Source organism: Balaenoptera borealis (genome assembly GCF_965194805.1).
Source record: "Balaenoptera borealis genome assembly, chromosome: 9".
Lineage (NCBI taxonomy): Eukaryota > Metazoa > Chordata > Mammalia > Artiodactyla > Balaenopteridae > Balaenoptera > Balaenoptera borealis.
Window position 1 is genome coordinate 118,529,596 of NC_138873.1, and position 144,179 is coordinate 118,673,774.

Below are 144,179 nucleotides of genomic sequence, written 5' to 3' on the forward strand. Positions count from 1 at the left end.
AAGATGCTTGATACAACTTCAATTTTCTTAAGTTTTCTGAGGCTTGATTTGTGACCCAAGATGTGATCTATCCTGTAGAACATTTCATGTGCACTTGAGAAGAAAGTGTATTCTGCCACTTTTGGGTAGAATGTTCTATAAATATCAATTAGATGTATCTGATCTATTGTGTCATTTAAAGCTTGTGTTTCCTTATTTATTTTCTGTTTGATCTGTTCATTGGTGTAAGTGGGATGTTAAAGTCCCCTACTATTATTGTGTTACTGTCGATTTCTCCTTTCATGGTTGTTAGCATTTGCCTTATGTATTGGGGTGCTCCTATGTTGGGTGCATAAACATTTGTAATTGTTATAGCTTCTTCTTAGATTGATCCTTTGATCATTATGTAGTGTCCCTCATTATCTCTTGTAACAGTCTTTATTTTAAAGTCTATTTTATCTGATACGAGTATTGCTACTCCAGCTTTCTTTTGATTTCCATTTGCATGGAATATCTTTTTCCATCCCCTCACTTTCAGTCTGTATGTGTCCCTAGGTCTGAAGTGGGTCTCTTATAGACAGCATATATATGGGTCTTGTTTTTGTATCCATTCAGCCAGTCTGTGTCTTTTGGCTGGGGCATTTAATCCATTTACATTCAAGGTTATTATCGATATGTATGTTCCTATTACCATTTTCTTAATTGTTTTGGGTTTGTTTTTGTGGGTCTTTTTCTTCTCTTGTGTTTCCCACTTAGAGAAGTTTCTTTAGCATTTGTTGTAACGCTGGTTTGGTGGTGCTGAATTCTCTTAGCTTTGTTTGTCTGAAAAGCTTTTGACTTCTCCATTGAATCTGAATGAGATCCTTGCTGGGTAGAGTAATCTTGGTTGTAGGTTTTTCTCTTTCATCACTTTAAGTATATCCTGCCACTCCCTTCTGGCCTGCGGAGTTTACACTGAAAAATCAGCTGATAACCTTATGGGGATTCCTTTGTATGTTATTTTTTGTTTATCCCTTGCTGCTTTTAATATTTTTTTCTTTGAATTTAAGTTTTATTAGCTTGATTAATATGTGTCTTGGTGTGTTTTTCCTAGGGGTTATCCTGTATGGGACTCTCTGTGCTTCCTGGACTTGGGTGACTATTTCCTTTCCTATATTAGGGAAGTTTTCCACTATAATCTCTTCAAGTATTTTCTCAGATCCTTTCTTTTTCTCTTCTTGTTCTGGGACCCCTATAATTCAAATGTTGGTGCGTTTAGTGTTGTTAGAGAGGTCTCTGAGATTGTCTTCAATTCTTTTCATTCTGTTTTCTTTATTCTGCTCCTTGGCAATTATTTCCACCATTTTGTCTTCCAGCTCACTTATTCGTTCTTCTGCCTGTTTTTGTTATTGATTCCTTCTAGCATATTTTTCATTTCAGTTATTGTGTTGTTCATCTCTGTTTGTTTGTTCTTTAGTTCTTCTAGATCTTTGTTAAACATTTATTTTCTCAATCCATGCTTCCATTCTATTTCCATGATTCTGGATCATCTTTACTATCATGACTCTGAATTTTTTTTCAGGTAGATTGCTTATTTCCTCTTCATTTATTTGGTCTTGTAGGTTTTAACCTCGCTCTTTCATCTGTGACATATTTTTTTGCCATCTCATTTTTTTTTTTTCATGAGTGGGATTGTGTTCCTGTTTTATTGGTTGTTTGGCCTGAGGCTTCCAACCCTGGAGTTTGTAGGCTATTGGGTAGAGCTGGGTGTTGGTGCTGATATGGGGACCTCCATGAGACCTCACTCTGATGAATATTTCTTGGGGTCTGAGGTTCTCTGTTAGTCCAGTGGTTCGAACTCGGCGCTCCCACTGCAGGAGCTTCCCCCCAACCCCAGGCTTGCAAATCAAGATCCCGCAAGCCATGTGGGGAGGCAAAAAAAAAAAAAACAAAAAATAAAGGAAAAAATAAAATTAGACCAGGAACCTAAGAGACATGTTAGAAAGAATGTAAAAATAAAAATATAGATGAATCAACAACTGGAAGGTACATCAGTACCACAATATTAAAAAAGAGGAGGAGGGAAAGGAAATAAAAGGGGGGGGGGCCTTGGCTGTCAGGGGCGGGGCCTAAGCAAGGGAGAGGTCTGGGTGGTGGGCGGGGCCAATGCTCAGGACCCACAGTGCTGGAAAAGGCCCTAGGGGCTGTGGGAGGGTGGGGCTTAGGCTCAAGGAACAGAAGGGGCCCAGGTGTGCCCCCCCACCCCGGTCTTATAGGGTGGGGGACCTCACCTGGGAGCCCAGCAGGCTTCCTGGGCTCCAGTGGGTGGGGCAGTCGCCCTCCTCTCCTCTCCTGCTCCTCAGGTCTGGGGTCTGGGAGGGCCCCTCCCGCCTGCCTCTCCTGATGTCCCTGGCCTCCCTTCTATGCCCCCAAGAACCCACTTGGCCTGGAGGAGGCTTTGGATTGTAGGGGACCAGCCTGGGAGGTCAGAGGCTCCCGCGGCCCCAGTGGACAGGGCAGTCGCCCTCCGCTCCTCTCCCGCTCATCCTGGACGGCCCCTCCCACCTGCCTCTCCCGATCTCCCCGGCCTCAGGGGCACTGATCTTCTCTGGCCTCCACTTCTCCTCTCCCTTTGGTCCCCCTACATCCTACCAGTTCACTTTGGGGGTCCTCCCGTCTCCTTGGGGGTCAGAGTCCCCCACCAGCGGCCAGGCAGGCGCCCTAGTTGTGGGGAGATGCTAGCTCCGCAGCTTCCCACACTGCCATCTTGACTCCTCCCACATGCTCTCTTAAAATAGCAATTCCAAAGAAGAATCTGAGGCTCAAATCAAACACAAAATGAAAACCAGCTTTAAAAGTGCTTAACTTTAATAGAAATCAATGTGAAGCTTTCATAAATTTTAACTGACTTTAACTTCCTGCTTTGGATTTATTTTCTTTACTGATAGTCCATATAGGGAGACCCAGCAATTACTATGATTATTAGAAGAGGGTTTATTCAAACCTGCTGTCTGCTGCTATAACTATATGGCACATATTGATAACCTATCAGAATCCACAATTTACCTCTCTCTTCATATCATTAATACATCATAATCGGATTCAGAAGTTTAGTATTACTTTAACAAATCTGAAGTGTACTCAGGAATGTGAACAAGATTTTATATATGTAAATAATCTACATGTTTGTTACATTTCCACCATAGATTTTACCTTAAAATACCTAATGCAGTTACAATACATCAGAGTGAAGATAGATGCTTTATACTTGTACGTTTTCTGAAACTGGGGCTTATTTTATGAAGGAAACTTGGCTTAATAATTAGAACTTTCATGTTAACCAAGTGTGGGGCACTTATTTTATACAGTCTCAAATTTTAAGATTAAACACAATTTCAATCAATATTTATACTGAGCAAAAATTATGTCTGGTTCTCTTTTCTATAACGCCATCAATCTACTCACTACATTTTTGAGCTTATAGTTAACTTTACAATCTTTAAATTATTATATAAGTAACATACACTTGCAGAGCTTAGAAGTCAAACCCTGCTAAAAAGACTTGTGCCGAAAGTGGCCCCTGGCCCCAGCTCAGAGGCATCACTTTCAGCTCTTCTGTTCTTTTTTTAATTCAGTTTACTTTTAAAAACACTTTATTGAGGTATGATTGATATGTAAAAAGCTGTACGTATTTAATGTATACAACTTGATGAGTTTGGGAATAAGAACACACCATGAAAGCCTCACCACCATGAAGGCTGCTGACAAATCCATCACCTCCCAGTTTCCTCCCACCCCCTTTAACAGTAGTATTTTGCCATGTGTGTGGTAACAACACACGATCTGCATGTTTTTTGTTTTTTGTTTTTTGTTTTTTGTTTTTTTTTTGGCTGTGTTGGGTCTTCATTTCTGTGCGAGGACTTTCTCCAGTTGCGGCGAGTGGCCACTCTTCATCACGGTGCAAGGGCCTCTCACTGTCGTAGCCTCTCCCGTTGCAGAGCACAGGCTCCAGACGCGCAGGCTCAGTAGTTGTGGCTCACGGGCCTAGTTGCTCCACAGCATGTGGTATCTTCCCAGACCAGGGCTCGAACCCGTGTCTCCTGCATTGGCAGGCAGATTCTCAACCACTGCGCCACCAGGGAAGCCCCGTGATCTGCATGTTTTAAGTATACAATCATACTGTTAGTTACAGGCACTGTGCTGAATAGATCTCCAGTACTTATTTTTGCAAGGTAAGTTAGTTCTGGCCCCTTCCAGTCAACTGGGGAAGGAGCACACACCCACACACAGTCACTGTAGGGAAAGTGAGGCCATGCTTTGTGGGCTGCAACATGGCAGTGATCAGTAGAACCGGTGATGAGCCAGTGAGATGCTGACCTGGGGTCAGCCTGATATTGAGATGGCTTGGGCCATGAGCAAGCAGCATGCTGAAGTTTATTACAAGCCAGTTTCATCAGTTGACCTACAATACCTGAAACTCACCAAAGTAGATGACCAAATCTACTCCGAGTTCTGGAAATTTTAAGAAACTCAGGATAGATGTATTGGACCCAGAAGAGTTCAAATTAGAACCAGCTGAAAAAGGAAAATAGTTAAAGAACAAGGGCTTTATGTAGTCATAATAAACTAATAAAAGTGGAGGCCATTCTACTGGAAGTTTCATGGGACCCACACTCATTCTGTCTTCCTACACTGTGATGCAGTCTTAGAGATATCTCCTGATTTCATCAAAAGTGAACTTTGTGTTTGCTTCTTGCTTTTCTTGCTATTTAGAGGTGATTTTTCAAGAGAAAGCTGAAGGTGTCTTTTGTCTATCCTAAAACTAGAAATCCTAGCGCACGCTAAATTGTGCTTCCAAAGTCTCTGTAAGTAAAAAAAAAAAAAAAAAGTTAAATCACCTTTTTTTCATCATCTCATGTGCAGATGAAGGGATTGGAGATTCCCTTAATATTTTTAGCCGAATCTTAAAAGGTACAAAATATTTGCCATCCATTTCAAATGCCATCTGTTTTAAAAGGAGCATATTTATAGGATTTTATTTTTTAGGAGCTCCAAATACACACTAAATTAAGCTCCATAGCTAAACAAAAATTTTAAGCATTTGGAAAATTATGTGCATTATAAATTCATATTCACAACCATTTAACAATGTATCCAGTTCTTCATTTTCTATGCAAATTAATTCCAAACTTAATTATACCAGGTATGGAATCTAAAAAGGCTATATGCACATAATTAAATGTATAAAAGATAGGTGAAGGGAGACTATAAAACAGAATACCTGATTACTTGAGAAGTCACAGTCTGTCTTGAATATTTGAAATTGAGTTTGGCCCTATAATTTTTCCCACACAGTCTTAACTTGGGCCATTTAATTTTTATTTTCAAACAAAGAATGGTGCTAGAAATTTTTTTATTGAGGTATAACTGACATAAACATTTTATTAGTTTCAGGTGTACCACAGAATGATTCAGTATTCACATATACTGTGAAATGATCACCACAATAAACCTAGTTAACATCCGTCACCATACATAGTCACAAAAATTTTGTTTAACAGTGCTGTACCTAACACCCCATGACTTACTTACTTTATAACCAGAAGTTAGTACCTTTTGAATCCCTTCACCCATTTTGCTCACCCCTCACCTCCCACCTCTGGCAACCACCAATCTGCTCTGTGTCTCTATGAGCTTGTTTTTTTTGTTGTTTTCTGTTTTTTTCTAGATTACACATAGTAAGATCATACAGTACTTGTCTTTCCTGTCTGGCTTACTTCACTTAGTATAATGCCCTCAAGGTCCATCCATGTTGTTGCAAATAGCAAGATTTCCTTCTTTTTATGGAATAATATTCCACTGTGTATATGTGTGTGTGTATCACATCTTCTTTATCCATTCATCCATCAGTGGACACTTAGGTTGTTTCCATATCTTCACTATTGTAAATAATGCTGCAATGAACATGGGGCTGCATATATCTTTTTGAGTTAGTGTTGTCATTTTCTTCAGATAAATACCCAGAAGTGGAGTTGCTGGATCATACAGTAGTTCTATTTTTAATTTTTTGAGGAACCGCCATACTGTTTTCCAAAGTGGCTGCACCAATTTCACTTATACACCAACAGTGCACAAGGGTTCCTGTCTCCACATTCTCATCAAAACGTGTTATTTCTTGCTTATTTGATAATAGCCATTCTAACAAGTGTGCGATATCTCATTATGGTCTTGACTTGCATTTCCCTGATGATTAGTGATGTTGAGCACTTTTTCATGGCCATCTCTATGTAGTCTTTGGAAAAATGTCTCTTCAGGTCCTCTGCCCATTTTTTAATCAATTTTTGTTGTTTTTTTGTTTGTTTTTTGCTACTGAGTTGTATGAGTTCTTTTTACGTTTTGGATTATTCCCTTATCAGAAAAATAAGTTGGAAATATTTTCTCCAATTTAGTAGGTTGCCTTTCCATTTTGTTGATGGTTTACTTTGCTGTGCAGAAGCTTTTTAGTTTGATGTAGTCCCACTTCTTTGTTTTTGCTTTTGTTGCCTTTGCTCTTGGTGACAAATCCAAAAAAAACATTGCCAGAACTGATGTCAAGGAGCTTACCCCCTTTCCCCCCCCCCCAGTTTTATGGTTTCAGGTATTTCATTCAAATCTAATCCATTTTAACTTTTTATATGATGTAAGATAGTAGTCGTTTCATTCTTTTCCCTGTGGCTGTCCAGTTTCCCCAGCACTGTTTATTGAAGACACTGTCCCTTCCCCATTGTATAATCTTGGCTCCTTTGTCATAAAATTAATTGGCCATATATGTGTGGGTTTCTGTTCTGTTCCATTGATCTATGTGTCTATTTTTATGCCAATACCATTCTGTTTTGATTACTATAGGTTTAAAATCAGGAAGTGTGATGCCTCCAGCTTTGTTCTTTCTCAATATTTCTTTGGCTATTTGAGTTCTTTGTGGTTCCATACAAACTTTAGGTTTGTTCTATTTTTGTGAAAAATGCCATGGGAATTTTGATAGGAATTGCATTGAATCCATAGATTGCTTCGAGTAATGTGAACATTTTAACAATATTAATTCTTCCAATCCATGTGCACAGAATATCTTCCCATTTATTTGTGTCTTCTTTCATCAGTATTTTATAGTTTTAATAGGTCTTTCACCTCCTTGGTTATATTTATCCCAAAGTATTTTATTCCTTTTGATGCAATTATAAAAGGGATTTCCTTAATTCCTCTTTCTCATAGTTCTTTATTAATGTATAGATTCACAACAGATTTTTGTATGTTGATTTGTATACTGCAACTTTACTGAATTCATTTATTCTAACAGTTTTTTGGTGGAGTCTTTAGGGTTTTCTGTAAATAATGTGTTACCTGCAAATAGTGAAGTTTTACTTTTTTCCTTTCCAATTTGGATGCCTTTTATTTATTTATTTAGCCTAATTGCTCTAGGGCTTCCAATACTATGCTGAATAAAAGTGGTGAGAGTTGGCATCCTTGTTTTGTTCCTGATCTTGGAGGAAAAGCTTTTAGCTTTTCACTATTGAGTATGATGTTGGCTCTGAGCTTGTCATATGTGACCTTTATTCCCTCTAAACCCACTTTGTTAAGAGTCATCACAAATGAATGTTGGATTTTGTCAAATGCTTTTTCTCCATCTATTGAGATGATATGATTTTTATCCTTCATTTTGATTTGCAGATGTTGAATCACCCTTGCATCCCTGAAGTAAATTCCACTTCATCATGGTGTATTATCCTTTTAATGTATTGTTGAATTCAGTTTGATAATATTTTGGTGAGGATTTTTGTGTTTATGTTCATCAGGGATATTGGCCTGTAGTTTTTCTTTTTCTGTGGCATCTTTGCCTGGTTTTAGTATCAGAGTAACGTGGCATGCATCAGAATCACCTGGAGGCCTTGCTAAAACATTGATTGTGGGGATCCACTCTACACGTTTTGGATTCCATAGAACTGGAGTGGAGCCCGATAATTTGCATTTCTCTTAAGTTCCCAGTGATGTTGGTTGCTAATGTGGAGACCAAACTGAGAACCACTGATCAATGATTATCCTCAGTTTCTTCCCTGCAGTTCAGGAGAAACAGATAGTACTTCTCTCCTTTCCCACAAGTTTTACTTTGTACTCTTGATTCCATCTTCATCCCCATCCTGCAATTATTTACTCTATTCCCAGCACCTCCAATCTCTTTCTCTATGTGTCGACTTCTCACCTTCTGCTTTCTTGATGCATAAACTTCCATTTTTAAAACACAAAACAAGTGACCCATCTACCTATCATTTTTGTGTCTCATGCATCTACCTGTTCACTGCCAAGTTTCTAAATGAAATATCCTTGAATCAAAACCTCTACATTCTCTTACTTTTCTCCATTACTCGGATCATCTCTAATCAATTAGAGTCCTAGCAGGAAACAGACAGCACTCTCAACTTGGGTAAATTACTGAAGGACTCTTTATAATGTGGGCAGGATATAGGGAAACTACAATGAATACTCCAGTAACCTGGGCTAGAAATAATGGGAGATCTTTTGCCATTCCTAGAACTGAATGGGTGAAGGGAAACAGAATCTGGAGAGAAAAGTGCTCTGTAGAGAGTGAGCTACCTGATAGGAGCCTGTGAGACGTGTGGCCCACAGCAACATCATGGAGGTAAAGGGCAGAAAAAAAAGAAAAGCTTTATCTTTCCTCCTGTCAATAGGCCAGTATTCTGCTAGTGTTCCAAATTGGCTAATGTAACCAGAAGCCAGAGGTTGCCTAACCCTGGCTGGTAAATAAGCTGACTGGTAAAGTCCTAGAGTTCAACTCCACAAGACGTAGTAGAGGGAAGAAGAACAGAGAATGGATCTGAGGTGCAAATAGAATATATCCAGCACAGTCCACTCCTTCTGTTCTTCAGCATCTATTCTTGTCCTTTATTTATGCAACAAATTTATGTCCGCAACATAGGAAACAAAGTCCTGTAAGCTACCATTTCATAGGAGGTTGATGTCAATTCAGTCATACTCTTCTCATGAATACAATGGAACTTTCATATGTTAGATGATAAGACATGTCTCAAATTTAAAGGACTGAAACAATAAAAAATAAGTATTCCAAATTTAACAAAATTAAATTAGAAATCTACAACAAAAGGATATTGGGGGAAATTCACAAATATTTTGAAATTAAACAATATACTTTTTAAATAATCCATGGTTCAAAGAAGAAATCAAGAGGAAATAAAGTATTTTGAACTGAATGAAAATGAAAACACAACATACAAAAATTTATGTAATGCAGCTAAAGCAGTGCTTACCAGCAAATTTACAGCTTTAAATGCCTATGTTTTGGAAAGAAGAAAGACCTTAAATCAATAATCTAAGCTTAAACAGCTAGAAAAAGAACAGCAAATTAAAGCTAAAGCAAGCAGGAAAAAAGGAAATAATAAAGATCAGGGTTGAAACAAGGGGGATGCAGGCAAAATAGGGAAAGATCAAAAGGATCCACAACGTTGGTTCTTTGAACAGAACAATAAACAATAAAATTGATATGATCAAAGAAAAAAAGAGAAATGGACTACCAAAATCAAGAATGAAAGTGGGGACCTCACCACCAACTCTACACAAATTAAAAGGATTAGAAGTAAATGCTATGAACAACTTTATGCCAACAAACAAGACAATTTAGATGAACTGGAAAAATTCCTAGACACACAAATTACTGAAACTGACTCAAGAAGACAGAAAATCTCAATAGACTTATATATAACATGTAAAGAGGAAGAAACTGAATTAATAATTTAAAACCTTTCCACAAAGAAAAGTCCATAACCAGATGGCTTCACTGGTTCATTCTATCAAATATTTAAATAATACCAATCATTTATAAACATCCAGAACACAGAGGAAAAGGGACTACTTCTTAAATCACTCCATGAGGCCATTATTAAACTAACTCTAAAGCTAGGAAAAGAGAGCAAAAGAAAAACCACAGACCAATATCATGAATTATAGAAACAGAAATCCTCCATGAAATACTAGCGAATCAAATCCAGCACCTCTTTCCAAGAGGCTGTTAATGGTCCATTGCTTGACTTACTGGTAAATCACTGACGTAAAACCTTCTTGTCTTGTGTTACGGTTCAAGATTTTGAAGATTTAAATACACACAAGAAAGAAAAAAGTGCCTAGCCTATGCCTTCAAACTGTAAGTAATAGTAAAAGTAAAAGACAAACAGAAAAACAAAAATAATGGCAGAATATGACAAGTTCCCTAAAAGATATAAAGTGTTAAGAGGAAATGGGAACATAATTGGTCCATGTATGCTAATACTTTATTTTGGTTTACTTTTGAGGAGGTATGAGAAGGAAAAACCAAAAAGTTTATAAGGAAAATAAAATTGGGGTTGCCTTTATCATGGATGGGTAGAATTTCAATAGGTGAAGAGAAAGAAAAATGTAGGTAGAGATCTACACGAGCAAAGCTTGAAGCCTCTTTGGCAGAAACATCAGGTCAGGTTTGGCTCCACCACTATGTGTATAGATTTAAAAAAAAAAAAAAAAGAAAAAGAAATCACTGGAAGCCCAAGCTGAGGAAACGTGAACTTAAAAGTGTAGAGGAAGTAACTTGAGTTTTCAGAGCAGGAAGATATGCTTTGGGGGTATTAGTTTGAGAGTTAAAGAATTTAATGTCTTGGACCAGGAAACAGAGAATGGGGTGGCAGTTAAGGGACTCAACAATTAAGGGACTTAAGCAGTTAAGTGGACCACTTTCTCGACCTTTCAGGAGTTGGCACGGTCAAAACTATTTTCATAACATGTTACTTGCCTTTTTCAATCTCAGTCTTTCAAGTTTCCAGACACTATGACATTTGTTTTCACAACAGATTAAATGTGGAAGCAAATATGAGAATGTAGGAGTCCTCTATTAAACCAGACAGTAAAGGCCTGAACCTGAAATACTGAGTTACATATTTTCATATATATATGAAAATATAAAACAAGCTCACTCTTCTAATTTTGTTTTGTAAAACAGTTACATTTTCATTAAAAAATTTTATTTATGTTAGTATGTGTTGGCTTATGATTTTTAAATGAACTAAATTTAAAAGTTCTAATTTGCAATACATTATATATGATAGGTATGTAATGAATATAAACAAAAGCTCTTTCGGGTCCTCAATAATTTTAATCAGTATAAAGGGATGCTGATGCCAAAATGTTTGAGAACTTTCAGAAAAACTTCAGGACCTAAAACAGAGTAGTAGTAATGTGAATGAAATGAAGAAAATTAGATAAAAGATATTGCAGAGACAGAACTGACAGGAGTTGGACAATAAATGTGGGAAAGAGACAAAGAAACCAAACATTTAGCCTTAATGAGAATGACAGAATAAGAGATAAGGAAATAAAAAAAGATGAGAGTTTGGGAAAGGCAAGAATTCAGTTTTGACACAAACAGCCAAGCAGCCAAGTAGAGACATACAAGAAAATGAAATATATATAGGGTCTGAAATATAGTTTGATGGTCATGTGTGTAGGAAAGACCAGGTTGTTTTGGCATCTTACATGATTGAACATCACCTCAAGCAAAAAAGATATATATCAACATTACCATGAATATCTTGGATCACTTGTCCCCAATTCCCTGCTGGGAGGCTGCTGCAGTTTCTTCTGAAAATAGCTCTTAAATTGATAATTCTGGAAGCTTCTGGGTTATATGTATTTTTTTACTACGTGCTTTTTAATATTTTCTTAGTCTTGGCTAAATTGCTACAGACAATTAGTAATTTCTAAGAGGCAGTCTGGTGTAGTTGTAGGTGGACCAGACTGAAAAGACAGAAGATTTCATTCTCATTAGTCACTTTCCCTGGAGTTCATGCTCTTCAATTTATATAATAAAGTGAATATACAGGGTTAATCTACAAGGTTTCTTCAGATCTACAATTTTATGAATCAGGACTTCCCTGGTGGCGCAGTGGTTAAGAATCTGCCTGCCAATGCAGTGGACATGGGTTCAATCCCTGGTCCGGGAAAATCCCACACACGGCAGAGCAACTAAGCCCGTGCACCGCAACTACTGAGCCTGCGCTCTAGAGCCCGCCAGCCACGACTACTGACCTCATGTGCCACAACTACTGAAGCCTATGCTCCATAACAAGAGAAGCCACCTCAATGAGAAGCTCGTGCACCACAATGAACAGTAGCCCCCGCTTGCCACAACTAGAGAAAGCCAGCGCACAGCAACGAAGACCTATGAATCAGCTATCAACCCCCTTATCATGAACTAAAAAATACAACCCAGCCTGCAAAACAGTATAGAACCAACCAAGATATTAACTAGCAATACCTTTCTCAACTGACAATCTGTTGTCATTCCTCTATAAAGATTGTCTACAATCTATTTTAAAAGCCACCTCTTTAGACTTTACAAAAAGTCCTGAATCCTAGTATTTTGTCAACAAATACGACTTTACCTGACTGGTCTTGATTTTGCAAATTTTAAGCATATTCTGCTCTGACACCTCTACCCCCAATCCCAATTCCCCATCCAATCAACACCTTTCTAGGCTAAGGAGTTCTGTGATTGTTCTGGTCAATCTTAAAAACCTCTTCATCCCACTGATCCCTTAAATTGCCCATTTCTAGAGTCTTAAGACTTTCTTGAAATCATGGGATTAAAGGTGAGTTAATTATTGTAGGCAGAATAATGTTAAGGAAAAAACCCATCACTTTCCTGGGCTTTTTTGGTCAGTGTATCGGGTTGCTATCTTCATGTAGTTTATAGCAGTGCTTACCTTTCATTTTACTAGCAAAAGAACTTTTTTCTCCCAAATGAAGTTTTATATAATACTCCACTATATAAAACAGGTTGTAAAGTGCAATTACTCTGAATGAGGTTAGTGAAGACCTAAAACCCCACAGACTTGGTCAACCCTGGCTCCTCCTTCACATCCCACTCACCAAAGGCCCTTAGGGTGCTTCCCAGGCAGCACAGAGTACACCACGGAAATCATCACTTTATGGTATCTTTAAAGATGCCAAGAAGCGTGGAAGAATCAAAGGTTCAAATGAAATAAATCAATTACTTCAGAAAATCTCTTTACAGCAACGTCCATAAAACATTATAAAATTCATTGCTTCTCAATTTACTCAAACATGCAGGTGCATTTTAGGAAAACTGCCCTTTTTTAAGTAGTTAAGGAATGGATACAGCATCAACTTCAACAAATACTGGCTACAATATATGATATTAGGAGGAATCATTCGTAATTCCTCCTATAATAGATGTCAATATAGTATAAGATATCAAACACACAGTAACAGTGAAATGGATCAAGATTATTTTTTATTGCACATTTGCTTACAAGTTTGCTGCTTTGGGTGGAGCTAAAGCTCAAGTGTTGAGTTAATTTCAGCCGTATTTTCGTCAACCTAATTATATAGCAGTGATTTGCCTGTTATGTTCCCCTTGGCTTATTATTTCTCAGAAACATTAACCTTCCCAATTTGTCTAGGTGCTGGAGCACAGATTTAACATTTGTTTTTTTAAAAATTTAACCACTCATAAACGACCCAAACAGCATACTGTAAAGAAAACAATGTTTATGTCTATTCATATAACCCAGGCTCAGAGAATTTCTGATTATGTAACATTGTAAAGGTAACTGTAAACCAGCCTTCTTCCAAACTATTCAATTCTTATATGTATAATTAAGCACTTATTTTAGAAAATTTTAACACTTTCAGAAATGGATTCTGTCACAATAAGGCTTTTATAAGGTCTCCTCTCCCCATCCAAAAACAATCCCCACAATGACTCCAAATCTTATAAGAAACTATTATCTTAGACTAAGCTGCTCAGAATAGTATTCTTATTTCCTTTCCACCATACTCCACAGTTCAATGCAAAATGGAGAATGTGTTGTTGAAACCGAAATAAAATGGCATTCAAAGCAGCTCAAGCTTTAAAAATCAAGCCAGAACGTTCAAAGCCTGATGAAAGACACAAGAATGGAGGCATAACTACTATAGCAAACACAAAATTTTGGCTATCAGTGGATCAAAAGTAATGGCTGACACTCCTACTTTAAGCTCATCAATGTCACACTAAAAAAAAAGATATTTGGCAAAAATCTTCTAAATTATTTATCCCAAATTCTCAAATGGAAAGTTATTTTTAATGCATCACTCTTAAATTTTACACTTCAATCACTCATGTTTTCCTTTTAAGACTATTCAGAAGAAATAGTTCTATTTAAACTTAACCTAATAAGTTTTTCCTCTCACACATTTTTACACAAAAGGTTACTAAAATCACAATTCTGAGGGATTTCTTTTTAATCATACAAACAGTATATGCTTAACGTTCAGTAAAGAAATTAAATCCTTTCTTATTCTATCTAGAATGATCTGTTACCAAATTTGTAAGAACTCCTTTCCCACAGCATGTATTTATAACAGGCCCAACTTATGAAAATTGTATCTCAACTCCGTGGTGAACTAGCATCCGTGCTTATTCCACAGAGGTACTGCCAGTGGTCCCTGCGGTGTCCTTTCAACAACGACAAACTCATCAGGGTTGCCAAATGCTTCATAGAAAACCAATAAATCTTGTATCGCACGCTCCTCAATCTGAAAGGAGAAAGGAAAAAAGAGAAGTTGCTTTGCTCCTTCAATTATAAACCGAGCAGGATTCTATTAGCTTTCCAATTTCCTTTTGTGGAACTACCACTTTCTATGCATACAAGACAGTGGAATAGGTATCCTGCTATCCCCTTCAAAAGGGTTGAGGCCTGAGTTAGAATAATCAGATACCCACCTTCCCTTGATTTTAATCTAGAGCAAGGAAAAAGAAACTGAAGATAGCTGTTGGAATCCATTCATTCCAATTGCTCATCCTGTGAGATACTTTCTGTTGTTGTACAAGTCGTCTAGTTCTTTAAGCTCTTTAAGCTCTTTAGGACAACTATGAGTCTTGTCTGTTTCCTAAGCCTGGCTCTCTGGTTTTCAGCTAAGTCTGTGGAATCTCAGTATCTCTCAAATAAGTTCTCTTCTCCTTAAGTTAGCCTGACTTGGTGTCTGTGGCTTACAACCTAAGAACTCTTACTGATACATAAGCCAGGTGTAGAGCTAGATAATGCCAAGTTCTCTACTGGCCACTTTCAAAAACTAAAACAGTCCAAAGCATCACCAGTGCTAAAAATATTAGCTTTAGCCCAATTTATTAGTTGTAAATTAATTATCCTGAATACCTTCAATTAATACTTGCTGAATGCTTCAGTTTTGTTTTACATTGCACTCACATTTTAATGTGATAAATACATGCACCTCTGCAAAGCAAACAAAGAGAATTTTCTCAAGACCTAAGAATGAAATGTAGTATAGTTCTTACCCTAAATTAAACCCAAATAAGCATGTTATTTACCTGAATCAAAGCCAAGGGTTTTTCTCGACTTCTGATAAGAGCTGCTTCCTGCTGTAGCTCTTCTTCTACAATAGATGCAAAAGTGACTGGGGCTAGCACGGAAGGAGCAGGCAATGAAGAACATAGCCAGGGACTGAAAGAACAGGAATTATGAGTTTTCATTCATCTTGCCAAATTTTTGCACACAAAATCTCCTCTGAAATACTCTTTAACAGTGTTACATTTTTTCCTTGTGACCTATAATGTAAGGGGACCTGGAAGCTTTTGCATTCAACTTACAGAATGACAAAGTGACAAACAGAAACAAGGAGAACTAATATTTTATTTGGATTGGTGCTGTAGAGAAAACTTTGGAAACACCAAAAAGTGGAATGGAGCAAAGCTATATAACTAAACAGAAAGGTAACTCAAACTGTGGAGCAGAAAGTATTCAGATAATACATTCTACTCAATATCATACTATTCCCAATTTCTTAATATTCTCTCTCAGTCCTAAAAAGCAGTCTAGCTTTGAGGTCCCAAAGCTAATCAATTAAACTTACTTGGGACTATCTAGAAGTGGTACATCTGAAATATGGTTGCCTTCTGGTCCTGGGGAACCATGAGTAGAACATCTGCAAAACAACAAAAACTGAAGATTAAAGCTTCTAGTACCATTAGTAAAATAGCTTATTAATAGAAATACAGAGGAGGAATTGCAGGGCCCTGACTCAGAAGATAAATTAATATATGCAATCAGACTTACCTTTAAAATTGTAAGTAAACAACAACAACAAAATCTGTAGGTAGTTATAAAATCTTGTGTGTAAAATACCATGGGGAAAGATCTTGGAAGAAATGGTCTGTTTTTCAGAAACAGAGACACAGATGTAGAAAACAAACTTACGGTTACCAAGGGGGAAACGGGGTGGCAGAGGAATAAATTGGGAGACTGGGATTGACATATACACACTACTATATATAAAATAGATAATTAATAAGGACCTACTGTATAGCACAGGGAACTCTACTCAGTACTCTGTAATGGCCTATATGGGAAAAGAATCTAAGAAAGAGTGGATATATGTATATGTATAACTGATTCACTTTGCTGTACACCTGAAACTAACACAACACTGTAAATCAACTATACTCCCCCACAAAACAAATGGTCTGTTTTTTCTAATAATATTCATATAGCTAATTTACTGTAATCAAACATATGTTAGGAAATACAGACAACTTTGTGAAGAATGTTTTATATTGGGAACATTTATGAATAAGAGTGACAAATTAGCACTGAGTTTCAAAATACATAGAAACAAGATAATTAGCAGCCAAATTTTGTGACTGTAATATATAGTCTAAATTTTGTGAGCAAGAAAAAATACAGTAAATACTCTGATACTCCAGGGATTATAGATAGGACAGAAATTTTTTTTATTGAAGTATAGCTGATTTACAATGTTGTGTTAATTACTGCTGTACAGCAGTCATTCAGTTATACACGTGTGTATACACACACACACACATTTCTTTTTTTAAAATATTCTTTTCCATTATGGTTTATCATAGGACACTGAATATAGTTCCCTGTGCTATACTGTAGGAGCTTGTTGTTTATCCATTCCATATACAGGAGCTTACATCTGCTAACCCCAGCCTCCCACTCCATCCTTTCCCCAACCCCCTCCCCCTTGGCAACCACCAGTCTGTTCTCTATGTCAGTGATCCTGTTTCTTAGATAGGTTCATTTGTGTCATATTTTAGAGTCCACATATAAATGATATCATATGGTATTTGTCTTTCTTGTTCTGGCTTACTTCACTTGGTATGATAATGTCTAGGTCCATCTATGTTGTTGTAAATGGCATTATTTCATTCTTTTTTATGGCTGAGTAATAAATAGTCCATTGTTTATATATTCCACATCTTTATCCACTCATCTGTTGATGGACATTTAGGTTGCTTCCATGTCTTGGCCATTGTGAACAGTAGTACTGCTATGAACCTAGGGGTGCATGTATCTTTCTGAATTATAGTTTTGTCCAGATATATGCCCAGGAGTGGAACTGCTGGATCATATGTAATTCTATTTTTAGTTTTCTGAGGAACCTCCATATTGTTTTCCACAGTGGCTGCACCAGTTTACATTCCTACCCACAGTGTAGTAGGGTCCCTTTTTTTCCACATCCTCTCCAGCATTTATCTGTAGACCTTTTAATGATGGCCATTCTGACTGGTATGAGGTGGTACCTCATTGTAGTTTTGATTTGCATTTCTCTAATAATTAGCGATGTCGAGCATCTTTTCATGTACCTATTGGCGATCTGTATGTCTTTTTTGGAGAAATGTCTATTTAGGTCTTCTGCCCATTTTTGGATAGGGTCTTTTTGTTGTTGAGTTGTATGAGCTGTTTGTATATTTTGGAAATTAAGCCCTGTCAGTCTCATAGTTCGCAAATATTTTTTCCCACTCTGTAGGCTGTTTTTTTTTTTTTTTTTTTTAATGATTTCCTGTGCTATGCAAAAGCTTGTAAGTTTGATTAGGTCCCATTTGTTTATTTTTGTTTTTATTTCTATTGCCTTGGGGGACTGACCTAAGAAAACACTGGTACGATTTATGTCAGAGAATGTTTTGCCTATGTTCTCTTCTAGGAGGTTTTATTGTCATGTCTTATATTTAAGTCTTTAAGCCATTTTGAGTTTATTTTTGTGTATGGTGAGAGGGTGTGTTCTAACTTCATGAGTTACATGTGGCTGATAGGACAGAAGCTTAAGACACAATCTGCCTTCCAAGAACTCACAAACTAGATCAGGAAACAACATATAAAATGATATAATACAACAGAAAAGAATTTAAGAAAACAAACTTAAAGGTCTTCTGACTGACTATAAGGACTATAAAAATGATGGAGAAGACAATAAAAGGGCTATAGAATGAGGGGGGGTAAGAAGCATTCTGTAAGGAGAAAAATTAACAAAGGAACTATAGAGCGTGGCCTAAATGTGGAATTTTATGCTTAGAAAGATACCTAGAAATTACTTAGATTAATCCAATGCCCTCTTTCAGCAATAAGCAAATTTAACAACAGAAAGTCAAACAGCAAGTGAACAAACAGGGCCTATACTGACTTCCTGATTCATTTATGCACATTTATTGGGTTTGTGTCAGTACTATGGTACTGAAAATCAGGCTGATTAAAACTCAGTCCCCTCCACTAAACAAACTCTGGTAAAAGAGGTTTTAAAAGGTATTTAAGAATGACAGGCTTCCCTGGTGGCGCAGTGGTTGAGAATCTGCCTGCTAATGCAGGGGACACGGGTTCGAGCCCTGGTCCGGGAGGATCCCACATGCCGCGGAGCAACTAGGCCCGTGAGCCACAACTACTGAGCTTGCGCTCTAGGGCCCGCGAGCCACAACTACTGAAGCCCGTACGCCTAGAGCCCGTGCTCCGCAGCAAGAGAAGCCACTGCAATGAGAAGCCCGTGCACCACAACAAAGAGTAGCCCCCGCTTGCCCAAACTAGAGAAAGCCCATGCGCAGCAATGAAGACCCAACACAGCCAAAAATAAATTAAAAAAAATAAGAAGATTACTATTTAAAAAAAAAAGAATGATAAAGCAATGTGAGAGTATATAATTAATATTTATACCAGTGTGTACCAAGTACTATGGATTCACAGGAGAAATTAACAATATGGAGGAGGGTATAAACTGTTGGCTTCACTGAGGAAATGACATTAAAGCTGAGAGGAGTGGCATTGAGATAGGGTTTTGGTCATACAAATACATGGAACAGTAAAAGATTTTGTTGGCTTAAGTAAAGGTAGGTTGTTCTCTTCAATAAACCGAATGATTGGATTAAGAGATTAGGAGGGAAATAAAGTTAAAATGAAATGGTAGGGTCAGAGTACAAATACACTAAGAACTAAAATGTTTAAACCTGATGTGTGAGTGGGCAAACAAATTTACTGAGAGTATTTTCATATACATTATCTCATTTAATCTTTGTAATACTCTGTGAAGAAAGCATGCATTATTTCCGTTATACTGATTAGGAAACTAATACTCAAAGAATATTCGATAATTTGCCTGATTCGCAAATTGGGAAAATGGTAAGGACAGAACTCAAATCCAGGCCTTTTTCACTCAGAATACAGTGTATTTTCCATACACTGTAGTGTAGAATACAGTCCATTAAAAATATCTTCTCATTCTTTAAGGACTGGTTCAAATATCACCTTTTCTCTTTTTAGAGCACTTCAATTACTGTTCTAAAACTTCACACACATCTGTCTTAACTGCTAGACTAGTCTCTCAAGGTAAAGGACTCTGTTTCTTTCATCTTTGTATCTCAGTGTCCAGCAAAACACCTGGAACATAGTTGTTTGTAAAAAAAAAAAAAAGTAATTAGAGAATAAATAACTGAAGCAAAGGATTTAAAATATGGGACAGAATAAAAGCAGAGTTTTTCTTTAAAAACTTCCTTATTCTTTCGAATTACTAATAACTTCTTCCTTCCAGATGTGGGTACCGAAATACAAAATGAAATGAAAATGGGTACTTATTAGGTTCTTAGTTTTAACGAAGTTCTATGACTTGAATCCTGCCGGGTACCTGACCTATGACATCCAAAAAAATAAGAAAAGTCTCCAGGATGAAGTAAAAGACTTCCAGCCAGAAGAAAAATGAAGCCAAGGAGATGAACTAGAAAGCTGTTGGGATAAACCTGTTTGTTAGGAGATGATGAGAATCTAAACTAAAATGACTATAAAATAAATGGGAAAATTCTACATTCTAATGGAATAGATAACTACCTTGGACAGGCTAAATGTAAGTCCCCTTGGTTAAGTTCCTTGAAAGGTCCTTAAGTCAGTCAGGGCTGGAGATTAAAGGCCTTCTAGGACAATAAATTATAACACAGCATAACAAAACAGATAATGACTAAACTGGTGCTGAAAAATCATCCTGGTGTCTAGGGATCAGCTAAAGTGTTTTGACATGTTCAAAGAAATGCAAAAATCATATAGAACCAATTACTTTTTAATTGTTAAGTAAGAAGCAGCAACTATAAGCCCTATCTTTGAAAATGATGTCACTGGCAAACAACTGAATATAGGACTAAAGTATCTTGTATAGGCCTTGTTAAATTAAAGCCAAACAATCAGAACTTAAGTATAACAACTTTATCTATGTAACATGCTATAATTCATAAAGTACTTTCATATGATAGGCATTACTGTTCTCGTTTCAGAAAAGGTTCAGAGGGCTGCTGTTAGCATTAGACTTAAATCTGTTTCATAAGATGTTAGCATTCTTTCCATTAATGATTTTCCTATGGATAATCTCATTAATTATAAACTTATTTAAACAGCTATAAGTCTGTCAAAATTTCATCTTACAATGAAGCAAAATTGCTAAATAAAACAGAGCTATGACTAAACAAATATAAAAACAGTATAAGCTTTCCAACAATAAATAACAGCATTATTAAGCCTTAGGTATTTGCAACACAAATAGACATCCCAATAGATAATCCATATAAAATTTAGCCTTCTGAAAATAAAACCAACATAAAAGGGCTGGCTAAAATCTTTCAAAGATTTTTGTTCAAACTGAAGAATATTAATCTTGCCAAATTTAGACTTCAAGAGAAAAACTAAATTACTTTTTGCTCACACAGTTGACTATTTTTAAAAAGAATTTTGTATTATCCCAGTTACAACGATTTTATATAAAATTAGAGCTGATAGAATGATTTTGTCTCACACATAGTTTTCCTTACTAATTAGAAACACAAGATCACATTTTCTGCCTAGAGTTACATAAGGAGGTATTTAAGTGAAAGGAAAATGAAAGAAAACACATTAAAATGAAAAACAACACAGAAGTAACAATAAACAAACAGAAACTGCATTAATCCTTCTTTTCACATCAATAAGTAACAACACTGCCATTCTTCTAGTTCTCTAGCCTTGGGGGGAAAAATATCACATTTCCTACAATTAAAACAAGAATTTATTATTTGTGGAATTTTCTAAGATGAGCCCTCCATCCCTGCCACCCTGATTCCCTAAAGAATCATAAGCATTCTTGTCTTCTTGCTTTAATTCCCAGTATTTCCTCTGTTTATACTGCCCTTTCTCCTCTCTTCTTTTAAAAAATCCCATCCTATGTTCAAAAGCTAGTAGCGATGAAATGGATCAATATTTTTCTAACACTATTCATATGGCCATAAATATAACGATCAAATATTTGCGACTGAATAGGAAAAGTGTTTATGAACTTAATACTCAAGCCTTTCCTCCTCAATGAAGTTTTTCCAGACAAGTCTAGCCCACTGTCATTTTTCCTCCTCTGAACTACTCATACAGCACTTAGTCATATATGGCTTTGTGACTTCTTTAACACTGTTAGATTATACTGCAATTTTATTCTTGTTCTGTCAGTTAAATTCCATGTGTGCATAAACTTACCAACTTGATTTCAAACATGTTTAAGGATGCGCCTATTATACTTTTATATATACCCAAGAGAGGCCAGCAGAATACTGTACGTATATCAAGTGTCCCATAATTTGCTGAGTTAATATTTTACTTTATCTGTTATGTTTTATTATTTCCTTAAAAAAAAGCTCTCCTATGATAACATATTTTCTATGATGAAATTAAAAATGAAACCCAAGCTGTTTTCTTTCTCAGTGATCAGATGATAACAAACAGCTATTTAAAACATTAACTTCCACTTGCGAAACACCCAAGCTATGGATAGCATGATACTATCACACACTCCTTTAACTAAAATTTGCAAAGCAGTCTAACAGCACATAACCACTTTTCACAATTAAGAGCCTGATGTTATAGCACACCCTAGCGATCAACTATGAAACCACACATCCTTAAAATTTTTAAAGTTCCACGACAAATAAAAGTATTTATCCAAAGAAAATAAATTTTAAAAAATACAGTCAATATTTAAAATGTAAAAATATTACAAAAACAACATTAACATTCATACCTTAACATTTATACATCTAAGGCATACAATATAACTCATTACATTAGAAGTAAATGGTACTTGAAACAGAGCTACAATTCTGTTTCATTTATTCTTATCCTCATTCACCAGATGCTCACTGAGCACCTACCACATGCTAGGAAACATTCTAATCAGTGATGAGCAAAGACCAATCTTCCTCCCTCTCATTGAACATACAGCTAAAAATAGAGACATTAAAATACTTGTATTCGAAAACATTAAACAAAGAATCACACCAATAGTAAGTGTACAGTAGTTCCCCCCCTTATCCACAGGAATACATTCCAAGTCCTCTAGTGGATGCCTGAAACTGCAGATAGTACTGAACCCTATACATACCATGTTTCTTCCTATACATACATACCTATGATGAAGTTTCATTTATAAATTAGGCACAGTAAGAAAGTTACAACAATAATAAAATAGAACAATTATAACAACATATTGTAATAAAAGTTATGTGAATGTGGTCTTGCTCTTTCAAAGTATCTTGTACAAATATAATGCCTTTTCCATCTTAACTAGGAACTTACGCACTGTGGCCGTAACTTCTGCATTCTGAGGTATGATAGCAGAACTGGCATGAATTTCTTTTTCCTTCTTCATAATGTCATGGATAGAAGATTCACTTGTATCTATCACAGATCTTAGCAACCCTAAGGATACAGGTTTTTTTCTCTCCTTATTAGGTCGAGAACTTCCATTTTTTCACTTAGAGGAAGCACTTTATGGCTTCCCTTTGGCATATCTGAATTGTCAGCGTCACTACTCTTGTGCTTTGGGGCCATTATTAAGTAAAATAAAGGTTACCTGAACAAGCGCTGTCATACCCTGACAATCGATCTGATAACTCAGATGGCTATTAAGTGACTAACGGGCAGGATACGCTGGACAAAGGGATGATTCACGTCCCAGGTAAGATGGAGCAGGATGGCGAGACATTTCATCGCACTACTCAAGACAGCGTACAATTTAAAACTTAAAATTATTTCTGGAATTTTGCATTTAATATTTTCAGACTACAGTTGACAACGGGTAACCAGAACCACGGAAAGGAAACCGCAGACAAGGGGGGACTACCCTGTGGTAAGTGTGATGAGTGAGAAGCGCTATGAAGACATGTAACAGGAAACTGACCCAGTAAGAGAATAAGACAAGTCAGGCTTCTTCAAATATGACTGAACAGAGATTGGAGGAGCGTCAACTATTCAAAGGGTAAGTAAGTGGGAAGAAGTAACTGGTATTTGAGAAACCAAGAGAAGGCCAAGGTGGCTAAAATACAGAGATCATATTAAAAGATAAAGCTAAAGAGGCTGGCAGGAGCTAGACTATGTGGGCCTTGAAGGCCATATAAGAACTCTAGCTTTTATCCTACAAGGTTAAGATTTGCATTAAAAAAAAGAAAAACCACCACACACACTAGCTCAATATATTGTAGAGAAGAAAGAAAGGCTATGGCAAGACCAGTTAGGAGGCTTACTCAGATGGCCCAGGTGAAAGATCACAGTAGTCTGAATGAGGGTAATGGCAGTGGAGATGAGGTTTAATACACAGATCTGAGAAATATTTAAGAAAACTGTGATGTCCTGCTGAAAGAATGGAAATTGCTGAAGAAGATGGACATGTCAAAGACTTGCAAATGACATTTACCGAGGAAGAGAAATCAAGAAGAATAGGCTGGTTTTATGTTTTGTCTGTGTTTTTGTTTGATTTTGGTTTTATGATAAGGCTATGAGGAAAACATTAAGTTTGGTTTTGGACATAAAGTTGAAGGTATTTCTGAACATCCAAATAGGATGGCGATACCAAGAAGGCAGACGGAGAATGAAGTGTGAAGCTCAGATGGCAGTGGTGGACAGGCAGTTTAACTTTGAGTCTTTAGGGTACAGCTGATAACTCAACATAGGAGCTCAGGAAATATCAGCATAGAAAGAATGTAAGTGAAAGGAGAAGTCGGCCTGTAAGTGAACTTAAAGTACGACGAGTCGTTGGCAATATGGAGGTCACTGCTGAACTTATTAGCCTGAACTGTTTCAGTTTAGTAATGGGAGTGGAAGCCAGAATGGATTGAGAAGTGAGCGGGTGCTGACAGCTCTTTTGAGAAATCTGGCTGTGAAGGAAACAGGAAATTGGTAACAATAGGACAACTGCTAGAAAACGTGTGGGGGATGAGTGAGGGATTGATTACCCCACCCATTCCACATGTGAGAGACCTGCGCATATTCAAAACCAGACGGGAAAAAATCTACTTAAAAGGAAAACAAAAACACTGAACATCCGTAAGAAAAAGAGAGGGATAATTAATAGTTGAAGCCCTCAGAAGTGGGAAGGGGTTAAGATACAAGGTACAGGTATAAATCCTAGCCTTAGATGGGAAGGATAACTCTTCTACTGTAAAACAAGAAAGGAAGATAAGATGAATACAAATAGAGGCAGATTTGTGTGTCTTGAAGTAGGAAAAATAAAGTAGGAAAAATAAAGAAGTTATGTCTTTCTATTTAAAAGCATGGTCTACAGAACAACACTCATATAACTTACCATATAACTGACGTTTTTTCTTCTATCAGAAGACTATTCATTTTTTTAAAAATATAATAGATGTAGGGTCATTACAGAGAATGATAAACAACCAATTAAAAAATTTTTTTTCTAATTAAAAATTTGTCTGAATAGAAAAACCTCATGAGATGTGTATACATATGTAATGCTACATTTATGAAATATATATGTATAAGTGTGTGTACGTGTACAAGTAGCACTCAAATGTAGTTTGGACATGGAATGCCAAGGAGTTGATTTGTTTTCATCATTATTAAGAAAATCCTAATTGAAATAAATACTAGACAAGACAAAATGAGAAACAGATTGAATGTTGAGGCTGATAAACTTCCTCTTCATAATGCCTTGTACTCTTTTAATTAATCATTTCTGTAAAGTTGCTCTTCTCTTTTGGACTAAGTTCTACATGAGCAGGGGCTATGTTACAGTTCACCACTGTAACTAGTACCTAGTGTAATGTCTGATACAGAGCAGCTAATAAATATCTGTCAACATTAAGACAGCATCTTACATTGCACCCAATTTGTATTTATGAGCCTATCAAAAGAGCCTTAATATTCTCACTTCATCGTAAGTAAACATTATGTAAAATGGTTTATCTATCTGTTTTGTATGTTAGGGTTCCACTTAAGATTTTTATTTTAAAATAGCATGACACTGCTAAAAAAGTATTTGAAAAGTTAGGGAGATAGACCAGATGACTTCTTCAGGTTAATCTCTCTCTCATTTTCTGTACTGTAAGTAAGTGGCTCAAGAAATTTGGTTGTAAATGTACATAGGAAAGCCAGTCACAAAATCAAAAAAACTATGTTTCAACAGTTCATCTAAACCAGCAGTTTCCAGTGTTCTTGGAAGACTCTGACAGTTCCTCAGGAGCTGCTTACAGGACAGGTAGGTAAGGTGAGGTTAAACTAGTTTGATTCCCAGACCCCTCTCCTCACTTCAATCAATCAGAGAAGTTTATATTACGTGTTTGATAAAATAATTGGACATGAGATTTGATTTTAAAAAAGGGTTTAGGGAGGGAAAAAAAGAGGTTTGACAGTGAAAAATTATCATTATGAAAAACAAAATTATTAATCTGGTCACAACTAACATTTTTAATCACATTTTTGTAATTAAACACTCCCTAAAACACTCTAGGGAGTATATTATTTGGGAGATGTCATATTAGCAGAAATAGGAAAAAAAAAACTCCATTTAGTTAACCAACTTGAAACATAGGCCAATGTTGGAAGAAAAAACTATCTGATGCCCCAAGAATGTTTGGTTCCCTTTTGAATAATAATTAAGAGAATTTACAGATCATGGTGAAACTATGTTTAGATTTTCATGGTTCATGTAGGCATTTATAATATGAAACATCTTTGTTAAACTCCAATGTATTTTAAAATCAGTGTCAAAAATAGAGAAAAAGCTGGAAATACCCAAGTCGCTCAACAGATACAAATAAACAGGTGGGTTCATAGCCAAACAAAGAAATATACTACTCAGCAATAAAATGGAATGAACTCCTGATACACATAACAACTTGGATGAATCTCAAAATGTATGCTAAGTAAAAAATTTTTATAAAAGCACATGCTAAATGATTCTACTGATATAAAACTATAGAATATCAGAGCTAGTCTATAGTAACAGAAACAGATTAGTAGTAGCTGCAAGGAGACAGGATGGAGAAGGAAGGACTACAGAGGGGCATGAAGAAACTTCTGAGAATGATGGATCTATGCACTGACTTGAATAGCTGGTGATGATGGTTGCACGAGGGTATACATATGCCAAACTTCAAATCGTATACTTTAAATATATACAATTTACTGCAAGCCAATTATACCGAAATATATCTTTAAAAAAATACGTTAATTTTGAATGTAAAAGAATGTATAAAAATCTACCTCATAAATTTTTAAAGATTATTTCAGGATATAGAACCACCATAGCACATTTTAAGGTAGGAAAATGATTATTACCTTACAACTTTTGCAGCCTGGGAACTTTCAATTCCTTTAAAACAAACTTTTTTGACATGATCTCCGGAGCTTTGGCCAGTAATAGATTTTTTTTCTTCTAGTAAGAAATCCCGGAATGACTTGGATGAAACTGAATGTAGAGAAGATGCCCTGTAAAAAAACAATAGAGATCATGTAAAAACACTCATTTTTGCTGGAAGTGACAAGGGGATAATGGAGAGAATATATACCAAAAATTTTACAATGATATAATTACAGTTTTCAATGTGATGTTGGATTCTTGCTGTCAATTGTAGACTAATCAAAACTGTGTGGAAAAAACAATCAATGGAGACCAACACTGGTGATAACCCAGATGGTGAAGTAAAAACAAACAGCTATTATAACTATGCCTCAGGTAACAACAAAAAATATGGTCAGAATAAATTAATAAGAAAATCTGTATAGACCTATACCTCTTTTAAAAATTGAATTAATCCCACCAGTTTTTTATTGTAGAAATTAACAAAGTGATTCTATAATTTATATGGAAATACAAAAACCTAGATTAGCCAAAGTCATCGTAAAAAAGAGAGATACAAAACTGGAAGAAGATAAAACAAGTTACAGTAATCAAGACAGTGTGGTATTAAGGATTAACTGATCAATGGAACAGATTAGAGAACCCAGTAATAGACCCTCATGTAGATAGTCATTTTACTTTCAATAACAGAACTGCCAAAGCAACCCAGTGGGAAGAATGTTTTCTACAATAAACAAATGGTTTATAGAAGGAAAAAACCCTTGACCTTTTATTTCACACCATACCCCAAAATTATTTCAAGATGAATTATAGAACTAACATAAAAGCTAAATATCCTGGAAGAAAACAGAAGACTATCTTCATAACTAACTCTGTGGTAAGCAAAGGTTTCTTAGGACATAAACAGCAATAACCATCAAATCAAGAAATGATAAATTAGACTTAACCAAAATTAAAAACTTCTGTTCATCAGAAGATATCGTTAAGAAAACATATCGTTAAGAAAACAGAGAAAATATTTGTAAAACATACATATGGCAAAGGACTTATACCCAGACTCTAAAAAGAAATCCTAAGGACTTCCCTGGTGGTGCAGTGGTTAAGAATCCACCTGCCAACGCAGGGGACATGGGTTCAAGTCCTGGTCTGGGCAGATCCCACATGCCTCAGAGCAACTAAGCCCGTGCGCCACAACTACTGAGCCTGCACTCCAGAGCCTGCTCGCCACAACACTGAAGCCTGTGCGCACTAGAGCCCGCATGCCGCAACTACTGAGCCCACGCACCACAACTACTGAAGCCCGCGTGCTCTAGGGAAGGTGTGCTGCAACTACTGAGCCTGTGTGCTGCAACTACTGAAGCCCACGCACCTAGAGGCTGTGCTCCACAACAACAGAAGCCACTGCAATGAGAAGCCCACGCACTGCAACAAAGAGTAGCCCCTGCTCACCATAACTAGAGGAAGACCAAATGCAGCCAAAAAAAAAAAAAAAAGGCAATTTCAAAAAGCATGCAGAAAGGCTCTGAATAGACACTTCACAGAGGAAGAGATGTTAATTGGTCAATAAGCACGTGAAAAAGTGTGCTCATTACTCATCAGGGAAACACAAATTAAAACCACAAGGAGAAACCACTACATGCCCACCCAAACAGGTAAAATTAATTGGCAATACCAAATGCTGGCAAGGATGTGAAACAGCCAACAGTCTCATAAATTTTGCTGGGAGGATAAAATGATACAAATGCTGTGGAAAAGATCTGGCAGTTTTTTTAAAAAAGTAAACATGCATTTTCTGTAAAATCCAGCAATTCTACTCCCTAGTGTTTACCCAAGAGAAGTTAAAATATATGTCTACAAAAAGCACTAAACAAGAATGGTCAGAGTAGCTTTATTCTTAAGAGCCAAAAACTGGAAAGAGTCCAGGTGTCCATTGACAGGAGTAAACACAAATTGTGGTATATTCATACCTTGGAATACTACTGAGTAATAAAAAGGAATAAACTATTGGTATACATAATCCAAATAAATCTGAGAAACATGCTGAGTGAAAGAAACCAGACACAAAAGTATATTATGTTTCATTCTAATTACATAAACTTCTAGAACAGGCAAAACTCAACTACAGTCAAAAAAGAAAAACCACAATGATGGTTGACACTGGGGTGAGAGGGGGGCAAAGATAAAAAGAGAACTTTTTGAAGAAAATTTTCTGGGATATAATGGTAATGCTCAGCAATTTACTAAAAAGGTAATAAACAATGACCAATTGGGCTTTATTTAATGCAAGGTTGTTCTAACACTCAAAAAAAAAAAAAATCAATCAATATAATTCATCACATTAACAGGATAAAGGAGAAAAATCCTACAGAAAAGTTCTATGATCCAGTCAATGGATGCATCAAAAAAAGTAAATACTTGGGGATACAATTAACAAAACATGGATGGACATGATACATATACTTAAAACTATAAAAGACTCCTGAGAAATTTTAAAGAGAATCTAAAGGATACCATGTTCATTCTTAGGGGACTCAATGACCCAATACTGATAACCTGTCAATACTCTTCAATTCATCTACAGATTCAAAGCAACACCCAAGAAATCCCAGTAGGCTTTTTTTTTTTTGACAAGCCAAATGTAAGATTTATTTAAACATGGTCAAAACTAAAAATAGAAAAAATAATTTTGAATAAAAAGAACAAAATCAGAGAAATTATACTATCTGATTTCAACACTTATAAAAGCTATCATCAAAACCACATACATATAGGTCAAACGGAACTGAGTAGAGTCCAGAATTAGACCCACACACACATCATGGTCAACTGACTTCCAGCAAAAGTGCCAAGTAATAAAATGGAGCAAGAACAATCTTTTCAACAAATTGTGCTGGAACAACTAGATATCTGTATGAGAAAAAAATGAATACACAAAAACCTTGATCTCTACCTTACCCACATATAAAAAGAAAATCACAAACCCAATCACAAAAGCTAAATTTAGGAAACATCTAGATCAAAACAAAAAATTTTTGTAACAGAGTAGTCAAAGACATAAAAAGCCCTAACTTTTAATGAAAACAAAAAAAAATGGATGTAATGGGTTTTACCAAAATTAAAAACTTCTGCTCCTCCAAAGACAATGTTATTACGAAATGAAAAACCAAAATACAGACTGGGAGATAATATCCACAAAACATATCCAAAAACGTCCTTATTTCCAGAATATAGATTCTCAGAATTCTAGATTAACAAAATAGCCCAATAAAAGGCAAAAGATCTGAAAAGACATTTCAGAGATATGAAAATAGCCAATAAGCCCCCAAGAAATACAAAATAAACCACACCTACTAGAAGACCTAAAATTAAAAAGATTAAATATACGAAGTGTTGGAAAGGATGTGGAATAATGGGAACTCTTACACACTACTAGTAGGAATGTCCAATGGCATGACCATTTTGGAAAACTGTCTGGTACTTTTCCTAGGAAGTCAAACATTCACTTAACATACGAACTAGCAATTCCAATCCTAAGCATTTACTCAAGAGAAATAATAACATAAGACTTGTACATAAATAACTTTTTTCATAAAAACAAACTCGGTATTTCTCAACCATAAGAAAGGAAGAGATTATTGATACCTGCAACAACATGGATGAAGCTCCAAACCTTTATGTTGAATGAAGGAAGCCAGACACAAGAGACAGCATACTGAACTTACATGCCATTTATAAGAAGTTCCAGAACAGCAAAAACTAAGCTATAGTGATTGATAGAAATTTCATCAGTGGTAGCCGGGGGCATGGGTAGAGGGTGGGGGTTGGTTGAGAAAAGGTAGTGGGATGGTGGAAATACTTTTCTTAATTGGAGTGGTGATTACACAGGTGATACATCTGTCAAAACTCCCACTATACACTTGAAATTAGTGCATTTTACTGTATGTAAGTTATACCTCGGTAAAGTTATTTCAAAAAAACGGAATACACAATGAAATCTACTGCACTCCTTCTGAATGACTAAAACAATTTTTTATGGAAAGGAAGTGGAAAAAGGTCAACTCACATACCACTAGTGAGAGTGTTTAATGGTATCTACTAAAAATGAACATATGCATATCCTACAACCCAGTAATTTTATTCCTAGTTATATACCCAACAGAATGCAAATATGTTCAACAAAGACGTGAACTAGAATATCTACAGCAGCACTAACCCTAACAACAGTAAAACAACAAAGCTACTAAAATGCCAGCAAGAACTGAATGAGTAAAATAAATTGTGGTATATTTACACAATGGAATATTAGTACTCATCAAAATATGAATGAATTTCATAAATATAATGAGCAAAAGAAGCTAGAAACAATGATGATTCTGTGTGTGTCTGTGTGTGTATTAAAAAGGGAGAGATTACTCTATGGAAGTAGAAGTCAGGATGGTGGATTGGGGGAGGGGACTTCTGAGATGCTGGTAGTGTTACTTCTTGATTTGAGTGCTGGTTGCACAAGATGTGTTCTGTTTGTGAAAATACAACAACCTACACTTAAGATAACTGCACTCCTACCGGACACTATAAAACTCTCAGAGGAAAACACAGGAAGAACACTCTTTGACATAAATCACAGCAAGATCTTTTTTGATCCACCTCCTAGAGTAATGGAAATAAAAACAAAAATAAACAAATTGGACCTAATGAAACGTCAAAGCTTTTGCACAGCAAAGGAAACCATAAACAAGACGAAAAGACAACCCTCAAAATGGGAGAAAATATTTGCAAACGAATCAACGGACAAAGGATTAATCTCCAAAATATATAAACAGCTCATTCAGCTCAATATTAAAGAAACAAACAACCCAATCCAAAAATGGGCAGAAGACCTAAATAGACATTTCTCCAAAGAAGACATACAGATGGCCAAGAAGCACATGAAAAGATGCTCAACATCACTAATTATTAGAGAAAAGCAAATCAAAACTAAATGAGGTATCACCTCACACCAGTTAGAATGGGCATCATCAGAAAATCTACAAACAATAAATGCTGGAGAGGGTGTGGAGAAAAGGGAACCCTCTTGCACTGTTGGTGGAAATATAAATCGATACAGACACTATGGAGAACAGTATGGAGGTTCCTTAAAAAACTAAAAATAGAATTACCATATGACCCAGCAATCCCACTACTGGGCATATACCCAGAGAAAACCATAATTCAAAAAGATACATGCACCCCAATGTTCATTGCAGCACTATTTACAATAGCCAGGTCATGGAAGCAACCTAAATGCCCATCAACAGACAAATGGATAAAGAAGTTGTGGTACATATATACAATGGAATATTACTCAGCCATAAAAAGGAACGAAATTGAGTCATTTGTTGAGACATGGCTGGATCTAGAGACTGTCATACAGAGTGAGGTAAGTCAGAAAGAGAAAAACAAATATCGTATATTAACGCATGTATGTGGAACCCGGAAAAATGGTACAGATGAACCAGTTTGCAGGGCAGAAGTTGAGACACAGATGTAGAGAACAAACGTATGGACACCAAGGGGGGAAAACCGTGGTGGGGTGGGGATGGTGGTGTGCTGAATTGGGCGATTGGGATTGACATGTATACACTGATGTGTATAAAATTAATGACTGATTAAAAAAAAAAAAAGCTGATAAAACTAACAATGTTAGATCACAGTGCAGCAAGCAGTGTGCAGCTCAGATGGTCATAGAAATTGAAAATATTTAAAAGAAAATTCAATTAATAGATTTATAATTGTTTTCTGAACAAACTTCCAGTGAATATATTAAATGTGCTTATTCAATAGGGAATCTGTTTCATGTAATACATAGTTTTCGTGTTGCTATATTAAATAGGTTTGTGTCCTGTACTAAAATAAGGAATAAATAATTTTCAAAATAAAAAAATTAATTTAAAATTTAAATCTAATTTTACATGGAGAACATAGAGGAAATAAAAATTAAGTTGATCTAAATAATCAAAAATACACAAAACTAATCACACCCAGTATAGGTGTAGTACTTTGAGAATTAGTTGAGTGGAATGCACTTTAGAATATCTACCTAGTTGAGTGGAATGCACTTTAGAATATCTACCAAGAAACAGTATACAAATTAAAAATCACCTTTACAGATTAATTTAGCTTCCAAAGATTTCATGCTCAGATTGCTATGGTATTAGAATCTTTTTATTCAACAATCAATGTTTTACTGCAATCAAAAATGTAAAAAGGATTTGCAGGGTAGTAGTCAGGGTCAGGCACACAGGCTCTGCGGCTAACTGCTGTAGGTTCAAATCTTGGCTCTGTCACATACCAGCTTTTGACCTTGGGGAGATACTAACCTCTGAGCTTCAGTTTCCTCATCAGTAACATGGAGATACTGACACCATCTCCTTCCTTATAATGGTGGTTATGAGGATCAAATGTTAACTTACGGTAAAATACTTACTTAAACAGTACCTGATACATAGAAATGCTATGTTCAGTCTGTTACTATCCACAATTTTCACAGCATTTAACAAAACTAACTTATTTTAAGAGAAAAAGAAGACAATGAGAACACAGAAATTCTGACATGAAGAAATATTGTCAGTTCATAGGCATATCATCTTTCCTTCCTAAAGTCTAACTTAGAAAAACTGATTCAGAAATGTAACCTTTAGCTATTATTTTGTATACTAGAACTACACTGTAACCTTAGCATCATTTTCAGAAATCCTTAATAAGTCAAAATTATGAATAACAACATAAGCAATTTCCTAGTCTAATATTAATTTCTTCTATTTTATTTACTCAGAAAACAAAGTGAACACAAATGCTAACCAGTTAATTCCCCAAAAAGTTAAATTCATACTTTGAAGAAACCATAAAATCCACGCCCAGATTAAATTCATAAACTATTTGGGGTTCCCCATAAAAAATTAGCAAGGCCTTCTAAAATCCTGTATCTTGTCTGAATAACTCATCTGTACCTGATTCTGACCTAACCACCAAAACACTTTTACATGCATCATCTCATTTAACCCTTACAATAACAATCCTTAAAGGTAAGTATTTTCATCACTACCTAAGTTTAAAAGAAGAGTACAACCAAAGTTGAGGGATCTGAATGATCCTAAGATGACCACAGATAAGGCAGAACTGGGATCCAAACCCAGTTCTTAATGATCACAAAACTCATGCCTGGCCATCTAGTCTATCACTGGCTTCAATAAGAAATGAAAACAATACTCCTTGTAAAGAGCCAAAGATGACACAGATGGGAGGAACATAATGGTGATTCACACTGTTTTGTTAAGCATATGAGCTAAGCATCTATTCATAACAAAATCGGCTAAAAACTTTTACCAAATTTTTATCTACTCAATAATTAAATCAATACAAACTACCTCACATATAATTTTTCTAAGGAAAAAAACTAACCAATAACTTAATACATGTTAAAGAAATCAATCATGTGAACATACTACAGATTAAGTTACAATTTATTTAGTATGTAATAATGCTGAACATTTATACATTTGATTATACAACACTGAAGGTGCTAGGCTAAATGTGTTTAACTCAGTGTACTCTTCACAATACCCCTGTGAAATAGGTACTGTGTTTAGCCCTATTTATGAACAAGGAGACAGAAAAAGATTAAATAACTGATCTGAATTCACACTGCTACCAGGTAACAGATTCACAATTTCAAGCTCAAGCAAGGCTCACTCCAGAACCCAGGAGATCACTATAAGATCTATATTAAGATCACTATACTCTACTACTACTACTCCACATTTCAAAATCATTTACCCTATGTAAAATCTTAAATCATAGAAGGGAAATGTTCTTTACAGATTTATCAGAAACGTGACCTACTGAAGTATTCACGTGAAAGATATTTCTTCAAAAGGAACTTACCTGACTTTACCACAAAATTTTCTCCAAAGCACATACACATGCAGAACACTGAAAAACTGAATACAAAGAACCATTCTCCGTTTCCTTACCAACTCCTTTCTGCTCCCGAAAACACACATACCTGAAGGTTTCTACTGGCAAACAACGTAACTATGGTGGAAAGTACAGTGTCTCATTAGTCATTAGGGAACACTGCTGGCGAATACTCTGCCAAAAAAATCCGCTGAATGTCTTTTGTAAGTAATTCATGTCTCTAAATACAGAAACTTCACAATGATCTGTGTAAGAATCACACGGTGTCAGATTCATCTTAGTGGTAATTTGGGAACTCCTAGATGTGGTAAATAATATACACACTAAAAATTTTTATTTCTTTAATGGCTACTTATGATAACATCTCCTTAAGAATAAATACAGGGCTTCCCTGGTGGCGCAGTGGTTGGGAATCCGCCTGCCAATGCAGGGAACACGGGTTCGTGCCCCGGTCCGGGAAGATCCCACATGCCGCGGAGCGGCTAGGCCCGTGAGCCACAACTACTGAGCCTGCGCGTCTGGAGCCTGTGCTCCGCAACAAGAGAGGCCGCAACAGTGAGAGGCCCGCGCACCGCGATGAAGAGTGGCCCCCTCTTGCCACAACTAGAGAAAGCCCTCGCACAGAAACGAAGACCCAACACAGCCATAAATAAATAAATAAATAAATTTATTAAAAAAAAAAAAAAAAAAAGAATAAATACAGGTAACAATGCTTACAAGATATCTTAAACTCACATGTTCATTAACCATGCACAGTGGTTACCTATAAAATGTCTTACGCAGACTTCTTTAAATGAGTTCTGTTAGTCTTTCCACTGATCATGCCATACTTTGAAACAGTGTCTGATTTCCAACGATTTTACTTTCCTAACTCAAAGATTCTGGCTCTTTCCCATTTTAGCAGTCAGAGAAACTTAATGAAGAAGCATCTGTAGCCACATAAAAAATTAATCAAGATTTTGTTCCTCAACTAAAGCAGCCGTGAAATTTTTGCTTTAATGAATAACATTTCTAGCTCTAAAAATTTAAATAATTGAAATTAGTTTATAATTTATAGGTTAGCTCTAAATGGAATTTGGAGAATTTACATTCATACATCAAGCCAGGCCACAAAGATTGTGCATTCTTCCACTCAAGATGACTGGTGAGAAATGTTGTATTATTTCTCCAAGTAAAATAAAGGAAAATGAAAAGTGACCAACTCCCATGTACACTTGGCATTTTCACATTAGATTTAAAAGTCAACTGGTAAAAACTTCATTGTAATGCAAAAACCAGTTATCTTTCATATTTAACACCGACACAAGGTGAGTGAATGTGTGAACAAACTAAGTAAAACTCCTTACCACAACCAGAAGCAGACTTAGAGGGCTAATGTGTGATTTGCTAATGAACGGCACATTAACTTCATTATTAAGATAAACACAGTACAAAAACACCTTCTAGGGCTTCCCTGGTGGCCCAGTGGTCGAAAAATCTGCCTGCCAGTGCAGGGGACACGGGTTCGAGCCCTGGTCTGGGAGGATCCCACATGCCGCAGAGCAACTGGGCCCGTGAGCCACAAATGCTGAGCCTGCGCGTCTGGAGCCTGTGCTCCGCAACAAGAGAGGCCGCGATAGTGAGAGGCCCGCGCACCACGATGGAGAGTGGCCCCGGCTTGCCGCAACTAGAGAAAAGCCCTCGCACAGAAACGAAGACCCAACACAGCCATAAATAAATAAACAAATAAAAATTTTTTAAAAACCCTTCTAATAAATAAATAAATAAAATCACATTAGATGATTCATCAGGATGAAGATGCCCCTTTGAGAAGTATTTAAAAACAGGTAAGTCACTACAGTAATGAATATATTCCATAATTACAATCTGTAAATCAGATTAAAATGCTAATTTCAGATTAATTTTCTACTTTTTTCAAAGCTGGGCAAAGTTAAAATTCTACCAACTTTCTATAAACCAATATTTACAAGAGATATTCTCAGGAAAACAAATCTATTACTATTTAACCATATACCACATGTATTTACAACCTATGTGTAACTGATTAAAAATAAAGTGATATACTAAACCTGTAGCCTTATAAGAATTCGAGAAAGAAAATTCAACAACCTAAAAATGACTATTTCCATTTCTACTAAAAATACATCATAATTCAGGAATACCAAACATCAACCATTTTACATAAATATGTTCTTAAAAGTTCTAACAAGGGACTTCCCTGGTGGTGCAGTGGTTAAGACTCCACGTTCCCAATGCAGGGAGCCCGGGTTCGATCCCTGGTCAGGGAACTAGATCCCACATGCATGCCACAACTAAGGAGCCCGCGAGCTGCAACTAAGACCTGGCACAGACAAATAAAGAAATAAATAAATAAAAATAAATATTAAAAAAAAAAAGTTCTAACAAATGTTTTCTGATCCCTGTCATTAATTTATATGCATATATTATATACATATATGCTTATAATACATATGTATAATTATGTACATTTCTTGACATATCTTACATACATATATTCTACTAAGTTAACTCAGCCCACTATTTATTTATTTAATAACTCAAGCAGTACCTAAATTCAGAAGAATTTAGGAGAAATGAACTTTAAAAGATCCTTCAGATACCAAAAATTTGGTCTCATAAAGTCATAAAAAGGGTATAAATGATTGATTTTATGACAATTCAGATCTCTCTCACTTTCATAAAAATTCAGAATAAATTACCTATAATTGGTCAGTTAGATAAATTTCTTTGGTTCCGTAAAATACATAAGATCCATTATTCATCTGTTTGTATTTAGATTTTCCAGTCGCATTTTCATCAACTAAATGTATAATAAACATCACTTATAATTCAGTCACCAAATTACTTTTCAAAGAAAAATACCCTGATTATATTTTTGGCCAAATTTTATGGCATTCTTCCTCCCACGTTCCTAGAATTCTCCTTAATATGCCATAATATATTTTTTTTGAAATTTAGATAGTCTCTTCAATGTAGGAGTCTGAGTTCATATTGCTAATAATGACTAGGGAAATTTTTTTCCTAAACCTGAAAATCAAAGTCTGAAGTTTCAGATAAATGATTAATCCTTTCCTAAAATCCCATGTTAAGTGAACAAGAATATAATCAGAAAGGCATAAACCCAGACAGGCAAAAGAATAAGGCATTAAGACAATGGCAGACTAAAAGTAATAATACACTACTGGAGGACAGAACGGGGCCAGAATGAACCCTGATGTAGTGGAAATAAAGAAAACCTGTCATCAAGTGGAGTGGGGGTAGAGTGTGAAGCTCGGAGCCCTGAAAGGCTCCTACGTTGGAGACATCTTAAGCATCAAATCCTGACGTAGTCATGCAGATGAAAACAGGAATACTGGCTCAAGGTTCACTTGTGGAGTGGCGGAGAATGCCAGATGCCCTCCCTATCTCCATGTGGTCAGATGACTGTACTTCCTTCACCTTGGTAGGAGGAGGATTTGATTGAAAATCACCAGTATATAGAGGCAGGTAGGACTAAACTGCTGTGTTTAAAATCTATACACTAAATGATGAGATATGTGAGAATCCAGACCAAATTGTGAGAACCTCAGTCCCAGGCCTAACTGCCTCACCCTGATCAGCTTCCAGAAGGCTGGCAACCAAATACAAAAATTAAAAGCCCTCTCCTTAGAGAAACTGACAGACCAAGGAGAAAAAACATGGAGACAGTGGTGCGGGCGTCCTCTAAGGGTACCGCTGGGTCACCCTACAGTCGCACCCATCAGTCAACCTGTCCCACACAGGCACACAGATTCCAACCAGAACTTAATCCACCAAATAAAATAAAACATACATGAAAAAAGAGTGAATACACATCAATGTAAATCAATGACTATTTTTAACTTTTATAAATGGAATCATATAGTTTTTTTTTCTGATTGGCTTCTTTCGCTCAGTATTACATTGATGAGATTCATTCACACAGTTGTATTTAGTCATAATTCATTTTCATCATTGTGTAGTACTCTACTATACAAATAAACTATAATTTATCCATTTACTGCTATAGACATTTAGGTTGTTTACAGTTTTTGGCTCTTACAAATAAGGATGATACAAACATTCTGATACATGTTGCCTGGTGCACATGTACATATACTTCTGTTGGATATATATTAAAGAGTGAAAAAGTTTATAGAGTACAGGTATCTTTGACAGTTGAATGTTGAACAGGATACTGATAAAAGGGCACTATCGGCAAGTAAGAAAGAGCTCTTGGCAATTAAAGATTTTAATAGTTAAATTAAAACATTCAGTAGAAGGGTTGTAAGATAAAGTCTGGGAAATGTTCCAGAAAGTATTTAGAATAGGAAGATAATTATATGAACATTAGAAAAGCAAAAGTAAGAAAATTAGGGAAATCCAGGAAGAGCCATATCCAACTAATGTGATTTCTAGAGAAAACAGTACAGAAGAAAGTATCAAATAGAATACAAGATGTTCCTAGAACTTAAAGACATGCTTTTCCCAATTAAAAGAGCCCATCAAGTACCCAGCATAATCTATCAAAAAAGAACCCACATCAAGGCACATCACTCTGAAATTTTAGAACACTAGAGATAAAGAAAAAGGGAAGGGGGGGACTTCCCTGGTGGTCCAGTGGTTTAAGAGTCCTCCTTCCAATGCAGGGGACGCAGGTTGGATCCCTGGTTGGGTAACTAAGATTTCCACATGCCCCGGGGCAACTGAGCCCACGTGCTCTGGAGCCTGTGCCACAGCTAGAGAGCCCACGCGCCGCAAGGAGGAGCCTGCATGCCGCAACTAAGACACGATGCAGCCAAATTAATTAATTAAAAAAAAGAAAGAAAAAGGGAGGAGGGGGAGAGGGAGGAAACTGGTAAACATAGTAAGAGTTAGGAATTGGAATGGCATTAAACTTCACAACAGCAATAAGAAAAAGGAACTCTACAAATGATTTCCAACTCAGAATTCTGTTCCGATCTATCAGTCAAGAATGGTGAGAATAAAAACATTTTCAAAGATATAAGAGCTCCAAAAATGTATGTCCTATACATCTTTTATCAGAAAACCACTGGTTTTGATGTAGATTGTGCTACATCAAAACAAAGAGTAAACCAAGAAATAGAAAAACAGGATCTAGGAAACTGGGGATCAAACACCGGAGGGAAGCAAAAGAAATTCCCAGGATGACAGTTAAGAGAAGTCTCAAGATCACAGATACTAAGCAGGCCTGGAAAAGGCCTAGTTCAGACCAGAGAACTCAAGAGTTCTAATGAAGATGCCTCCAATAAAAAACAGAAGTCATAAATTATCTGGTATGTTTCATCATAATGGAGAGAGGTATGTTTGAGAGAGCTCTGGGGGGGGAATTACTGATGAGTACATAGGCAGTATAGGAAAACTGACAGAATTAGTTATTCTAGGGAAAAAATAGAAGAGTGTAAAAGAAGGAAATAAAATCATCCTCCCAATATGACTCTGTTGTGAATCTTAATTAACCAGTCATAAAAGAGAAAGTTTGGGGCAGGGCAGGCAACTGCTATCTTTCATGATAAGAAGCCTTGAAGTATTACCATACTAGTAAATATTTTAAAATATGTGTTTTGATTTAAAAAATTATTTTATTGGGGTTGGAAAGAACTCCTATGTTTGAAATAGATGCTAAACCAAGAGTATTTGTCCAGTAGTTGGATTTCCTAACTTGAGTGATCATTGTTTTGATCCTTCTTTTGTTCATTTACTTTTTGTTTTGAAATAAGGAAACTGGTTGATGGCAGGGCTATAACTGTATTTACTAAGCCCAAAGCTTCCTCATGTGCTTAGTTAATTCTCTCAAACTGCGATATATTTAGTATCTTGAGAGCTAATCAAAGAACTTTTTTTTTTGTCTTTTCCATACTTTTGTTTAGGGAAAACATAACTCAATATTGTAACAGGGGACTTCCCTGGTGGTGCAGTGGTTAAGAATCTGCCTGCCAGTGCAGGGGACACGGGTTCAAGCCCTCGTCTGGGAGGATCCCACATGCCGCAGAGCAACTAAGCCCGTGCACGGCAACTACTGAGCCCACACACTGCAACAAAGAGTAGCCCCCGCTCACCACAACTAGAGAAAGCCCGGGCACAGCGATGAAGACCCAACATAGCCAAAAATTTTTAAAAAGTAAATAAATAAATTTATATTAAAAAATATATATTGTAACAGCTACTCCATAAACCCTACAGAGGCAGTGATTAAATCAGTTTTGTATATTGCCTTATCATCAGAAACTAGAACAGTGCCTTGCATGTAGAAGGTGCACAACAAATACCAATCAATTAAACATTCTACTTGGGCTTCCCTGGTGGCGCAGTGGTTAAGAATCTGCCTGCCAATGCAGGGGACATGGGTTCGAGCCCTGGTCTGGGAAGATCCCACATGCCGCAGAGCAACTAAGCCCAAGAGCCACAACTACTGAGCCTGCGCGTCTGGAGCCTGTGCTCTGCAACAGGAGAGGCCGTGACAGTGAGAGGCCTGCGCACCGCGATGAAGAGTGGCCCCGCTCGCCACAACTGGAGAAAGCCCTCGCACAGAAACGAAGACCCAACACAGCCATAAATCAATCAATCAATCAATCAATTTATTAAAACAAAAAACAAACATTCTACTAAACCCATTCCCTCAAGTTTTACTCTCTTTTCTTTTTCACTTGGGTGTTCTCACCTCTTGTTTTCTTTTTCTGTGATCATGTTTTAGATTTACTAGTAGGTCTGATATTTAGTCCTATTGGTGGCAATCAAAATGAGTTGCCACTCTCTTCAAAACAATTTACATTCTAATTGGGAAAAATACTCCCTCTTACAAACAGAAAAAAGTGGCATTAGAAGTAATGAAGGGATTCCCCCAAACCAAGAGTAGTCTCTAATACCCTCTTCAATGCTTGTGAGAACAACAGGGTTCTACTGATCTTTCCTGCCCTTCACACTATCCATGTATTTTTCTTCCAAAACTGGTTTCCAATTATTATGATACTAGTTACCAAAAAAAGGGAGGATGGGAGGGGAGAAGTACAACCTGTTTTTCATATGTCAAAATTGCTATCTGGGGCTTCCCTGGTGGCGCAGTGGTTGAGAATCTGCCTGCCAATGCAGGGGACACGGGTTCGAGCCCTGGTCTGGGAAGATCCCACACGCCACGGAGCAACTAGGCCCGTGAGCCACAACTACTCAGCCTGCGCGTCTGGAGCCCGTGCTCCGCAACAAGAGAGGCCGCGATAGTGAGAGGCCCGCGCACCGCGACGAAGAATGGCCCCCGCTTGCCACAACTGGAGAAAGCCCTCGCACAGAAACGAAGACCCAACACAGCTAAAAATAAATAAATAAATAAATAAATTTATAAGGAAAAAAAAAAAATTGCTGTCTGACCTCTTTGGAGATTATTCCTATTAATGTTGCATTATGGGTAAACTGTAATTGAGAAAAGTTATATAACACAATGTTAAGTAAACAGCCCTGCTTAAAAGTGACAATGACAAGCTATGATTATAAAAATTTAAAGATATTCATGATGCATACAAGGAATATACAAAGAAATTAGGGTGCTAAAAGAAAACTCTTTGCTTTTATCAAACTTCTCTATGATATACATTATTTTTTATAAAAAATGAAAAAATAAGAATGTTCCCTTAAACTGCCTTAGCAATAAACATTAATTAAAATACCAAGAAGAAATTTTATCTACACATATGAAAAAAATCCAAAAATCATGATGCACTTCTCAAAACAAACAAAAAACTAAAGTATTTCCCAAGGTCCAATTTTTAACTTGAAAGCAAACAGGGGAATGAAATATTTGAAAAGATAGGAAGGAAAAAAAAAAAAAAACACCCGAAGCCAAGAACTACCTTAAAGGCTAATGTACAAAGCTTATTTTAATAAAAATTAGAGCATACCATGCATTCGCTGGTTTGGGGGTTTTTGAAGGAGCACTTAAAGCTGTTTCCATGCTATTCATTCCTGAATTATTATCTTTGGTAGTCATTGCAATCATTTTTCGTTGCTTCTGAGACAGTTTAACTCCATGAGAAATCATTTTTCTAGAAATTAAGTTAAATTAAACCAATCAGTTTCACCGCTTCTGAGAAAGTTTAATTCCGTAAGAAACAATTTTGCTAGAAATTAAACCAATTAACATTAATTTCTGCTCAACAAAGTTTACTGGTAATTATATTGCTCTGTGTTTATTTGATGGGATTTTACTATTACTAGATCAAAATGACCACAAGTTTCAACAGTGGCAAAATATATAATTAGTTTATACTATCAAGGATCAAGTAATAGCTACATGGGAGCCCTCCTAATACACTTGCATCACACTTGTATGAGAAATAGATCATTTTAGAGGCAAATTTCCAGCATGTAATACTGTATTCCACAAGAGCTAGACTATCAACCCAACTCAGTCTTCAGCATATATTTAAGAAATAATGTTATGGAGGCTAAATTACCTAGAAAAGAGCTTACAACTAACTTTAACATCAAATGCAGAAAAATAATAGGAAAGGTCCAGTAGGTCTTTCCAGTTCTTTAGGGCAGAACTATAACACAACATGGTCTTTCCTTTTTTATGATTTTGTAACCAACCCCAAATTTGTCTTTGGTGTAGCTCCACATTTTTGTCTACTTTCTTCTATTTGCATGATGGTTCTGAGATCCATGACAGGAGGGCTTACAGGACTAAAAGACATATAAAAGTTACTTTACAACCCATTCATTTATCCATGAAGTCCAACACCCAAACATTACTGAAACTGTAAATTATATATAACATCATTAATGAGAGGATAATTTAGGTCTATTTTGTCAGCTGTGGCCAACTTCAAAAAGGATATTTTGAATGAAAGCTACTTTTATATATACATACATAAGATACATCAAAAGTCATAATGTTAAGAGATACATGTTTAATAAAATATCTAACATTAGTGATTAGAAGATGCTTCCAGGTGTTCCCACAAATATGTTTACTTAGGAAGAAAGGTGAGACTACTTTCTGAACTATCTTTAGACCATGAAGCATCATAAACCGGGACATCATCACCTTTATTCCAACTGTGCAAAATACAGCATATTTCAAAATAATTACACAAATGGCCCAGATGACAATATAATTGGTAAGTCAATTAACAGTCTTAGCCTATTATAAACCATACTAGGTAATAAAGATGAAGCATAAGCTCAATTAGCTCTTTGAAAGAATACTGTATGTTATACTTATTCCTGCAGTTTTAAAAATTGACTTTTCTAAGTAAAAGAAAAATATGGATAGAATATAGGTTAAGTTAAAACTACAGCATAACATTAAATGAATTGCCTCTGAAAATTAATTGTGAGTAACAACACATTTTGTGAGATCTTAAATACACTTTAATGTGCAAAAAAAAAAAAAAGATAAAGTAAGCTTACAAATGACAAAGTGGTCTTCCTGAGTGGGAGTTTTTACTAATACACACTATCCATTAAAAAAGAAAAAGAAACTGATATCAAGTCACTATATATATGTGTGTGTGTGTGTGTGTTTGTGTGTTTGTTATAGAGTATTTTACTAAGTATTCCCTGATGACACTGCAAAGGCAACTAAATTCTGTCTGGAAAAAAGAGCCTATTTTAGCTGGTTGGTAATTTGTATGCACTTTAGCTGGTAATTTGTATGCATTTAGGTAATTTTCTGTATATTAGAAATTTATATTAATTTTTTAAATGTGCTTCATTAAAAAGTTTCACTTGACTAAAAATAAATGATATTTCTCAGACTAACAAGTACAGAACAAAATAAAAATCCTACCTGAAAGAGCCAGAAACCCAACTGGAAGAGCTTGTAGTATCAATTCTATTACTGGGAATGGGCTGTGGAGCAGATATTTTAAGTACTGGTGATTTTTCCCATGGTTTTAAATCTTCCCTAAAATGTGTAGGAGGTGTACCATTAACATAGGATTTAATTTTCCCCTGGAGGTAAAAAAAAAAAAAAAAAAATTAAAAAGTGAGTAATAGCAGGTACCCCTAGCACAGTAGCTAACACATAGTTGGTACTCAGTAAGTACTGGTTAAACTGTATTAAAGAGTAAAACCTTACAACAATAATTATCTAGTATTTTCAATTCAGTTCTTCTACAGTTTAGTATCTTGATAAATTCTCAAACCATATCAGTGGCTATAACCCAATTATTAAAAGCTTTGGGAATAATTTTTAGGGACGTAAGTTTACATATCAAGTTCTTATTTACCTGAGCATTAAACAAAAATGTTAATAAATATAAGTTGTTCAAATAAGATATGAAGTAGTAACTTTAAAATTAACATCCATGACTTTAAAATGAAACAAAATGGAAGTCTGGTATAAATGTCATACAATTCACTCTGAATATAATTAAAGGACTCTGAATAAAATTAAAGCCAAATAATATTGACATTTCAAAAGGGACCCTAAAACTATTGCTATTACAATAGGTCAAGGAAGTTATTGAAATGGTATTTCCACTGCCAGGATAGATTCTTCTACTATCGCCAAAAATTCACAGTATGCCTTCAACTTCTTTTAAACCTCACCTGTCTTCCAGGCCAACCTAAGTGTAATATGAATTTCCCCCAAACTTCTACCTTACATAAAAAAATTTTTATGATAAAAATTTGTTTTATATCAATCCTTGAGGCCTATAAGACTCTTAATAAAGGGTAAATTTTCTATTGTCTCACAAATTTCTAGATGTTCTAATATATTTTGTGGATGTACAGAGGTTAGAAAAAAATTACTCTACAGCTGGTAAGTTTGACGTTCTCCTTCCCTGTAGATTAACAACTATGGAATTAAATGTTAAGAGATGTCTGAAACATGGCCTCCCCCAGAGTTGACCAGCCTAGGAATTCAGCAACTTAGTGTCAATTATGCTAGACCAGGAGAAGAACTCCATTCCAGATTGCATTGCTCCAGTTCACACCGTGGCGGAAAGACACTACACAGATTTTGGTATTAGGCTTACTTTCAAAATCATTTTCCTCTGACAATTTTCAGCTGGTGTTAACTGACATTTCACAAAATATATTTCAAGTAATTTAGCTATGAATATATATTTCAATATGCCTATACAGTATTGCTATACTTTACATCAACATTACTTTTATTGCAGAAAGATTAGAAATACAACATCATAAAGGGCTCAAAACTGCAATTATAATCTTTAAAACTAGAAATATTAGGCAAATTTGAGAAAACTAACACTACATATATTATGTCGTTAACTGTATGTTCTTATAAACCAGCCAGAAGAGTGTTTTAAAGTTAGAGTAAAAATAATGAAAAACTAAACTGTCCATAGACTAAAATTTGAAGAAAAGAGTGCATTAATAAACAAAGACAAACCTCAGTCTTATCTGCATGAAATCCTGTTGTGAAATCAGGAGACTGTAAATCCCTAGGACTACCCACTCCTGCATAGCTTCCTTCAGAGTCTGATGTCAACAGTTCTGGAAGAGATTCCACAGAATTGGTCTTACCAGACTTTAGCAATCCTAAAAGATAAACATTTTTTCATATTTAAACACATATACAGTAAACATATATGTATTACATTTAATGAACCAAATAGAGCTAAAAGCATCCATTTATCCAGATTTAGTAACATTTAAATTATAGTCACTGTACTAAAGTCTTAATAATTCAAGCTAACTGAAGAAAGAAATCAGTTGAAGCGAAAAACTGAAATGGAGAATTTTAAAACAACAGTTTTATTCATTTTAATTACACACCAATTAAGCAATAAACCTGAGGAAGATGGTTATTTGGTATCTAATTTAAAAAGTGACTCAGAACATTTTTTTCCCCATAAAGATAAGACAGCAAGACAAAATTAATAAACTCTAGACCCCTCCCCTTTCCCTTTCTCATCTGTCTCTGCACCTATGCAAAGGGTAGGATTAGTCCCAGTCTGTGTGGAAGAAGCATTATAACCTTTCTGCCACTCATCTAAGCCAGCAGACTGGCCAGGTAGCAGAGGCTTTGCGGAAGTCAACTGTGGCCTGTTTGAGGGTTTTTCCTTCTGCAAAATATCTGTGAATTGAGAGCTATTTTCAATTAGCTTATCACCTAAAGCATAAGTTATTATGAAATGTATATACCATTTGTTCTCTTAGGCAAGCTAAATACCTGTCTCCCTGCTACATCTGGTATCCTGGCTCATTAGCAAATCAGTCATTTCAAGTATAAACAGAGTAAAAAAAAAAAAACTTTGCTTAGGTTCATGTGTTTATTTCCACACATTTAAAATGTAGTACAATCTAAATGAAGTAGCAAAATAAATACATTATAAAACATATCTCATAAATTCAGTGTTGTTCTCTTTAAAAGTAAGTCACCCTGGGCTTCCCTGGTGGCACAGTGGTTAAGCATCTGCCTGCCAATGCAGGGGACACGAGTTCAATCCCTGGTCCGGGAAGATCCCACCTGCCGCGGAGCAACTAAGCCCGTGTGCCACAACTACTGAAGCCCAGGCGCCTAGAGCCCGTGCTCCACAACATGAGAAACCACTGCAATGAGAGCCAGGGCACTTCAACAAAGAGTAGCCCCCGCTCACCACAACTAGAGAAAGCCTGCACGCAGCAACGAAGACCCAACGCAGCCAAAAATAAATAAATTAAATAAATAAATCAAAAAAAAAAAAAAAGTAAATCACCCTGACAAGGTATGTGCCTTTTTTGTTGTTATTGCTAAAATACAATTTGGAAATAACATTCAAACTTTTCTCCCCCACAATGTTTTAAATATTTTTAAGAGTAGCAAATTTTTATGTGAGAGTATATTTAATACTGGGATGCTCCCAAAAGTCAATTAGAAACAAATCTAATAAATAAAGACGACTAAACTGGCCAACAATTATTTTTGATAAAAAAACATTTTCACAGAATGACTTCTAACTTTAAGGATCAACACAAACAAACGTTAAGCCTTCATACAACTGTCCTTGATGAAATTAGCTTCATACTCAGATTTTCTCCCAAAATAGGTTACTTTGGCCCCCAGTTAAATTTAACCTTTCAATCATTTTTTGCTTTGGCCACAGAAGGAGTAGTATAGCAGGAAGAATACCAAACAGGAATCAAGAAAATAAATTCTACCTCTGGCTGCTATGACCTGAAATCACTTAAAAGTTTTCTGAGCTTGTTTCCTCAAATTTAAAGGAAGGGGTGTAAATTAATTCATTACTAAGGTCTCTTCCAGCTCTGAAATGCTAAGACTCTTAACACATATGCTATCAGTAACATCCTTTAAAACAAACCAAGTATCTGCTTTTTCCATAAATCTTTTAGGTATTTGGAAAATCACTAGCTCCACGACTGTCTGTCCATTTATTCATCCTGCCATCAATCCACCTATGCCTCCTTCTAAGGGCTACGGGTAATTCATATAACACAGAGGATGCAAAATCACAGAATTTAAACTTTAAAAAGGTCCTAAAATAGGAATCAGGATATGCAGCAAATGAGAAAGACCTATAGACCTATCTTCAGTACTTCATCAATCAATTTAGGTATATTAGCTTTCTTTTTTAATATCTCGTTCGTGTGTTATCTAAAACGACTATTCTTCACATTATTTATTTATCAAACATGTCAAATACCTCATTTTTACTTTTCAAAGTTGCCTGTATACGGCTGATTGACTGTGAAAACACTGCTGATAGAAATTGCACCAGTTTGTCTTACGGCTATAGACACACCAACTATTTCTGAAAGCCATGCTGTGCTGCCATTCTTTTTTGGTTACACTTCAAATTTTTATCTAAAGAAACTGTTAAAATTTAGGTCGTTCAATCTGGATCTAATCAGATGAATCCAGAATGTGGGATAGTCTACAATACCACTGGCCTCAACTTCTGAAAACAAGACAAAACAAAACAAAACAGAAGGGTGTGACGGTGCTGTTCTACTTAAGAGACTAAAAAGACATTAATAAGCAAAGGCAATGTCAACCCTGATACGACATTAGATTTTTTTTTTCTTAATGTTAAAACAGAAAAGGCTATAAAAACATGTTTGGTCAATTAGGGAAATCTGGGCATAGACTACAGCACTAGATAATATTAATTAATGTTAATTGTCTTTCAATGTGATAATGGTATTGTGATTGTACAGAATAAGGGTTTTATCTCCCTTATGCTTAGGAGATTCATATTAACCTTGGGGGGAAAATGTCATGTCTACAGCTTAGTTCCAAGTGGATCCGGTTAAAAAAAAAAGTATGTCTGTAGAATGTTTGGAGGATGAGGGAACAGAGCATGCAAGACAAAGCCTGCAAGAAAAAGCAAATGTGGTTACGAGGTTAACAATAGATCTGGATAATGGGTATACAGGTGTTCATGGTATTTTTCTTTCACCTTTTTAGTAACTTAAAAGATTTTCAGAATTAAAAACTGGGAAAAAAAATTTCAGAAAAACTATATAACCTTACGTTCAAACAGGCTCACATAATGCCTAGATATAAAATGTGTTGTATTTTACTACTGGATTATAACCTCCTTAACACGCATGAATGGAATCCCACGTGGCATCTCACTTGAAGCACTGATATCTATGAACTGAAAGCACGTGTTAATAGTATCTCTGTCATGTTTTGCCCACCTCTAACCCTCTATGCCACTAGACAGAGTGGTCTTTTCTAAAAACATAAACCTTATCCAGTCACACCCTGCCTTAAAAAATCCATCAATAGCTACCTGTAGCCTTCAGATTAAAGTCCAAATTCCTTAGTTTGGCATATAACACCCTCCAAAATCTGACCCTCTCCAACCTATCTCCTATCTGCACCTACCCGATATGGCTGAGCTATGCACAACAAATGTGCAGTCTTTCTACTGCCTCTAGGCTTGAAACATACTGCCCCATTCTCTTAGCATGTCAATCTGCCTCCTTTTCTTGGCTAAGTTCTCTTCACTCTTCAAGATCCAGCTCAGGGATCACTTGCCTCTAACAGATGTACCCTGATCTTCTCAGACTAGTTTGGGTGCCCCTTCTGTGCTCACAGAGCAAATGTCAATCAGAGTACTTATCACAATACATTATCATTTTCTGTGGCCTCCCTAAGACAAGGACTATTTTCTATTTCCGTAGCCCCAGCAGATGGCATATAATAGTATTTAATACATGTTAAATGAATTAGATAAGGAACAGAGACATGAAAGATTAGATCAGAAAATATACCCTAAACTATTTTCCACTAACCTGTAGATGGTGGACTCTGAATAATATCTGAAAGGTTATAACCTCCAGAACTATCTGACCGCTTACGTGGCTTCTTTTTTGCTTTTGTTTTTGTCTTCTTGAACACACTTTCCCTAGGAAAAAAGCAAACATAAAAGTCATTTTAAAAAAATGACAGATGAAACAGGAGAAGAACTATGCATTTTGAGCAACGGAATACAGCATTTTGGTCAAACAGAAAACACAGAAGAATATATATGTTCTAGTCCCATTTATTTAAGTGGCCCAGGGCAAGTTACTCAATTCCACGAAACTTCAGTGTGATACTATCACTTGTTCTAACCCTAGCATTTCTGTGAAAGTTAGAAACAAGATGGTACATAAGAAAATACTTTGAAAAGTAAAATACTGTACATGTTCACACACAAGCTATTATAATCTATGATCTGGAACTAGAAATATTTGGTGATAAGTTTTAAAGTATTTCAGGGGCTGCTTAATTCCTTGAATTATTATTAATCAGGAAAGAGAAAATATCTATGAGGACTACAACAGTCTTATTTCACCTAAAAATTATAGATCTCATTACATAGTTCATCCACAGTAACACAGGTCAGCTGTGAATACTATTATTTTGTGAAGGATAATGTATTTATGTCAATGTTAATCATTTTATTATAATTTTTAATGTAATAACATGTCATACATCCAAGTCAGATATTTATAAACCTCAAGTATTCCAGTGGCTACCACCAAACTCTAGAAAAGAGGTTAAAAAAAATTTCTGGAACCAAGAGCAGCTTTTCAGTGAGCTACAATTATACTCATATGTATATATACCCTCACACATATATATATAGTAAATGACTTGAATATCCGAAGATTTTATTTTAACAGGTCATTTACCAAGCAGAAGGAAAGTAATTCTATAACCAGCTGATAAATTAGCCTAAAATGCAGATTGGAAATTCTAAGCAGGACTTATTAAATGGTCAACAGGGAGATTGTGTAGAACCTGGGATATTTTATTGAAGGACTCCCAAATGCCAGTCACTGTGGGTCATATCTCTTGATTCTCTATAGAGAGGGATCTGGAAGAATGGCTGATGAACTCCCCTTGGTTCACCCTCTCCAGAAGGCAAATCGTTCATCTTCTGCCAAGATGGAGGAGGGGCAATCACTTGGTTCAGGAATACATCAATGCTCTTTGAAAAATTCTCCAAAAAAAAATGCTCTTTTCCAAATCCAGCCACTTACACTGGTCTTCATAAATCTAGTACCTGTAATTCTTAAGCCTTTCCAGAATTCTGTTTTAGTTTTTTCTGTTCTAAGTCATTACTGCTCAGCAACCACTTTCCAACTTCCAAAACTGTTAACATCTCCTGACTGCCATTTACTCCTTTCCTGTTCTCTCTGCTCTAGTGCAGTATGCCTTTTTTATTTCTTTACTATAATCTCAGCAGGGTTTGGAAAGGTAGTTAAGATAACTGCACTTATTCAACCCAACATATTTAACCAGAAGGCTACATTCCTTTTGTGTTTATACTTAACTTTGTTATATCTGCAAGTATTAACTAAGCATTTACTTTGTATTATATCAAGGCTAAAAATGAACATAAATTCCTATTTTTTATGTTAGGTTTCTCAATTTTTCTTTCCATATTAATATAAAAGTGTCAACAGTGTCCAAGATTGGGGATGGGGGAAGGAGAAAAGGAAGGAAAAAAAAAAACAGAGCTTACGAATAATTTTGTTCCATATTTATTTCTTCTTTCAAAAAGATATCTCCATCTTCTACATCCAAATAGCTAATATCTGGTCCATCTTGATATGGTGTAATGACTCTTCTATCCATTGCTGGAATCTATAGAAAAAAAGACGTCACTTTTTAAATACAAAATTTGTAGAGGAAAGACATCAGCTACCTTTCTGTCTCCCCTTCAATCTACAACCAGTAAAACATGCAGAGCTCAACAAAGTTGCCTCTGCCCAACACACTAGGACACCAGAGAATTCCACACATTTGTACATCTAAAGGCGGGTAGGCTGGAACACAAGAGGAGAGAGGCAGAACAGATGAAAGAGTGGAGTCTGTGCCTGCAGTTCTGGGCCTCTAACCACGGCAGCTGAGCCCACAGTTTCAGGGAACCCAGCACCAGCATGTGAGGCGGTGCACTTACAACTCTGGCATCCTGAATGGAGGGGTGCTCACAACCACAGGTAGCTTGGTAGCAGTGGAAGTGGGCCCTGGAACCCAGCCGCCATCCCCCACCATCAACAGTGGCGGAAGCCCACGAACCTCATACAATATCAGACACAGTACAGGCACCTGTGCAACCCTGGCTCCCAACACCCCCATGATCCTCCTCCCCCCACACAAAGACTGTTACTCAAGGAATCCCACAAGCTGGGGAAGAGCCCAACATTCCGATGATGACAGTAGCTCTGGCAGAAGAAAGGCAGTAAGGACCTGGGAGGCACAAGAAGCAATAATGAAGGCACAGAAGCACACCTCTTTCAGAGCCGGTGGAGGCTGGAAAATGCCAACTAGCAAATATAATCAGAGCCAGCTCAGGTAAGAGAAAACAAACCTGTGTTATAGTGCCACCTACTGGAAAGTAAAAGAAAGGACTCTAACTTCTAACCTGTCATTAACTTCAAATGCACCTGCAGAGGAACAATTTAATTCAAGTACCATATACAACCACAATAACACTCGACCACAAAAAGAAAATAACAGTTCTCCAGAAACCAAACTAAGTCACAGAATATTTCAATCTAACTGATAGAGAATTCAAAATAGCTGTCATGAAGGAACTCAATAAGCTATGAGAAGTCAGAAAGGCGGTTTAATGAGCTCAGGAATAAAATTAATGAACAGAAGAAATACTTTACCAAAGAGACTGAAACTCTAAAAAAGAATCAAACAAACGCTGGAGTTGAAGAACTCAATAAATGAGATGAAGAATGAATTAGAAAGAAATGGAAATACAGCAGATCATATGGAAGAGAGAATTAGCAAGCTCAAAGGTAGAAATCTTGAAATGATACAAGTAGACGAAGAGAAACAGAATATTAAAAAAGTGAGGAAATTTCACAAGACCTATCCAACTCATTTAGGAAGGAAAATATTAGGGTAATGAGTAACCCAGAAGGACAAGAGAGGGAGAAGGCAAAAGAGAGTTTATTTAAAGAAATAATATCTGAGAATATCCCAAAGCTGGAAAAGGAACTGGATACACAAGTCCATGAAATTAAAAGAACACCTAAATGCAAAACGACCTTCTCCAAGACATGTAAAAAATATTAAAATTGTCAAAAGTCAATGACAAAGATTTTTAAAGGCAGCCAAGAAAAAGGATGGTAGCTGGGAATTCCCTGGTGGTCCAGTGGTTAGGACTCAGTGTTTTTACTGCCAGGGCCCAGGTTTGATTCCTGGTCGGGGAACTAAGATCCTGCAAGCCACGTGGCGTGGCCAAAAAGGGGGAGAAAAAAAAAAAAGGCTGGTGGCCTACAAAGGAACCTCCACTAGGCTAGCAGCAGATGTCTCAGCAGAAACCCAACAGGCCAGGAGGGAGTGAAATGACAATCTCAGAATACTAAAAGATAAAAACCATCAGCCAAGAATACTCTGTCCAGCAAAGACATCGTTCAAATATGAAGGAGAGATAAAGACTTTCTCAAACAGAAGCTGAGGGGAGTTCATCAACACAAGACCTGCCTAACAAGACATGTTGAAAGCAGCACTTCTAACAGAAACAAAAAAGACAAAGGGACACAAAACTTTGAGCAAGATGATAAAACAGAACCAGAAAATTGCAACTCTATGAGAGCATAAAGGTTAAACGGAGAAAAAAAGAAAGCAGAAAAATAACTATAAGCTATTTCTTTTTGGTAGCAAACTCACAACATCGAAAGGGATAATGTGAGAAAACAAAAACATAAAAGGGGATGAAAAAAACTCATACAGGTAAATGAAGATAACATACTATCAGCAGAAAAAAGACTATTTTATCTGTGAGACGTATTATACAAAGCTCAGGACAACCACAAAACTTTATGTTACAGAGCAGAGACATGAAACATAAAAAAAGAAGAAACTAAGAAAAATACCACAGAAAACCTCCAAACCAAAATAACAGACAGAAACACAAGGAAAAAGAAACAATAGAGATATCAAGCAACCAAAAAACAAAACACAAAATTTCAGGACTACATCCTCATCTATCACTAATCCCCCTGAATGTACATGGACTGAATTCATCAATCAAAAGACACAGAGTGGCTGGATGCATTAAAACACAAGACTTAACCAAATGCTGCCTCCAGGAGACGCACCTCAGCTCTGATGACAAACACAGGCTAAATGTGAAGAGATGGAAGATGATACTCCAAGCAAATGGCTGCCAAAAGAAAGCAAGTGTAGCCATCCTTATACCAGACAAAATAGACTTCAAACCAAAAAGGTAACAAGAGCAAAAAATGGTCAGCATATAAAGAGGACAACTCATCAAGAAAACATAAAAGTGACTAATGTATATGTACCTAACATAAGAGCACCAAAATATATACAACGATTACTAACATACCCAAAGCAAGGGAACTGACAACAACAAAATAATTGTAGGGAACATTTAACACCCCACTTACATCAACAGATAGATCATCCAGACAGAAAGTCAACAAGGAAACAGTGGCCTTAACCAGAACGTTAGATCAGATATAGTTAACAGATTTAAACAGAACAATGCAGCAAAACACACATTCTTCTCAAATGCTCATGGAACTTTCTCAAGGATAGGCCATAAATTGGGACACAAAAGAAGTCTCAATATAGACTTAAGAAGACTGAAATTCTATCAAATATCTTTTCCGATCACAATGGTATGAGAAACTAGAAATCAAGAACAAGAACACTGGAAAAATGACAGATAGTAAAGATGAACAATATGCTACAGAACAACAATTGGGTCACTGAAGAAATCAAAGGAGAAACAAAAAAATTACCTGAAGACAAATGGAAATGAAAATACAATATACCAAAATCTATGGGAAACAGCAAAAGCAGTATTAAGAGTTTGTAGCAATAAAGGCTTACCTCAAGAAACAAGAAGAACTTACACCTAAAGGTACTAGAAAAAGAAGAACAAAGCCCGAAGTCAGTAGAAAGAAGGAAATATAAAGATCAGAGAAGACAGAAGAAAAGATGAATGAAACTAAGAGTTAGTTTTTTGAAAAGACAAACAAAACTAAGAGTCAGTTCTTTGAAAAGATAAACAAAACTGACAAACCATTAGCTAGATTCACTAAGAAAAAAAAGAGAGAAGCGTGATAAATAAAATAAAAAATGAAAGAAAAAAAAAGATACTATAGAAATATAAAGGATTATAAGAGAATACAAAAATTGGACAACCTAGAAGAAATGGACAAATTCTTAGAAACATACAACCTTCCAGGGCCGAATCATGAATAGAAAATCTGAATAGCCCAATTACTAGTACAGAGACAGTGTACTAGTACTTTTTGAAACAGTACTTTTTGAAACAGTAATCAAAAAGCTCCCAAAAAACATAGGTCCAGGACCAGATTGCTTCACAGGTGAATTCTACCAATATTCAAAGAAGATTTAATATCTATCCTAAAACTATTCCAAAAAACTGAAAAGGAGGGAATGCTTCCTAACTCATTTTACAAGACCAATATCACCGATACCAAAACCAGACAAAGACAACACAAAGAAAGAAAATCACAGGCCAATATCTCTGATGGCTGCAGTTGCAAAAATCCTCAACAACATATTAGCAAAACGAATTAAAAATTATATCAAAAGGATCATACAGCATGATCAAGTGGGATTTACACCAGGGATGTAAGGATGGTTCAGCATCCTCAAATCGATCAACATGATACAACACATTCACAAAATGAACAAAAATCATGTGATCATCTCAATAGATGCAGAAAAAACATTTGCCAACATTCAACACCCATTTATGATAAAAACTCTCGACAGAATGGTACAGAGGGATGATATGTGACAAACCCACAGCTAACATACTCAACAGTGAAGTAGTAAAAGCTATCCTTCTAAGATCAGGAATAAGACAAGGATGCTCAATCTCACCACTCTTATTCAACATAGTATTGGAAGTGCTAGCCAGAGCAATTAGGCAAGAAAAAATAAATAAAAGACATCCAAATTGGAAAAGAAGAAGTAAAACTGTCACTATCTGCAGAGGGCATGATTTTTATATACATAGAAAACCCTAAAGATTCTACCAAAAATCTGACACAAATAAATGGAAAGATATGCCAGGCTCATGGATTAGAAGAATTAACATTATCAAAATGTCCATATTACCTAAAGCAATCTAATTCAATACAATCCCTATCAAAATCCCAAGAACATTTTTCACAGAAATAGAACAAAAAATTCTAAAATTTATATGGCACCACAAAAGACCCTGAATAGTCAAAGTAATGCTGAGAAAAAAGAACAAAGCTGGAGGTATCATATTTTCTGATTTCAAACTATATTACAAAGCCATTGTAGTCAAAACGGCATGGTATTGGCAGAAAACCAGATGCAAAGATCTCTAAACAGAATTGAAAGCCCAGAAATAAACACTTGCATACATGGACAATTAATTTACAACAAAGGAGCAAAGAATACACAATGGAGAAAGGACAGTCTCTTCAATAAACAATGCTGGGAAAACTGGACAGCCACATGCCAAAAAATTAAATTAGACCAGTATCTCACACCATACACAAAAATTAAGTCAAAATAGATTAAAGGCTTGAGTGTAAGACCTGAAACCATAAAACTACTGAAAGAAAACACAGGTGGTATGCTCTCTGATATCAGTCATAGCAATATCTTTTAAAATATGCCTCCTCAGTCAAGGAAAACAAAAGCAAAAATCAGTGGGATTACACCAAACTAAAAAGCTTCTGCACAGCAAAGGAAACCATCAATAAACCAAAAAGACAACCTACCAAATGGGAGGAGGTATTTGTAAATCATATACCCTAAAATAACTCATACAACTCAACAACAACAACAAAATTACCTGATTAAAAAACGGACAGAGGAGTTGAATACATATTTTTTCAAAGAAGACATATAGATGGCCAACAGACAGATGAAAAGATGTTCAGCATCACTAATTATCAGGGAAATGCAAATCAAAACCACACTGAGATATCACTGTACACCTGTCAGAATGGCTAGGGTCAAAATGACAAGAAATACCATGTGTTGGCGAGGATGTGGAGAAAAGAGAACGCTCATACACTGTTGGTGAGACTGTAAATTGGTGCAGTCACTACAGAAGACAGTATGGAGATTCCTAAAAAAATTAAGAATAGACTACCATAAGATACCCAGCTATCCCATTTCTGGGTATTCATCCAAAGAATACAAAAACACTTATTTGAAAAGATATATGCTCCCCTATGTTCACTGCGGCATTATTTGCAATAGCCAATATATGGAAACAACCTAAGTGCCCATCAAGGGATGAATGGATAAAGAAAATGTAGTATATGTGTATATATATATAAATACACACACACACACACACACACACACACACACACACACATACAAAGGAATACTACTCAGCCATGATAAAAGATGAAATCTTGCCATTTGCAACAACATAGATGGACCATGAGGATATTATGCTAAGTGAAATAAGTCAGATGGAGAAAGACAAATACTGTATCATTTCACTCATAGATGGAACATAAAACACTAATAAACAAACAAAAACAAAATAAATGAACTAAACAAACAAACAAAAAAACCCCAAACATGTGGATACAGAGAATAGAGTAGTAGTTACCAGAGGGAGAAGAGGAGGTGGGGAGTGAAATAGATAAAGGGGATCAACTATATGCTGACAGATGGAAGTTAAATTCTTGGTGGGGAGCAAGCTGTAGGGTATACAGAAGTAGAAATATAATAATGTACACATGAAACTTACATAGTGTTATAAATCAATGTTACCTCAATAAAAATAAATAAAATCATTAAAATCCATATTTTTACACTGTCCTGATCTTTAGTAAATAAATAACGAAAGACCCCAAAGCATTCAATAACTTTCATTTATAAAGAAATTTAAATAGGTATTAATTTTATCATTAAATATCTTCAATTTTTATTATCGTGTTTACCTGTACAGCTTGTAAAGAAATCTTATGTCCTCATTTTTAAAAGATCCTAATGAATCAGAATTCATTAGGAAATTGTTCCATTGAGAAGTCTGACCAAATATACTGCTTTAGTTGATATTGTAATTGACAAAAACATAAACCTTACCATTTTTCGGTAAGACACAGAAAGATCCTTCAAAACACCGTCACTTAAAACATCAAGAGACCTAAATAATAAGATATAAAATTCTATCTTAACACTCAAGTTTAATACCTGTTAAGACTTTCAAATATGCAGAGACATTTTATATTGTTGAATAAGGAATATTTTTTTAAAGCATTAATATGCCAGCTGCAACAAATTCTTTTTGGAAGTATGTGTAGTTATATATTTCACATAAGCAGCAAACATATTAGACAAACATACTGAATAAAACTCAAGCAACTCTTATAAATAAGTGATAGAAAAATATTTTCTATCATAATAGCAAGTATTCAACTTTCATTTTCCACAAATATAATCTTTACTACAGAAGGAGTACTATATTGACAGAACAATGGCCTATCAGGTACCTGAATTCTATCTAGAATTATCACTGCTCCCAATTACCTACATGACCTTGAGCAACTCAGTTTCCCTCTCTAGTCCTTAATATCTTCATGTGTAAAATAATGTTTGGGGACTTCCCTGGTGGCGCAGTGGTTAAGAATCCGCCTGCCAATGCAGGGGACACAGGTTCGATCCCTGATCTGGGAAGATCCCACATGCCGCAGAGCAACTAAGCCCGTGCGCCACAACTACTGAGCCTGCGTGCTAGAGCCCATGAGCCACAACTACTGAAGCCCGCACGGTCTAGGGCCCACATGCTGCAACTACTGAGCCCGTGAGCCACAACTACTGAAGCCCACATGCCTAGAGCCCGTGCTCTGCAACGAGAAGCCACCGCAATGAGAAGCCTGCGCACTGCAACGAGGAGTAGCCCCCGCTCGCCGCAACTAGAGAAAGCCTGCGCGCAGCAACAAAGACCCAACGCAGCCCAAAATAAAAATAAAAATAAATTTAAAAATTAAAAAAATAAAACGACATGTGGACTAGTTCAATTGTATTCAAAGGAGATTTTAAGGAATTCTCAGGTTCCAAAGAGGTACTTTGAGGCATCAGTAAAAATTTAAATCAAAGTTTACATTCTAAAGTGTACTTCAAACTATTTTTAAAACTAATACAAAGCAACCATATTCAAATCTGTACCACATTAGTTTTTTAACATTTTGAAGACAATTAACTTGTGATGCTACGTCAATTTTGATGCAGCTCTGATTTCTTAACATCTCTGTGCGTATTTATTTACACTTCTGGCAAACACATATTTGACTAGGAATGGTTACATTTACATAAGTCTTTGCTTTTAATGCAAGTTATAATGTCTACTCATGTAAAATTATTCACCGCAGCACATGTGCCACCCTTAATAGTTCAACTCACAAACCTGTCACAACATAATAATGGAACAATAGTAATGTGACACATCATCCTCCAATATCATATTTTAGATAGATTTGGCTTGTTTCACACTGTGACAAATTAAACGAGCTTAATTTGGCAATGCAAGGGGAAAAAATTGCTATGATTAGAATGACTAATGTAATGTCAGCAAAAAAAATAAATGTATTCTGAAACCTCTGCCAGGTTCTGACAATGAAATACCAGAGGCATTTTGAAATGACATTGTCTAATATCCCATAATATTAATTTTCATTTGGAAAGCATTTTTCACAAAATAACAAAGCATTAAATAGCCAAAAGAATTTTCTCTAAACTGAACCCTAAATGGCAATTATTAAGAATCTGTTAGTGATTCACCCTTTAAAAATGGTAGAAAACTTTTATTTCAAACATGTTTTTGGAATTAGTTTCATTAAGCATCATCAAGCATCATCCTGACTTTGAAAGGTGAATTATCAAAAAACTGTTACCATTTATAATTAATTATATGGATCAAGGTTTTCTTGATTATTTGCCAAAAAAAAAAGTTTCACGAGTTTTCTCATCCTCATATGAGGATATAAACAGAATCTACTTTCGTAAGGTTTTCATGAAAATTAAGTGAATCCATATAACACTTTTAGAATGCTGCCTGGCACATACCATTAATTATCATTATTACTATGTAACTATTATTATAGTACTATTATTAATTATTACTATTAATAACTATTATTATGGCAGTAAGTGTTAGCTATTATTGCAATTAAAACAAAATACAGCATTACACTAGACACCGACTTTAAAAATGCAACTGACACCAAGAAATCTAATCTGAAATTCCCGTGCTGACCAAAAAGACTTACTTTTCTCATCACTGACTTTATACTGAGTAAATGTAATGAATTTGTGACCTTATGCTAAAAAATAAAGCTGTAAATTTATTTCATTAAAAAATTCCACTGCTAAAACAGTTGAAAACAATGGGATTAAATTTCCCAAGATTCCTCTAATTCTAAAATGTCAATGACTCCTAAATCATTAGCATTTATCAAATTCTTTCCATCCAGGTAAACATCAATATAACATGAAATATTAGCTTATAAAACAGGATACATATATTTAGCTGATTTTTTTCACGTAAAATGTGTCATTTTTCATAAGAAAAATTTCATTACCATGCAAGCTTCAACACACGTATCAGCTTGCCATAAACTAGACCAACTCAATTTTTTCATGCCATCTGGTGCACCCTAAGTTTGACCAAAGAATCAGTATGTAGTATAGGAAATATCTTAAAAGAGAATAAATACAAAGAGAAAACAGAAATCAACCAGTAACAAATTGTATGCATGCATGTATGTGAAGTAATTAAGTGCTGGCTTAATTAGTATTACAGATAGTTTCCAAAAGCCAAGGTAAAAACTACATAGTTACAAATTAGCCTAAACAAAGAGATATGAAAACATATACAAATATACTTGTGATAATATTGTCCCACAACCTTCCAACCAGCATGTAAGCACCACCGAGGGCAAGGATATCGTCTTTATTTGTTCCCGGTAGTATCTTAGCAATGGCTGGCATATATTAAGCATCCAAATACTGATGGAATGATTAAACTCCCTCACATTTTCACTTTTTCTACAAAGCTGGGATTTATCGTTGTTCACTTTTAAATTACTAATATATTTGTTATTATATATAAATAAGTGCTTTTGCAACAGTCTGTATATATCTAACCTACCTTGCTTCAAGTAAAGCTGCCATATTCAGTCCTATAAACCGTAAACAAGACGGTTTCAACTGTTCAGCCCTATACATTGCTGCGAATTCCAGTAGCATAGCAGCATTCTTAAGGGTAACTACAAAGGAAAAGATATGCGGAATGAGATGAAAGGCATGTTACTACAGCAAATGAAATATACTTACTTCTCAAGTTGTCAGGTTTGAGCACTTAGAAGAAGGAAAACTGAAAGTAGTGTCTTGCCAAAAATAAGTTATACTAGGGCAAATATACAACTCATTTTCCATCCCAATATGCCAAAGTAATTTTAAATGACTTGTTCAGAGGAAGTATAAACACACGTAAAATTTTAAGCAAAAGAAAACACAGAAGGTGCATTACAGTGTCATCTAAAAGCAAACATATAAGAATTGACAATCTTCTACCTAACCTTTTCAGAATATTTTTAACTTTCACTGATAAACAACATTCCTTTTCATTTACATAGCACAGAATAGTCATTCTCTCTTCTATAAAACTAAAAAAGTATACTTAGGAGTAGGAGAAACTGATGAAATCGTTCTACAAAATATATTTATGTTGAGTCATCTATCAGACTTTACGTGGGTATATTTACATATATAAACACGTACAAATACTATATATTTAGAAAGTAAGTACATTTAAATCTTACACATTATTGTTCATGCCAATGCAGAATCTGGCATATTGTACAAAAGATGCTAGATTTTGTTACAATCCTTGTTAACTTTATATATGAAGTGTGTTTTGCTAGAGACTGTCCCAGAATATTCTATTTACCTAGCATGTAACTTTGGCTTCCCAAACCCCTCCATTCTTTTTCTTACTTACTCTGAGTCCCAGCCAACAGAGGAACACAACTATTTTCTACACCTGGCTTCCTCCACTTCTTTGTTCTTTCTCCCTTATAACTCAGTCAAAAGTTATATGCAGACAATAATGATCGCTGCCTCACTCTTGACTAACCTAAAGTTTCAACTAATGATGAACCCAAATTCTCCCATTGCACAGAAATAAAAATGGATCATACAAAAACTTTAGAGTTGTTCAAGGAGAAGATACTCCACAGAGCTCAAGAGAAGTGAGTAAATAAGACTCTAGAGCTAAGACAAACTATTAGAAGTACAAATTAGAAAAATTTGACAGGAAATCCCTTCACACTTCCTGAAGAGGCAAAGAAAGAGAACAAAGATAAGATTAGAAAGCCAAGAAACTTTTATATCAGGGTGAAGAAATTTAACCTTTAGCCCAGAGTAAGCAATTAAAAATATATGAACAAGGGAAGACATTAATTCCTTCCTACAGAAAGATTAAAGAAGTTAGAAAAGAGAAACAGGACTTAAAAGACTACTATGACACGACATAGAAGGGATGGGTAACAGTGATCTCAACTAGCAGAGTGACAGTGAGAATAAAAAGGTAGGAGAAATGTGATCAACACAGTTAAGATTATAATCAATTTTGACAGCTGCAATTTGGGTGTAAAAACAAAATAACAAAAAATAACTCTGGGTTCCAAAGTTGAGTGTTAGGATGACAGCCATGCAATTAACAGAAATAATGAACAGAGAGAGAAAAATAAGAGTTTGAGAGAAAAGAGAAGTTTTTGATCAAATATATTAACAGGATGGTTACATAAAAATTCCAGCAAATAGCAGGGTAGCTAAGTGTAGAGTTACAGACCAGGGCAAGGGTAAAAAATTTCTGCTTTCAAACTCTCATCTTTCAGATTCCAAAATAAGTTTCATGCCATCTTTATTATTCAAGCTTTTATGGCATTTCCAAAAAATTAACGTATTTCAATTCTAAGATGTTCATGTTTTCACATATTAACATCTCTAAAATAGGATGTGCTTACAAATGACACGAAGTAGTTTAAATGTCTTGATATTTTTAATGATACAAACACATGCATTTTACCATAAACTTCATCAGAAAGTCAATAAAATACAGTAAATCCTGGATCAACCTGAAAACACACTAAGATTCTAATTCAAAAACTCACGTTTTTCACTTAATGCCACTTCACAAATCTCTTTCAATCGAGATATGAGAAGCTGATCAGCCACCACAAGAACACTACAAACAAAATCCACATTTTGAGATTCTAAAAAAAAAAGAAAAGAAAAAGAAGCGTCACTCTTTATTATTATTTTGTAAACATTATACGTAAGGGGAAAAAGTTCAAGTAATTAAGACACTACAAACGAGAGAATTATGATGATTATTTTCTAAATGTTGAAATGGCAAGTATGATAAACAGTAATAACATCAAAATATTTCTGTCTTTTCAGTAGAAAGCTGTAAAATAAAACACACCCAAAATGCCCTGGTTCAGACTAGGACCATAAAATGGGCAACTTGAGTAGATCTTTTTTAGTCTAAAGAACCACTAGAATGCCTGACTTGTTTAAAATCTCCCATTGCTGTTGAACAAACATTTCTCAAACTAATAGAGGGGAAAGTCAAATCTCATCATCGAAGGTAATATACAGGTGTATGTTAATTAGATACACATATGTTAAAACATATATATACATACGGGGGGTAGAGGGGGCAGGGAAGGACGAAGGGAGAGGTGAATAATGCTCTTAGGCTTCCTTACTTAAAACAAAATTGGTCATCTAAGAGTACTTTTTTTTTAAAACTATAGAACTTCCTTAATTTAACATAAACTTGATCCAGTGTACTATTAATGACCTTAAGCAATGCTAAAATCACTGCCAGAATAGTAATATAAATAGGAAAGAAAAAAAAAAACAATACCACCACCATAGGAAGAAAAAAAAAAATACTTAAAAAGAAAAAAATGAGTGACTTTCCTGGTGGTCCAGCGGGTAAGACTCTGTGCTCCCAATGCAGGGGGCCCAGGTTCAATCCCCGGTCGGGGGACTAGATCCCACATGCATGCCGCAACTAAGAGTTCACACGCCACAACTAAGAGTCCACACACCGCAACTGAGAAGTCTGCATGCTGCAACTAAGAAGTCCACATGCCAACAACTAAAAGATCCCGCGTGCTGCAGCTAAGACCCGGCGCAGCCAAAAATAAATAAGTAAATAAAAAGCAAAAAGCCCTCAAAATGAAGATGAAATATATGCATTTAAAAAAGAAAAAATGAAAGTAAATAAACCATTTTTAAAAATGAGGGAGGGGCTTCCCTGGTGGCGCAGTGGATAAGAATCCGCCTGCCAATGCAGGGGACAGGGGTTCAAGCCCTGGTCCGGGAAGATCCTACATGCCGCGGAGCAACTAAGCCCGTGCGCCACAACTACTGAGCCTGTGCTCTAGAGCCCGCAAGCCACAACTACTGAGCCCACGTGCCAAAACTACTGAAGCCCGCGCGCCTAGAGCCTGTGCTCCACAACAAGAGAAGCCACCGCAACGAGAAGCCTGTGCACCGCAACAAAGAGTAGCCCCTGCTCACCGCAACTAGAGAAAGCCTGCAAGCAGCAACGAGTACCCAACGCAGCCAAAAATAAATGAATAAATTTTTAAAAATTAAAAAAAAAAAATATGAGGGAGAGGTGAAGTCATTGAAATGGCAGACTAAGAACTACTTCAAAAATTCTTCTCCACAAAAACAATGAGACTATTATAAAAAAATTATCAAAAATCAACTTTTTCAGAATTCTAGAAATTAGCCAAAGGCTTGCAATAATCTAGGGAGCACTGACTCAAAAAAATTGGCGGAATCTTAAGAATAGTAAGCTTTGGGAGACTAGCTGCTCCTACTTAGATCCTCCTCTCCTCTCCTCTCCTCGCCTCTCCTCCTCAGTAGTCGTGAAAACCATCAATCCTGCAATCACAGGCAGCTACATCCACTGGAGGAGACAGAACAGTTGTGGGGCAACATTATCTAGAAACTGTCATTATTTGACCTGTCTGGCAGTTTCCTGGAAACCCAGTCAGCAGGGGTTTATTTGACCTGACTCAAAGCTTGCCCAGTGTGAACAGCCTCAGAAGAGGGCATTTATTCAAAACAATTAGCAATTAGTTAACACTGAAGCTGCCCAAGACAATAAATAAGGGATAGAGCAAACAAGAAGCAGGTTAAAAAAACTTAAAAAGAACATCTAGGGAAAGAGATATTGTCGTGACTGAATGTTTATGTCCCCTGAAAACTCACATGTTGAAGGTATAATTTCCAGTGTGGTTGTATCTGGAGACAGGGCTCTAAGGAACTGATTAAGGTTAAATGCAGTCATAAGGTAGGGCCCTGATCTGACAGGATTAGTGTCTTTCTAAGAAGAGACATCACAGATCCATCATCTCCCCCAACTAATCCCCTTCGTGTGTGTGTACTCTCTCACTCTCTCTTTCTCCACTCACACTCACACACAAGCACTGAGGAAAGGTCAAGTAAGGACATAACAAGAAGGCAGCCATGTACAAGCCAGGAAGAGAATCCTCACCAGAAACCAACCTTGCTGGACCTTGACCTGAGACGTCTAGCCTCCAGAACTGTGAATCATAAATTTCAGTCTCTGTTATTCTGTCTGAGCTGACTGTGTCCATAAGGGGTTTTGAAGTTTTAACATATTCCTATGAATCTAGAAGGTCATACATATGTGGAGGGCTGTGCACATGCCCAGAAAAAACTTAAGAAGGCCCAAAACTCTTACTTCTGGCTGACCTTGAGACTGCAAAAGCAGGAAGTGAATCTAAGGCACAGTTGTAAACTGCCCGGCTAAGAACTGAAGCCAGGCCGCCACACACACAAAGAGCCCCTAGGCACAGGCTTCGAGATTTACTGGTTTAGGCATTTAAGGAAAATTCTGTCTAATTAGTAGCTGACCACTAAGCTGACCAAGCAGAGACCTCAGTGGTCATATATGACAAAGAATACCAATTTTACAGAATTAGTTCCAATAAGTCACTAAACAAACAGCAAACACAACAATCCCTGGGGAAGGAGGAAAATCTGATTTCAAGAGTTGCTACATGATATTATTTAGATACGTCCAGTTCTCAACAAAAAATTATAAAAGATGAAAAGAGAGATGTAAATATATGGTCTATATACAGAAAAAAAGCAGCCAAGAGAATCTGTCCCTGAGAATGCTAAGATGCTGAGCCATTACATATTACAGACTTAAAATCAATTATTTTGCATATGTTCAAAGAACTAAAAAAATCATGTCTAAAAATCTAAAAGAAAGTATAAGAATAATATCTCATGAAATTAAGACTATCAATGAAGACAGAAACTATACATCAATTGAGATCATCCAATCAGAGGAACAGAAAGAAAAACAAGAATGAATAAAAATACACTGAGTATAAGAGGCCTATGGAACACCATCCAGCCTAGATAGATACTTATGGTAGTCCCAGAAGGAAAAAAGAACAGACATAAAGAATATTTGAAGAAATAATGCAGAGGGGGAGAAAAGTAAGAGTGAAGAGGATTTGTATGGAATCAAAGTTAAGTTGTGAATAACAACCAAGATAGGGAGTAACCCCAATACCCATCAATAGACGAATGGATAAAGATGTGGGTGGGTGGGTGGGTGTGTGTGTGTGTGTGTATCTCACATACAGTGGAATATTACTCAGCCATAAAAAAAAGAATGAAATTCTGCCATTTGCAACAATGGACCTAGAGGGTATTGTGCTTAATGAAATAAGTCAGAGAGAGATAAATACTCCATGTTATTAATTATATGTGGAATCCTGGAATCTAAAAAAAATAACACAAATGTATATAACAAAACAAAAACAGACGCACAGATACAGAGAACAAAAGCAGTTGTTACCAGTGGGGAGAGGGAAGGGGGAGGGGCAAGATAGGTTTATGGGATTAAGAGTTAGAAACTACTATGTATAAAATAAATAAGCAACAAGGATATATATAGTGTACAGCACACAGAAATACAGACATTACTTTGTAACAACTTTAAATGGAGTATAATCAATAAAAATATTCAGCCACTATGCTGTACACCTGAAACTAATATTGTAATTCAACTAAACATCAATTTAAAAAAAAGAAAAAGAAAAAAACTTGTGGTTATTTTAAAACAGACTGTTATAATTATAAAATATTATTACATGTAAGCCTCATGGTAACCACAAAGCAAAAACCTACAGTAGAAACACAAAAGGTAAAGCGAAAGGAACCAAAGCATACCACTACCAAAAAATCATTAAATTACAAAGGAAGACAGCACAAGAGGAAGAAGGGAACAAAGGAACTGCAAAACAGTCAGAAGACAACTGACAAAATTCCAGAAGTACATCCTTACTTACCAATAATTACTTTAAATGTAAATGGATTAAATTCTCCAATCAAAAGCAAAGTAGTTGAATAGATTAAAAAACAAGGTACAACTATATGCTGCCTACAAGAAAATTATTTTACCTTTAAGGACACACATAGGCTGAAAGTGACAGGATGAAAACATATACTCAATGCAAATGGTAACAGGGGTTGGGCATACTTGTATCACACAAAATGGGCTTTAAGTCAAAAACAGTCACATGAGGGCTTCCCTGGTGGCGCAGTGGTTGAGAATCTGCCTGCCATTGCAGGGGACACGGGTTCGAGCCCTGGTCTGGGAAGATCCCACGTGCCGTGGAGCAGCTGGGCCCGTGAGCCACAATTACTGAGCCTGCACGTCTGGAGCCTGTGCTCCGCAACAAGAGAGGCCGCAATAGTGAGGCCCGCGCACCGCGATGAAGAGTGGCCCCTGCTTGCCACAACTAGAGAAAGCCCTCGCACAGAAAAAACGAACACCCAACACAGCCATAAATAAATAAATAAATAAAAATTAAAAAAACAAAAAACAAAAAACTTATAGGATTAAACAAAAGAAGTTCTAAGAAACACGTTTATACTGATAAATGCCTTAAAAAGAAAGATCACAAAAGAACAACCTTAAGGTTTTTACACAACAAAGAACTATAAAAAGGAAAAACAGAGCCCAAAGTTAGAAGAAAGGGAATAATATAGATAAAGCAGGAATCAATGAACCAGACACTAGTAAAACAATAGAAAGGACCAATTAAACTAAGAGTTGGTTATTTGAAAAGATAAACAAAATTAACACACCCCTGTAGACTAAGAAAAAAGAAGACTCAAATAATTGTAAATGAAAGAGGAAACATTACCAGTGATATCGCAGTGATATCGCAGAAATACAAACGATCATAAGAGACTACTGTGAACTATATGCTAATGAATTGGATAATCTAGAAGAAATGGATCAGTTCCTAGCAACATACCAAAACTGAATCATGAAGAAATAGTAAATCTGAACAGACCAATAACACAGTAAGGAGACTGAATCAATAATTAGAAGTCTCCAAAATAAGTAAAGCCCAAAACTAGAAAGCTTCACAGGTGAATGCTACCAAATATTTAAAGAAACATTAACCTCAATCCTTCTTAAACTCATCTCAAAAACTGAATAGGAGGGAAAACTTCCAAACTCATTTTATGAGGCCAGCATTATCCTGATACCAAAGGCAGACAAGTTCACTACAAGAAAAGAAAAGTACAGAACAATATCCCTGATTAACATACATATAAATATCCTCAATAAAATACCAGTAAACCAAATTAAACAGCATATTAAAAGGATCATACACCATGATCGAGTGGGATTTACACCTGTGATGCAAGGATAGTTCAACATGTGCCAATCAATCAACACGATACACCACGTTAACAGAACATAGGCTAAAAATCATACGATCCTCTCAATAGCTGCAGAAAATGAATATGACAAAATTCAACATACATTCATAATAAAAACTCTCAAGAAATTAGGTATATAAGGAATGTACCTCAACAAAATAAAGGCCATATATGACAAGCCTAAAGCTAACATCATATTCAACAGTAAAAACCTGAAAGCTTTCACCTAAGATCAGGAACAAGACAAGGATGCACACCCTCGCCACTTTTATTCAACACAGTATTGGAAGTCCTAGCCACAGCAATGAGACAAGAAATAGAAGGAATCCAAATTGAAAAAGAAGTAAACTGTCATTGTTTGCAGATGACATGACAGTATACATAGAAAACCCTGAAGACGCCACCAAAATACTATTAAAAATAATGAAAGAATAAAGTTGCAGGGTACAAAATCAATACACAAAAACCTGTTGCATTTCTATATGCTAACAATGAGCTAACAGAAAGAGAAATTAAGGAAACAATCCCACGCACAATCGCATCACAAAGAATAAAAGACTTAGGAATAACCTGAACCAAGGAGGTGAAAGATCTGCACACCAAAAACTATGAAACACTGAGACAAGAAATTAAAGAAGGTACAAATAAATGGAAAGATAGCCCATGTTCATGGACTGGAAGAACTGATATTGTTAAAATGCCCATTCTACCCAAAGCAATCTACATATTCAATGAAATCCTATATAAATTCCAACGGCATCTTTCACAGAAGTAGAAAAAGTAATCCTAAAATTCATACGGAACCATAAAAGACCGTAAATAGCCAAAGCACTATTGAAAAAGTACAACAAAGCTGGAGGCATCACATTTCCTGATTTCCAAATCCTATTACAAAGCTTCAGTAATCAACACTATAACGTACTGCCATAAAAACAGACATGTAGACCAATGAGACAGAATACAGAGCCCAGAAATAAACCCTCATATATACAGCCAATTAATCTTTGACAAGGGTGTCAAGAATACAAAATGGGGAAAGGACAGTCTCTTCAATAAAGGGTATTAGAAAAACTTAATATCCACATGCAAAACAATGAAATTGGACCCACATCTTACACCATACACAAAAATCAACTCAAAGTGGATTAAAGACTTGAATCTAAAACCTGAAACTATAAAACTCCTAGAAGAAAAAAGGGGAAAAGCTCCCAGACATTGGTCTTAGCAATGATTTTTTAGATGTGACACCAAACCACATGTAACAAAAGCAAAAATAAACAAGTGGTATTACATGAAACCAAAAGCACAGCAAAGCAGTCAACAAAATAAAAAGGCAACTTTGGAATGGGAGAAAATATTTGCAAACCATAACTGATAAGAGATTAATATCCAGGATATATAAGGAACTCCTAAAAATACAATAGCAAAACAAACAAAAAAAATTACAGACTTAGAAAACAAACTTATGGTTACCAAAGGGGAAAGGTGTGCCGATGGATTAATTGGGAGTTTAGGATTAACATGTACACACTACTATATTTAAAATAGATAACAAACAAGGACCTACATATAGCACAGGGAACTCTGCTCAATATTCTGTAATAACCTAAATGGGAAAAGAATTTGAAAAAGAATAGATACATGTATATGTATAACTGATTCACTTTGCTGTACACCTGAAACAACCTGCAACACTGTAAATCAACTATAGTCCAATACAATATAAAAATTTTTTACAAAGAAACATAAAAAAAATTTTTTTTAACAGGCAAAAGACCTTAATAGACATTTGTCCAAATAAGACATACAAATGGACAACAGGTAAAAGAGAAGGTGCTCAACGTCATTATTTATCAGGGAAATGAAAATCAAAACCACAGTGAGATGTCACCTTCTACCTGTTAGGAAGGCTATTATCAAAAAAAACCAAGATAACAGGTGTTGATGAAGATGGGGAGAAAAGGAAACCCTTGTGCACTGTTGGTGGGAGTGTAAATTGGTGCAGCCACTATGGAGAACAGTATGGAGGTTCCTCAAGAAATTAAAAATAGAACTACCATATGATACAGCAATCCCACTTCTGAGTATTTAGCCAAAGGAACTGAAATCAGGATCTTGAAGATATACCTGCATTTCCAAGTTCACTGCAGCATTATTCACAACAGTTAAAATATAGAAACAGCCTAAATGTCCATCGACAAATGGATAAAGAAAATGTGGTATCAACATACAACAGAACACAGAAGCATACCACTCTATGACTAAAGACACCTGGTAAATAAAACATGGGTGTGTTGCCTGACAAAGTATACAAATGAACTGTCTTTATAAATTTCGGTTCAATTATTAGTCTATTTATTTTACTTCAGGTATGTTCGCACAGGGGAAAAATAGGCAAGAAAGAACTTTTGTAGACTGTCAAAGCTATACTCCCTGCTGTCAAGTCCTCATTTAATCATATAAGTAGCTGGGTATGGAAATGTTAAATCTAATCTCAACCAATATTAATAAGTCTTATATATTCACATAGGTAATGAAAATTTTCTTTTCCATTCTTTACTATTAGTAATTATCCCTACTGCTTATTTTAAATTTAAGCCTCTGTTGATGGCTTATTTCAATTAGAGTAGAAATGAAGATTCACGTGATTTTTATCATTTTTAACTATATCTTAAATATCTGAAATGTCTTAACTCTTATTAATACCTTTTATCACCACAGCTTCATCAGTATAGAGGTAGTCCAAAATAACTTTCAGTATGTCAGAATGTATTGGCATTTCCAGAGCTGCACAACTGGAAGCCTAAATAAAATAGAGTAAAATAATTAAACTACAAAATACTACTACAATCTGACTGAGGTTATTGGTATGAAAAACTTTTAACAGGAATCACATCAAATGCAAAACAACATAACATTTATAAAACGCAAAGCTAAAATGAGATACATTTAATTTTAAAATGCCTTGTAACATGAAAAAGAATCAAGAAAAATTGAGAAAAAAAGAAACAAACTGGTATTCCAAATACAAGTCCAAATAATAATGAAGAATTTATTTAAGGAACTTTTTTGCAACAATTTTCATTTTGGAATGTTGCTATTTTCCAGCAGGCTTATGCATAAATATAGTTGAATACAAAGCAAAAACTGAGTTAAAATATTTTTTAATTTCTTTAGCATATAATTTCCCAAAAGTATAAAGTATAACTACCAGCCTATGTGTTCTATTTAAATCTTACCTCAATCCATGAGCTACTCAGCATACTATGAAAATATTCTGAAAGAAAAAAAATTGAGTAAGAATAGTGAAACAATACCAAAACAAAAAATCAGCAACTAACAAAAGTGTACCTACCAAGTCTAGCACAAAGAACGCATTTATGACAAGGAAATTCCTTTCCATCCACTGATTTCATGGTCACATCACATAAATAAGAACTGAAAAAAAAAAAAAAAAAGTTTAATTGAAGAGCAATTTCTTTACATATTTAGCAAATAAAAAATAAGAAAATCCATTATAGGATTTGTTTTAACGTTTGATTTTCTCCTAATTAAAGGTGGCAAAGAATATACAACTTGAGGGTATACATATAAAGTACTTCATCTCCTTCCACTTTAGGGAAGATAATAAGGCCTTACAATAAAGATAATATTTATAAAGGGAACTGAATACAGATAAATATTCAAAAAAGTCTTGCTTTTTATTTTCCTTTTTCAATACAGGCCCGGTGTAATAAGTAACATCATAGTCAAAGGTCTTTAATTCACTTATTTGTACAACCTATTCTGTGCTAAGCACAGTCTAGATACCGCCACAGTTTTTTTTCTCCAAGACTTTTCACCTACCAAGTACACATACCTAAAAACAAAAACTTTTAATAATAAACATATTTAGAATAGTATATCTATTACAGAAAAAGATTATACTAAAGGAAATAATCTTCATAATGCTGACGAGGCATAATTATTTTGGGTTAACATCATTACTTACTTATAAAAAAATACAAAATTCAGGCCAAAAAAATTTTTTAATTCCTTTCTTCATTAGAAAGTAATCAGAAAAAAATGAACTGTATCAATGTCTTATTGAGCAGTTAATACTTCATCCATTTGCCTCAACAGCTCTCCAACATTTCCAGAAATAAAGAAGACTAATAAAGGTAAGAGGGTATCCACATACACACTTTGCTTCACATATGAGTAAAAAGAGCTCTATTTCCACACTTAGGTCCCAAAATCTAGGGATGAAAAGTTTATCTTCATTTCCTAACTTACCATTTTCTCTGACTTAGCTTTGGTTTATTACCAGTTTTCTTGGCAATGACATTAATTTCTTCATTCTCAAATCGGACTCCATCCAACCTATCAAGGGTAAAAATTAACAACTGGTGAATATACTCCCCTACCAAAACGAACAACAACAAAAATCCAACAAATTAGCCCACATCTGAACATAATTATATGATCTGTATCACCTGGAAGAGTATCTCAACTAACCCCCACTCTGTGATAAAGAAATATCATACTTAATATTCAAAATACATTAAACATCATTATGCATAAAGCCCTTCACTGTTTTCAATTAGAAAACATGATATACTCCCCTCCCTTGCTCCTGTCCCACAACTAAGGTTATACTGCCACAGGCAACATAAATACCTTAAAAACAGAGAATTCCAAAAAATCTGGTTTATAAGATGACAAATACTGTATTAGGCACTTTATACATGCTGTATGACCAAACTACACCAACAATATTAGGTCAATATTATCCCTCCCCTTTTATATACTGAGAAACTGAGGTTCAAGGAAGTAAGAAATTTGCCCTAGCTAGTCATAGAGCTAAGAGGCATGTATAGTTCTTTCTAACTCCAAAGACAGTACTCTTTCCAGAATACCACACTGTCTGCCACTCCAGATCCCTGTTATACAAACACCACTGAGAGTTCAAACCCACTAACAGCCTTCCTATCTTTAATGTTTTAATCCAGGGAATCCCAGAGATAGCTTTCACAGAAAATAGAGAAACAGGTCCATGAAAAGAAAGATACAAATCCAAAAACTAAAGGGGAGTTGGAGAGAAAAGGACATGGAGACGGAGACTGAGGGAAAGAGAAAATAAGAGAAGGAAGATGAGGAGGGAATGGGGGGAAGGGAGGGGAGGAGGAGGAGAAGCAGGTCCAAGAACAGAAGCAAGAACAGTAGCAGCAGTAAATCAAAGCAAAAAAACAAAAAAACAAAAAAAAAACAACAAAGAATTTCTAAAAGGAGGACATAATGAGGTACATGAACAGATATCAAGGAGGAGTCATACCTACTACTCAAATTACTGAAACCAAATTTCTTTGCAACATTTTGCAACATTTTTACAGGATCATCTTCCCCAACACTTTTTACTTTTCTGGAAGATTTGTTTTTGCTTTTCTGCTTTTCACTAATTGTATGAGCTTGATTACTTTTGTAAACTTCAAATGCTGACTTCTGATTATCTTCATGGGAATTCATTTTATTCAAATGACAATTCGGAGTGCTCTGATATTCTTCTGGTTTTTTGTTTAAATTGATTCTTGGTTTGAAGCCATGAGTTAAAAAGTCACAAGTATCTGTGTATATAAATTGTAAAAGGTATTCAAACAAGTCAGGATGAACCTTCTCTACCACAAAGAGATGGCACCCTGCAGAATCTTCATCTTTCCGGTAAACATCTATAAAGTCTAAAGTAGTACCATCTGAAAGAAACAATTTCTGGAAAAAGTCAGAACGCACTGCCAAAATATATTTATGTGCAGGGAAGATTCTATTGCCAACTTGAAATGTCACATCATGGATGTTGTCCATTTCATCCGTTTCCCTCAACAGTTTGCCAAACTCTTCAAAAAAGGATGATGAGGACACAGCTGGAATTTCATAAAGGCTAGAAATGAAACAAAAATTATTTTTACTTTCCAGAAAATGAAAAAAAGAAAGCATCCCTAGCCAATTCTCCTTTTAAAGTATAATTTCTTTTTTATTTATTAAACTTAGAAAATTTTAAATTTAGCATTTCCAGTAACATAAGGATATTGCTCACAGTCTTTGATACTGTATCACCCTTTAAATATTTTCTATTCCTTTACGTATTTTTTCCCCTAAACTAAAATGACAAGAATTAAGTGTTCCTTTGAAAGCAGTGTTTTCTTTCTACGAGGAAACACTAGAATATAAATTTGAACGACTGTTTCACAGAAATTTTTTAAATGATCAAAAGTATCACTAAAAACATTCAAAAAGAGTAGAAGTACAGTTTTCAACTTTTTCCTCTTTTATATCCTTTTATTTCACAAGTGGAGAAAAACAAATACAGAAAAACGAGTAAATACTTCAGATCCCAGAATAGGTTAGAAACTTAAGGAAGTAAAGATAAATACACACACAGACATACATCAGTCCACAACTCTGGTTCTTTCAGTACTGTAAGCATGCAATCCTACCTTCCCAATCTACATTTTGCCCTTCTAGGTAGGGTGACCAACCCCCCTGGTCAGCCTGGGACTGAGGGGTTTCCCAGGAGAATAGACGTTCAGTGCTAAATATGGGACTGACCTGGGCAAAGCAGGAGGAATGATAACCCTGTCTCTAGGACTTTTTCCCTCTTCAATAAGACCCTTGATATTTATCTTAACCTGTCATCTCTGTACTAATGTGACAGAAGATTTGCACTGAGATTCACAATGCCCACCAGATGACTCTATACTACCTCTTCCTTTGTCATTTCTCATTGTATTCAAGGGTCAGAAATTTTTATAAACTACGTAACAAATATTTATAATCTATTTCTCAGAATCTGAGAACCTAGAGTACATCACAAAGTACTAAAGATATGAATCAATTTTGTGCGTATATGTACACATTATCTTCAATATTTTCAATTAATATCAGTTTACAAACTAAAAGGAACAGTCAACATTTCCAATATAACAAATTCCACCCCTGAGTTAACCTGGTAACATGACTGTATCCATATGTCTGAAGTCTCTACAAGACTTGACAACAGCTCTTCAATTAAATTTGTTCCAAGAGCTATTGAAAACAGAAAACCCAGTGACTGTTCCTTCTAAAAATGAAATTTAATACATACAAGAGTACCTTGTTTTAGGATCTGACTGCAAGATTGCAAAGTTGCATCCACTTGGATCTGTGCTGACACTAACAGCTCTATGGGCAAAAGTAAGTTTCTCAAGTCGAATTCTTTCATATGCACTATTTATATCAGAGACACAAGACACATCTGGTGAGGAATTATGAAGGTTTGATAAAATCTCTGCTAAAAAGAAAAAAATAAACTTCAATTAATCAAGGCTCTATTGAAACTGTTAAAATGATTTAGGAGTAAATAGAACAGAAAAACAATTAGGAGAATATGGAAATATCTTTTGTCTGTATTAAGTCCTTCTGAAGAACTACATCTTCTCTCTCTTCAACATAATTTACACCCTATATATTGGTTGCCTTATAAAGGAAATTTTGGTGGGTTAATTCTCAATTATTCATGATATTATCCTCCACACTGCAACCAAAGCTGTCTAAAAGGCAAATACAATATTATACGACCTTCTAAAATTCCTCAGTTTCCATTAAAAATTTTATTTGCTCCCTCCCTTCTTCTCCCCCTTCCTTCCATTTATTCAGCAAATATCTGAGTGACCACACTGTGCTACTGTGATAAAGTGCTTTACAGTGTATCCCTAGTAATACAGTAGTGAACCTATAAGATAGGCATGTCCCTACCATCTTGAAGTACACAATGTAGCAGAGAAGACAGACATTAAACAAATGATTTTATCATCAGAAGTCAGATCAAGGCTATTTAAAAAAAATATGAAATGTGCATGCAAAGAAATGATTCTGACTGTAGTATGAAAAATGTTTAAAGTAAATAAACATAAAGACAAAGAGATCATTTAGGAAACTAAGAGTCCAGAAAAAGAATGAACACTATAGACTGAGGTTGTAGCAATGACACTAGAGAAAGGGAAGATTTCAAAAATATTTGAAATGGAAGTGACAAAACTTGGTGACCAATGGGATGTAGAGGGTGAGTGAATATAGGGTGTGAAAGATAACCATTTACTTAGAAACACTGAAAAGCAGATGCATGAGCATGAGATCAGAATTCAGTTTTAGACCACTAAATATGACTAAGACACAATTCTGAGGACTTCCAACACTTACAAGTCGAACGTGCATTCTGGTTACTCTCTCAAAAATTCACTCTATTTCAGCCTCACAGAGCTTTACTAATCTTCCCCTGACAATCAGTTATTCTAATTTCTATGCTCTCAAAAAACTTATCATGTGCACATTAGTATTTGTCTCCATGAACTGCAAATACTTATATACATGTCTATTGCCCCTACAAACTCGTTAAGTGTCTGAGAACAGGGGCCTGTCATATATTTTTGTATCATTAAAACCTAGCCCTATATCCGGCACATAGTAAATATACCTTAAATGTTTACAGACTTGTGTAATCTATAAAGAAATGAAATATGACAACTCAATAAACTACCCAAAAATCATTCCTTTGTGGCTTTATAATTTTGAAGAATATGTTTATAACTTCCTGAGTAATTATAAATGTTCTTTATATATCTTTTAGCATATAATAACTGATTTATTTATTCAACAGATGACTTAATGAGGGACTACTATGTGTCAGGAAATATGCTGAATGCTAAGGAATACAGAGGAACCTTTGATTCCTCTATAAGGATATACAGACCTTATATCATGGTTCTTGCCATCTTATAATCTGATAGGAGACCAGCATTAGAAAAATTAATCACAAAGATAAATACATAAAAACAAGTAAAAATAAGTTGCATGATGAAAATACAAAGAGTATTAAAAGTAAAACAGGGTTACTAAGTTTAGATTAAGGAATCAGTGAAAACATCTCTGATGAAGTAAAAATTAAGCTGAGATGTGAAAAATCAGGAAAGGCCCTGGGACTAATCACAGCTGGACAAGACTGAATACCTGAAGGTCAGTGTGTGTGAAGAGTGGTAAGTGAGAGGGAGAGAACTCAAGAGGAGTTCAGAGATGCAGACAAGGGTCAGAGCAGGAGCCTTGTAGGCCATGTTCAGGAAGTGAGGAAACCATCAGAGTTTTTAAACACAGGAATATGAGGATCAGAGCTTAAAAGCTCACGCTGGTAAGAGAAGAGATAAAATGAAGCAAGAGTGGAAATAAGAAAACTTATTTTTTGCAGTCGATCATGTGATAATTTGGGCTAGGGTGGGAGCAATGAGATGTAAAGAGGTAAATGAATTCAAATTTTTCTGGAAGGAAAAAAAAAAAAAGCAACAGATTACTAATTACGGATGAAAGAAAAAAGCTGCTAACCTAAGTTAAAAACCAATGTTAAATAACCCACAAGTTTGTAAATTTATAATCAGATAATTAAGAATGAACTATATAATGTAATGAATGACTTCTATTTTCAATGGTAGCATCTTAATTAAAGCTCTCCTTTATATTCATCAAGGAATGAATAAAACTTGTCTCCAATTATTCAGCAATCGTTTAATAAAACAACCTGTACTTTTTAAAATTCTCAGTGAACATAAAAACCTTATTCTTCCTGTAATTTTCCTCTAAGTCCTAAGATACTTTATAAAAGTTTAATTTTATATATTCAAACATGTAAAAAAACAAAAACAAAAAAACCCATAGCATAAGCCACTCAATTCTCAGTCTGGGGAGAGAAAAAAAAAGGAGCTTGGAAGATGGTTCAAATCCATCTGGGAAGTTTTTTTTTTTTTTTAAACTTTATATATCCCTGCCCCTAGAGCCAAGGCTAGAGACTAATGTGCCCGTTACTGATGGGAATGTGCCATGACCTGAGGGCATACTAAAAGGTTGAAAACTACGGACTTAAGTGGATTGAATTCCCTTTGTTTACCTGCATACACACAACCAAAATCAAAAGAAGAGATATAGGGGTAAAACCTAATAACACTTGTCAGTTAAACCTAATGATAAATACTTATAAAATTAAACGTTAGCTGAAGGTATGCCATTCACATATATGAACTAACCTTTCTTTTCAGAACTCTTTCTTTTTTCTTCAAACCATTTCCCTCTAAATCCCTCTCCATCTCTTGTGACAAAAAGAATTTCATTTCTACTTAAAGCAATATCAGAAATGAAGACTTGGCGTGGATAGGCCCATCGACACTGCTTCAGAGAACTGTTGACTGATCTCCAGCAAAATACCTAAGATAAAACCAAATTACAGTGGAAATAGAAAGCAATATAGCATGTGAACAACCAAAAAATGAAATCAAGAGATATTATCTCTAAAAATAAAAGCTCTGATTAGTATGTTTCAATGTTCATTCTTTCATAGTAAAAGATAAACACTATAAAAGTCAAGATGGTGTGTCTTTCAGAAAATACATCAAGCTAACATGAAGCGTTAAAAATGCTTTAAGGACACTCCTCTTAAGAAGTAATTTTCACTGTTACTTGTTTGGGGCAAACAGATACAATGGAAAGAAAAACGAAAATCTTAATGCTAAAACTTGGAATGTCAGACTTGGTGTAGTATTTACAAGAATGTAAACCACCCTATGAAAATCCAAACTTTACTCTCAAGGGGGAAAAAAAGGAGATGTCTGCATAACTCAAGTAAAACAAAGTCTTAGAGACAGAAAAATCATAGTATTCAATGGCTTCCCCGTGGTTCTGCAAACCTTAGTGTTCCTGAGAAATGGCTCAGGGGCTGCTGCTCAGGGATGGAGAACGATGAGAGGCAGGGTGCTGGGCTTCCCAATCCAGCTCTATCCAGAGCAGCAACCCTTTTATCTGCTTCACAGATTGGTATTCCAAGTATGATTTCATTTGAGCAATTAATACTGCTGATCTTTAAAAGCTCAATCCCCTCATAATTAAGAAACCTAAAGCACAGAATGGTATCTGCCAAGGTCACTCAAAAGTTATGTACACAAAAATAGACTGTATTGATTAACTGATTCCGTCAGAGCTTGGCTGTCATTTTTATAGGAAAGTAATTAATTTTACAGGAGGTAAATATCCACGTGTATAAACAAGCTAGATCCCTATTAATGTAAATGAAATAAATCCCAAAGTCAAATGTTTTTATATTCAACTTTTTAAATGCAACTCCATGCCTCTACTTCCTGCTTTTAGTACAAATTAGATCTCTAATTCTTAAATATAGTTCCCTCAAATAAAATGATCAACCACAGTAGATTTATGCCTGTAATGTACCAGCAGGTGGAGCTTTATGATTAATTCTTCAATTTCTAAAATGTCAATTTTTAAAGCACTTTATAAAACCTCAAAAAACACTTGTTGTATGTTTTTATTGTATAAACAAAAAGCAGAAAGCAATCTGCTTTTCCAGTCACAGTGTAGAATTTTTTCAGTGTTTCTAATGTATAATACTTATTTTTTAATTGACCATTTTATCAGAGGAATAAAAATTAGAACTCTATTTACTTAAATGAAAAGAGGTAAGAGAGTCTTTTTTTTTTTTTTTTGGCTGCGCTGTGCGGCATGCAGAATCTTAGTTCCCCGACCAGGGACTGAACCCGGGCCCCCTGCAGTGGGAGTGTGGAGTCTTAACCCCTGGACCGCCAGGAAAGCCCCAGAGATTCTTTATATAGTGATCTAGGAATACATTACATTTTCTATATGATAGTTATGATCTCTGCATACATATAATGTGTACATTTGTCTAAAACCAAATTTGAGAGAAAATTTCCAATTATGTATTTTTAATATTGCCAGCTTAGCTTTTTACTTTTTTTAAGAATAGTTATGTATCTCATATCTACGCAATTCCATTTTTCAGTACTCAGTGTATGTATCAAATAAGCTATCAAAACCCCTTACTTCCATTTTAAGCGCAATAAATGAAACTTTAAACTACAGTTTAACAAGGCAGTACGATGCAACATCAGTTAAATGTTATCATACTTTCTTTGAAATACCAGCTCCCAACTATCAATAATCAGTACTGGACATCAAAAACAAGTAGGGGAACAAAAGTCAACAGGAATCATCACTATCATAGCAATACAGTTTTACATCATCAGGTCTCCTACAGCTATCAACTGAGAACAAGATTACTATGCTTTTGTATAAATATATACTCACCCTTCCAGCTCCGTCCATTGCAAGAATGCAAATTTTTTCACCCCCATTTTCTTTCAAATGTTCAGGATCAACTTTGTATTCCATATGCCCCCCAGATACAAGAACCTTTTTCACGTTTAGTTGTCTGGGTGAAAAAAAAAATTCTAGATTAACATGTTCTCTAAAATATACAATCAATTTTAAAGAAATTACTGTTCAAACACTAATTTAGGGTGATTACTGTGAACGGTGGAGTAAGATGGTTTGGTCTTTGGTATCCTCAGTCCCTCCTTTTATGAGTTTCCCCTACACAATGACCATTTCTTTCTATGGCAAGTCCTTCCCTCCCCACAAGTCTCTACCTACCCAGATACACACATTAACCATCTAAAACCTCACTTGCTCATGTACACACATTCTCTCTAGCTTAAATAACTGATAAGCCTAAACGCTCCTAAATATATCTGCATTGTAACAGAAAAAATTTAAACCTCAGATCAAAACAGAAATCCTTAATTTCAAATACGGACAACTTTAAATAGATACACCTACCATAAAAATCATTAGTATTGCTAATTTAATAACTCATGCACTAGCCAATTCATTATACATTTCATTACATCTACACATGTGATGTGCCTGTAGCATTGTGTGAAACCTGCCTGCTATTACTCCAATGATTATCCTCCCTTTCAGATATTTTACCCACGTTTTAAAATGTTTTTGTTTGTTTGTTTAATGTTTTTCTTCCCAAAATTACTATGTTGTAACCAGCTGTAACAAAAGAATTTTCTTAGTGAAAACTTGCATGTAACTTATATTTATGTAATTTAATGTTATCAGGGCAAATTTTATAAATGTAAAGTAAAAACAAAACCTAACATTCCACAAATCATCTCATGCTCAGAAAGAAACCTACATAGTCAGTTCTAAGAAACATGTATGTTCACATTTTCATGTTTTTATAACTGAAATATGACCTACAATTGATAACCTTCCAGTTGTTACACACAGAAGATAAGTTGTATATATTGATGGTTGACATCTGCTCATGAGCTAACCTCATAGTTGGTATCTGTTCATGAAGTTACCATCTCATTGACATTAGCAAAAGCACATTCTGTTGCATTTCAATTCAAATCCCTGATTACTTTAAAAGTTGGATAGCTACTCTCTAGAATTCCTACACACTCCTGCTTCTACTAACTGAGCTATTGTATCTGCTCAAAGATCTATTTCTCTACTTGTATTTATTACTACAGTTATAATATAATGAAATATTATGTAAATCAATGAAATATTAGTCTGAAAAGAACACTTTCTGTAAAAGCTGAATACTTTAAAACGACACAATAAATATGACAAGCAAAAAATGGCTGTCAAATCAGATATGGATTAACCAACTATATAAAATACTGAAAATATATAAAAAATATAGGATTCTGCCCTTAACTTACTTCACACTTGTTTTTAAGCACTTGCTCCTTAAATCATTCAAAGTGAAGTAACAGGTAACACATTATAAGTATTATAAGTATGGTTTATGCACAAAAGACAGAGAACTCCAATTGGTAGACCCATCTTAGTTTTATAATTCCCTGCTTTAACTGACTTTTTGATTAGACAGCCAACTGCTTGTTTCCTGCATGTTACTAGAACAGATAACAACTGGCTATACAGATACAAAGATAACAAAATATACCACTTAGGTATAAATACATGGACTGAGTAGAGGGTCCACAGAATATGATTATTTTTTTTAAATAAATAAGTGTATAATATATAAAAGGCTACACATGAACCAATGATGATAGTGTCACAAACCAAGAATTATGATTCATCTAGTTCTGCGCACCTGAAGCATAAAAAAGGGAAACTTATAGGTCATATTTAACCATATGTTACCATAATTCAGAAATACTGTTTTACAACCTACAAAGAACTTTTATATATATTTACTGGATGTTTGCCAAAAGACTAAGATTATCAAAGGCAAAAACTCCTGACTTTCCCACCGTTCAATTTTCTCCATCTGACATTTCAGAGAATGCATAAAGCTGATACTCAGATATTTGCTGGAAGAGCTGAATTATTATTAAAGTATGTTTCTTTCACAAAAATACACATACTTAGAAGCCATCTTCTTGCACTGATAGTCTGCAAGTAAGTAAATATCTCCCTTTGTGGTAACACAGACAGTTGCCCCATCACTAGCAGCAACCAAAGACACAGTGATGTCCTTATGATGAAGGGCAGAGACTTGACGAGGAGCAGTTACACACTTTTCTCCATTGGGATCTAGTAAATAACCTAAAAAATTACACAAATAAACAAATCACAAAATATCCGTTTTAAGAACACCATTTATTTTTCAGATATTGTCATCATGGATTTCTTACCCAGCTGTCCACCATTTAGTCCCATAGTATAAACAGCTTCTCTAGTCCAAAGCACTGTGTGAAACCTGCCTGCTGCTACTCCAGTGACTGTCCTCCCTTTCAGATATTTTGCTTGCATCTATTCAAAAGGCAAATAAGACTTCAGTTTATTATGTACCTATGAACTAACAGAATTTTGCACAAGATCCAGCAGACCAGGGTAGCAAATATATGGCATACTTGCTGCCAGCACCCCCCTCAAGTGCTAATGGCATTCATCACTAATAGATCTCAGCACTAATACTGAGACCCCAGCTCTTCTCAGAATACAAGACATCTGATGCAGCCACCTTAAGTCAGCCGTTTAAACATGTAAAAAAAAAAAACTGACACAGTATAAAAACCAAATCATTAAACTTTTGTTAACAAGCAATATGCAAGACAGGCGTTCTCATTCTTATTAAAAACTATGATACCTTTAAATTTGACATATCCAGAGTATCTCAACAGTGACACTACTGACAGTTTGAACCAGATCATTCTTCGTCGTGGGGATTCTTTTGTGCATCGTAGGAGGTTTAGCAGCATTCCTGGACTCTGCCCACTAGATGTCGGTAGCACCACTCCCACCCCTACACCCAGCTGTGACAACTAAAAACGTTTCTAGACACTGCCAAATGGCTCCTGGAGCACAGAACTGTCCCCACTGAAGAGTACCGGCTATGTCCATATCAACCCAGAGCTCTAGACACTGCCAAACGGCTCCTGGGGTACAGAACTGTCCCCACTGAAGAGTACCGGCTATGTCCATATCAACCCAGAGCTCTAGACACTGTCAAACGGCTCCTGGGGTACAGAACTGTCCGCACTGAAGAGTACCGGCTATGTCCATATCAACCCAGAGCTCTAGACACTGCCAAACGGCTCCTGGGGTACAGAACTGTCCCCACTGAAGAGTACCGGCTATGTCCATATCAACCCAGAGCTCTAGACACTGCCAAATGGCTCCTGGGGCACAGAACTGTCCCCACTGAAGAGTACCGGCTATGTCCATATCAACCCAGAGCTCTAGACACTGCCAAACGGCTCCTGGGGTACAGAACTGTCCCCACTGAAGAGTACCTGCTATGTCCATATCAACCCAGAGCTCTAGACATCGCCAAATGGCTCCTGGGGTACAGAACTGTCCGCACTGAAGAGTACCGGCTATGTCCATATCAACCCAGAGCTCTAGACACTGCCAAATGGCTCCTGGGGTACAGAACTGTCCCCACTGAAGAGTACCGGCTATGTCCATATCAACCCAGAGCTCTAGACACTGCCAAATGGCCCCTGGGGCACAGAACTGTCCCCACTGAAGAGTACCGGCTATGTCTATATCAACCCAGAGCTCTAGACACTGCCAAATGGCCCCTGGGGCACAGAACTGTCCCCACTGAAGAGTACCGGCTATGTCCATATCAACCCAGAGCTCTAGACACTGCCAAATGGCCCCTGGGGCACAGAACTGTCCCCACTGAAGAGTACCGGCTATGTCCATATCAACCCAGAGCTCTAGACACTGCCAAATGGCCCCTGGGGCACAGAACTGTCCCCACTGAAGAGTACCGGCTATGTCCATATCAACCCAGAGCTCCACGGTAGCCACACAATGAGAATAAAAATGGGAGTAAAATCTACCATTTCTAAAGAAGCCTGCAAAATGATTACATATCTACAAATTCCACAGTTGGTTGGGGAAAATGGGCCTAAGAAGTACCAAAGATTGCAAACTACCTCTAATTATTTTGGAGTAATTCCTGTTGATTCATTAGCCATCCAGGATGGAAAAGCATTGGATTTTAAAGCTTATTACTAAAAATGTGTATCTATTAATCATTTTAAATCCAGAGGATTAAACCAGTGAAGAAGTCTAACACCCAAAATACAAAATCTTATGAGTTGAAAACACATTTGCTATATGTGACGATTCTAGTAACATATTAATGTTAAAGCACCAGTCCTGTCCTGCGTACTAGGTCCCTAAAGTTGAGGAAAGGCCACCCTCTGGTGGTGGTTGTACAAATGGGAAGGGGAAAACAGAACAAAAACAGTTGCTTTTAGACCTATGTTCCCTCACATAAACTTGCCAGGTATGATTTCTGCGCAGAGACAGATCTACCATGAAGCCAATAACCTTAAGTTTCTGGATGCCTCATTTACATGGCCCATTTTTTACTTATAAAATTTCTATTTTTTTCTTAAGGAGGGTCTCAAAATTATTTAAGTTTCAAACCCAAAATATCTGGATTCCCCGATGCTTATGAACACATACAAGTTGAATCTAAGGCAGTTTGCTGCCTAATTTCCCAAGTGCTTTCTTCCTCACTCCAAACAAATGTTAATCTGTACATTACTATGCTTAATTTCTCCTGTGAAAAATAAAATATATACCACTGAAAAAACACACTGTTGAATACAAGTAAAATAAGTTGCTCTGTCAATGCCTTCCATTTTTTTGTCCCTATAGGTTTTATACCAATGGTCACCTTATTATTTAAAAAAGAGAAGTTTACCTGTCTGGGTACATTACAACTGGAAGGTGGAGGAATGATTCCTAATTGATGAAAAATATTTAGGCCAAACGTATAAACACATCCATCTTCAGTTAATACAACAGTATGATCCTTAGCAGCTGCCACTTGAGAACAATTATGACCACTCAGTCCTTCCACAAGCCTAGGGACCTACAAAATAAAATTAACTTTAGTATATTACATTAACCATTTATATACAGTACAAAATACAAATACAATCTTATGATACCACATCCCAAATGATACGACTGCTGTACGCCTGTATCTATCATAGGCAAACTGTACAATTCAGCAAGGGGAAGATAAGTTTAATGGACATTGCTTTATAAGTAAAATACAAAATCCCAGTAAGACATTTCAATAAAACAATTTGATTCAATAAATGATTTCTGAGCCCTTATCAATTATCATACACCAAGTGCAAACGTGTTTGGTTTGAATAAAGGGAGCTCTTCAGCCAAAGTATTCATTGGTGTAGTGAAGAAATAAATAAGAATACAGGAATCAATGCAGCCCTTCGATGCATAACCAAACATACGATATCATATTCCTTTAAAGTCATCTGTTCTGGGTTCAAATCTTAATTCTGTCATTTACCAGCTATTTGATCTCAAACAAATCTCTTATCTTCTCTCATTTTCTTCATCTGAACACAAAATAATAATAGCATTTTGGATGATAAAAAGTCAGCATAAGGAGTAAATGAGTTAGTAAGTACAAAACACAACACTCTCTGGCTCAGAGTAAACAACTGATAAATGAGTGCTATTATTATTGTCATTGTGTATAAAATGAGGATAATAAGGCCTATAACCTCACAGGCCTGTTGTTAGACTTAAATCAAGGTAATGATATTGCATGGAAAGCACGAACAATGCCTGGAACATAATATACCCTCGAAAAATGGAAGAGACTACCATAGCTCTCTCTCATTTTTAAAGACCTCTTAACTGATGAAGATGCCAGCAGTCCCCTCAAAAAAAACTTACCTTAAAAATAACCTAGTGAGGAAATAACTTTCCTGAATGTAATGATTATTAGGTTTCTTCCAATTAGCACTAAGTTTCAGTAGCATAAGTCAATTTTGTGATTATACAATGAAAATATTGGCTCAATTTTCAGACCACAAATACCTTAATGAGAAGTTAAAAATGAATAAAAACTTGGACCCTGGACTACAGGAAAAGAGTTTTACAATTAGTCTGATTTTTTAAATTTCAACTATGGAAATATTTGAAAGCTTATTTATGTACTCTCCTGACTCAATGTTTGCTATACAATATAATTTTTCTTTGATGCTTTAGAATTTTGCACCATATCTAAATCCTTATTTTGAACACAATATACCAGGAAAGTAACTGATCTTCTAAACTCTATCATCAGTCGGTATATTATTTTCTCCTTATAGTTGGTCAAAAAAAATTTTTAGTTAACTGAAGTTTCCAGTTTATAAAATTTTACCGAAGTTACCTAAACTGTATAATGACATTTCAATTACCAAGCATGTCTGTTCATCTCCATGGCCTAATCGTCCTCCAGGACCATGACCACAGGTATAAACTTGCCCTTTCTGAGACAGAAACACTGAGTGAAATTTACAAAGCACCACCTACAGGAAAACAAGAGAATATTATTAAACTTCTGTGAATAAAACATCCTTTATTTCATAAAAAAGAAATAACAGAATATTACTAATTGTTTAAGCTAGATAATAGGTACATTAGGATTCATTATACAGTTCTCTCTACTTTGTACATGTTTAAAGTTTTCTGTAATAAAAATTTATAATATATGGTGGTCTATTTTAAAACTACGTCTAAAAACACTGACATTCGGGGAAGAAAAATTTAGAAGGAATTAATAAGCATGTGTTACCCACAAGAGACTAAACAAAGGAAAATGCAAATCTTAAGTATTCAACTACAAAAAGTAGTAGCCAGTTGTTTTCCAATTTCATAAAATCTCAAACAGCAAGAATTGAACAGAGTAAAATATGAAGCATAAAGATTACCAAATAGTGACTATTACTAAAGAAAACAGTGAAAATGCCTTAAGAGTATTTTTTCCACCTTATAAACAGGAAGTGGGGGGTAAACAGTATGTGCTTTTTATACCTCTGATTTTGTCTAATATATCTTTAATATAATTACATGGCTTTAAATAATTTTACACTGATTTTCAAGCTTTTCTCTTTTCCCCACTTCCTTTCTTACTGCTTCCTTCCCAGAACCCTCTTTGCCCTGACAAACAGTTCCATTTTCATACATTCTTACCAGAAAACAAGGTTACTAAAAGGGCTGAACTGCGTCAGAAGGCAATAATAGGAAACCAACAGCAGTTTTAAATATGCATGCACTTACATACCTAACCTGCAGGCCACACTTTGCTATTTTTCAATGCATCAGTATACTTATTTTACCTTAATACTATCTAAAAATCCTTTTTTATTTTTAAAAATAATCTGCATTTACATCTCTTATGCCACCCATAAATATTTCTAACTTAGGATATTAAAAAAAGGATTAAGAAATAAAAAATCCTAGAATTATTTTCCAGAAAGTCAGGGTCCTTTGGAAAAATAAGAAAATCATGGACTTCCCTGGTGGCGCAGTGGTTAAGAATCCGCCTGCCAATGCAGGGGACACGGGTTCAACCTCTGGTCCAGGAAGATCCCACATGCCACAGAGCAACTAAGCCCGTGCGCCACAACTACTGAAGCCTGCACGCCTAGAGCCTGTGCTCCACAACGAGAGAAGCCACCGCAATGAGAAGCCCGAGCACCGCAGTGAAGAGTAGCCCCTGTTCACAGTAACTAGAGAAAGCCCGTGCACAGCAACGAAGACCCAAAGCAGCCAAAAAAAAAAAAGTTACAAGCTGAATTGCAAGCTGTTTACACATATCCCTAAACCACCTGGCGAGTTCTGTAAATACATGTGCCTATGATAATGCAAAAATCACTATCTTATTTAGCTGTACCATAAATACCTGAAAAGTCTAAAAATAAAACCCAAAATTGTATTCAAATTTGTAATACAAATTTACAATCTGTAAGGGAAAAATTATTTCATAAAACCAGAAGTAATACATTTTGTTCAATTCTATATTCAATATTAGAATGCCATTCTATAATCTCTGACTTCTACAAAACAACCAATACCAGAGTGAAAGACCTCCAACTTCAAAACCTCTGAATTTTTTAAGGAGGTAACTGATCATGGATTTTCATCTTAATTCTCAGGAATATATTATGCTAATAATAATCATCTCTGTCCCATGACAGTTAATTCATCTGGTACTATACTACAGAATCAGCCCTTTTTCAGTAATAGGGCTCTCAATATAACAGGTGCTCAGTAAATATTACCATTAACTTGCTTCCATTTTTCTTACTGAAATTTACACTGCTTTCCTTCCTCTCAAACCTATCCATAGTGCTTGTGTTTCAACCCTCCTTTTCGTAGTTAAAAAAAAAAAAAAATCCCTTACATCCTTAATTTCTTCACAAAATACTCTCACATCCTTGCCTTAACTGAAATGTAGTTTTCTCTTTGGGTATACTGTTTCATCCTTAACCCTACCAAGTGGAATATGCTCAATTCTTCTACAGCACATATATCTTAGGATCAGAAGGTACAATCAGCCCGTTTCCTAATGCCACCATTATTCCTTCACTTTTGTGTAAAAATCTCTGCTCCTGAAAAATCTCACCTCATGAAATCTGACTATATCATGTACTAAGTCAGAAAAGGAAAACAGGTATCTTTCTAAGTGCCTCAACTCTGATCAATCATTAGTGGCTGTTGACGGGTGAATTCTGAGGACCTGTTCAAGTTCAGTTTAAAATAGAGAGGGGAGAGACGAGGGAGGAAAGGAGGGAGGGAGGGAAGAAGGGAGAACAAGAGTACACTGTGACTGATTAGCGACATCTGCCAAAGGCTCTGAACTAGGTGAGTAAGAGCAGCCAGCCCTGCTCTAACACCTTTCCTCACACTCACTAGAGACTCTGACCCCAAGCTTATGACTCTGGGCCATCCCAAGTCCTTTCAGTATCCTAAGTTCCCCCAAGGTCTATGTAGATGGCCAGTCAGAATCCTAGCTTTCAGGACACCACTCTACTCTCTACTTCTCTAGTCACTCTTCATTCCCATGTGGGCTCCTGTTCCTGGCCTCTCAAATTTTAATATTCTCTTGAGTTTAACTCTTCTATTTCATTTTTTTAAAACTGCTAATTGTGATACATTAACTAATGACTTTTGGTGTGAAAAACCCTGTTCTACAGAACCCTAAATATGGTGGCCATATAATTTATAATCCAAATATTTGGGGGAATAAAAGGGGAATGACATTAACGATTACATCAGGGAAAAAAAATCATGTAGAGATGAACTCAAAAGACACATTCTGAGGTGTAATTTTCAGGATTCAGAAATTGAGATTTATAGCTTTAAAAATTAAGTAGAGAATGTTTAGGAGTGGCAAAATTAGCACTTCAGACAGTTAAATTTAAAAACTTTGAAAGAATGTCTGGAGTACAACTGAAATGAAACCCAAGAGGAAGAAAGGCTGAGGCTAGAGATATAAATTACACACACACACACACACACACACACACACACACACACACACACACACACAGAGAGTTACAGAGAAAGATGAGTAGGTCAACAGTAGCAAAATCCACTGAAGTGGAATCATCCAGAATAATGATATTAAGGCCAAAGACCAAACCTTTACAATTATCAATTAAAATTTTACAATTACTTGTATTTAAGAACTCAGGTTCACTTACCAAAAACTAATAACAAACTTCATTTGAGTATCAACAACAAATTCACTTGAGAAACAATTTGAAGAACTCTAATTAATTAAGTAGAAAGAAAAGCTAGAAAATCAACACAAGCTCTACCTTTTTAAAATTAATATCTGTATAATGCCTTCTAACTTCTAACATGCCTTACACAAACATCTCATAGTTTTATTTATGATATTTTACATAGTCTAAATATGATTAAGACTAACAAAATCTAAAAAGAATTAGTAAAGTTCTGTTGGTCAATTTCTTCATTCAAATATGTTACTGTACCTTCACCAAAGTTAACATAATCCAAATGAAAGATAAGCTATCAAATACAAAAGTTCTTTTTAATCTCTAAAAGTACTCAGATTGTATTTCAATATACCTGCTTGATATAAACCCCACTCCTAGAGAACAGATCCACCAACTCGGGATGATGTTTGCTATTCTGGCTTCCATGACCCAGGGTGAAATTTGTATTATCTCCCCAAGTGTAGACATCTGTAGGATCTAAAATGAAAATTAGTTTTTATACTCTTTTACATTTTAAACAAGTATCAGTGTAGTTTAATTACAGATATACTCCACTAATCAGTTTACCTCAAACATGATTCTTCACAAAAACTAATTTAATTACCATATTTAGAAAGATACTACCAACCCTCTCTTTTAAATTATGAATCTAATAATTTACTATATAACTCTAAGAATAGAAATCAGAAAATCCAATTCAGCACAGGCTTGTCCCAATGTAAGCAATCTAACACTTTACCCTTGTTTCTTTAGCAGTTAAAGTTTAACTGCCAAATGATTAAAATACCACCTGCCATATGCACCTAGTTTCCATGAAAATAATACATATAATTATTTAAATGTAAAATGTTATTAAAACATTTAGTATATAAAGGTTCTAAATGAAGCAAACATGATATTAGTTCCTATTTCTACAGCAACATCATTTTCAATTAGTTTGCTCTTGATAGATGCAAAATCACACTAGAGATTGGGCCAATATCCATTAAACTGGGATAAAACTTAATCACAGCTAATTATGATATAAAGCTTCATTTTTATTTTGGAAGGCTTATAAAGTTCTTGAACGGAATTATAACTGTAACTTGCAACACAGTGTCCAAGATAGAAATAAAAATGAAGAACATGTCCTTACTTAGCTTGCTCACTAGTTAAAATGCAAATTAGCTAGTGCCCCCATTTAAATCTCTTCTCCTTTTCAGTCAATTTCCATTACCAAAGCTCACAGGGCAAAAAAATTGAAGAGATAAGTGCAATGAGAAGAAGGAACACGTGGGTAGAAGAATCACTTCCTTTCCCCCTCTACCTCAAATGCTGTTACTTTCTGAATGCACATCAATGGCTTTACAGTAGTTACAATTCTAGCTGCCTTCCCTTTTTAGGCTGTGTTTTTACTCTTATACACAGAAATGAACACTGAATCTGAAAAATGTAAAATAAACCAAAGTGCTCTGAAAGAAAACCAAAGTTATCAACCAACATATACCAGAATAAAAGTTCTTTGCAGATATCCGCACAAATTTTCTCAGGTATTTCTATAACAATAAAATTTCATTAAAATTTTCTAAGCTGTACCTTAATGGAATATATTTGTGGAATTTTCTTACCGGTATTTCTGAATACTACATGAGCTGGTCTATCCTTCATTAGAAGATCCAAAGCTGACAAGCCTTCTTTATCTTGAATATACAGACTAACACCACGCTAAAAAAAAAGGAAAAAATATGTGTGTGTATATACAGATATATATGTATTTATTTTTAATCATTTACCTATAATCAGTAATTTATTTATCAAAAAGTCAGATGATAAAACCCATAAATACATTAAAAATAAACATTTAATAACAATTATCTCCTATGCTCATACACATTTATTTCTCACATAAAAGAAAACTAAGAGAAATCGAATATCCAATTCTTGGGGGAATAAAGAAGAACCAGAAAACGTGAACAAATAAAATAACATTTAAAATCAAAATGAAAAAAAAAATCAAAATGAACTCGATATGAAAGCTTTCCACAGTAAGGCAGGTCAGTTACTGAGAAGGCCCTAACTTTTGGTCTGCGTCTACATGTGTATGTACACACACATGCTTTTTTTTTCGTATTTACAGAGCCAAACTCCACATCCAGCTAAGGGCTGTAAAGATTTCTACACAATGGCAAACAATACTTTTTACTTTTTATATATCTGTTTTTTAGGATTTACTGTATATAATGTGATCACCTATGCTCCACCTTTTTGCCTTGAATTCTATTACATCTATTACTGACATGAAGACAATTATATTCTTTTATTTCTACTTGTGTGATATATATTTTTATATTTTTCCACTTAAAATATTCTACTTAAATTTTCAGAGCACTGTCTCTTACCACTTATAGTTAGAGTGTATCAAAAAAAAAAAAAACCCTGAGAATGCACGTGTGTGTGTGTGTGTTTTAAGAATGAATTTAAAGTAATCTGTAGTTTTATATCTCCAGAATTCAAACATGAAACAGAACATTTTCTGTCCCATTTATTTAAGGCAGTTAGCACACCCTATCCCTAGCACCATATTTACTGTTTTTAAAATATACTGGAGGAGGGGAGAAATAGAGCAATGTTCAATTCATATTATTATTATTACATACAGTTTTTTAAACACAAAATGTACTCCTTTTCATAAATAACGTTTAATATTTGCTGATAGTTTAATAAGGCATTCAACAATAATTTTAACTTGTGTGAGTGATCACTGCCCATCCATCTACACACACAGTTTACCTGGGCAATTACAGGTTGAGACGAACCATGAAGTTTTTAAACTCTAACCACAACATGTTGGAATACTCTTTTGGGGTTACTTAAGAAAGAGAATCTCCTCTTACCTCATAACAATGGATTTTAATAAATTAAAACCAAGATGGTTCCAGATGGTTATAACACTTGATTTCACACGGGTTGTCAATGAACAAAAGTACTCGTTAGTGAGCTAACAAATAAAACAAAATTCAGAAGTGATCTATGATCTTAACAAATTTAAAAGTGTATGTTGCCTGCTACTTTCAAAGTTAGATACAATAAATCCATGTGGGAAGACCTGAGCTTGGCCTTCATAAGGGTAAGAAGGGTAGATTCCAGGGCAGAGTGTTCCAAGCTACGAATCTGACAAACAGGATCCCAGAAACTTAGATCCCTGGAGAGTTTACTTTACCAGTTTTATAAATTTGTCCTCAACTTTATACATATACCAACTGGACCCTAATAAGACTACATACAGTTGCATCATCCTAAGTAGCCCCAACTGCATAAAGGACTAGGAACACTTTTTTGCCTTTAGAGCTCCCTACATATGGTGGTCTCTGACACTTTCTAACATGCTCACCTTAAACTCTAAAGGTAGTAGGATCAGTGTGTAGTCTAGTCTATCCCATTTATTAAAAGATCAACTCTTTACATATCCCCAAAATAGTAGGTAAATTCATTAGCTTATTAAATAGTATCTAAGTATAACCAAAAAACAAACTAACAAACAAGCAAAGAAAAGGATTCTATCCTTTTTTTTTTCCCATTACAATATCCCTAGCACTTAGATCACTGCCTAATACACATTAGGCACTAAAAAAAAAAAATGTATTCCAAATACTTTACAAACAGTATATCACTTAATCCACACAATCTTATGATTCAGTGAGTTCTTCCATTTACAAATGGGAAAAACTAAATCAAGTTCTTCCAGGTTAGTAATATAAGTAAACCACCAATATTAAAGAAAAATGGTATAGAGGTAACAGACACAGCAGGACCCTACAAACATAAACATGCCTCCTGTCACGCAATCAAGAAGGTAATGAAAACCTGCATAAGATATGCTGTTGCTACTCTGGCTTTTGGTAGACAAGAAGTTTCTGCTGAGGTTTTTCCATCTTTGGCAATCGGGAACTGATAGCACGGGTGTTTATTTATTGTACAATTTTAGCACTTAATTTTAAAATTTCATACCTATAAAGCTTTTATCAAATGTAATTCATTTAAAATGCGTTTTTCTGTATAGTCTCTTCTTGCTAGTCCATAACACCTTAAATGCTAGCGCCATCAGCAGAAGTGGAACTGACATGAACACCCCTATCATTGCAGCCCTTCCAATTAAAGGAGTGTTAAAAGGGGAAAGAAGTCTGTGCTAAAAAAATGCAGATGGCTTACAGCAACATGCGAACACTAAATGGATGAAAGAGGTTTCTGTGGGAATAGTTTTATCAGTGGGAAGCATCCATGTTAAGTGTCTATCACAGATCAGAAGGACGCTGATGACGATAAGACAGTCAAGCCAAGAGCAAGGCGGCCCAAGGCACAATTTCCTGGCTTCTCTAGCCAAGGAGGCGAGGATGATTTCTAAAGGGAAATGAAACCCAAAGGGAGGGAAGGTCCAAAATTCAGACCAGAACCTATTTCAAACTGAAGCCCCAAATCCTAACACCGGAATGGCAACCCCTAGGACAGCAGAAAATCCAAGGACACTCTCAAGCTTGAAAGGATTGGCAGTCATCCAATTTTCCAGCAGAAACTGGTGGGAAAGGGTAGAAGTAGAGCTGATAGATGCTTTAACTCTTACTAACTTAGCTTTTCCTATAAAAGAGATTACAATAAGGAAATTAAACTGATACCCAAAGGTTTTAGATATAAGAGGAATTAACAGTACTATTAATAAACTTAAGAAAAGTTTTTCTTCACTGAAACTCCCTGGGGGAAAAAAAAATAAGGAAGGTACCACTATTATCCTCTTTTTATAGATGAAACTGAGGTTCAAGATTTAGTAACTCATCCAAGAGGACTCAGTTAAGTAGTAAACCTAGATAGTTTAGCTCTAAAAAAGGATATTTTGCTATTAACACATACTGAAAATTATTTTGATCAGTAAATGTTACCACCTAAAGACCAGTATGTAAACAATTTTTCTGAAGTCAAAAACAGACACCAGGACTTCCCTGGTGGCACAGTGGTTAAGAATCTGCCTGCCAATGCAGGGGACATGGGTTCGAGCCCTGGCCCGGGAAGATCCCACATGCCACGGAGCAACTAGGCCGGTGCGCCACAGCTACTGCGCCTGCGCTCTAGAGCCTGTGAGCCACAACCACTGAGCCCACGTGCCACAACTACTGAAGCCCACACACCTAGAGCCCGTGATCCACAACAAGGGAAGCCACCGCAATGAGAAGCCCGTGCACCGCAATGAAGAGTAGCGCCCACTCACTGCAACTAGAGAAAGCCTGCGGGCAAACAATCACCCAACGCAGCCAATCAATCAATCAATCAATCAATCAAAATTTAAAACAAAAAGAGACACCAAAGATAAAGACACTGAAGATAAGCTCCCTAATGCCTTAATGTGACCACAAGTGCCTTGAGGACAGGAACTGCTTTGTTCTTCTCTGGTCCTCCACAAACATGACTAAATGCCTATACAAAAGCTAATTGTTCAATTTAAAACTCATGACTTCTAACAGTTTTTAATTTGCATTCATTAGTGAAATGACATCCATGGGGTATATATCAAAACACTTCATATTATTTGGCTAAACAGTACAACAAACCTAGATTTAATCTACTTGATGGGAAATTTAAAATAAACTGATTCTAATTATTTTTTTTAGAGATAGATTTTTTTTTAATAAATTTATTTTATTTTTGGCTGCGTTGCTGCACGCGGGCTTTCTCTAGTTGCAGCGAGCGGGGGCTACTCTTCGTTGCGGTGCGCTGGCTTCTCATTGTGGCGGCTTCTCTCGTTGCGGAGCACGGGCTCTAGGCCTGCAGGCTTCAGTAGTTGTGGCTCGCGGGCTCTAGAGCGCAGGCTCAGTAGTTGTGGCGCACGGGCCTAGTTGCTCCGCAGCATGTGGGATCTTCCCGGACCAGGGCTCGAACCCGTGTCCCCTGCATTGGCAGGCGGAATCTTAACCACTGTGCCACCAGGGAAGCCCTGATTCTAATTATTTTTTTAAAGAACTATAAAAACTTAATCCTAGCCAAACAAGAAATAAACACACTACTCAAAACATAGTCCCTAAGTGATTTCAATAACCAGTGCCCTTTTAAAGTAGATAATAATACAGTTATACAAAAGGAAACTATATTTCTTAAAAATACTAAAAGATATATAGTACTGAGTAAATGACAAAACGGGATTTACTTCAAAATAACATGGGGTGGAGAAAGTCAGTGGAGACATACACAACACAAAATTGGCCAAAAGTTCATGATACATTGTAAACTTTGGTATATGTTTAAAATTTTACATAAGAGGTTTAAATTAAAAGGATATATGAGACTTGAATTCTAAAGATGAGTTATAATAGTAAAAGATATCAAACAATTGATAAGAACTCAAATCTCTTTTGGAAAGTAAGTGGAGTATATGAAAAAGATTAAGAAAAACACATGCCAGACCAAATAGTTTTAAATAAACAAATGACACTTACCTTCAACAGAGACCAAACACAATCAATATGTCCATAAAAAACACTTCTATGTAAAGCTGTCCATCCTGATTCCTTGTCTTTCACCAATGGATCCACTCCTTTCTCAATAAGCCAATCTAACACTCCTTTCTTTCCACAGGAGGAAACAAGGTGGAGGGCATTTCTGCCAAAGGCATCCTTGATAGTTGCAGCATTGTAACAATGACTGGAGAGAAAGGCCTTAATCTGGTTTTCACTCCCCTTTGTCACCACAGAAAGGACATCCAAAGCATGCTTCAGGGATCGACACTTTGATGTGCAGTCAGGGATGGAAGAATTCATCCTAATTGTTTTTATACAGCTTACTTCTTCTGAACAGTCAGATAATTTTAAAAAATGAAAAAGCCAGGACACAAAGGTGCTATTCAGAAAGATTTATAGAGAATAAATGGCCTGTTTAGGATTATAATTTAAATCCTCATGGCAACAGTATAAAACTATATAGATTTGTACAATTTATTTTGGCACTTAAATCCAAAAATTATAAATAGCCCTATAAAGTTTATATCAAACACAAGTTCTTTATTTAAAAAAAGACTTCCCACAGTTTATAAATTATTCCTGGAGTCAAGCACCAAGGGGGAGGAGGAGGGGAACTCCCCCTCCACACTGTCCGATCCTTTTAAATATCCATAATTGCAAGTGTGACCTATAAGAGAAGGAGAAAGATAAAGTAAAAAATACACAATCTATCTCTTGCTCAAGTATTTTACAATACAATTACCTCCATATTTAAGTGCCCCTAATTCCTAGTTCAAAAACAGACAAGCAAATAAATGAGCCTACGAGCTTCTCACTGATAGGATCTGACGTTAGTTGCTCCCCCTTCCCTGTGATATTTTCTCCCTATGGAATGTGTGGCAAAGTTAGGAGCCTCACTGACAAAAGCTCGACCTCCTCTCCCAGTTTTGATAAGGGAGGTTAGTTCTGCTCGGCCACAAGCCTGACTGAAAGGTGGCTCCATCCACCTCCACCCGAGAAAGTTGAGGAGGAAAGGGAAGTGGATCCATTTGGCAGCAACCCTCCAGGCTGTTCGCCCGGATTCTACAAATGTTACCACACAGGTAACTGGAAGGGTCAAGGGCTCTCACATCCGTGGTACGTCTAAGTTATTTGACTTCACTCAAACTTTATTTCAGAATCCAGGCATCACGAGTAGATAGATATGTATATGTGGAGTGATGAAGTTAATGCATTTAATCAGGAACCCCAAAATGGAGGCCACCCCAGTGGCCTCACCCACTTCACAAATCTAAACCTGTCAGTCTGCACCTACAGGACACACCTGTCAAGGAATCCTAACACCGATCAATCCTCCAACTCCGCTTTAGCGAGTTCACCTCACTCTAGAAAACAGGACCTGCACGCCTTATTAGGAAATCCCCAACCTCCTAGCCAAGCGCACCCTGCTTCAGAGCTGCCTCTTCTAACATGCTGCGAGTCTCTCTTGCCCAAAATCCCTTGGAAGATTGCTTCACTGCCAGTGAGCACTGACTCCCCACCCCCCCAATCCATGCGTTGTTTTCCCTTGAACAAAGGACACCCAAGTCGTTACTAAATTGTTTTGATTTTGTCATTTGACAGGAGAGAGAGAGAGAAAATGAGAGAGACAGAGAGAGAGAGGGAGGAGTGGGGGAAGGGAGGAAAGGAGAGAAGAGAGAGAGATTACTTTGTGCTATTCCTGTGTTTGAAGTGCTTTTCAAGCCCTGGAATTGTAGTCACCTGTCCATTTCAAAGGTAACTTTTAAAAGAAATGCACTTCAAAGCCACCCTGACATTGTTTTTCAGATAGCCACAGTTTTGCATTATCTGCTCTGTTATTGTTGCTAATACCAATAAATTTAACTAACCATGTTAAAAACAAACTTTCCACTGATAGAAAAAATTTTCACATCCTGAGATATGGGGAAGTCATCATTCTGGCTTATACATGACTTGGCTTGAACTTTACGCTAACCAGAACAGCCTGTCTTACGGCCTGTCAAACACACACTGTACATCTGCTTCAGCCATTAAAGAAGAGTGTAGCTCATCATCCAGTAACACAAAAGGTTAAGTTGCAACGCACTGCAGAGGCCCACTGACAGTACGTCCTGAGGGAAATTCAGGATGGGAAAAACAGGATGAAGCATTCTATGCTTTGGATCTACAGGATCCTAGGTAGGTAAAAAGACCAGATTCTTGCACCTTCCCATACACAGGAAAACACTAAAATCATTAACATGAGATATCTGTTCTTTGTGATTAGTAGTTATCTTTTACCAAGATGTATGCTTGACTACATGTATTTAAACACTACAAGTATTTAAAACATACATAAAAAAATTTAAAGACAAAAAAGGAGAAAATTTTTCCTTAATATATCATCTCTACAAATCATTAAGAGACCAACAGAATAAAAGTCAAAGAATATGACCACATTTCTCAAAAAAAAAGGAGGGGGGGTGGATTTAAATGGATTTTTAAAAAGAAAGAGGTTCACATCATTCAAAAGAAATGTAAATTAAAACTATAATGAGACACCATTTTTATCTATCATAATGACAAAGATCAAAAAGGTTAAAAAAAAAAAAAAGGTTGATTACTATGTATTGACAAGGTAGTGAAGAAATAGAAACTCTACTCCACTGTTGGTGAGTATAAATCAGCACAGTCTTTATGGACAGCAATTTAGTAATATTTACTAAAATGTAAAATGCACATTCCTTCTGAGTCAGTTTTACTCCTAAGAATTTATCCTGTAAAACTATATCCATGTGTGAAATGGCATAAGTACAAGAACATTCATTGCATCACTGCATGGAAAAAACCTAAATAGTTAAAAGATAGTTATGGCATGTCCATTCAACAGAAGATTATTCATGTATCAAAAAGAATAAAGTAGCTATATATTTTCTAATATGAAATAATCTGCAAGATATATTGTAAAATGTCTCTTAAAACTAAATGTATCTGTAATGCCACGTATGAGAAAATGTACATGTAAGTATATGTTTATGCTTGAATATGCATGAAAGATGTTTAGAAGAATACACAAGAAAATGGTTAATAGTGGTTGCTCTAGGGAAGACCACCAATGGTTGGAGACAGATATGGAAGGCAGACTTACTTTTTACTACCAGTAACCTCTTTTGAATGCTTTACCATGTGTATGCATACCTATTTTAAAATAAACATCTTAAAAATATAAATAAATGCTAATATATTGATTAGAGAGGTCACAGGAAAGTCTAGAAAACTCAACCATCATACATGAGCCTCTAGCTTTTTTCCAATATGCTAATGTGTCTGCTTTGCCCATTCAGATCTGGAGAAATGAAATATCATTGTCAACTACTTGAAAAGCTACTAGCCTTCAGTTTCTTCACTTCCTGTTAGAAAACTAACCACCAATATATTAGAAATTTTATATCTAGAGTGGACTACTTTAAGCATTTCTCCATCATCTTTTTATTTATCATCTCCTAATTATCTTCTTCTTTCAATATTTTTGTGCTCTGGATTTTAAATGAGTAGTCAACCCATCTATAATGCCTAGATTTTAAAGCTTTTATAGTAGAAATTCTACATAAATTCTCTTCTCCAAGGTATCAAATTAAGTTCTGCAAAATACTTTTTTTCATTTTAATTTATTTTAAAAATACAGTCGGCCCTCCATATCTGCATGTTCCACAACGGTGAACTGAACCAAGCTTGAATTGAAAATATTTAAAAATTCCAGAAAGTTCCAAAAAGAAAAGCTTGAATTTGCCTCATGCGGGCCAACTACTTACATAGCATTTTCAACTATAGTTGACCCTTGAACAACACAATGACCCTCTTACAGCTGGCTTTCCCTATAGTAGGTTCCTCGTATTCACGGTTCCACATCTGCAACTTCAACCAAAGGCAGATCCTGTAGTACTGCAGTACACATTTACTGATGAAAATCCGAGTATAAGTGGACCCATGCTCTTCAAGCCCATGTTGTCCAAGGTTCAACCATATTTACATAGCACTGACACTGTATTTAGATATTCTAAGTAATCTAGAGATGATTTAAAGTATACTGGAGAATATATGTAGGTTATATACAAATACTATGCCATTTTATATAAGGGACTTGAGCATCTGTAGAGTTTGGTATCCGCTGGGGTCCTAGAACCAATGATACCCCAGTGATACCAAGAGACTACTGTATTTATCTGAATGACAGAGGAAAAACGGTTATAAAACTATTTAGAGCGACACAAGTGAGTTTACATATATGTACAGGAAAAATTTGTGTGCACCAGACATAAACATTCCAAATCTGTATTTTCCTCTCCCATTTCAAACCACACTAAGTCAGAAATCCTAAACCTAACTAGTTCTTAACTATTCTGATTTCCGCATCTGGAAATGATAGCACAGAACCAGACAACTCCTAGTCCTTTCTAGCTCCAGTTCTGTTTCTGCTAGACTACATATAAACAAGCAAACAAAGTGTTTGGTAGTTAGTTGACATGAAGAAAAAAGTACCAAAGCCTCAAGTAGTTTAAAATGTTTAAAGTGGAAAACATGACAGATGGCAAAATAGTCCCATGTAGTTAATTTCATCCCTTTGAGGCTCTAAAATTTTGCCATCTTTGTGTTTTCAGTGTCTTCCTAATACCTGAAAGGAACTACTTATGTGAATAACCCAAACCCTACATGAAATAATTAAGATACAAGAGAAAAGAATTCCCTAATTTGTTACTATACATAATTTAAACACTTAAAAGGGAAAAAAGAATATTAAATATAAACAAAAGTGATACTATACTATAATATATAATGAGAGAGGCACATACAGAGTACTATGAACAAATTAGGAAGGGACTAAGTGACTAAGAGCTAAGAGCTAGCATTTCTTAGAATCCTACATATTTGGATTCAAATATAGCAATGCCAGCTGTTACCAATTATGTAACTCTACAAATTACATAATCTCTCCAAGCCTTCATTTCTTCTTCTGAAAATGGAGACAATGCCACCAACCTCAAAGGGTTACCGTAATGATAAATAAAGCTGCTTATCATGGTACCTGCTACCAAATGTACATTCAACAAATAGCAGCTTTTATTACTATCATTTCTTCGGTAACAAAAAGATAACAAATTTTTATTCCAAAGTTCATGTTTGGGCTTCAGCGTCTCTGCTACTAGTTTCCATGCATTCTTCTCCTATGAAACCATACATACTAAGGTTACCAATGACCTCCAAATTGCCAAATACTTTTGGTAACGTTACTTGACTTCCCTGCTTTCGAGTCATGACCACGACATTCTCGTAAGGAATCTAAAAAGGAGTACTGAAAGCATAGGGAACCAATGAAGCATCTGCGCATGGGATCTCTCTCCTACCACTTCTTCCAAGGGCATTTTCCCTTCCCCTGACCTTCAAATGTTAGGCTTCTCTCAGTGTTCCACTTCGGTCTTCTTTTCCTCTCTAATTCATACTCACCCTGCATAATTTCAATCTCTTCATGTTAACTTTAACCTGTGCTCATAATCCTCAAATACGTCTCCTGCCTTCACATCTTTCCTAAATTCCTGGCCCAATGCCTAGTGTTAATCTTATTCATGCTTTCAACAAATGCTTATTGAAGGCAAAGAAAGCAAAGGAAATACTTATTAAGCATGTAATATTTTACATGATGTGATATTTTACATCAAAGAGGTTAAGTAAGCCACCCAAATCACACTATCAGTAAAAGAGGAGCTAGAATTCAAACACAGATCTATTTCACAGTAAAGTCCCAGCTATTTCTGCAACACAATGCTGCCTCTTCAGTGCATCCGCAGGTCATAAGGTACTGCGAAAACGAAAATACACAGGACTTAAATATTCTAGATATTCTAGTACAGACTCATGGATAATACTTAAGGGAAAATACAGCTCATTTAACAACTGTATTGACTGAACAAGATTTATTATCTACTACGCGGTCTCTACCATCAGTGGGGCACAGTCTAGTAGAGGAGAATGATTTTTATTAAATCAAGTCCTAAAAATATATCATGATTAAAACCTATGATAAAGATATAACAAGTGACTCATAGGAATGGGGAGTCAACAAGAGGGATAAAGGGAAGATTCCCCAAAGGAGAGGAGATGAGTATGTGTCTGCCTGATAAATTCAGGGCCAGTGGGCATTTGAGGCAGAAGTAACAGTAAATAGAAAACACTAAAATCACCTTGGTCCATTCTGAAAATTCTAAGTAATTCAGAAGACAGAAATGCATAAGGCCTAATATATACACAGGGATGAACTAGATTATAGACAGCCTTATGTGCCTTTCTTCAGGGATAAAGAAAGTGAGCAATTCAAAAACATATTTAGGACCTTGAGTTGACAAGATGTGGTCAACTCCTAGGTTTCTGGCTTGACTACAGATAGAGCAGCCAGGAAGAAGAGTAAAGGGTAAATGCTTTGTAAATCAAAAAAATAAAACAAACTGGAAACAAAAGGAACAAACAGAAATTAAAGGAGAACATTTTTGCTTTATATGTTATGAATACGAAGTGTTGATGAGAAACTGAGCTGGAAGACTGTAGCTAGCTACACAGGCGATTGTTAACCTTGAAGACTGGTCCACCACAAAGGTGCCAGCCAGTAGAGGTTGAGCCCTCAACAATGGCTCACAATCCTATTTAACCTTGGTGAAGAGTTCAGTTATCTTCCTAAAACACAAACCTGATCATGCTATTCTCTCACATATCCAAGACCAAAATGAACCAATATCTGTATTTCATGTGTTAATAGCCTTGTGACCTCAGGAAGAGGATGCCAGCTAGACTTGGCAACCACGTAGCACACAAAGTTCAGACTGTGAATTCAGAACACTGAGCTAGTAACCACTAACTAAGTGACCCTGGGCACATAAGAGTTGCCTAAGCTTCAATTCTCTCACTTGTAAAAAGGGAATAAAAACTATTTATCTCCTGAGTTGTTCTGAAAAATAAATGAGACAATTCATGCACATGTAAGCACCCAAGAAATGTTACGAAGGAAAAAGGAACATCGTGATATAATATATTGGTCAAAAAATAGAATGACTATATTAAAGCCCTTTCTGCTTGGAATGTTTTTACCCAAACCTTTACAGGGCTGCCGACTTGTCCATGGCTTACAAACACTACATCTACCATCTTATGAACTTTCAAATGGACAAGCACAGTGCTTTACATAAATGAACTAATTTAATCCTCTTTCCAGCCTGTATTGCCCTGTATGTATTAAATAAGAATTGGGTTTCTATAATCTAAGAATTGGGTTTCTATTATCTAAAACCTTGGTCAAGTAGCTTAATCTTCCTAATCCTCAATTTCTTCTTCTGCAAAATGATAATAACAACATGCCTTGTAAGTGTGGACCTTGACTACACATAAAGATTCTAAGCTCCTTAAGGCAGGGAAGAGAATGCCATACTTACTCATATTTCTCACAAAATATAATATGTATTCAATAAGTAGGCTTATATTTTTAAAGAGTTCTCTAAAATCAAAATATCTTCCCTATAAACTTGTATCTATATTAACTGTCACAAAGCTACAAATTATAGTGACTCATAATTGGAGAATTTTTAAAATTTTAAATTCCTTCTGTAAGCCCTGAAAATAGTTCACATAATTTTAAAACATCAAGACTTACTACTTTAGGAAATTAATAATTTAACTTTATCAATATTGTATTTTATTTTATTGTTTTCTCAATTATTCTCTGGGTACAAAGGATAGAAACGTCAATATTTTACTAGTGCAAAACCCAGTTTCACAATTGAACAATTCCCCAAATTTTAGGGGGCAAGCACATCTCTGGAGGTGGCAAAGAATTACTGCCCTTGGGCCTTCCCTGGTGGCGCAGTGGTTACGAATCTGCCTGCCAATGCAGGGGACACAGCTTCGAGCCCTGGTCCTGGAAGATCCCACATGCCACGGAGCAACTAAGCCCGTGCGCCACAACTACTGAGCCTGCACTCTAGAGCCCGCGAGCCACAACTACTGAGCCCACGTGCCACAACTACTGAAGCCTGTGCGCCTAAAGCCCGTGCTCCACAATAAGAGAAGCCACTGCAATGAGAAGCCTGCGCACCGCAACAAAGAGTAGCCCCAGCTCACCACAACTAGAGAAAGCCCGCATGCAGCAACTAAGACCCAACACAGCCAAAAATAAAATCAAAAATAAAATAAAATTTATTAAAAAAAAAAAAGGAATTACTGCCCTATTAACAATAATAAAGGGACTTCCCTGGCAGTCCAGTGGTTAAGACTCCGCACTTCCACGGCAGGGGATGTGAGTTTGATCCCTGGTGGGGGAACTAAGATACCGCATGCCACGTGGCATGGCCAAAAGATGATTAAAAAAAAAAAGAAGATAATAAACTAACTTTGACATCATTTATAATAATTAACCAAGTAACACTGAGCTCCTTATGCAGTATGGTCTATTGAACTTTATGGTTCCGAAGCATAATGTAGAATTTAGCATGCTGAAAGCCCTGGACACAAGTTTTTTTGTTTGTTTTTTGTTTTAACATCTTTATTGGAGTATAATTGCTTTACAACTTTGTGTTAGTTTCTGCTGTATAACAAAGTGAATCAGCTACATGCATACGTATGTGCATATGTATATCCCCATATGCCCTCCCTCTTGCGTCTCCCTCCCACCCTCTTTATCCCACCCCTCTAGGTGGTCGCAAAGCACCGAGCTGATCTCCCTGTGCTATGTGGCTGCTTCCCACTAGCTATCTATTTTACATTTGGTAGTATATACATGTCCATGCCACTCTCTCACTTCGTCCCAGCTTACCCTTCCCCCTCCCCCTGTCCTCAAGTCCATTCTCTACATCTGCCTAGACACAAGTTTTTTACAAAATTTTTAAATAATGGAAGAACCATTTTTTAAATTCCTTGAAGTAAACCGCTTTGACTAAATATCCGTACTTTCAGCAAATATCTATACTATAATTCTTTTTAGAAAACATCTCTTTCTGCCCTTATCTGCCCTATATCAGTTTCTAAAACCTATTAAAAAAAATCAAGGAATTTAAAATAAAAAGGGCAGTGAAAAGATCAAGGAGCTATGGAAGGACGTGAATTTGCACATCATGGGCATAAAAACACTACCACTCATAGAAGTCACGTTCTTTTAGTACTTCTGATAAATCTCGACTTTCAAACGCCCTACTTACAGGCATGAGAAAAAAAAAAAAAAAAAGGTGCTACATCAATCTCTGCTTCCTGAAAAATATCCCGTCCGGCTAACACACTTTAAGTTTTACTACCTACGTTGGAAATCCAGAGTCACGGATACCCTGGGTTACTTGTTTCCCTGATGAACTAAAACTTTTTAGAAATCGGCAACATGATACAAGAACAAAAGGCCTCTATCCTGTGTCCCCCATCCCCCCAAGAAAGAACGGGTCCCTTTTCACTTAACAGTCGATTCACACTGAACTTCATCGTCAGCCTCCCCAGACTGAACTAAAACTTCTGTGACGCCACGAAAGGGATAAGAGACGTGGGCGCCTCGAGGAATGGCTTCAAATTCAAGGCTCCAGGGGAAGTGACACGAGACAACTATCAGAAACTAGCAGCGCAACGTCGCTGGAGGGCTTGGCAGGCAGGACCGCAAGGTAGCGCGGTGCCCGCACAGACCATTCATTAGCTCCGGGCGGCGGCGAGGAGGCGGCCGCCGGGACCCGGGCCAAGCAGCCGGCCCCGCAACGCCTCTCGCGGAGCCCGGCAGCCTCGGCGCCGCTGAGTCCCCTCCCCGCGGCCCACCCGGGCCACCGGCGCCCGCGGTCACCCTCCGGAAAGATAACACTGTCCAGTCGCCCCGCGAATCAAGGGACGCCGTTTTGCCTCTGCCCGCTCCGCACGGTCGGGCCGCACCGAGCCCTCCCTCACCAGTCGCTAGATGAAAATCCTCCGGTGGTCTCCGCGGGGTGGGCACACGGTCGCGCAGGGACTCATCCTCAGTGAAGGCAGCAGAAGAAAACGAAGGGCGCCAGTGGAGGCCTGTCCCCAGGCCCGGGTCAGCTCCGGAAGCGGCTGCAGCAACAGCCGCCGCGTCTACAGACTTCTAGAACTGGGGCAGGAAGGAAGGGCCGGCACGGGCGGGACACAAGAATAAGGCGGGCGCTGATTGGCTGGGGCTCGTGTATGCCTGTGGAGGATTGGCTGGTGTCTGCCCAGAAGGTCTCGCGTGGCAGCGTCTAAACTGTGGTCTTTCCCTGGCACCCTAAAGGAACTTGACCCCTCCGGCCTTGGGGGCGGGGAAAGGCAGCGGCCGAGGACTCTGGGCCAACGGGGGGGGTATGAAAATGTCCCTCCCGGGGTCAGCAGTAGCCCAAGGAGAAACCTTCCTCTCCCCGCAACTCGAGACTTGGAATCCAGGATAAACCCTGGTGGAGAGACTGAGTTCTGGGGACCTGGACGGATGCCTTGGTCACCACGCAGCAGAAACCAAAGGCGTGGGCATCTTGCACCTAAGAGAGTTTCCTCCCGTCGCCCTACCGGTGGGGTCACAGGAAAGCCCAGGGCGTCGTCTCAAAGAGACTCAGCCTCGCCTCTCCCCGGCCGCTCCCACCCCCGGATTTTCCGGGGTCACTCCCTGGGTCAGAAGGCTTCACTGCCTTCTTAGATCACTGTGCGGGGCCAGCCGCCGACCCGGGCCAAGCCACTCACCAGGTCACGCCACTCAGTGCCTGATGCCAGGCTCGTACTACGCTTTTTACCCCTTAAGTCTGCCTCCAAGGGCCGTTTTAAAAATGGTCGAGTGAAAAAAATTAGGACACCAAGTAGCCAATAATCGATACTAGGATAGCAAAAAGGAAACATCCTGCCTGGGAATGCCTGAAACAGTAGGCGCCCAGTAAATGTTTGTTCAGGGAGGGTTACTGTAACTCAGAACAAACAACACTAGGAGTCAGGAGGTGTCTGTGCAGCTCTGCCACGTGGTCAGTTATGCAAGCCACTTAGTCTCCTTTACCTATAGAACGACGGAGTTGGACTAAGATGTCGTCTTAAGGGCGGCCCATTCAGCTTCACTCTTTCTGGAGCCTGCCCTGCGGAAGCCCAAAGCCACCCAGCTGGTTAGTGAAGAGGAAAGGAGAATAGCTCTGCCGCTGCTCCTCCCAGTACAGTGTTCTGTCTCTTTGCCCCTTATTCTAAGTGCCCTACTTCCTTCTTTGACGTGTAACAAAAACTAATTTGTAATGTAAAAATTGAGTGATTTTGAAAATAAGCTATGTACGCTGACTTTTATATTCGTGCACAAAGAAGCTAGCAATGGCAAGTAAAGTCAATAACGTAAATGAATGCATTGACCTAAGGTCAAATCTATTATCAGTCTCCGGACAAGTTAATTCGCTTTTTTGAAGCCTCAGTTTCCTCATTTGTGAAATAGGAGCAATAATGCATTTTATGGTTGTGAAAATGTAATTATATAGAGATATATCGCACTTAGCAGAGTGCCTAGCACACAGTAACACTTCCTGAATGGTAGATGTTACTTTTTATAAATAAGAAGTATTTCCTTAGCAGCAGAATTATTCCAATTCCATTCCAATTATTCCATTCATTTTAACAATAGCCAGTGTCAGGCACTTGTGGTAAGCCATAGGGATCCAATAGTGAACAAAACAATTATAGACCCAGAAAATTCCACACATAAGAATAATGTGCGGGACTTCCCTGGTGGCGCAGTGGTTAAGAATCCGCCTGCCAATGCAGGGGACACGGGTTCGAGCACTGGTCTGGGAAGATCCCAAATGCCGCGGAGCAACTAAGCCCGGGCGCCACAACTACTGAAGCCCGCGCGCCTAGAGCCCGCGAGCCACAACTACTGAGCCCGCGTACCACAACTACTGAAGCCCGTGCACCTAGAGCCCATGCTCCACAACAAGAGAAGCCACCGCAATGAGAAGCCCCTGCACCACAATGAAAAGTAGCCCCTGCTTGCCACAACTAGAGAAAGCCCGCGTGTAGCAACGAAGACCCAACGCAGCCAAAGATAAATAAATAAATCTATAAGAAAAAAAGAATAATTTGCAACTTTTACAAGAACTGCAAATAATACTATGATAAATTTAACCTAACTTCCCAAACAAGTGACACTTGACCTAAGACGGGAAGAATGAGTAGGAGATAACCAGATGAAGTGGGAAAGAAAGAACATTGCAAGCCAAGGGATGTGGAATTGCTCCCCATTTTCCTGGAAAATTAGGTGCCTTCAAAGATACTGGTAATTTGCAGGACAGAATATTGAAATGATTAGGAAATAGTACAAATGAAGTGCAATTCAATTTCATTTGACGCATCGTAGATGTGTTTGGTGAAGGAAGAGATCAAAATTAGCCATTTAAAAAGTAATTCTGTTTGTGTTTACACATAGAAGAAAGAAGAGATAGAAATATACCAATAACAATGATTATCTCTGTGTGGTGGGTTATGGGTGATTCTTAATTTCTATCATTTTGAATTTATCATTTTTATTTGCACTTTGGTTACTTGATTAATTTTAAAAAATCAACGTTAAGAAAAAATAACTGACTGGAATTTCTAAAGTAGGCTTAAAGCAAGAAATAAATCTAAGGACGGTTTTAGAAGATTGCAGTGATTTAGAGGAGAAGAAGCAGGGGGAATAGTCCCGGCATCGGGGATGGAGTTTGAGACGAGGCCAAGATAGAGCACTGCAGAAGTGTTTAAGCCACACCATTTCCAATACACTCCCCAAATGCCATTTTTTCCCAAATAAATTAATCGTGCTATCCTTCATCATCAAAATGTATTGTGCTACCACTGAAGTTGTTTAGAGATGAGGAATGCCGGTGCTGCCCCTGCTTCAGCTGGTGACAGAAGAAAGAATATCAGAACTTGTATGTTTGCAGTGGACCAAAGCCCAGACCTGTTCAGGTTCTACAAGAATGGTTATCAAAACAGGAAGATCAGCAGTGCAGCTGGCCTACAGATGACTAGAACCTTATTTGGCCTAATTATCTTTCACTTCAAACTCTTCCACGTGAGAACAGTTGGCTGGAAGCAGCTTTCTGGCACACACCTCGGCGTTACCATTAGGGAAGATAGCACTGAGCCCTCTGCCTCAAGCACAGAATTCCCAGGTGCCTCGATGTACCTTGATATTGGCTCAGATTAGGTGAGGAGTCAAGGGTATCATGATTGACAACCCTCATTAGAGTCCTGTGGTTGAAGCAGAGTGACAAGTAGTTTCCCAAAAGAAGACAGGGTACACAGCAGATGAAAAATAGACAACTATAGGGTGTTTCCATGCTATTAGCTCCAGGGGCTATGGTCCCAGCTGCGTTCTTCCTATGTAATGATTATCCTTCCAATTCTCACTTAGAGGAGGCCACCTCCTCACAAATCTGTGACGCCTTCCCTGATGCCCTTTCCTAACAGTTATCCCGTCTTCTCTACTAGTCCTATAGCTTATTCATAATACTGTGTCACACTGTGTTATTTTTAGATTTATTAGTTTTACATGTGGGTGCAGTAAAAGCAAGGGTTCTGAAGGCAAACTGCCTGAATATAAAAGTTTACTCCTATTCTTACTAGCTGTGAGACCCAAGGCACGTTATATAACCCATCTAGGCCTCAGCCTCCTCACCTCTAACACGGGATTAACGGTACTTCCTTCATAAAGGCCTTATGAAGTTTAATGATTTGATATATGTAGAGCTCTTAGTACAGCTGTTAGCACCTAATAAAAGTTGACATCCCTGAACTCTTCTGAATGAATATATTTGCATGAGAGAGTTTTGAGGGGTGGGATTGGGAGACCCAAGGAATGACCCACAAGATGGCAGTGTTTGAATATAACTTTAGAACTATATAAGCTTGAAAGCAGAATCCACCAATAAATCTAAAAATTCTAGGCAAATACTGGAGAAATTCAAGACAAATTCAAAGTCTGCATGAGACAAGCAAAAATTGTGAGAAATCAAACCAATAAATTTGGCAAGCTTAGCACTCTTTTTATAATCAGAACAAACTCTATCTACCCTTTACTATGAGAATTTGTAGTGCTCTTTTCCCAGCCCATCTTACTTAGAATTGATCGTGTTCCTTCTTTATCTAACTACATGATTAAACCAGGTCGTTGTCACCACTGCTTCCTTAAGAAGAAGAAGAGGGAGTTTGATTTAAAGATTTAAGAAGAAAAGCAAGTTTGATTTAAAATGGCAGACTGGACACATGCTACAGCCGCATACTACATGCCACATACTACATGCCACAAATCCCTAGACCTGGCGGAAAAGACATCTTTAAAATTGAATTTTAAAATTCATAAATAAGTGCATTGGAAAACAAAAGTTTAGCTACTGATGGTCCAGAACTTAGGAAGATTCCCTGAAAGATGGATAGGAGGCTGGATTGGACAGTAGAAAGTAGTAACCCATAAGATACCATAAGCATATCTTACGGATGGCTATTATAATAGCAGAAAAATAGACTTTGAGCCAAAAAGTATTACCAGAGATAAAGAGGGATATTTAATAATGATCAGAGGATCAATTTCTCAGGAAGAAATAATGTGTATGTACCTAACCATGAATATGGATGTGCCTGATAACAGAACTTCAAAATATATGAAGCAAAAACTGACAGAACTAAAAGAAGAAACAGTTCCATAATTATAATCTCAGCAATAAAGAGAACAATTGAACAAAAAAATTAGGAAATCCATAGGTAATTTGAACAAGATTGTCAACCCCTGTGATGGTTGTGACCTCTGTGATGGTTAATTTCAGGTGTCAACTTGACTGGGCCATGAGGTGCCGAGATATTTGGTCAAGTATTATTGTAGCTATGTCTGTGAAGGTGTTTCTGGATGAGAATACCATTTGAAGTGGTAAGCTGAGTAAAGCCGGTTGACCTCCCTAATGTGGGTGGGCCTCGTCCAAACCTTTAAAGACCTGAATAGAAGAAAAAGGGTGAATAAAGATGGAGCTCCTCCTTCCTGGCTGCCTGAGAGCTGGGATATCCGTTTTTCCCTTCCTTCAGACTTGAACTGAAACAGCAGCTCTTCCTGTATCTCTGGCCTTCAGACTGTGAGTGGGACTGCATCAACACCATTGGCTCGCCTTGGTCTCCAGCTCGCCTGCCAATTGCAGACGTTGTGACTTGTCAGCCTCAATGATCACTTGACCCAATTCCATATATACAATCTGTGCTGTTGGTTCTGTTTCTCTAGAGAACACTGACTAATACAACTTCCTTGATGTTTAGCTGTTCTCACATTCAATGACTGCAGAATACATATTCTTTTCAAGTGAACATGGTCCATTCAGCAAAATAGACCATATACTAGATCTTTTTTTTTTTAAACTATTTTAAAGACTTTTTTTTTTAAATCAGTCATCAATTTTATACACATCAGTGTATACATGTCAATCCCAATCGCCCAATTCAGCACACCACCATCCCCACCCCACCGCGGTTTTCCCCCCCTTGGTGTCCATACGTTTGTTCTCTACATCTCTGTCTCAACTTCTGCCCTGCAAACCGGTTCATCATTTTTCTAGGTTCCACATACATGCGTTAATATACGATATTTGTTTTTCTCTTTCTGACTTACTTCACTCTGTATGACAGTCTCCAGATCCATCCATGTCTCAACAAATGACTCAATTTCGTTCCTTTTTATGGCTGAGTAATATTCCATTGTATATATGTACCACATCTTCTTTATCCATTCATCTGTAGATGGGCATTTAGGTTGCTTCCATGACCTGGCTATTGTAAATAGTGCTGCAATGAACATTGGGATGCATGTGTCTTTTTGAATTACGGTTTTCTCTGGGTATATGCCCAGTAGTGGGATTGCTGGGTCATATGGTAATTCTATTTTTAGTTTTTTAAGGAACCTCCATATTGTTCTCCATAGTGGCTGTATCAATTTACATTCCCACCAACAGTGCAAGAGGGTTCCCTTTTCTCCACACCCTCTCCAGCATTTGTTGTTTATAGATTTTCTGATGATGGCCATTCTGATCGGTGTGAGGTGATACCTCATTGTAGTTTTGATTTGCATTTCTCTAATAATTAGTGATGTTGAGCATCTTTTCATGTGCTTCTTGGCCATCTGTATGTCTTCTTTGGAGAAATGTCTATTTAGGTCTTCTGCCCATTTTTGGATTGGGTTTTTTGTTTCTTTAATATTGAGCTGAATGAGCTGTTTCATATACTAGATCTTAAAATAAGCCTTAATAGAGTTAAAACACTTGGAATCTAAAGAAAGTTGAGTAGTATTTCATACTGAATAAAAATAAAAATACAACATAACATTTGTATGATGCAGCTAAAGTAGTGCACACATACAGAAATTTATAGCTTTCAATAGTCACGTTAGTAAAGAAGAGTGATCGAAAATCAATCACCTAAGGTTCTACATTAAGAAGCTAGAAAAAGAAAAGCAAAGTGAATTCAAAGTGTGCAGAAGGAAGAAAATAACAATGATAAGAGCAGAATTCAATTAAATCGAACAGAGGAAAAAAATAGAGAAAATTAGCAAAACTGGAAGTTGTTCTTTGAAAAGATCAACAAAATTGATAAACTCCTTGTCAGTTGTTAAGAAAAGATAAAAATTGAGAACTGTCAAGAATTTCAAGGGTTTGAGATTGTACCCTACTTGGAAAGCTAACCAGGTTAGCCTGCCACAGTTTCATGGCTGCTGGCGGACTAAATGGGATTCCTGGGCCAGAGACAGGACTTTATTGCTCATGGTACAGCAAGCAGAATGAGCTTTATGTTTGCATCACTTCCTTTAGGCCCCCAAATCCCTCAAGAATAATATAGATGTTGCCCAAGTAGATGTTGCAAGTGTAGTGAGTTGGCATCCCAGTTAAGGAATTCCAATCTTAGGGAAACTTAATATTTTAAAATATACTGCAAGCAAACCTGCCTGTTTTTGCCCCTGAAGTAGAAATTATCTTTATTATACTGGACAGTAAATAAACCTGTCCTCTACTCTGGAGGAAGCCACTATCACTATTTACCAAGGCTATTTGCTATACCAACAATATCCTTGAGAAGGTAGTGGAGGACAAAGGCTGTCAGTGCCCTCCTCACAAGATGTGCAGAAACATGAAGACATGTAAGCAGATAGGGTTGGGGGGGGGGTTCCTTGGAGAAAGAGAACCAGGCATGGCTTTCTGGACACAGAGAAGCCATTCTGGGCCTAAGCCATTTTGTGATCTAAGCCTGCACAATGCTTATCCTTAACAGATCTCAGTAATTGAGATTTTAAGGGAACAAAAGAATGCAGGAACAAACAACTGTTATCAGGCAAGACAAGTGAAAATAACAAAGATAATAAATCAGCTGTAAAGACTCCCAGTTCTGTTACAGTGATAAAGGTTAGCCTGAGGCACATTCTTGAGCTCTTTTGCAGAATTCAAACTCCCCCCAGCGCTCAACCACCAGGTCAACTGGAACTAAAGGAATGAAGAGGTTGATGTTGACATTTTCTGATCCTCAGGACTTCAATCAACTAAAGCTTGGACTCTGTTAACCTTTGCCCCAATTCTATGTTGAATTTTCCTCTGCTCAAGCCCCTTCATGAATATGAATACACTGCCCCAACCCCTTCATTGAATATGCATGTACCCTTAGCAATTTTGCTGTTTAGGGAGACAGTGCTTTGGGAAAGATCCCTGGTATTCTTACTTGCTGCAAGTAATAAATCCTTCTTTCTCCCGTTCTTTGGCTTGGTTGTGTCTTTTGACTCAATAGCCACCAAGAGGCAAACCTAGTTTTCAGGTAACAGAAACCCATGCGTAATCGTCTCTCAATAAGAATCCCAATTACCAGTTCAGGAATGAAAGAGTAGTCATCACTACAGATCCTACAGATGTTAGAAGGAAAAATAAGAGACATTACAAACAACATTACGTTAAAAAATCAGAAGAGTGGTTTGCCTTTGAGGAGTTGGGGATAGGGTATGAGAAAACTTTCTGAGGTGGTAGAAACACTTTGTATCTTGACAGGGGTGTGGGTTACAAAGGTGTACGCATTGTCAAAACTCAACAAATATAAACTTAAAATTTGTGCATTTCATTGTTTAAATTTTACTTCAAAAGAAAAAAACAGTAAACAATATGAACTTTAGCAATGATTTTTATGCTGAAACATTTAGGTATAAATTGATACCTGCAATTTACTATGTAATGCATCAAGAAATATAATTTGTATAAAAAGATGAATAGATGGTAGATATGTGATAAAACAAGTATATTAAAAATGTTTACTGTATAATCTTGGTGGATATATAGTTGTTCACAGTGAAATTCTTCCAAATTTGTGGTATGTTTAAAATTTTCAAAATAAAAAGTTGGAGGAAAACAGACTTAAAAATTGTATAAATCAATTACAACGTATGGACTTTATTTGGATCATAATTTGGACAAATAAGCTGTTAAATAAAGTGACGAGACACTAGGGGAAATCTGAATGCTGGCTGGTTACTTGTTAATTGTTTTTATGCCTGTGTAGGAGATGCTGTCAGTTCCCAGGTCCCACGGTCACTCACCCTTACTACTTCAGGGCATGCTACCCAGAATTCAGCTGTCAGCATCTGCATCTCTTTGCTGAGGGCTTTCTCCGCCTGCTGAAACCTTTGCCTGCCCTTGGCTGTCTGCAAATGCTGAGGAGTTAATGCTTGCCAGAGCAGCTTTCTGCCAATGTCTAACTTACAACCTTCCCTTTGTCTCACTTCCCCCTTTTCCCTCTTGGGTCCCCCTCCCAAATAGACTATTTGCATTCAAGTCTTTGTTTTGTTATTAGTTTCTGGAGGCACCCAAAGTATGACATTGGGATAATGGCATTTTAGTTTTTTTTTTTAATTCTTCATTTTTGGAGATATATATTGAAATATTCACAGATAAAATTATATTTTGGGGATTTGTTTCAAAATCAAGTGTTTGTAGGGAGAGCAGGTGGAGTTATGGATGAAAGAAATGGCAGAATCATGATACTGCTGAAGCTCAGTGATGGACATGGGTGTTCATTATACATTTCTGTCTATTTTGTGTATGTTAGAAATTGTACTAAATGACCAGTAGGGGCTAAGGATGATAAAGGGAGGTCTGTTAAGAACCTTGGGCACAAACCCTGGCATGGGCTCTATCAAGCAGACCCACCTGAGAAAGACATTGGTTTAAAAGTTGATCAGAGAACCTGCACATGAATATTCAGAGCAAATTTATTTGTAATACTTCCAAACTAGAAACAACCAGAATGTCTTTCAGTGGGTGAACACTTAAACAAGCTATGGTATATCTGTACCTTGGAACACTACTTGACAATGAAAAGTAACTAACTTTTCATTGTTAACTAACACAATAGTTACATCTGAAGATCTGAATAGTTAGGATCTGAAGGGTAATATGCTGAGTGAAAAAAAGCCAATCTTAAAAGATCATATATGACTGCATTTACGTAACATTCTTGAAATGATAAAAGCATAGAGACAGAGAGATTAATGGTTGCAGGGGTTAAGGACAATATGCAGTAGGTAGGGTAGCACAAACGAGACTTTTACAGTGATGGACCAGTTTTGTATCTTGTTTTTGGTAGTGGTTACTTGAATCTATACATCTGCGTGGACCTGTACACTCAAACTCACTCACACACATACACATAAATGAATTCATGTAAAAGTGACAAAATCTGAATAAGGTCTATGGACGGTACCAACGACAATCTCCTTGTTTTGTTTGTGTTATAGTTATATAAAATGGAACTATTGGGGGAAACTGGGTGAAGTGTATAAGGGACCTCTCTGAACTACATTTGCGGCTTCCTGGGAATATATAATTATTGCAAAATAAAAAAGGTTTTCTAAAAAATAAAGAAATGGAAATAAAGTTTTAAAAAAAAGGCATCCAGATTTCAAAGGTAGTTAGGGTGAAGGCCCTAGCCCTTGCGTTCCATATCCAGTGTTGACAGTGCAAAAGAACAAGCTTCCATTCCTCTATCCAGAGGCAGAAGGGATACAGTCTTCACTGGAAAACCCAGTAGCCTAGTTAGTACAGGGCCTGTAGCGTGTAAACCTGATTATAAGGCCCTCTCAGGAACTGTAAGGTGCCCAACATCTTAATACATTCCTTTTCTGCTTAAACTAGACAATGCAGGCTCTGTTGTTTGCAGCTTCGAATGCTGGCTGGTTTTTATTCTGATGGTTTCAACTGCATATCTTAATTTTCTGAGGGATTTGAAGGGGTGATAAACAAAGCTGAAGCGTATCTCTACACACCGAAGCCACTGAGAAATTGATATCATGCTAGAAAGTAATAAGGATATGCAATATTCCTCAAGAATTTCTTTGTTTTGACCCTGATTAGAGCTGCTTGGTTACCTCTAGAAGCAGAGAGAACTGGAGCTTAGGCTGCCTTGCAACGATTGGTGGCCCTCCCTTTCTGAGGTTTTTTGTTATTCTGAAATCCCTAAGAAGCCAGAATTCTTGCCTGTACTTCTGTGTCCAGAAAATAGATTTTTCTTCTGTAGCTCACTCGTGATATGCAGCACCGCCCTCTCTAAACCCCCTGAATGGCTCATCCTGGTTTTCAGATGGAAGGAAGACTATGCCTGGGAAACCTTCCTGCTTTTATTTATTTATTTATTTATTTATTTCATTGTAAGGGGACACGGGTCTGGGATGGGATAAGGGGTTAGTTAATGGAGGATTAGAGGCGAATCTGGTGGAGAAAAGGGGGCAGGGAAGCGATAGAGCCAACTTTAAATTTTATTTATTTATTTATTTATTTTTGGCTGTGTTGGGTCTTCGTTTCTGTGCGAGGGCTTTCTCCAGTTGTGGCAAGCGGGGGCCACTCTTCATCGCGGTGCGCGGGCCTCTCACTATCGTGGCCTCTCTTATTGCGGAGCACAGGCTCCAGACGCGCAGGCTCAGTAGCTGTGGATCACGGGCCCGGTTGCTCCGCGGCATGTGGGATCTTCCCAGACCAGGGCTCGAATCCGTGTCCCCTGCATTGGCAGGCAGATTCTCAACCACTGCGCCACCAGGGAAGCCCCTTCCTGCTTTTAAGTAGAGCTTAAGTGAGGGCTCTGAAAGGGGGACACTGGACAGAGCTGTACAATTGTCCTGTACAGTAAGCAGATCAGGAGTGGACAAGAGGATGGGCAAAGGGCCACAGAAGCAAGAGAACAGACGGAAACATGTAGTTCAGAAAAAAGGAATAAGACTTAGAGAAATTATCCTGGCCTAAGTCAAAGAAGGAAGAAGAGAGCCAGCATCTTTAAGGACCTCGTTATTTCCCCTATTACCTCTATGACTGCTTTGCATTCAATGTGTATGTGGTTCTGGATCCTTGCTGGTGTTGGTTGTTGGCACCTAATTTACAAATTAGGTACAGCTTTTAATGTGATGAAATTCATGTACAAAGTTTACAGGAGCAGAACCAATGAACAACTGCATTTGAATGGAAGTTTTCTTTGGTCCCAAAACAGAAAAGGGCATTTTTATTACACATTTGTTTCTTGATCCCAGTTTTAGGTTTGTGGGTAAAATGTAGCTGAATAAGCACTTTCTAAAAATTTACTTAATTGCCCAATAGACCTGCCCCCAAATGGAGGTGACAGAGAGGATCAACATAGGTACACGCTGTGACTTGTATAGCAGTTTCTTCTTCACAGCTTTGTCCCTTCTATATCTTCTAAAACTTCCACCATTAGATATTTAGATTTTTGACAAAAAACAAAAACAAAACAAAACAAAAAACAGGGAAGTTGGGGGTAGCTTTGGGTCACCCAATGTCCACCATTAATTATCAGTATCATTGCCTACTTTTCTTTGGTGCTTTCCAGTTTGGAAATTACTTTAACATCCTTTGTTTCCATCATGATTTTGCTTCTTAGCAACAATCTTGAGAAAGAAGTAGGGGCTTACATTACAATCAAAAGGTTTAAAATAAAAAAGGGGATGCCTAAAGGGGTTAAGTAACTTTTTCAAGGTCACAGAGCTAGTAAAACGATCCCTCATCACTCACATCAGAAGCAGAGTAAACCTGCTGCCCTCTCTCATGCTAACAGATTAAATGAGAGAAAAGAGCCCTGGGGAATTTCCTCTAATCACCCCACATTAGCTGAATAGCACAGATTGCCTTCTACTTCCTCTCAAATCCCGTTGCACTTACCATCTGTAAAATTCACCTGAGCTCTTCCTCATATTTTGCCTTGTCTTTCTTTTACGAGTTGAATAAGTGAATGGGGGAATGGTGTACGTGTATGCTTTAACCCCCTCATTATATAGTACAAGTATGAGAAACAGGAACCTAGACTTCTGTATTCTCACAAAATTTAGCACAGTGCAATGCTTCTAAATAATTTTTATTTGAACTTAACTAAATTAGATAATAGCATGGAAAATACAGACTTTGGCCCCGAGAAGATAAAATAGAGAAAAGGAAAATTTTAATAAAGGTATACCAGGTACTTTTGTGCCTATGGAGTCTATTACCATCATTTAAATCATCCTTTTGCTAAGATATTTAATTCCCTGACCTTCTTAGTGCACACGCCCACCTCAATTCAGTCGTAACACTGGATCAACCTACACGTACCCATCAGCCTTCTTCACTCCTTACCTTGGCTAGCCTAGAAACAAGATGACAAGCAACAGAAAGATGAACACACGCTTGCTTAAATAATGAAAGGTATTTGGACTGAAAAGCCCGAAGGTAAAACTGCCTTCAAATGCGGCTTGATCTTACAGCTCAAATGACGTGAGCAAGACCAAGCTTCTCTTTGTCTTTTCACTCTGCTTTCCTCAGGGTTGGCTTTCTTCTCCGGCCAGGCATCACTCCATTGCCTTCTAGTGTGTAGCAGGGCTACTGAGAATTCTGATGCCATTCTCGTTCCTGGTCCTTGGTATGTGACCTATTTTTCCCCACTGGAAGCCTTAGGGTTCTAAAATTTCAAAATAATCTTTCTTCCTCATATCCAGCAGGGAAAAACAAATATGTGTCCCCGTATTCACAGTAAAAGTCCTAGGTCGGGCTTCCCTGGTGGCGCAGTGGTTGAGAATCTACCTGCCGATGCAGGGGACACGGGTTCGAGCCCTGGTCTGGGAAGATCCCACATGCCGCGGAGCAACTAAGCCCGTGAACCACAACTACTGAGCCTGCGCGTCTGGAGCCTGTGCTCCGCAACAAGTGAGGCCGCGAATAGTGAGAGGCCCGCGCACCGCGATGAAGTGTGGCCCCCACTTGCCGCAACTAGAGAAAGCCCTCGCACAGAAACGAAGACCCAACGCAGCCATAAATAAATAAATAAATAAATAAAAACTCCTCCTTAAAAAAAAAAAAAAAAAAGTCCTAGGTCATGTGCCCACCACGGAACCAGTCACTCTGGGCAGGTAATTCAGATAAACTGATCATTTTAAGCTCTCTTCTGTGTTCCCATACTGGAGCTAGAAACGGAATCAATTTCCCTAGAATCCCATGGATCCCAAATAGAAATCAGTAGTTACTGGAAAGGGAGAAATAGATACTAAAGAAATAACTAACACGTTCTCCACTTTCCTTTATCTTGACTGATGGGTGTTACTAGAAGAAATCAAACAACTGTGTAATTCACAAATGAAAATTTGTGATCTCTATAATGTCTGCAGGATTCTCTACATTAATTGTTCTCCCTCCTTCATAGTTCGCTCTCTACTAAGTGCTTTTCCTTGGCTTAGTGATCAAATATCTCTCTTCACAAAAACAAACAAAGCTTCACTCGAACCAATGCCGCTTAACTATTACCTTGTTTATCTCCCCTCGCAGCCAAGCACTTGAAGTCTTCACACAGTGGAATCCATAATAAAGTGAGACAAATGCAAGATCCCTGCTACCCAGAAGATATCAATCATCACACTTTCCCAGCTACCACGAGTGATTACTACTTCTTTACCAACCTTCCGTCTAGTCTGCCCTCCCTGCAGATAAGATTTATTGAGATATCCAATCATAGAATTGCCCTCACTTTTTGGTAGTCAGTGAACCCCTATTTCCTTATACTCTCTCCCAAATTACCCAACTAATCCAGTAAAGCTCAAATCCAACAAATAGGTTTTTTCTAAGGCCCCCTTACAGAAACACCCCTTGGTTCCTCATGGTGAGTGTTCATTCCTCTTGCAGTGAGTAATAAAGCCAACTTGTTTAAATAAAGGTATGTACCTGGTGGTCTTTGGCTGGAGGGTGCTGGCAGCCCTTACTGTATCCATTGATGTAGTCACTGAAATCCATTAAGTACCCTTCATTTCTCTTCTGAATTACTCCAGCATCCTCAAAAAATGGTTTTCCCTGTTCTCAGTCGTATTTTCTCTCATCTATTCGGAAACTCAGATCTAATCATGTCACTTCCACGAAGGATGAAGTCTAAATATTTTAGCTTAGCCTGTGACACCCTCCTTACAATCACACCTCCTGTCTTATTAGTCACCACCTCTCCAACTCCAATTCCATGCACCAGCCGTGACGAATTTGCTCGCAGCTCTTCCAAAGCATTTTTCTGAACTCTGGCATGGCCTTTGGACCTCTTCTGATGCCTAGAGAATCTAGCTAATTCTCACTTAATTTTTACTTCTTAAAGACATGGCTCAAGGACTTCCCTGGTGGCGCAGTGGTTAAGAATCTGCCTGCCGATGCAGGGGACACGGGTTTGAGCCCTGGTCCGGGAAGATGCCACATGCCGTGGAGTAACTAAGCCCGTGCGCCACAACTACTGAAGCCCGCACGCCTAGAGCCCATGGTCTGTAACAAGTGAAGCCACCTCAATGAGAAGCCCGTGCACCGCAACTAAGAGCAGCCCCTGCTCACCGCAACTAGAGAAAGCCCGTGCGCAGCAACGAAGACCCAACACAGCCAAAAATAAATAAATAAATAATATAATAAATTTATTTTTTAAAAAAGACGTGGCTCAAGCATTTTGTCCTCTGAGAAGCCTTCTTGGATACCTCTGGGAGTCATTGGTTTGTGTTTACTTCTCTCATAGAATGTACTGTAATTACTCATCTGTTTTCTCTATGAGGCTGCCAACTTCCCAAGGCCCATACCTTGTCTTATTCCTCCTGATACCCTCCCACAGGGGATCATACCCAGGGTTCTTCCGCATGCTCTGCGGTGATCTAAATGGGAAGGAAATCCAAAAAAGAGGGGATATATGTATACATATAGCTGATTTACTTTGTTGTACAGCAGAAATTAATACAACATTGTAAGGCAACTATACTCCAATAAAAATTAAAAAAAAAAAAGGAAGAAACACCCTAGGTTCTCAATAGGTATTTGTTTGTTGAAGGAATGACTAAATAAACATGAATGAATAAGTAAAGTAACGTAAAAATGAAAGAATAAATTAATGAATAGATAAAGAGGGAGAAAAATAGGGAGCACTGTATTTGGAGATGCAAGCATACCCCAAGGGGAGATATTGATTGGCAAATTCATGCTCTGACAACTTAACATCTTCCCCTGGTCATATCTGCTGTCTCTTTCCCCCTGGGGTTGTGAGGGCAAGGTGCAAACTGAATTGAAAGAACTAATTAAAGTGAATAGATTCATATGAAGATATCTGTTGGGGGAGATAAAACCAGGCTATCTTGGTGGGGGTGGGGGAACATTTATTTCGCCTCTGACATTTACCTCACCTTTTTCAAGACAAGACATCTTAATTCTGATTTAAACTTTATAGTCAACCATTTAACCTAAGACCCATTACTTGCAGCTTATTGTTGCTGCAAACTAAAATCCCCAGGGAGCGAGAGTTGTGGTTTTATTTACCAATGTAAGTACTGTGTGACTCACATCCTCCCCTGAGGGGAATCTCAGCTAGGTAAAACTTTTCCAAGGCTCAACTTTTTCTGGAATAACTTTGTCATTAAAGACATAGGCACTGAATGAATCAAAAGCTAATTGAATCAAAACTGCGGATAGTTTAATCTGGGATTCTAGACCCATTTAGTGCACAAATAATTGGTACCAAGTGTCTTTTATGCAAGGATGCCAACTGTTTCTGGGTCCCAGTGCAATTATTTCTAGTTTTGAAGGCAGTGTTTTAAACTCCCTCAATTTATTCACATACTCAATGACAAAAAAGATTTCAATGTAATACCAATTCATAAAATATTAGCTGATGATCATGATCTAACCTGTACTTCAAAAAATAAAAGGCACCCTTAAAAATCTTTTCTTTTTTTTTTAAATCTTAAAAAAAATTTTCTATTCACACTTTTTATGGGAATACTTTTCTAAACTTCTAATTTCACTGGAGAAAATCACAGCAAAGTCTTCTCATAAGAATGACCAGGAAGGACTTCTGTTCATTTAAATAATTGTAGACCCCGCACTTTATATGTTCAATTTCTTCATTTACTGGTGGTAAAATGACATACTGCCACAGAAGAGAGACAAGGGAATTGTGGGGCTATAAGCGAGAGATCACAATCAGTTGAGGGGATCAGGGTAAACTTCTAAATTGAGTGATTTGTAAAGGAATTTAGGGATGAATAGGATTTGGGGGAGCATCTGAAAGCAATCTCTTACTTCCATGATTGCCAACATAGTGGAGAATTGTGAAAGACTTTGAAATGTATCCAAAAGATCTGGCTGACTTCAGTGGAAAAACTAGGTGAATTGGCTCATAATATTGGGTTACTGGGCCTTGCATTGTCTGTGAGCTATTTTACAACTCTATGATTTGTACACAGGTGACAGCAATGCAGGTAACTCCTGTTCAGAGACAAGAGAATCTGTCTGCCGGCAGTCTAGTCCCTTTCCACTACATACACCCGGTGCACGCACCTCAAGTAGACTCCTGGTGCCCGAGTCCTAGTGCCCAGGTTGTCAGAAGCACTTCTACTGCCTCTCACTGAGGTCTCTTGTTGCAGAGCTTGATGTCCAAGCAGGCTCGGATGGCTTTTCCTGTGGAACACATAATATCTGTCCTTCCCATTTCCTGCCCACACACCAACCTCTCACTCCTGTCCCTAACACACAGGAATCACTTTGAATATACAAGTTAAATTGTCTCTTAAGAAGATATAACCACAGACGCTGGATTCCAGACCATGAAGATACAAATATCTCTTTATGTTCATCCCTATCCGTCACCTTCTTTTAGTACCTGAAGCATAAAATTCCCTCTGAGGATGAGAACTTTTACACAGGGGTCATTGGTACCTTCAAGTTCTCAGAGTATGAAGTTGTCTCCTAAGATGAAATGTTCTTTTGCTTCCTAGTTATGTCCATAAAACCCAGGAAATTTTAATAAGAAACCTAGATAATTTAGAAATGTCTTTTGGAATCACAGACATGCTTTAAAAAATAATTAACCATTACTACACTGTTTCCAGTTTTATGAAAATGGAACAACCTTATAGTTGCTGCCATTCCTGAGTCCATTGTAATAAAAATGGCCCTAGTTCCTGGTTAAAGTCAGCAACCTGTCAGTCCACTCTCTTCAGTAGATGTCTTCTACTGCTGCAGGCAAGAATTTGTTTTAGGTGCAATTTTGTTCATTAATAAAATGATATACCAGAAACTGACCAGTGCCCCAGTACTGTGTTGCAAACAGCTTTCCATCAGGAGTGGGATCTGAAAAAGTTATTTCGTAGTGAGGGCACAAAGCCCACGACCCAGCATCTATGCCTCCTCTATTCACACATCATTGACAAGGGTGGAGCAGAAAGAGAGAGATTGTGAGAGGAGGGTCTTAACTATTGAGTCTCATGATTCTACTCTTAGGGGCAGCATAAAATAGTGTCTAATGGGTTACCAGAAAGTTCAAGCACTAAGAGAAACCAGAATGACATAGAAGGCAGGCTTTTCTTACTGTATGCCCAGGAAAACTCTGAGTTAATGCCCACCCAGAGAGAAGAGAAAGAGATGCCAACACAGGCTATGTATTACTTTAATTGAATCTCTGTATGTGATTTGATGAAGACTTTTGAAGCAGGGGTTGGGGGTTGGGGGGATGGCGAGGCATATTTAGGGTTGCAAGATAGCACATTCATCACAACCTTGCATCATGCCATGTTCCGGTTATGTAATTATGAAATAATTGAACTGCCCTCATAAAATTATATAAACATTAAATGATTACATTTTAGAAATGAACTGCTTGATCCTGCTCAGGTCCTAACCCATAATAAACTTGGCACCACTGGAGAGGGTTGGAAGTGAGACAAAAAGTGAGCACGGCTTGGCATCCTGCCACTAAAATTCCTGCTGTGGAAGGGTGGCCCTTTCAAAGAACACCAGAGACCAAACTGGTATTGAATTTAAAAATCTTTAACAACAACGACCCCAACAACTGCTTCAACTCCACCTCATGTCAATTCTTTTATTTTTTTCATGAAGATTGTCGACATTATTTTTATTTTCATAATGAAGAATTTAAGCCAAAGTTATAACCATTTTCAAGCATTAAGAAAGTATAGAGAATAATACAACAATCATCAATATCATTCACCGGCCTGTTTCACCGCATGTCAATTCTAACTACCAATTACGACATTGCTGCTAATGCCATCAGCCAAACGGGAGCCTCTGAATTGGGGGAGTAGGGGGATTCGAAAACCATAGAGATCAAGAGACCACTATCCTGTTTCTGAAAAGGAAAATTCTAGAGTAGTTTAGCCGAAATTAAGAACAGAGGTTTTGAGCCCTTTTTAATTGAAACTGCTTTAGACAGGTGTACCTCATTCAGTTACTCATTGTAATTAACACAGTAAAAGGATAGTACTGGGCCCAAAAATCCGCTCTCCTGAAACGTTCATTTTCATCATATTCATTTTCACAGTTATGAATACCTTAAGAAGAAAAGATTAAGACCAAAGAAATCCTTTCGTAAGCACCAGGGAACCATGAGAGGAAGACCAAATTTATTTAAGGACAAATTTCCAGACGATGGGTTGTATTGGGAAATTTGGGATTTCACCCCCTGACTCAACAGATACGTATCTCAGCAGACACTCTATGAGGTCTGAGAGTCATCCATTCAAGTAACTCCTATTATTTGAAGCATGTTAGACTTGCCCAGCATGTTTTATATTTCAATTCACTTTCGTGTCTATCAGTTTATCCATAAGATCATGACAGAATGAAAGAATGCACAACTGGAAGAGGTCCTGAGAAATGCATTCGAGGTCTCTGAGGTAAGCATGGTAAGGACTCACCTCTGTCACCAGTCAGGAAGCAGGTAATGATTGACACATGCAGATTTGATCAGCTTCTCAGTGCTGGTACCGGAGAAGAACCCGGCTATGAAAGGCAGAAGTACTTTGGAAACAGCAGCTTATACGTACAGATCGAGATGGATTCCTGGTCCTGGAAATATCTCACAAAGCAAAGCCAGCCTCAATTTCAAGTGAGAGATCAGTCTTTGAAAGGGCACGCTGATCCTGGGAGATAACAAATAAATTAGACCATAGTTTCTTATTTGGCTGTCATTTTTCTAATTGTTGCTTTCTTTCTATATGTGTGTGGGGGGCAGTTGTTTATTGATTTTGAACTTTGCTAGCAGGGGGCCAACTTCTAAAACTCTGGTGTTGTCCACATAGAAGTATACCTCTTTAATAAATATAACTGATGAAACTTTGTACATATTCATATATTTAACATTTAAAACAGTAGATTTAAGTGAGAAGAGTTGGAAGAGGAGAGCGCCTTTGTATTTTAAGTGGCATGATTATTGCAGTTTTCTCAGATTATTAACATTTTTCTCTTCTGAGCAGAATCAGTGTTTTATTTTAGTGAGATAGTCAGAAAAGGAGTGGCAAGAAAGCCTAAAGTTAAAATAGCAATGCAGCATCAATTACTCTGGATTTTCAGAGTTATGTTTTTTGGCTCTCCACAAAGCAGATTAAAACTTAAAATTCTCAGTGACACCAAAAAGGGCCCCCAGGATTGGATATCCTCATAGAAGGTACGACAAAAAACAGAATTAAGCCTGGGGGTTCCAAACCAGACCCTAATAGTAGCAGCTGTTTTCCAGGTTCATTTAAACAATCCCTAGATTGAAACAGACTTTTTAAACATCTGTGCCACTAGATGGCACTATATAAGCACTTTTATTTTCACTTTTCCCATCTTCCCAAAGAAATAGGAAGGAGGCAAAATATTAGGTAAGGGAATCCATTCAGTCCTTGAAATTGCTATCGTTTATTAATTTAACTAAATCTTTAAATTATAAGCCTAAACACCTTGTAACCGATTTGCCAATACCTTAATTCTCTAACAGCAGGTACAGTTCCATTGATGAGAGACTGGCTCAAAGGCCGCTTTAGATTTGTTATTTGGCAGACAGGAAAGTGAATAAGAAGGCAAGAAAATTGATAATATGTGAGAGGGCAGACAGGAAAAAGAAATACATTTATAAGAAAATGTCTAATCTTGAATTTTCTTTGGTTTCCATTCAAACTCCCAGTGCCTCAGAAGATTGTCAGTGTAATGTTCTATCAGTAGTACCACAATTTATTCTTTTGTTACACCATGGGGATTGGAGACGAAAAGGCCCGTGCTAGCAGGAGGCACAGGAGGAGATTATATATGCAAATCATTCCGTAGCTCTTGTACCAGGAGAGGGTTTGTCTTGTAATATTTCTTTTAAGTCGCACAGAGAAATCTTTGGTTGGTTGCCAAAAAGCAAAATCGGGAGGTTAAAAAGAAGGGGAAGAAAGGAAGAGACGATTTGAAAGGAGTATGCAAAGCTGTGAATGAACAGTCAGAAGATGTGTGATAACTGCAGTGGCTGTGATTTTTTTTTTTTTTTTTTTTAAAGAGCTGAGAATGGAGGGGACGCAGGGGTGGGTAAGGAATGCAAAGCAGTCTGGCGAAGCGAGGTCAAGTGTATCCAGGCCTGCGGAATTGAGGACATCTGGTCATATCCAGACCGAATGTAACCTGCGTGACTGGCACTGGGTGAGCATAACCCAGGTCACCTGCTTTCCTAACCCAGGTCGCCTGCCCTCCTAACCCAGGTTGGCTGCTTCTTGATTCTCCTTCCCAGGAGCAGTCAGCCACGTTCCACAGAGCGGAGGTGCCAGATGCTACTTCTTTCCCCGAAAAAGTCAAGTGGGGACTTCCTTGGTGGCGCAGTGGTTAAGAATCCGCCTGCCAATGCAGGGGACACGGGTTCGAGCCCTGGTGTTGGAAGATCCCACGTGCCGCGGAGCAACTAAGCCCGTGCGCCACAACTACTGAGCCCGTGTGCCACAACTACTGAAGCCTGTGTGCCTAGATCCCGTGCTCCGCAACGAGAAGCCACAGCAATGAGAAGCCCGTGCACCGCAACGAAGAGTAGCCCCTGCTCGCCGCAAATAGAGAAAGCCCGCGTGCACCAATGAAGACCAAACACAGACAAAAATAAATAAATAAATTTATTAAAAAAAAAAAGTCAAGTGGACGCTGAGGGAGAATTTTAAAGACATCAAAGAGCCTGAGTGGACAACCGCATCCCTGTAGCTGTCAGTTCTACCTGTCCAGTAAGGTCAGGGAGGATGGAGATGAAGGAGCTGGAAGACGTGGGTGGGGATGGAAGTGAGGGTGGTGGAGGGCTGCTTTGATGGGCTTTCTTCCTCTAGCACAGAGTCAGTAAACTTGGTTTTCTTCCTTTGTATACTTTAGCTTACAAACACTGGCTCCTCTCTGAAAAGGTCACCCTGCTATTCAGGCAGAATTTGTGACTCTCAGCAGCTGGGGAAACCTTGGAACCAAAGAGAACCTATTAGGAGAGAAAAAAACCCCAACTCATCGCTAAGCCAAGATATGGGGACAAGATTAACCTCTAAAAAAAATTTTTTATGACAACAAGAACACAAAATTTCTCTTTGATTCATAACCTTAATAAATTCTGCTTATCGTTTGCAATAATTCTAAGGTATTCTAAAAACACTTTTATATTAGAAAAGAGTTTCATATTAGTTTAAATTATTTTAGGAAAGAGATGCCCTATTCCACCACTAAAAGTTATGGAAAAATCAATAAGAGGACATTCTTTACTCTCACTAATGAAGAAAGAACCTAATAAGGATTGCTGAATTTTGGAGACTGGGAAGTTGTGTTTATACCCACAATAAAACATTAGGCTACTACATCAGAAAAACCTTGGTTCATTTATCTTGACACAAGTATTCAAAATAATTTAGTTTCCTTGGTAAATGGTCTGTAGACTCTTCGAAGTGTTGCTAGCTAAAATATTATTAATGTGAATTCACTCAACACATCTCATAATTTTGCTGAGAAATGAGATGTGAACACTGCATTTTATGGGAACAAAAACTGGAGGAGGGGAGCAGAGAGAGGAACAAGGATAAAGAAACAGTGGGTTTGAATTTAAGGAGTCCAGAGCACCAGCAACTGGGAAAAAGAAATCAGGAAACTTGGATTTTGCTATCAATTACTCAGATTCAGCTTAAAAAGTAACCTCTGTGGTTAATGAACATGCTGGGGACAGTTCCACATGAACTGTGGGCACATTGCTGGGATTTTCCTAAGCATTCAATGTCATCTAGTTCCCACGTGCTAAATTCATTCACTTCACAAATGTTCCCAATGTCTTCATCCATCTAGTATTTCATTAAGTTTATGCCAGACATCAATTCTAACGTGACTATGATCCCAGCCCTACCCGAGGCTGCATTAGGGGGGCCTATTCCGTGGCCAGGAGCTTGACCAGTTGTGTCCCAGTTCATGCAGGATGGAGTGGTTTCTTAGGATGTGGGACTTTCATTGCCAAAATGGGGACAGTAGTAAACTGGGATAGTTGGTCATCCTATTACTGCTCCCCTCGTCCCCCTGAGTAAACGTCCGTTAGAGCTCTTATAAACGGACTGTCATTTTGATTCTCTCACTTGTCTCTCTCACTAGACTAAGTTTCTTGTCTCTCTGTATCCCTAGCATCTAGCACAGTGCCTGGTACTTAACTGATACTCACCAATGTTTGTTGCGTGCATAAAAGAATGGAGAAATATATGGGGGGGGACGACAACAATTTTGTTTCTTTCCCCACGAAGGGGAGAAACTATCCTTTCTGTGTTTCAATCCTATTATAGAGGGTTTTCGGAGAAATAGGGCCATCAGAAGAAGGCAGGGTTTCATCTGTAGCCCAGGGATCTCTCTTCATAAGGAAGAGGCCCGAGAAGCCACCATGAGCTGCCCGCTCTCTCCTCTTTTGTGCAACTCAAGGGTTTTCTCTTTTAAAAAAACTTCTTTCACCCTCTGGCTTCCCATTCTGGGGCTTCTATAGGATTTGTTTGTCTTCTCTGCTGCTCTGAGGGCACTTTTTTTTTTTTTTTTTAACTGAGGTATAGTTAATTTACAAAATTGTGTAAGTTTCAAGTGTACAGCAAAGTGGTTCCATTATACATATATATGTATATATAGTTTTTCAGATTCTTTTCCACTATAGGTTATTACAAGATAGAGTATAGTTCCCTGTGCTATACAGTAGATCCTTGTTGTTTACCTATTTTTTATATAGTTGTGTGTATATGTAAATCCCAAACTCCTGACTTATTGCTGAGGGCATCTCGAACTGTCTTTCTCTTAGTCATTTATGGATCACCAGAAGCTAGCACTGTAACTGGTCCATAGTAGGTGATTAATAAAGGAACAAAAGTAAATGTCGAAAATACAGAGGAATTCATTCACAAGCGTTCCATCAGACAGACATAGAAATCAGAGGGGCCGAACTTAACAAGGAGATGCTCATAATAGGAACATAGACCGAGTAGGCTCTCTGTATTATTTTATTTAACCCTCACAAACAAACCTCATGAAGTTTGAATCATCCCATTTTATGGAGGAGGAAACGAAAGGTCAGAGAGATGAAGTAATTGCCCAAAGTCACAGAGTTCATGAGAGGCACAGTCCAAGCTGGGTTCACATTCCGTTTCATCTGACCTCCTTTTATCTAGCGATAGACGTTTTTGACGTGGACAGTAATAGTACCACATCTGAAGAAAGCAGGTGTTTGAAAAACTGGCTCCCAGTGTATGTTAAAGATGGAGGAGGGGGCGGACAGGACATACTGAGAAGGGTATACATTGTGACTAAAAGAGTTTGTGGAGGGCTTCCCTGGTGGCGCAGCGGTTGAGAATCTGCCTGCCAATGCAGGGGACACGGGTTCGAGCCCTGGTCTAGGAAGATCCCACATGCCGTGGAGCAACTAGGCCCGTGAGCCACAACTACTGAGCCTGCGCGTCTGGAGCCTGTGCTCCGCAACAAGAGAGGCCGCGATAGTGAGAGGCCCGCACACCGCGATGAAGAGTGGCCCCCGCTCGCCGCAACTAGAGAAAGCCCTCGCACAGAAACGAAGACCCAACACAGCAAAAATAAATAAATAAATAAATTTATAAAAAAAAAAAAAAAGAGTTTGTGGAACCAACCACCCCCCAAACCTCCCTTTGGATGAGATATTAGACATGACTTACTCAAAGCTCTCACTTCCTCAAATACTCTAGATTTCAAGATTTGCAGGGAGGACAAGCAAGTGTCCAGACCTGTGCCTGATTTTGTTTTTATGTCTATTAGTGAGATATGAGTGAATATGATTATATGATCTTAAGGGACTTGGGAGAAAAAAAAATCCAGTCTAGATTACACCTGGAACACAAAACCCTGGAGAAATTCCACTTATGAAAAGAAGGACCTTTAAAAGAAAAGAAAGTTTGGGACTTCCCTGGCAGTCCAGTGGTTAAGACTCTGAGCTTCCACTGCAGGTGGCGTGGGTTCAATCCCTGGTCAGGGAACTATAATCCCACATGTTGCGCAGCATGGCCAGAAAAAAATTTAAAAAAAGAAAAAAAGGAAGGAAAATTTGTACAATGAGGTACCACTTCACACCGGTCAGAATGGGCATCATTAAAAAGTCTACAAATAACAAATGCTGGAAAGGGTGTAGAGAAAAGCAAACCCTCCTACACTGTTGGTGGGAATGTAAGTTGGTGCAGCCACTATGGAGAACAGTATGGAGGTTCCTCAGAAAGCTAAAAATAGAGTTGCCATATGATCCAGCAATCCTACTCCTGGGCATATATCCAGACAAAACTGTAATTCAAAAAGATACCTGTATCCCAATGTTCATAGCAGCACTATTCACAATAGCCAAGACACGGAAACAACCTAAATGTCTATCGACAGATGAATGGATAGAGAAGATGTGGTACATCTATACGATGGAATACTACTCAGCCACAAAAAAGAACGAAATAATGCCATTTGCAGCAACATGGATGCAACTAGATATTATCATAATAAGTGAAGTCAGAAAAAGAAAGACAAATACCATATGATATCACTTACATGTGGAATCTAAAATATGGCACAAATGAACTTATCTACAAAACAGAAACAGACTCACAGACATAGAGAACAGACTTGTGGTTGCCAAGGGGGAGGGGAATAGGGGAGGAATGAATTGGGAGTTTGGGGTTAGTAGATGCAAACTATTATATAGAGAATGGATAAACAACAAGGTCCTACTGTATAGCACAGGGAACTATATTTGATATCCTGGGACAAAACATAATGGAAAAGAATATAAAAAATAATGTATATATGTGTATAACTTAGTCACTTTGCTGTTAAGCAGAAATTAACACAACATTGTAAATCAACTATACTTCAATTAAAAAAATAAATAAATAAAGGAAAATAAAAGAAAGGAAAGTTTGGGACTTCCCTGGTGGTCCAGTGGTTAGGACACCACGCTCTCACTGCAGAGGGCCCAGGTTTAATCCCTGGTTGGGAACTAAGAGCCCGCGAGCCGCACGGTGTGGCCAAATAAAAAAAAAAAAAGGAAAGTTTGAAAAACATTCTAGGACAGAAAGCCGTATGAATTTTTAATAAAAAGTATATATGTATGTATGTATGTGTATGGGGTTCAGGGTCAAATTTTAGTTGTATTATAATCATATATGCCAAGAAATAAAGCATCTTTACTTCCTATAACTGGTGTGGGAAGTAAATGAAGGAACAAGAGATATTTTTTTAATTTAATTTTTAAAAATTGTGTACAGGGCTTCCCTGGTGGCGCAGTGGTTGAGAGTCTGCCTGCCAATGCAGGGGACACGGGTTCGAGCCCTGGTCTGGGAAGATCCCACATGCCGCGGAGCAACTAGGCCCGTGAGCCACAAGTACTGAGCCTGCGCGTCTGGAGCCCGTGCTCCGCAACAAGAGAGGCCGCGATAGTGAGAGGCCCGCGCACCGCGATGAAGAGTGGCCCCCGCTTGCCACAACTAGAGAAAGCTCTCACACAGAAACGAAGACCCAACACAGCCATAAATAAATAATAAATAAACAAATAAAAAAAATAAAAATTAAAAATTAAAAAAAAAAATTGTGTACAGTTCTGTGGCAGAACAAGAGACTCTTTAACTTGCCCATTAAAATCACTTCTAGATTAAACAGTTGTGTTCAGGTACATATTTTGTCAATTCAAAGGTCAGCTCCCTATTGGGGATGTTCCTCCCTCTTTGTTTTTCTATTCAAGATAGAGTCTGTCGGGGAAAGTACTCTTGGCAATGTGGGCACTTGGCATTTATATGATTTTCTATTGGTCTTTACTATCTGGTGGGTAGTCTGAAGTAATCTCTGGACCAGTGTCCACTGAAGTGTAACTGGAAAGTCCATTGTGCCTCTTCAGCAGTGCCCACCCCAAGAGTTGTTCATCCAACTTCTGACTATCTTCCTCTAGAAGGGGAGAGACTTCTTTCTTTTTCTTTCTCTCTGGAAAAATCTTCCTCTACCGCATATCCTTCTTTTTTTCTCATAGCACTAAGCACAGTGGCTCAGCCTCAGTTGTGGGTGAGTTGCCCTCTACACACCTTGGAAGAAACTCTGATTTGTGTCTGCCAAGTACAGCTCTCACCATGGGATCCTTGTCATAATGTAGAAACAGGAATTACTGAGAACCAAATAGCACCGAAACAGTGTCCTTATTACATATATGAATAAACTTGAAAATTGACAACCTTGGATCAATGATTGTAGGACATCTTTACTAGATCCCATCTAACTCTAATCTTAAATGAAAAAACAGAGTAGGAAACCATTTTTTTTTTTCAGAAAACAAATGGAAAGAAAACAATTCATTTATTTAAATATTTAATGAGTCTCTTCTATGTGATTGCCATGCATTTTGCTGGTTATATGTCCAAAAATTAGACTGAGCAAATGTGAGGAGGGGGGAATCCAAAAGCAAGTTATGATTTCACACACGCACGCACACACACACACACATACACACACACAGAGATTTGATTTGAAATAACATGTGATCCTCCTACTTTTGACTTCAACCAGAGAAACAATAGAAGCCTATAATTAAGTCTGTATGTTTTGATTCAATACCATAGAATACATGTTCTTTATTTCTATAAGAAAAACTTTTGAAAGGTGAAGAAAACATTGTATCTTGCTAGTCTCTAGAATAATTTTGGAAGTTTTACCCATTTCAAAAACAATATTCAATTATATTTAGAGTCTTTTAAAACTTCCACGAAAGTTTCCTCTGACAATGCAATCATTACGTTCCAAGGTTTTAAAAAAGTATTAACCTTCTAATATATTTGATAATCACATACTGATATGTACTGTATTAAGTAAACATTAAGAAAAAGCTTTTCTTAACATTTAGTATCCACTTTTGACACTTTTGACTTCTGGGATGAAATAATGTGAACTAAAGATAGTTATCAATTTAATTAAAACTGAGTTTTCTAATATTGAGATTAGTTGACATTGATATCAAAGGCATAGCTGGTTAATTTACATTAACATTGGGACAAGAAAAATTTTTATAAACAACATTTATACCTCTGGCTTTTCAGAGATCTTTTAATATGGAAAGGGAAAGCGATCAAAAGATAATGGAAAGAACATTGGTTATAACAGCAAGAATTCATCTGAAAAGAACTGAAAGTACAGAGACCTGATTAACCCCAGCTGCACCAAACCACATGGGATGGAACAAATATTAACTCTCACCTTTACTTAGATTTATGCAATTTTCCTGGTTGCTCTGACTTATTCTGCTGCTAGCATGGTTAGTACACTCATTTTATTTAACATAAGTTTGTTCTAGCCATACTCACGCTGCACGTATCAGTGAGGTAAGGAATTGGCCAATGCAGCTTTCTAAAAACCAGGTAGATTTTTGTGGCAGCTGCCTGTCAATTTCAAACCAAGCTGAACTGAAGAGCTTTCGTTCTCTACCCCTCCCACCTGCGACCTCACCTCAGTCACATCACGGTGGACACAGAAGACAGGGAAAAGTCTCTGATCCTTTTCAAACCTATTTTAGGCGCATGGATCAATACATACTGAACACGAACTTTGAGAAACTACAGAGACCTTTACCTTCTTTTATATTTTTCCAATATTGATCTTTCTTTATTTCCTATATTCAGGGAAAGTGTGGAATGGGTAGAAGGCTGCAAGCAAACTGGTCTTATGGAATTAAGATAAAACAAACAATAAGCCCCTGAATGTTGGTGCATCAATGAAAGTGCACAGTAGGCATGAATAGTGTTGGCATCTAGAATTGAGGGAATTGCTATGCTCTGAAGATCCTTAGGGAGCTATAATTGTGTTGGATATGTCCTAGTAAAATTATGAGAGAGGCAAATTTAGGAGATAGTAATAGCTAAGATTTATTGAGTACTTTCTATGTATCAGGCATTTTCTTACAAGCTTTATTTTATTTAATCTTCACAATCCCATCCTGAGGGAGATACTATTCATTATCCCCATTTTACAGATAAAGAAGTGAGGCACAGAAAGGTAAATTGCTGGACTTCCCTGGTGGCGCAGTGGTTGAGAATCCACCTGCCAATGCAGGGGACATGAGTTCGATCCCTGGTCTGGGAAGATCCCACATGCCGCGGAGCAACTCAGCCCGTGCACCACAACTACTGAGCCTGCACTCTAGAGCCCGCAAGCCACACTACTGAGCCCTCGTGCCACAGCTACTGAAGCCTGCGTGCCTAGAGCCCGTGCTCCGCAACAAGAGAAGCCGCCACAATGAGAGCCTGAGCACCATAACGAAGAGTAGCCCCCGCTCGCCGCAACTAGGGAAAGCCTGCGTGCAGCAATGAAGACCCAACACAGCCAGAAATAAATAAATAAATAAATAAATAAATAAATAAATAAATAAATAAATAAATAAAATAAATATTTTAAAAAGAAAGGTAAATTGTCTAACATCACACAGTTAGTAAATGGTGGAGTACTTATACTCAGGACAGACTGATACAAGAGGCCATGCATCTATTTAATCGCTATACAAAGAAGTTGCATAATCATGGTAGATCTCAGTTAACTAAAAAACAAACTGCAGTGCAGGAATAAACCCTGGTTTATTGGCATGTGGTCAGATGATCTTCAACAAAGATATCAAGAACACTCAATGAGAAACAGTCTCTTCAACAAATGGTGCTGGGAAAACTGGATATCCACATGCAAAAGAATGAAGCTGGACCTTTATCTTACACCATAAACAAAAATTAACTCAAAGTGGATTAACGACCTAAATGTAATACCCCAAACTATAAAATTCCCAGAAGAAAATACAGGGGAAAGTCTTCATGAAAATGAATTTGGCAATAATTTCTTGGATGTGATACCCAAAGCATAAGCAACAAAAGCAAAAATAGACAAATGGGACTGCATCAAACTTTAAAACTTCTGTGCATCAAAGGACACAGTCAACAGAGTAAAAAGCCAAACTACAGAATGGGAGAAAATATTTGCAAATAACATATCTAATAAGGAGTTAATATAAAGAACTCTTACAACTCAACAACAAATAACTCTAAAATAATAGGCAAAGGACTTGAAGAGACATATTCACAAAGATAATATACAAATGACCAACAAACATATAAAAGATGCTCAACATCACTAATCATTAGAGAAATGCAAATCAAAACCACAATGAGCTATCACCTCATGCACATTAGGATGGCTACTGTTAAAAAAAACAGAAATAATAAGTGTTGATGGGATATGGAGAGATTGGAACTCTCGTCCACTGTTGGTGGGACTGTATTGTGTTGGCCAAAAAGTTCGTTCTGGTTTTTCTGTAAGATGTTACGGAAAAACCCGAATGAACTTTTTGGCCAACCCAATAGAATGGTGCAGCTTGGAAACAGTACAGTAGTTCCTCAAAACATTAAACACAGAACTATCATATGGTCCAGCAATCTAGGTATAGATCCAGAAGAATTCCAAAACAATTGAAAGCAGAGTCTCAAAGAGATATCTGGACACCCGTGTCCACATCAGCACTAGTCACAACAGCCAAGAGGTAGAAGCAACACAAATGTCCATCGATGGATGAATGGATAAACAAAATGTGGCATTTACATACAATGGAATATTATTTAGCCTTAAAAAGGAAAGAAATCTTGTCACATGCCACAGCAAGGATGAGTCTTGAGGACACTATGCTAAGTGAAATAAGCCAGTTACAAAATGACAAATACTGTATGATCCCACTTATATGAAGTATTTAGAGTAGTCGAAGTCATAGACACAAAAAGTAGAATGGTGGTTACCAGGCAAGATTGGGGTGGAGGTGGATTTGGGAGTTGTTTAATAGATACAGAGTTTCAGTTTTGCAAGATGAGAAGTTCTGGAAATCTGTTGCATGATGATGTGAATATAGTTAACACTACCGAACTATACAGTTAAAAATGGTTAAGATGGTAAATGTTATGTTATATATATATATATATATATATATATATTTTTTTTTTTTTTTTTTTTTTAACCACAGTGAAAAAACCAAATAAACAAACCGGAGACACTGGCTAGCTGAAAGGCACATATTGACACTTTCCTTCTATGAGTTGTAAGATCTGTTCCTGCTCTGATATTATTTTGAAATATCTCGAATTGTGCACGGCAGCCCCTATCTCTTTGCAGAACCTTTCTCTACAGTCGTCAGTGTCCACAATCTCCAGAGCATTTTATGACCTACCAATCCTATCCTGTAGTACTATTCAGAGTCTCAATTCTTCTGAGTCCATAATCTAACAACTTTGCAAATAATAGGGAGTCTGGATTTATCAGATAAACCAATTCTGTTAACATACTATCTCACTGACACAATACCGCATTCCTTAATCCAGATATATATGTGTATCCATAAGGATACCCTCAGATAATAAAACTATATCTGATGAAAGAAATGTCCTATTGAAGGAAATGTTTTGTTGAGGAAGGGAGGCAGGAAGGAAGAGTGTTTTGCCCCTCAAATAAGTGAGTGGCTTTTCAGTCAACCAAGAGGAATATTAGGCCAGAGAAACAAAACAGTGTGCCTGGAAGGGAAAACACAATACTTGGGGATTCAGGGAAGATAGCAAAGACAGGAATGTTTCCAGGAGAGCTGAGAATAGAGTCTAGTTGTTGGTCAATTCATTTATGTCTCATTAATACTCAACATTGACTGGATTGTATTACTTTCTTTCCCCACTGATGTCAGGTCATTATTATTGGAGCTGGGTTTTCCCCTCCCATTTGTGCATGCCCCAGGACATCTCCCAAAATGAGACTGTCACGCAGGGATGTATTGCAAGGGAGCAGCAGAAGAATGAGAAAGATAGTAAAGACGCTGGAAGACCCAGTGTGCAGTGGACATTACTCTGCCCAAGGTGAAAAAGCTCTAACAGAGAGAGACAAGATGGTGGTCACTAGCAAAGATCTCTCCTTTAGCAACAGCGTAGAGAGATCTCATATCTCTCCAGGTTCCACAGGCAACTTTTTCTCCTGTTCAGTGGCTTCCCAGAAGGTGATGAATTAATAGATCACAGCCAGAGAAATGGAGCAAGGGCTTCTAGAGAGGACAGATGATGATCCCACAGGCTCAAAGCCAAGAGGGAACTGAATCAGTACGACATCTCAGCAAGGGCTCTGCTAAACTTTAAAGTTCTTGCTTTTGTGTTAAATGAAGATCAACCATCAATCTCTCTCCAGTGTTCTGTGTAATGCAAAGTCACATCATTCAATGACAGATTTTTTCTGGTAAACTTTTTTTTCCTTTTATCTCTGCCAGAATAGCAAGGTTGTATATTCTTAGCATAATAAATGGATATACATGCACATATATGGAGACCATTTTTCATTTCTAAACAAATGAATTGGGTTCCAGAAGTTCACATTTGAATCAGTTGACTGGAACTTGGAATGACTGTATGTATAAAAATATTGTTAGAATTTAATGCTTTTAAAATGATGCTCTATGAGGCACAAGGAATTCTTACAGAAAAATACAAGAGTAATAGTCTTTCCCCAATTCTCAGGGTAATGTAATTATTGGAGATCGTTTTCTTGGTTTTAAGAGTTTTCCCCATATATTCTCTCTCAACAATAAAAGAACATTTGAGAGCTTATTGCGAGTTAAGTGTTTTGAACACATCATCTTATTTAATCTTCACAAGGATGCTATTTCATAGTTAGAAAAAGTCAAATGACTAATTTCCCCACAGGCTACTCCAATAAGTGGAAGAGCTAGTAGGGTAGTGGATTTAAACCTGTTCAGAAATTATTTCACATTTCTCCCACTGAGGGTTACGTCCCCTTCCCTAGAAACTGGGCTGGCCTTCGTGACTCACTTGTAACTAACAGATCCAGTGGAAGCGACAATGTGTGTGACTTCTGAGGCTAGGTCAGAACAGGTCACGCGGCTTCTACCTGGCTCTTTTGTGATGCTTGTTTCGGTAGAAGCTAACTGGCATGGGAGAAATCTGACCATCCTGAGACCTCCGTGCTAGAGAGGCCACATATAGGCACCCTGGTCATCAGCCCAGCACAGCAGGGAACCATTTACATCTCCAGCACATGGAGAGGGTGTGGAGAAACAGGAACCCTGCTACACTGTTGGTGGGAATGTAAATTGGTGCAGCCACTATGGAGAACAGTATGGAGGTTCCTTAAAAAAAAACTAAAAATAGAACTACCATATGACACATTAATCCCACTCCTGGGCATATATCTGGAAAAGATGAAAACTCTAATTCGAAAAGACACATGCACCCCAATGTTCATAGCAGCACTATTTACAATAGTCAGGACATGGAAGCAACCTAAGTGCCCATCAACAGAGGAATGGATAAAGAAGATGTGGTACATATAGACAATGGAATAGTACTCAGCCATAAAAAAGAAGGAAATAATGCCATATGCAGCAGCATGGATGGACCTAAATCAGAGAAAGACAAATATCATGATATCACTTATATGTGTAATCCAAAAAAAAATGATACAAACGAACTTATTTACAAAACAGAAATAGACTCACAGACTTAGAAAACAAACTTATGGTTACCTAAGGGGGAAGGGGGATATAAATTAGGAGTCTGGGATTAACAGGTAAACACTACTATATATAAAATAGATAACAGGGGGCTTCCCTGGTGGCGCAGTGATTGAGAATCTGCCTGCCAATGCAGGGCACACGGGTTCAAGCCTTGGTCTGGGAAGATCCCACATGCCGCGGAGCGACTAGGCCGGTGAGCCACAATTACTGAGCCTGCGCGTCTGGAGCCTGTGCTCCGCAACAAGAGAGGCCGCGATAGTGAGAGGCCCGCGCACCGCGATGAAGAGTGGCCCCCGCTTGCCGCAACTAGAGAAAGCCCTCGCACAGAAACAAAGACCCAACACAGCCAAAAATAAATAAATAATTAATTAAAAAAAAAAAAAAGATAACAAACAAGGACCTAGTGTATAGCACATGGAACTATACTTGATATCTTGTAATAACCCTAATGGAAAAGAATCTGAAAAAGAATAGATATATATACACTATATATATATATATATATATATATATATATATATATATATATATATATATATATATATAAATAACTGAATCACTTTGCTATACACTTGAAACTAATACAACGTTGTAAATTAACTATACTTCATTAAAAAAAATAAATTTCTAGCATAGCCAAACTTTCAGCTGCCTGCAGCCCCAGTCTGACTGCAAATACATGAGAGACTCCAAGTGAGAACCAGCTGGCTGCTGTGTTGAAGTTGGGGTGACTGTTAAGCCGTAATAACAAGCAGAACAGCCAGTAATAGAATCCAGGTCTGCTGCACCCTAACACTCACCTTAAGCTACACATCTCACTACTTTCCTTAAACCTTTGATACTGTTACTACTTTTCCATAACAAAATCTAGTATGAGATTCAATGTAGTATATATAATTATATATTTAGGCTATTTATCAATAATTAAATTTACAATACCCATAGCTCTTTTAGTTCTGAAAAAAATTTCCCTGAATTTTATTCTCTCTTAAACCAGAAAATCACTACCTTACATATAACGGTAAAGCTCTCATTCACTCAACCAACATTTACTCAGTACCTACTATATGCCAGGCAGTATAAAAACTGCTGTACGTACAAAAATGAATTAATATGAGCCTCATCCTCTTGTCAATGATGGGAGGCTGGCAGAAAATGGGGAAAGACGTACATATAAACAAACTGGACAACAAAATAAGAAGAGTTCTGTAATGGAGGAAAGCACAGAGGAGACGCTAGTTGAGCAGTCTAAAAGTTGAGCTTCCAAGGTGATTGGAGGAAGGAGGGGCGGAAAACAGAGAAGGGAAAGGACCCCTTGGTCTAGTTCATCTCCTAACCTCAAGTTCTCACTCCAAGACTCTCTGAGCACCAAGCAGTCAGAGAAAGAGGGTCTCCTGGAAAAGCAGCTCTGGAGGGATGTTGAGCTTGAGAGAACCCAGAGGTAGACATCGGACGCTATTCTGTCAGGAGAGTTTCTGAATTAAAGATTGCCTATATTCAGTCTACCAAGCATTGACTTTGGAGTAAAGACATTTCTGTCTTTTTCCTATAAAATAATCGTAATGGTTCTTACTCTTAAACTGATTTTTTGTTTCAGAGTAATGGCTATGGAGATTCCTGATTTCCCTGCTGGGGGAAAAAAAAAAGCTTCAGGGATAGAAGTTATCATTATTGCTGTAGTATAGTTCTACACAATAATAAGGAAAACATCTCTCTTTGTTCAAGCAGTATGCTCTGCTCAAGGGAGCTATTTTTAACACATTGTATCTCTTGCTTAATGGGGTAGCTAGCAACTTTTTCTCATATGCTTGTCTCACTCATTTAGCCTCCCACAGACAGAGACTGCCCTGTTTGTTTATTTAGTTAAGTTAGTAATTTTTGTGCCCATTTTTATTGTCTTACATTTTATTTGTCTGCCCAGCCTCCTTCTGTTTTGGGAACTGTCTCTTTTGGGAACAGTTGGGGCTGTCGATGATATGACCTCACCTGTCCTACTAGGAGTGAACCTGTGACTCAGGCTGGCCAGTAAGAGTATTACATTCCCCCACAAACACTGTGATTGGCCCAAGGATGGGCATGTGATCCAAGCTGCGCCAGGAGGTCTTTCAAGAATTGATATGGATGGTCAGGGAGAGAGGCTTATTTACTTAGTTTGAGGTCATGCAGGACTATGTAAGTCTGGTGCTGTCAGGACTCATCTTCTCCATTATGTAGGCACAACCAGTCTTCAAATTAAAACCAACACACACACACACACACACACACACACACACACACAGAAAAATTAGTAAATGAATGAATGTAGAGAATGATTCCTGGAAACTTCATTTAAGCCCTTGGTTCTGTACTGGAAGCCACTAACCCTTGAACTTTTAGGTGAAATAAGTCAATTTTTTTTTTCCTGGCTTAAACTAGAAATTGAATTGGGTTTCTGTCACTTCTAGCCAAGAGTCCTGGATAATAAAATTTATCCTTGTATATAGATTCTCTTTTGGGGATCCTGGACCCAATTCCAACATGTGTGTTGGGGGGTGAGGGGTTTCCTGACCCACCAGACACCCCGTATCCCCCCCAACCTCCTCCAACCAACACACACAGACACACTCACTCCAGATACCAGTCACAAGCTCAGGCTGATACCTGTGCTTCTGACTGACTAGCTATAGATCAGAGGTTCCCAAGGCTCCCTGCTTGGGTTCGATTAATTTGCTAGAGTGGCTCACAGAACTCAGAGAAATATTTTATTTACTAGATTACCCGTTTATTATAAAAGGATATAACTCAGGAACAGCCAGATGGGAGAGGTACAGAGGGCAAGGTATGGGGAAAGGGCACGGGCTTCCTTGCCCCTCCAGGATGACACTCTCCCAGCATCTCCATGTGTTGCTTCACCAACCCAGAAGCTCTCTGGACCCTGTCCTTTCGGTTTTTTTTATGGAGGCTTCATTACATAGGCATGATTGACTAAATCACTGGCCACTGGCAACTGATTCAACCTCCAGGAAGTGGGATTAAGAGTTCCTATCCTCTTATCACGTGGTTGGTTCTCCTGGCAACCAGCCCCCATCCCAGGTGCTTCCCCAAATCACCTCAGTTACACAACAAAAGACACCTTTATCACTTTCAACACTTAGGACAAGGGTTGCCAGAACTGTAAGCCACGATCTGCAGATGAAGACCAAATATAATGAGAAATACATTTCAGTCATCTGA

General features: G+C 37.2%; 1 protein-coding gene across 8 annotated transcripts; it reads right to left on the reverse strand.

The window, feature by feature from the left end:
- Nucleotides 1–13,289: 13,289 nt before the first annotated feature.
- On the reverse strand, nucleotides 13,290–107,736 carry IBTK (inhibitor of Bruton tyrosine kinase). 8 transcript variants are annotated; one of them, XM_082405843.1, is made up of 29 exons: nucleotides 107,532–107,736; nucleotides 97,581–98,268; nucleotides 92,730–92,826; nucleotides 91,475–91,599; nucleotides 87,793–87,903; nucleotides 86,274–86,444; nucleotides 83,740–83,857; nucleotides 83,470–83,650; nucleotides 81,362–81,485; nucleotides 79,276–79,453; nucleotides 76,322–76,496; nucleotides 74,511–75,110; nucleotides 73,472–73,558; nucleotides 72,552–72,634; nucleotides 72,436–72,473; nucleotides 71,903–71,999; nucleotides 63,559–63,660; nucleotides 61,533–61,650; nucleotides 58,469–58,529; nucleotides 51,882–52,003; nucleotides 50,161–50,273; nucleotides 46,307–46,455; nucleotides 44,732–44,895; nucleotides 43,531–43,623; nucleotides 42,840–42,983; nucleotides 26,937–27,086; nucleotides 15,928–15,999; nucleotides 15,386–15,518; nucleotides 13,290–14,592 (listed from the first exon to the last, which is right to left on the reverse strand). In XM_082405843.1, the coding sequence occupies exons 2-29, from the start codon at nucleotides 97,899–97,901 to the stop codon at nucleotides 14,461–14,463; spliced, it is 4,059 nt and encodes a 1,352-aa protein (XP_082261969.1). In that variant the 5' UTR covers nucleotides 97,902–98,268; nucleotides 107,532–107,736; the 3' UTR covers nucleotides 13,290–14,460. The 8 variants fall into 8 exon arrangements, with proteins under 8 accessions (XP_082261969.1, XP_082261967.1, XP_082261968.1 ...); XM_082405841.1 differs by having other exon boundaries at nucleotides 76,322–76,499; XM_082405842.1 differs by lacking the exon at nucleotides 107,532–107,736 and adding an exon at nucleotides 98,406–98,767 and having other exon boundaries at nucleotides 76,322–76,499.
- Nucleotides 107,737–144,179: the final 36,443 nt, after the last annotated feature.

Excerpts from the sequence above, each read along its gene's own strand:
- IBTK (XM_082405841.1), bottom strand. The coding sequence starts at position 97,901 with ATGAATTCTTCCATCCCTGACTGCACATCAAAGTGTCGATCCCTGAAG. Across the intron at positions 61,651-63,558 it reads AGTGGCATTAAGTGAAAAAC|TTACCCTTAAGAATGCTGCT; the intron begins GTGAGTTTTTGA and ends TTTCCTTTGTAG. Across the intron at positions 58,530-61,532 it reads GCAGCTTTACTTGAAGCAAG|GTCTCTTGATGTTTTAAGTG; the intron begins GTAGGTTAGATA and ends CTTATTATTTAG.